The following is a 143906-nucleotide window of genomic DNA, read 5'->3' as shown; positions in this document are numbered from 1 at the left end:
TATTTAGATATCTAGACTTTTTATTTTACAAAAGCAACAATTGAACAAAATATGGTTATGATTCCTATAGGTCTATGAGTCACCTTTGATTTTGGAGTTCCAGGGGAAAAGGCTGCTGGACGCTTCTTCTTGTATTCCTTCGCAGGTGTTTTTGTCAGAAATCCCTCTGCCTTTGCCTTGGGTAAACTTAGACTTGGTGTTGGCTTTATCAGGCTTACGTGCTTTGATACTGTTTGGTGGTACTACTCCTTAATTTCTCCTTTCAGACATGAAAGTCAACTTACTTTTTTCACCTTCATTTCCCATTTGTGACACAAATAATCCGATGGATTTTTTTGGATATCTTCACTTTTACCAACGATAAGCTGTACAGCTGATATAAGTTCAACTCTTGTGCATCTGGCTGAATTAAGCTTTACATACGTTTTGCATGTAACCAGTCGAGTATCACAAATCATGCACCAGCGACTAATGCTCAAGGAAGGTGATGCCGATGCCATGATGATTGCTAGTGAGAGCCTCTAGGCTTACCTCTATTAGAACTCTACATTTCTAATAATGCATCCAAAAACTTTTGAGAATATACCAAAATATACTGCTAGCACTAACTTTAATAGATAGCAAGAAATACTTCCCTGACTCAGGCCGAGCTGATATCCGTGTAGATCTAGTACATCAATTCCATGTGCACAATGCATGCACACAGCTGTTAACACGTGCAAAACTTAAACAACGTTGCACCACTAATTGGGATGTTAGATTCAAAGTCAGCTTACTCTAGTGCGCCTATCAATCAAAACCGTTTTACCGTCTACCTCTGTCTTGGCATGCCAATGACATTGTCTTTCATGTTTTTGTCAGTTTTGTCCTCATTACTCTATCTTGTTCTTGAACTTGGCATTTTAAATTTTAAATTGATAAAACAAAAGGTTTTGATTATTACGTGTGTGCTTGTTGTTTTTCTGATGTTTGTAGGCAGGAATCTGCCAGGCATTCCTTAAGACTCCCACAACCTGGCCATGGTCTGCCTAGGGTTGCACATCTTGTTTCCTATTTTTTCCTCAAGGCCTTTGGGGATGATGTGTGACCCGATAGTATTGCTGACTCTAATTGACCTTTTACCTTGGTTAGGTGACCTAAAACTCAAGTAAGATGATCAAAAATACTTCATTTTAACATTATGTCCAAGTTTCATTAAATAGATCCATGTACTTTTTATTTATATTATCATTTCCAAAACTTCACATTTGGTTAAAATCTGACATTAACAACTTTGTTGCAAAATCAACACCTACAGTCTCACTCTGCTATGCAAGTGACACAAAACAAAGAAATAATAACTATCAATACCTAAGAAACAACTCCTTGCACCGATACTCTTCTCTTGGTTGGGCTGCTCTTTATTTCGGATAGTGCAACAATTGGAGGACGGCGATATCCCTCCACCAACTCTTTTGATATTTCAAATCCAGGCCCACTGGCAAATACCTAAATAACAAATAAAATAAATATATATAAACAAATATCAACACAAAAACTTAGCTTCCTATTAAAATCTAAACAAGACTTGATATGTAAACATTATTTTGGGAACACCTACATTCAACAACAGTTTACAGTATACATTTATTAATCAAACAAACTCTACACAAACAACACTTTCCAATATCTCACCACATGCAAACCCTATTAACCAAGATACACAAAAAAATCCCAGTAGAAATTATACCTTACAACATTCTACATAAAGACACTACAAACCTTAACAAAGATATCAACAACAACACAATCACGATCTTCCAATATAATCAAATATCCAAAAACCACTATCTCTCAAGATATACAAAACATACAAATGACAAAACATTGTAAACAAAGTTGCCACCCCAATCCTTTGTATTCTTCGTGATAGATCAATCACCCTAAAAATCTTTCAAATATAACACTCCAATTATCCTCCAAAAAAACTTAAGGGTGTAGTTATTGGCTATAATAACCCACTCTGAGAGAAATCACTCTGTAGGAAAAACAATAACTCCCTCAACTTATTTTTTTTAACTGTTTTATTGGCAAATGTTCAGCTTCCATTTCCAGTAATTTTCGATGTCCATACATTTTCCATATTTGCATAAATTTGCATAAATTAAAAAAAAATGAAAAAACAAAGAATTTTTTCAAAACCCATCTCCATCCACATTATTCATTGTAATGACACCAAATTTGATAGGTATGATACATGGGGTATATTCTATCAGATGATGGAAGATTTTTTTGAAAACATGCTAATAAAATTAATTGGTGTCAAATTACGCTAATCGCCAGATGGGCATCACATTTTCACCAATAATTTTGAATGGGTATAGGCATCACAAAAAACAATCATCATATTATGCAAAGGTACAAAATACACATTCTGACCAATTTTCAGTAAAATTGAATGAAAATTAATGAAGTTATTAAAAAAAATGTGCAAAAAATGGCATTTTGTGGAAAACGCGTTTAAAAATGAGGCATGCATTTGGGTAGTATGAAACAATAGAAAACAATGAACAATTATTTTGTAAAAACGTGAGAAGTGAACTGAACAAAATATCAATGAACATATGAACTCATGTCTCATTTTGAACACACTTTGGAAATAAACCAGTATAATAATAATTTGATAAACAAAAACAAATAAATACAAAGGAAAGTTAGTTTAGCAAAATACAGGTTACTTGAACACAAAAAGATAAACCTCCAAAGTTTGCGGTCAACATGGACATGTCATATGTGTGAAAAACTGAAAATGTTCCTCAAAAGCCTCCAGCAGAATATGTCTCTCCTCTGTTTTCTGTTCCTCTAGTACAATTTTTCATGATGCTTTCTCTGCCACTGGCCCCAGAATTCCAGTGTATTACTGCTGATGCCACAGCAGAACATACTGCTTTAGGACCAACATGTACTTCCTTGGGTCTGCGAATCCAAATCAAGTGATTGAATGACTCATTTTGGTTCTGGGTATACCTAGGCAAACACCTTTCTAGGAGCTTAGGGTCACTGAGGCGTTTATATATTGGCAGCATGTGCTCGAGATATGATGAGGGCAGATTGGTAGAGCCGTTGTATGTGTTTGTATTGTTTCTCTGATCCTTTTGCCATTTACACCAGCTCTCCTCGTTATCAGGACAGTGTTGATGCTGAACAGATGGATCATCGTTGCTTACATTGTGGTACAGCCCTGCCAGGATTGCCTTCTCAAGACTGTCGACTGCAGCAGAGACATCTGTTGGGGTTTCTCGTGTGTGGTTACGTTGCACCAGTAATTGGGATGTTAGATTCCAAGTCAACTTACTCTAGTGCGCCTTTCAATCAAAACCGTTTTACCATCTATCTCTGTCTTGGCATGCCATTGACATTGTCTTTCATGTTTTTTGTCAGTTTTTTTCTTGTTATTGAACTTTGCGTTTTAAATTTTAAATTGATAAAACAAAAGGTTTTGATTATTACGTGTGTGCTTGTTGTTTTTCTGATGTTCGTGGGCAGGAATCTGCCAGGCATTCCATAAGACTCCCACAACCTGACCATGGTCTGCCTAGGGTTGCACATCTTGTTTCCTGTTTTTTCCTCAAGGCCTTTGGGGATGATGTGTGACCCGATGGTCTTGCTGCTGCTCGAAACCATTTAAATATCAAATAGATTGGAGCCATACTCATCCAGAATGATGGTAGCTGGTGGGGTCGATTTGCTGTACGTCCTCATGGTTGAAGAGCATACTGGACCTACCGGTACAGTTACTCTGGATGAGTACTTCGTCCGGTATCTGACGCTTCAAAAGCTCACCGGTGAATACTGTCATGCTACTGCACTGACTCTTCAGTAGCATGAGTTCTTGGCCCTTGAGTTTTTGTGTGTCATCATTTCCTACTCTATCCCCACCGTCCCCCTTGTTCACCTACCTTCCGCGCCCCCAACTGGCCCCCCTCCCACCCTCCTGCAAACTAACAATATGTGTCAATAGCTTTCTTATTCGAACCAGCTCGCTCACCATGTGCTCCTCTTCATTCTCCTCCGGCCAGTCTTGCCAGTCATCATCTACATCTGTGTCATAAAAGTCGTCACTGACTTCGACAATGTCCAACACCTCCGCTTCCTACAATCATGCATGTAAAGGAAATAAATGTTCCGAAATGTTTTTTTCTTCAAATTATTTATCATTTAAGCGCTTAGAAATTGTATTGTATTAAGCGCTACATAAAAGCGCCATATTATTATTATTATGTGAAAATAGTATGGAAGGGGTTAGGAGATCACCACCTCCAATGATACTTCCCTCTTCATGTTCGTATCTTCGCATTTTGATGTCAATGATACCATCCAAAATTCTCTGACATACAAAAGTTTGAACGAGAGAGAGATGTGGCATCGAACAATTTTCAAACCACATTCCCTCCCCAAATTCTTACCCCGGCTTGGGTCTCCAGTGTTATTAAATACACACTAGTGGTATGAAGGGGAAAGGGAGGAAACGCGTCTCTTTCAATCCCACCTGGATCTGCGTCTACTCTAGGCTGACAATAATGTAGATTGTAACATCACACAAACAACAACAACAACCAAATAGCAAAACATAGATATCATCAAAATAAAACAAGAATGGGGACTTCAGTCATCCCACCCTTTTTCCAAAACCGAGTAAAAAAAATGTTGAACTGACTAATTGTGATGTGTTTTTTTTTGGCAGGTCCCCCCCCCCTCCCCTCCCACTTGAAAAAATTGTTCTGCTGCCTCTGGATTTAATGTTATAACATTATTAATCAAATATAATTTGTTAAAAGGGAGATTTCTTTTAGTCAAAACTACATGTATGGAGAAACAAAATAACTTTGTTTTCCTACAAAAGAATAAAAAAAAGTGTAGTGTGCCATTATCGGTCTTATTATTGCATAGTTATGATGACAATCATTCTTGTTAACCTAAATTATGCCAAACTTAAAAATTCAATAAACTTCATCATCTTATACTCGTTTTCGTTGAAATTTTCAGTATTTTGCACTTTTAATTTTTGACCATTCATTAAGCTAATATTATTTTCAGTCTCAATTGGATACGTAACATTTTTAAAATAAAAAACGTAATTATCAACACTCTCTACATTGAACTTGAAATTTGACGCCCTAGGTTGACAAAAAGTGGATTGGATGTTTGTGCCACAAACCGCTTCCTATTTACATGACTTGCATGTACCCTTAATCCTATGTTGTGAATGCTGAAAAATTCTTAATTGAAAGGAGAATCTCATTATATGACATCACAATGTGTTACTATGACTATTACTATCACATCCCTTTGATTGATGCATCTATGGAACCTCTCTCAGGCAATTTATAGAACTTATATATTCTAACTTAAAAATTATCTCTCTGTCTTTTATTTCATTACTTTTAAAATTGTTATTTCATCGTACAAATAGACTGCAATCCTGCAATTTTCCTGAGTATATCCAACGCCAGAGAAAGGATTTTCTTCCTCAACGCCATTTTCTGTTCCGCAGGCGACCTACGCTTAATACTAGCAGCGCATGCTTGCTAGCGCACGGCGACGTGCGACTGACCGTTCGCAGGCTCTAGAGTTTGTACACTCACAAATAAGACATACGTTATTCTACCAACGTCTAGAGATGCGTTCAGGGCAAATTTGAAAATTTTTAATGTATTTTCAACACAATTGAGAGTCATATTTTGGTTTTCTCCTGCATGTACCTCATTTCCATTCTCCATTGTGACCTCCAGGATGTCACCTTCCTCAAGAATATCATTCAGTCCTCCATCTACCTCCACTTTCTTCGGGAAATAACGCCCGGTCAGACGTTCAGGCAGATCGGGTCCTTGGTCACGCCTCCTCATATTAGTACGATTTCTTGGCCAGTTTTCCAAAAGGCCATGGATAACCTTTAGACGGAATCCAAGGCTATCCAACTTGGAATCGGGATTGCAGGCACGGTGTATAATATACACATTGTGTAGAGACATCTCGATGATGTGGAAAAACACCTTCCACCACTTCACAGTTCTGTGAGCATGAATGTAATATTGGAAGAACTGATCTGCCTTGTCCACGCCTCCCATATTTTGGTTGTAGGCTTCGATCGTTGCTGGTTTCCGTACCACTTTGGTTCCTCCCGGAGCATGTCTGGTCCGCACTCTCTTTTCAATCATATTGTAGGGTGGCTACTGGAGTTAGAGTTAGGGTTCACTACACAGGTGTTAACTAGTGTCATAAATTACACAGAGATGTTTCTCTATTCAAGGCTAGGGTGGAACTCTTCATAATACAGGCATAAAATGCAACCAAATAATTCTCTTTTTGGGGGGATTTAAGATGGAAATAAGCATTCTGTATGCTTCTGTCATAATATTTTGTTGGTATAAAAATGTTCTTTTGTTTTTCTTTGTTTTTATACCAATGTTTGGCAAAAATCACAAAATATGGAAAAAATTTATTTAATTCCCCAAATTGCAGTTAAAAAGTAACTCTAAATAAATTTGAAGATCATTGCAACATGACCAATTCATTTTCATTCATACACAAATGATTTTTAAAGGAATGATTTTTTTATTTAAATATAAATGGCGCCACCTTGTGACGAGTAGGATTATTTATGTGGAAATTTGCACTTCTGTGTTAAGTTTGGACCTTTAAATTTACTAGATATCTTTATTTAAGATATGGGATGGCTTCTCCAATCATTTAAGTTATGCAATATCACATATTGAAGTAATTCTAATTTTAGATTTACTGCCTCCAGAATAAGTGCATATCATACTTGATGTTTGCATTTTCCCTAATATTGGCCATATTTTGTGCAACTGCGCCCCCACATGGTGACCTTGAGAAATTGTAACGACACTAACTTTTAGATTATGACCTGTTCTACATCTGTGCCAAGTTTTAGCGCAATCGGCTGAAAAATATAGAAATTACGGAGGGGGGCACAATGTACCTTTTTTATACTTTGTAAAAGATTGTCATTGAATCGATCATAGGTGATCGATTACAACACATTTATTCAGTTTTGGCCCATACATCGCTTCTAGAAGGAAAAATTAAATTTCCAAATAGTTTCAAATGGTGTTTATAAGCAGTTTATCAATAAAATTTACTGTTAAAATGAGGTTTGGAGAAAATTTTGAGTTCGGATCCACTACTGAACTATCCGTTTAATAATAATAATAATAGTAATGATAAAAATGATGAAGATAGTGGATTCTTATAAAGTTCAACATACTTAGAAATTAAAACAAAACATTCTTTATAATTCTATGAAATTATATTCCATAAAGTTTATTTCCAGTTACATATTTTCTTTATAATTTTTTTCATTATGGTATTAAGTTATAAAAGTTATGTACACAGGTAGGATATTTTATATATATAACATTTAGCCTATATTTTTTCAGTGTCAAGTTTTGGGCTGCAATTGAAAAACACTAGATCTTTAACAGGCATGATAGTGGGCAACAAGAAAAAAATATACAAAAGCTGGGGATCACATGGACTGCCCTCATAGGGACCATGGGTTCAGTCCCTAGTGGGGGTCAGGGTCTCAGGGACATTAAACATCAACAAAGTTAGAGTGAATACCTTGAACAATACTGTAACTCCCTCTGTTGGAACTGTCCGCCTGACCCGCCAAGTCACGTGAGAAGTCTCTTGAAAACTTTGCAACCATTCTTCAAATTCTTCTTTGGTGCTCAGATTCAGCCACAGAGTTGTACGAAAATGAACTTCATTCTCATTGAAGGATTCCATTTCAACATAACAAGCATGGTAAGTAATGCCACTGGGGAGGACAGCCTGAAATGTAAAATAAAAATCACAATTATAGATTATGTTTGTTTCTGTTTGAAGTTTATGCCTCATTCAAAGTTTTCTCCAAATTGCATCTTCATGAAAACAACAAGGTACTGTAAACGCTGTTATTTTCGCGGGATTAATTTTTCGCGCTCGGGCGGCTTCAAACATATTCGCGGGTTTTTAAATTCGTGCTCCATACTCCATAATCACAAAGTCACTTCTTGCCATCCCTGAATGGTTTTAATTAAAATTTCAGCAACGAAATTGTATTTTTTTATCATAATTTTAGCTCTAGGGCCGCATAATTCAGCATTGTTTTGATCTAATCATGAGCTTTGTGACATTTAGCGCAACTTTTCTTTGCGGGGCGGACATCGGGAAAGGCAAAACGGAGGCGCTGCTAGCTGATGGCCTGGGATAGACGGCCGAGCACCGGGTAAGGATCGGGGGGACTACGGCTATTAAAAGTGCATGGGATCAATCAACAAACACGGGCGATCGACCCAACGTCTTCTCAAAAACTAAACAGATCTAAACACTCACCAATCAAATAGCAAAAGCAATTTATATTTCAACCAAAATCATAATTTAAATACTGATCTGTGACTGTTAAAAAAATGATCGCATTGCTTTTAAAACGAATTCTCGCGATGCACATGATATTGGAGCTCAAGCTTGCTTGCGTAAATGCCGCCCTCTTTAGATCAAATTATGCAATCTCTTTGCCAAAACGATACACGCAGTTGATAGATGCTCATAAATTCGCGTGTTTTTAAATTCGCGCTCGCCGATCTTTCCGCGAAATGCGCGAAAATTTCCACACCGCGAATATTTCCACTTTTACAGTATGAAAAAGTTCAGAGTCCCTCTTAGTTTAGAATCTACATTTTTCATATCTTGCCTCTTGAGTCTTGGCATAATTTTACATGAAAGCATGTTAATATTCAAGCAAGTGCAGACTTTTCTTCTTTTTTTCTGAAAGCATGCTGCACTTTAGTTATCAAGTACATTATCAGCATCAGGAACAGTGTTTCATTCATTGTTTGGTTAAATTGCAAGGTAGATCTAGTATTAGTAGATTCAATTTAAATGCATTGAAATTAATGGATATGATATGCTGTGTTAGAAAATTATGATTTTGATATTGTAGACTGCTTTTGCGTATTAGAGAACAAAATGGGTTGAATCAATGAACAATCGATTATAATTATGATCGATTCATATATTTTTAGATTTCCTCCAAATACATGTATGGATACTTTGATAGTCAATTCAAATTTTCAACGATGTATTAGAAAATACATGTTATGTTTGCTAATGTAAAATGACCATAATCCTCACATATACATGATTTAAAATTACCCCAAAATTGCCCAATCAGCACATACGTTTAGCATGTAAATAAAGTTCTGCTATTTTCAAATCAGAATTGTCGTCTGAGGATTCTCGAACGATAATTTGAATACTTTTTTCTTGTTATATCACCCATTTTTGACAGATTTTCCTCAAATGGCAAAGTATCTTTGTAAATTAATATTCGGCTTCAATATTCATAGAGCAGGTTTCCTACTTTTTTGTACATGCTAGCTAAAATAATTTTCTTCTTTGGGCGCCCTCTAGTCTACCCTACCAGACTAGATCTACTGAACATCACTTTAACTTGTATTGGCTTTTGCCTTGGCTTTAGGTTATCTAGAGACTATACAGTGAGTCACACATGTATCACACACACACACAGTATGAAACCAGTTTTTTTTGCATGGAACTTGGAAGTCCCATGTAAAATGGGATTGGACCTTGTCCTTGAAGTTGAAAATGATTGTGTCTTAATTTGAAGTTATTTTTACAAATTTTAGATCTAAAAAAAGTTAACTATAAAATTATAGATCCAGCCTATATCTGAATTGATATTTCGATCTCATTCTATTTTCAATTAAACTCACGTTAGATCTAGTTAGACCTATATTACAAAACTGCAATAACAAAACAAGAGTCAAGACAGAGAGAGTTAACATACCAGTACTCTTTCAGGGATATTGACACCTTTACATTCAGCCATGCATTCAGCATAGTACTACTAGTACTACTACTAGTTGGAGACGTCAAAATTGTTGGACTTGGAGTTGTACACGTAACAGACGTAGTAGTACTTGTAATGAAGTCCCTTTCACTGTCAGTGTCACTGACACCGACCGTGATCAAGCTCTCCATGGCAGGGTCCATGGTGTTCTCAATTGACAGTAGACTATATACCTATACACCACAGCTAGCTGTACTTCTTTCACGGTGAAAATAAAACTAACGTGGTTAAAATTAAAGATTGCCGGGCAACTTGAGAGCGAGACGTATACACTATTCGTATCAAATGCACATATTCCATATGGCCATGCACTCGATCATCTACTCGCGTACGTACGTACTCTGATATATCATGCATCTAGCTAATATAGCTATCGTTAGCTAGTTAGCTTTAGCTTAGCTCAGCTCAAATCACGCACGCTCACGGTTGCTACACAAATATTGCATGGATGCAGCCCAAAAAAGAACAGAGTCCACACGCATGGGTACTGCGTGTGTTCTGTGTAGCCTCTCGCACAAGTCGCTTCCTGAGTGAAGTTCTGCAATTTTACGCAGTAACGGTAGGGAAAAAAAGACGCGCCCTGCTCAGGTGGAGTTCCACCTCTTGTTCGAACCATCCTTCCGCGTATGCCCCCTCCACAAACACGTACCCCGTGCGGACGGCGGAGGTTACTTGGAGCTTGGGGTGGGTCCAAAACGGCATCTCTTTCTCATCATCAGACAAAATGTCCATAAAATCATCGTCAGATTGAGAAAAATTGCGAGAATTATCTTTCTGACAACACACTGCTGCTATCCTCTGATAACGACGAGGACAAAATATCACTATAGGCCGCCATGATACGGCCTCTATTTGAAGAAATTTGTGAGAATTCTAGCTCCAAAAGACAAGTTCAACGACCGATTGTGCGAAAATATTCTATGGGAAGGTGGGTCAAAGTTCGCACCATTCAAAAGCCTATTGTGTATAGAACGTACCTGTACAACTTTGAACAGTAGAGGGAGTATACAACTCTTTCAATAAGGCCCTAAAGAAAGTCCGAGGTCTTTTTGGGAGGTTCGCGATCGGTCGCCTTTTGGCAACCACGATCCCGATAGGGTTAAGGTCTACTTTTTTTAGTACAACTATACAGATTCTAGACTGAGTAAAAAAATACCATTCATTTCTCTCTTAAATTAAAGCTTGTCTAAAGGTTTGATAAACGATCAGGAACAACATACTATCGAGAGCATCTTCGAACATCACAATATTAAGCATAATAATTAGTCATCGAATGCATTTTTACCATTAGAATTTCAATACGGCATTCTTCCGGCAATAAGGATTTAAAGTCAGATGTGATTCAATGTTGTTATTTTCATTTAAAGTAGCGTTTTGTTTTGTATATTTAGTAATTTTATATTAAAAAGCTACTGACTATTAGGCCTATAGTATACCCTGCAATGATTAGCCTGATCCATGTTTGCAAAGGTTTACTAAACAAATAAGCAGGTGTACTATTAAACCTAGATCTTTTTCATCATGCACCCTATGTAATTACATAATACATGTAGAGATCTAGATCTATATTTTGATGCAATTATTCAATGTAACACATTTTCAGTTTATGTCCTTCACACCACAATCGTTTTGGGTCACATGTGATAACATAACCCAGTAGACCCTCTATGTAATGAAAATGAAATTAAATAGATTTAGAGTTCTAGTGACATGCACATTCAGTGGAATTACATTCATTGGATTTATTTACCAGATTTGAGAAAGAAGTAGAAAACTGGGCCTAGATCTACATCAACATGAAGTAGGATTAATCATTGAGTTGGATCTAGATTCTATGTTTGACTTTATTTAGATATCTAGACTTTTTATTTTACAAAAGCAACAATTGAACAAAATATGGTTATGATTCCTATAGGTCTATGAGTCACCTTTGATTTTGGAGTTCCAGGGGAAAAGGCTGCTGGACGCTTCTTCTTGTATTCCTTCGCAGGTGTTTTTGTCAGAAATCCCTCTGCCTTTGCCTTGGGTAAACTTAGACTTGGTGTTGGCTTTATCAGGCTTACGTGCTTTGATACTGTTTGGTGGTACTACTCCTTAATTTCTCCTTCCAGACATGAAAGTCAACTTACTTTTTTCACCTTCATTTCCCATTTGTGACACAAATAATCCGATGGATTTTTTTGGATATCTTCACTTTTACCAACGATAAGCTGTACAGCTGATATAAGTTCAACTCTTGTGCATCTGGCTGAATTAAGCTTTACATACGTTTTGCATGTAACCAGTCGAGTATCACAAATCATGCACTAGCGACTAATGCTCAAGGAAGGTGATGCCGATGCCATGATGATTGCTAGTGAGAGCCTCTAGGCTTACCTCTATTAGAACTCTACATTTCTAATAATGCATCCAAAAACTTTTGAGAATATACCAAAATATACTGCTAGCACTAACTTTAATAGATAGCAAGAAATACTTCCCTGACTCAGGCCGAGCTGATATCCGTGTAGATCTAGTACATCAATTCCATGTGCACAATGCATGCACACAGCTGTTAACACGTGCAAAACTTAAACAACGTTGCACCACTAATTGGGATGTTAGATTCAAAGTCAGCTTACTCTAGTGCGCCTATCAATCAAAACCGTTTTACCGTCTTCCTCTTGTCTTGGCATGCCAATGACATTGTCTTTCATGTTTTTGTCAGTTTTGTCCTCATTACTCTATCTTGTTCTTGAACTTGGCATTTTAAATTTTAAATTGATAAAACAAAAGGTTTTGATTATTACGTGTGTGCTTGTTGTTTTTCTGATGTTTGTAGGCAGGAATCTGCCAGGCATTCCTTAAGACTCCCACAACCTGGCCATGGTCTGCCTAGGGTTGCACATCTTGTTTCCTATTTTTTCCTCAAGGCCTTTGGGGATGATGTGTGACCCGATAGTATTGCTGACTCTAATTGACCTTTTACCTTGGTTAGGTGACCTAAAACTCAAGTAAGATGATCAAAAATACTTCATTTTAACATTATGTCCAAGTTTCATTAAATAGATCCATGTACTTTTTATTTATATTATCATTTCCAAAACTTCACATTTGGTTAAAATCTGACATTAACAACTTTGTTGCAAAATCAACACCTACAGTCTCACTCTGCTATGCAAGTGACACAAAACAAAGAAATAATAACTATCAATACCTAAGAAACAACTCCTTGCACCGATACTCTTCTCTTGGTTGGGCTGCTCTTTATTTCGGATAGTGCAACAATTGGAGGACGGCGATATCCCTCCACCAACTCTTTTGATATTTCAAATCCAGGCCCACTGGCAAATACCTAAATAACAAATAAAATAAATATATATAAACAAATATCAACACAAAAACTTAGCTTCCTATTAAAATCTAAACAAGACTTGATATGTAAACATTATTTTGGGAACACCTACATTCAACAACATTTTACAGTGTACATTTATTAATCAAACAAACTCTACACAAACAACACTTTCCAATATCTCACCACATGCAAACCCTATTAACCAAGATACACAAAAAAATCCCAGTAGAAATTATACCTTACAACATTCTACATAAAGACACTACAAACCTTAACAAAGATATCAACAACAACACAATCACTATCTTCCAATATAATCAAATATCCAAAAACCACTATCTCTCAAGATATACAAAACATACAAATGACAAAACATTGTAAACAAACTCTACACAAACAACACTTTCCAATATCTCACCACATGCAAACCCTATTAACCAAGATACACAAAAAAATCCCAGTAGAAATTATACCTTACAACATTCTACATAAAGACACTACAAACCTTAACAAAGATATCAACACAATCACTATCTTGCAATATAATCAAATATCCAAAAACCACTATCTCTCAAGATATACAAAACATACAAATGACAAAACATTGTAAAAAAACTCTACACAAACAACACTTTCCAATATCTCACCACATGCAAACTCTATTAACCAAGATACACAAAAAATCCCAGTAGAAATTATACCTTACAACATTCTACATAAAGACACTACAAACCTTAACAAAGATAACAACACAATCACTATCTTCCAATATAATCAAATATGACAAAACATTGTAAAAAAACTCTACACAAACAACACTTTCCAATATCTCACCACATGCAAACCCTATTAACCAAGATACACAAAAAAATCCCAGTAGAAATTATACCTTACAACATTCTACATAAAGACACTACAAACCTTAACAAAGATAACAACACAATCACTATCTTCCAATATAATCAAATATCCAAAAACCACTATCTCTCAAGATATACAAAACATACAAATGACAAAACATTGTAAACAAAGTTGCCACCCAACACTCCAATTATCCTCCAAAAAACTTAAACAAATCATTTTATAATTATTACAACATGACAATTTTTTCAAAACTGAGCTAACAATAATTCAACAAATACTCCAATCTGGCCAAAGTTCAATGACACCATCACTTTGTTCTTGATCAGTGACGTGAAACTCAAGCAAGATGTTCAGTAATACTTGATTAATCTTATACACAAATTTCATCAACTAGGACCATATATTTTCTAAGTTATATGATATTTCAAAAACATGATCTTAAAGGGGAATCCAACTCAAATAAAAACTTGTTTTTAAAAGGAAAGGAAATGAGACAGATTGATAGGTGAAAGTATGAACAATATTGGATAAACAACAAGAAAGTTATTAATTTTTAAAACTTGTAAATATTGGGAATCACTATACCCATGGAGATTTCAAATTGGCCCCATATGGGTTGTCATAGTGATGTAAGGCAAGGACTACTCTTCCATGTACTCCAATACATAATTATAGCTAAAATGTCATTTCTCCCAGAAGTTTTATTTCAAATTATATTTTTCTTTAATAAAAACATAAAACAATATACTACATGGATTATATTTAGATTACTGTCCCAGGGGAATGGGAAATACGGGGAAAAAACAACAAATCCTTGATAATAAAGTACATGGCCTATGGGAAAGTTGTCCTTGCCCTTATCATAATTTACTTACCCAGTTGCCAATTTTAAATCTACATAGTATTAGTGATCTCAATTTTAAAGCAGCTATAACTTATTGCTTTTCCAATTTCTTTCAAACTTTCACCATTCTGTTTAATTTATTTTTCTCCTTCCCAACACAACATTTTATGGCCAAGGCTGAAATCCCCTTTAAGTAAAGATTTTGAATTGATTGCCCCAACATGGTCTAAGTTCAGCCTAAATGACCTACATGTATCACCTTGGACAAAAAACTCAGGCACGATGATTAGTAATACTTGATTAACATAATAACCAAATTTCATTAACTAAATCCATATACTTTCTAAGTTATGCTATCAATTAAAAAACTTAACCAACGATAAGATTTCGTGTTAACGCCGCCGTCAAAAAGCGGCCCCTATACTAGTCTCACTCTACTAATTTACAGGTGAAACAAAAATGTTAATTAACCATAGCCTTTAAAATTAAAGTATAAACTACGATAATGACCATAACCATGGTAATTCTAGATATTGCAATTACAAACAATTAAACACTGACTTATAGGCTTAATGTTAAACCTACCTTAGAATTGGTGTTGACTGCAACTTTGACATTCAATCGATCAACAATACAGTTTTTCACGTAGAAGGATGCTCCTTCTTCCAACTCTACCAGACGCTCGACGACTCTCGCCTCCATTGCAATTACGTCATTAACATAGCATTCATATATGTTAGAAGTATCATTCTTGACACAGACAGCAGCTCGCAAAAACTCCTGTTTTCTGGCCCCCTCCCCACTACTATCAAATCTTTCCACAACGTACATTTGAACAGCCATTATTGTAAATAATCCTCCTGACGCTAAGCGAAAGAATATAACGGTACTATAAAATCAAAATGGCGGCGAATGTCTATATTGCATACTCATGACGTCATATTATTATGAAAATTTAAGTCTAACTCCATGAATATTAATAAATTTTTGCCTAATTATATGTAGACACTTCAACCTCAACAACCTTAAGATCAAAACTTTCTCCCACCTCAATCCCCAGCAAACTGGACACTATTGATGCTCGCGAAGCGCGCATCACGAGCGCCAATTACCTTGCTGACGAAAACTAAAAAACTTATGAAGTGTTGCAACAAACTTGCAACCAATTGCAAGTCAATTGTTCTTCCAAAATCAAGCATATGCCGTGCAATTAATTGCAAATTTGTGATTGATTGCTAATCTGCTCTATCAAACAAGGAGTACTGATTTGCAATCGTTAAAAGTGATCGATCAATTGTAAAATTGCAACATAATATTTGCGATTGACTGAAAATATTTTCTTGCAACAACCCCTAAGTCTCGCTAAAAAGGGGCCCAAAAATCTCTACAAATCTACATGACCTCTTTAGTTATCTCATGCTAATTTGCCAACATATAATGACATGACACAAAAACGTAATGAGCCAACAATTTTGAAGGGGCTAAATAAATAGCATACCACATAAAATTTATAAAAAAATAACGAACGACCAAATCAATCATGCAAACATTTCCACATTTCTCATTTCAAAAATCCATCTTTGTGATATACTTTCACAATATATTACAAAATATCATATAATATTTCACCCCTTTCTCTTACCTTCTATCTTTTGTTCTTGATCGTCAATTTTTTGAGGAGGGGGTCTATGTCTTAAAAAGTATTAGGTAATTAACGATTCAATTAAACAAATCTTACAAAAAGCCATACAGCAAATTAGTTATATATGTCTATGACATGAAGTAAGTTAAGCATAGAATAATACGTCCCAAATACAATTCGACCCCATACCGTTTTCTCCTTTTTTACCAATAAAAACAAAACGAAAAACTATGAAAGATTTAGAAAAAATACACCAACCTAAATTTCATATCACACCTATATTAAATGCATGACTCAGAATAGAATAAAAATATTTTAAAATCATCATAATCATTATCACTCATAATCATCGTCATCATGTCATCAACCCATGACTAGCTTGGTCCATGCAAAATGAATAGTAGGAACTAACTTTGTATAAAAAAAATGTACAAGCAAAGAAGTGAGAGTCATACTAGCATGTGTATTGAATAATCGGCTGACTACGATATTGCGTTCTTTAAGTAAAATCAAAATAAAGTTTGTAAAGACATGATAAATCACAAGCAAAAAATATTTATAATCAACAACAACCACCCGGTACCACCCCGACCTTCTTTCGATTTCCCCGTCGATTTCCTTTTCATTCAATCCCTCAATTTGAAAATTGTCGTCCATGCAATACTACCCTCTGGAGGCAGTGCACGACAACACGTGCAGTGATCAAAACCAAGAGCTATAACACAGACCTTTAATACACATTATACACAAAAACTAATAACAAAAACAAAATTGCAAATTATAAAAGCGTATCATTTCCGCTCAATTTGTGTGTAATCTCTATAACAAATGACTTCTTTTTTTTATAACTAAATTCTACATTCCTTTATTTCGTGAACTATATTTAATTTATGTGTCAATTTTTCCTGATGTTCGTGGGCAGGAATCTTCCGCGCAGTCCGTTAGACTCCCACAACCTGGCCATGATTTGATTATTACGTGTGTCCTTGTTGTTTTCCTGATGTTTGTGGGCAGGAATCTTCTGCGCAGTCCATTAGACTCCCACAACCTGGCCATGGTTTGATTATTACGTGTGTGCTTGTTGTTTTCCTGATGTTCGTGGGCAGGAATCTTCCGCACAGTCTGTTAGACTCCCACAACCTGGCCATGGTTTGATTATTACGTGTGTCCTTGTTGTTTTCCTGATGTTCGTGGGCAGGAATCTTCCGCACAGTCTGTTAGACTCCCACAACCTGGCCATGGTTTGATTATTACGTGTGTCCTTGTTGTTTTCCTGATGTTCGTTGGCAGGAATCTTCCGCTCAGTCTGTTAGACTCCCACAACCTGGCCAGCCATGGTCTGCCTAGGGTTGCACATCTTGTTTCCTGTTTTTTCGAGAATAAAAATGGTTCATCCTCAAAGCCTTTGGGGATTTGTGACCCGATGGTCTTGCTGATGCTCAAAACCATGTACATGTCTAATAGATTGGAGCGATACTCCAAAATGTTGGTAGCTAGACTGTAGGCTGAGAGATTTTTGTGTTGGTGAACCTGTGCAAATAAGATAAATCGTGGCTGTCGCTGTCTACTTCTGAGTCGTCGCCGAGATCATCTTCCCACAGAAGGTTGTCCTCTGTTCCAACGGGTGAATTGGGGATGCAGGATTTTTTAAGGGCTTGTTGACCTTCACATCCAGAGGCTGTAGAAGAGAAGTCATTCCTCCTGGAATCATGACGAGATCAGTGTTGGTCTTCTGTAGCAACGCCTTGGTGGGGGCAGAGTTGTGGGACCTGAAGGCATCCAATACCAGCATGCTCCGATGATTGGTGAGCCCTCCGACATGACGACCTTCAGCCAATCCTCGATGAGCTCTTGGTTCATCCACCCCTTCACCTGGGCCCTCACGATGATATATTGCGGGTAGACGCCCTTGGGATTGTCTTCCTCTTAAGAATGACGTATGGGGGCAACTTCCCACCGTCGGCGGTACAGCTGAGCATAACCGTGAATGTGGCCACGACAAAGGCCGCCGATTCGGGATTTATTTGGATGGAACTCTGTAAGTTTTTCTTTTTCTTTAACCTTATCCGCTCTCAGGAATGACTAAAATGATACCCTCACCAGCCGCATGGGTCTACTCTAGGGTGCAAATGAGTGGGATCACAAATGCTAGCAGCACCCCTTTCCTCCCCCGACGAAAAATAAACAATGCGGGCCAGGTGTTCCATCAATTCCTCCTTCGTCTTTCTTTTCCAATTTCTTGCTGGGCCGCTTGGCTAGCACATTCCGATCCCAGTCCCACGTTTCGTTGCTTAACCTCTTGTGATCTCCGTCTTCAGCATCAACTATCAGGCCAGTTGGTGATTGCAGCAGACACCCTACTGGGGGTAGGCTTCTAAGCTTTCAAGATGCTGGTAATGTCATCAATAGACAATTGGGACCAGAAGGTCAAGAAGTGCCCTTCTGGAATGCCTTGCCTTGTGAGGTGATAAATAGGCGCAGGTTTCTGCACAAAGAGCAAATTGCCGATGGCCAGCAGTTGTGCACAGATTTCCACTTTTGTGGGTATGGCATGAAAGTCGCATGCCATGAAGAATTGGGTTAGGTTTTCGATGTCAGTGAGTGTCAAAGAATCAAAGTCCAACAAGGCCTTTGATATTAAGCGTCGCTCTGGCCTTGTACAGTACTCCTGCAGGTCGTCAAGGAGACACTCTTCTTTCACTTCAGAATCAAAGACTAGAGCTTCATAAACACTTCTGGCTATGTAGCTCGGGAAGGTTTTGGTCTGTAGTGCTGTGTGGCTCAAAATCCTTCCAAGGCTAACTATGTCCTCTCTTTCTTTATGCATGCGATGATTCGGGAGAAACGGCAGGCACACATTCTCTCTGGCGAAATACTCCTGATGGACAGCATTCATCCCAACTGGTATTTTGAGTTTAAAAGAAATATATGGCAAAAAAAGTGAGTCCATTGCGATGTACTGAAAGCACAATAGGTTGCCATTTATTTGTCTACCTGCCCAAAAATGTAATGTCCTCTATGTCACTCTAATATTTTATATTACAGGTAAATTATTATTTTCCACATTAAGATTCTCAACTTCAGACTATTAGTTTCAAAGTGACACCAAACATTAAATGCTATTAATGAAGATGAATTTTCAACGTCAAGGGGGACATTAGCTTGGACCTGCCAATATACAGTGCGTATCAAAAAAGTTTACACTTTGAAAAAGCCCTGGGAGTTAAAAATATATAACATGTGGGTAATTTTTTCACATAAATTCTTGGGTTTGGGTCTCGTCTATCCAATGAAAGTAAAAGTTATGACAGAATGTTACACTTGAGTGAGCAGTGCCCATTATTGTAAAGCTCGCAGAAATCTGTTTGCGAAGAAATGCTCGTTTTCACGCTGTGTCAAGGGGAAAGGGCGAAATTAAAATTACCCTGCGAAACATTTCTCATAAATTCCCCTTGCACTTTTAGTCAATTTAAATAAAATGAATATATTCAAGCATTCTCTAACAATTTTGCCACCCAAATTGAAATTTTAACACTTGTATAAGCACAACCTTTACCCGTTTTGTGCCAGGTGGATCTGAGGACATAACTGAATCTGAACAAAAGTTTATATCAGACATCCCCAACATTTTTTTCACTAAGTTTTTATCATTTAAAGTGGGTTTATATTTCATTTTTAATTTAATACTTGTTTCTCCACGCTTTTTCCGGGCTTGACAATGATTGACAAAATGAAAATCAAGCCTAAACCATTTCATGTAATTCACAGCTCGGTGTAAAGCAAATAATGTCACAATGGCCTCAGTGTGTGGGGGGGTGGGGTGGGGCGCAAAGCACTCTTCGAAATGTGTTTTGGGCAAGGAAACAAGTAAAAAAAAAGGTAAAAGATATCTTCAAATTTATTTTTTATTTATTCATAAGTCTGAGGTGGCTCCATCAGTAATTGATATACTGTTGTCCTTGGAGGCCCTACAACAAAAATACAAACATTTAACAAACATGAGTATAAACAGTGTACAATGTAAGTTGAAACGAACAAACTGTAAAGAAAAGAACAACACAAGGGGCCAGTTTATAAATTAAGACTATTATAACGCCAAAATAAAAGACTAAATGAGGATTCGGATTGAGCATTTCTTAAAAAATTAGGTAGATTGTTCCAAATGAATGCACCAGCAAAAGAAAAACTTTGTTTGCCCATTTCTGTTTGAACTCTGGGCAAAATCAATCCTGTGCTTTGTGCACTACGAGTACGAATACTATATGTACAGTTTCAGATTTTTTAAAGATACTTAACAAATAGGCTGGATTTTGATAAAGAAAAACAGAAAATATCATTTTACATTTAAAATATTTATATCGTCGATGGGAACCCATTTCAGTTTGTTTAAATTAATTTGGGTAGGAGTTCTTAAATTGGATCCCAAAATTAATTTTCCTAGGCTAGCAAAATTTTACTAGCAAAATTCCATGTGTTCTTCGTGATTTAATATGTTCATTTTCTGGTGTCGTTTAGGAACTTGAGGAACAAAAATGTTGCATCATGGATGTGGATGCAAGGTCTGTATGATGTAAAGGTCCTGAGATGGCGCCATTCAAAGTGGCTGTGATAAGCTATTAAAATCTTTGTATCTGATTGGTCGAAAGCAAATATTTGAATGCAAATCAGTTAGGTGATGATTGAAGAATTACATGTACTGTGAGTGGGTATTGCAAGAAAATATTTGCAATCCATTGCAAATTTTTTATGCAAATTTACGAGTGATAGAATTCCCTAATGACTGCAGCGCTCCCCAAGTAATGTGCACACATGCTTCAGTGAGTGGTATTCTGATATTTAAACCTGATTTAAAGGGAAGTTCACCCTAAACAAAAGACTTTTATAAAAATAGAAAAAAAATAGTACAAAATATCCTGTGAAGGTTTGAGGAAAATCCATTCAAGATCTAGTTATTCGAATTTTAAATTTTTTATTTGTGACGTCATATGGGTGCAGCTGCCCCAAATGTTATGTACGGTAGTATAATATGCATAAATTTCAATTTTTCAGTGGTTCTCAATAACTTTTTAGATTTTTCTTATTAGAAACAGTTATGAAGTTGTCGTGATATACTGAATGTACAGTAAAAACTATTTTCAATTTTCTGAGAAAATGACATTTCATTGGTTTTATACCATACGATATGTAGGAAAGCTGTTCGCGTATGATGTCACAAATCAAATAATTCAAATTCTGATAAGTTTTTTATTCTCTGGATTTTCCTCATACCTTCGGCAATACATATTATTTTTTCTGCTATTTTAGCAATAAACTTTTTGTCAGGGTGAACTTCCCCTTTAATCCTAGGCTAAACTAGAATTTAAAATCACACCTCTATGAATGATGGCTTTGTAATGCTTATTCCATATTCATGAAAATTATTCTGTACCAGTTAATCCATTAAAATTCATTGTATTTTCATTATGATCGCATTTCACGAAGTAGTGTAAATTTTTGAACAACTTTTTAAAAGAGGATAAGAATTATGTTTGATTGGTGAATAAGTTGACAACTGACAGTCCATAAAAGTGTGATCTAATTTAACCCAGGTTTAACTAAACAATGGCCATCAGAATACAAACCAATGTCCCGTATTCTGAACTCAGATTTACATTAAACCCTGGTTTAAAGTTGTGGTTTAACTTTGGAGAACCAATTGGAGCACAAATCTTTTTCAGTGCACATTCAATTTATTAACTCATATGACACCCAAATTGTTCATTATTGTCTGGGAATGATAACTGAAAAATTATTCTTCATTATGAAAGCAAAAGGAAACAAATAGTAAACATAAGAAATATACAATACAAACAGATTTTTTGAACTTTTGGCTCCCCATGATTATAGCACAGAGTTAGACCATGGTCTAAGTTAAACCTAACTTCTGAATACGGGCCGATATGTTTTCCAGGACACTTGTGAGAATTGTAGAAGATTAAAATTAAGAAATACAAGTGATCTTAAATCCCCAATTCTTTACTGCACAACTTAGATCATATGCAATTTTAGTTTGATTTGATCGCAACTCTCTGTTATACAGAGACCCTGTACTGTACAAGTGTCTAAAATTGCTCTATAGCACCGGTTACAAGAAAAAGTTGTATTTAAACCCATCTCAAAAATTCAAACACAAATCCAAAATGAATGTTATTGATCAGTCAAAACCAAGTTGTGTTTGATATTTTCAGTTGCATTTAAGTGCATCTCTTTTGTGATGATTTTATGTGGAATGCTGTGAATATTTACCTACTAGAAGATATATTTTTGCAGAGAATTTGTAAAATCATGTTCCTTGCGTGCTTGCTCTCAGAATTTGTTATTTGTATGAAAATTGTAATATTTTGTATAAAAATATATTTTTGTACTCATGATTCCTTCTATTAATTCAGGGAGGGTTTCAGTTTTTTTATAAATGGACTATATTAAAAGGTGGCCTTACATTTGTATTTCAGACTCTATGGTCCAAATTCACAAAGGTGGTTTTTAGAACCTACGGTTGAGTCCATGGTTAATGCAGATTTCCTGTGTAAATTACGCTTATTTTAATGCATATTGGGTGCATGTATAAAAAATGTCCAATGCTGATGCATGCTTTTGTCACAAGGAAACAGGCGTAGATTTGGCGCACTGTAGCAAAAGCGTGCATCAGCATTGGACATTTTTTAATATATGCAGTATATAAGCGTAATTTATACAGAAATCTGCATAAACCATGGACTCAACCAATGGTTTTCAAAACCACCTTTCATGATAGTGCCCAAACACATCTGTATTCTAGTGTGTAATAATGTGTTTCTGTGAAATTCTTTACCAACTGCCTTGTTTGATCAAGTAATGCACTGCTAATTTGCTAAAGTTTAGAGCGTACTGTATAGTATGAAAGTTGGAGTTTGTCATTTATTTGAGTTATCTTTACATCTTTTCCAAGTGCACATTGATTATTAAATGTCATATGGTATGAATCATATGATGTTGGCCCATATTCTGAAATGGGGTTTAATCTTAACTCTGATTTCAAGTTGTGGTTAAAAGGACAAGTCCACCCAAACGGAAAGTTGATTTAATTAAAAGAGAAAAAGGAGATTGACGGCATCATCCACTCACTATTTTTGTATTTTATTATATGAAGTTTGAAATATTCTAATTTTCTCCTCATTGTCAAGTGAAGAAACAATTCCTTCCTGAACATGTGAAATTACCATTGTTTTAACAGTATATGGTTCAGTCAAGTTGGTCTTAATTGTCAAAACTGTAAAAAATGAAATATTTTATAATCCAAGCAATAAAAAAATATAGTGACATCATCAACTGTCTCATTTGCATATCCCTGATTTGTGCATATCACTGTTTTTGACAAGCAAGGGAAACTTGAAAATGTCATGACTTTATTATTTTACAAATATTTCTGACCACTGAATCTATTCATCTTAGAAGAGGGTATATAATACCTTATTTAGAATAATCTGATTCTGGGCCTTGTTGCATGAAAGTTAACTTTGCCATCCAGTGGTAACTTGTCTGGAACCCTTATATTAGCTTTTATGCCACAGGTCCTGGTGCAACAAAAATCGCTATGACTTTGGCAGTTCCATATGAAATCTTTTTGTGCAATATTTTCTTTTACGATTCTGTCCTTACTATAGTATTTATAGTTATTCCTTCATTTAGTTTTGCAATATTAACCTCGTACATTGTATTCTCCCATTCCATCCTTTTTACACATTTTCAGTTTGTGTCTGTGTTTAGTTTAATAGGACGATATTTTGTGTGTGCTTAAAAAAGATATTAAGCAGAGTATAAAGTTGTGTATAAATTATCTTGTGTGTGTGATAAAAGTAAAAATATAAAGGAAAGAGTAGCATTTGTCATTTTGACTTATTTTTGTTTTGTACGGACCTTGATCAGATGCGTCACTTATGTTTAACATATATCGTCGCACTTACCACGAACCGTCCTCTGCGCACGTCGATGCGAAAGTTACTTTTGCAGGAAACGCATTTAAAGAAAAGCTTTTTTAAAACCAGCAATAAGTGCACCTACAAGGAGAGCAAATTATTTACCAGTGTCTTCGTTCAAAAGTTCAGGTTCCAAAGTTTCATCCCGTATCTTTATATTTTCTTCAAGTTAATTATTTACGCCACAGTGGGCAACGTAACAGAGAGGACGGTTTGTGGAATAGATACAGTGTGCCATCGCGCCTCGCTATTTCACCACGAACCGTCTGCTCTGTTTTGATGCCCACTGTAGCGTAAATAATTCACTTCAAGAAAATATAAAGATACATGATGAAACTTTGGAACCTGAACTATCGAACGAAGACACCGGTGAATAATTTACTCTCCTTGTTGGTGCACTTATTGCTGGTTTTAAAAAAGCTTTTCTTTAAATGCGTTTTCTGCCAAACTAACTTTTGCATAGAAGTGCGCAGAGAGGATGGTTCGTGGTGCATGCTACGATATAGCTGTAGCCTCCACCTAGACTAAGGCCGTGTTTATGCTTCCACTTTTCAGACCAGAATCAGCATTTCCAAACGTGATTGGTCCAAAACACGGTTGCGTCCATGCTTACTTTCATTTAAATGCTGTTTCAAAATGCCGATCGTAAACTCACAAAAAGGTACGTTTGTAAACGTCGTTTGAACAGAATCAGGCTTTCTGGGGAAGTATAAACAGAACCACGATCGTAAACGTGGACGTCATTTGGTACATGCTTCCGGTGAGATGAAAATCCGCGGGCAAATACAGTTGCATTGCTCCATGTCATCTCCATGTAATAACACTCGGGGGGAAAAACTTTCGAAAAAAGGCGCGCTTAATTTGACCTTGCTTTCCTGCTCAATGAAAATTACGATGGGAAGCCAGCTGGAGAACTGATTTCGCCTCTGAAAAGTTAAGCATGAACAGCACTCCCAGAACAACGTTTACAATTGCCGTTTTGAATCGACATTTGAAAACACTGATTCCGTCCTCGCAATGGAAGCATAAACACACCCTAAGTGACTCCTAGGTCAGTGCAACAGATATTCAGGAAGAAAATCAACAAAATCGGAGAATAAAGACAATGAAATCCTGATGAAAAATCTTAGATCCTTTTATTCACACTGCTCACAAAATATCAAATAATTCTTTTAAAAGGCCTAAAATTAAATGCAACAAATATAAAATGGGGGTTACACATTGTTGGAAGGCGTAGCAATTTATTACAAAAGACAAATGTAAAATCAATCACCATATGATAAAGCATCTACACAGAATACAAATATAGGTTGACAAAAATAATTGCAAATGACCAATTTTAATTCGAAGTACTCATTTACTGAATGTGTGTACCAAGGATACAAAGGTTAACAAATTATAATTGCAATGAATATAATTTGAAGGCATTTTGTGAGAAAATTGATTTTTAAAACCCTTGAATTGAGACAATAAAGAAAACATTGCTCTCATGATGAATCTGTTTATGAAGTACTGCATGATTTTTTCCTTGAATTTCTTTTAATTTCCATTTTAATATCTGATTCATAGTACAACAAAAAGGTATAGTTATTGCCTCATGCTAAACAAAAAATACAAAATCGCATAATTCACACGTAACAAAACTCAGCAAAGTATAAAAATTCACAAGCTTTGCATATCAAGCATGTCCAAAAGTGCAACTGACCAGCTTAAAATGATGAATTGTTACCTAAAAGTTCATAAGCATATTTTCAATCAGATAAAATGATTTTAAAATCTTCATAAAATCAATAGAATAGTGATTATTTTATTCACTGGAATTTCTTGAACTCCTATCATAGCACTGCTGTTATTCAATATCTTACATATCTTATGATTTGGAAGGTGGCATTGAGAAATGATCCTCAAAATTTTCTAACTTTTTTATAACCTTTAGGCTCATCTTAATGGTTGTCTTTGTATAAAACAGCAATTATAAATATTCAACCCAAAAGAAAATTTTGACTATTGACATACCAAAAAATTGCCAATCAAATGACCTCACAAATCCTTTATATCAACAAAATCATAACGCACTGCACGCCAATATGATCATCTGGGACTATAAGATGATTTGACATCAATCGTGCTCTGCGGATACATCGGTGCAAATATTCAGAGAATTTTTCCTCTCTTCCATTGATGGATTTGTATGTTTGACACCACCTTACTTTTCTATTAAGACAAAAATATGCAGCTATCTTCAGGCATTGGACAAGGCACATCTTGGTTTGATAAAAACTACTAAATTCACTCATAACATGAACTGGGCCCATCTTATGAAGAATCGTGAATGATCTGATCAATCGTAACTATGGAAAGCCGGTCAATCGTAGAGCTCTACATGTATGAAAAGCCGGTGACTCAAATATCACATGTATTTATTTTATGACATCAAATATCTTTAATGCATTTAAGACATCAAATATCTTTAATGCATTTAAGTCCATTTAAAGTGTTTACTATACATGATTCAAACTTGTGTCTTGACAATACAGTATGCTCCTATTTGCTTTCAAAGGAACATTGGGTGATTTCAAGTTCAGTGTTGACCTTTTGGTGTTGGTGTTAGGTCAATTTTAACATGAGTATAACACCAAACATAACATGAAGATGGTCCTAAAAAGTCACTCACTAGTTGTTGAGATGTTAATAATGTGTTCTGGATCAGATTTTACAAACTCAGAATAAGATTTGGAGCTAGGGGAAGCAATCCAAATTCCAACACCAATACTGGAGTTGAAATCATCCATTGGGCCAATAGACCAGTTCGTAGTTACTTCATGGGCAATTTTCGTCAAATGACCTTTCTTTATGATAGCAGATTTCAAAGCAAGATATTACTTGAGCTTGCCTTACATAGCAGGATGAAGAAATTGAATAGACCAGGTGACTAGAATAGCACACCTATGCACATTTAATGAAAGTATTTGTTGCATTCCTACTTTGAATGCATATTATAGCATGTTGCACAATGTACTTGACAAACTGAAATACCAGTCTTTCGTGGAAGCATTGTTGTTTTTTGTGGATGTGAATGAAAAAGACAATTCAAAAGAATATATGAATAATCAAGACATCAAAGTTGGTGCTTATCTCATTAGATTTTAAAGCACCCTGTCACTGTAGTACAAATGACCTTCTTCTGATCATGCGTAGAATCTTTTGATCATGCGCAGAAAGGAACTACGAACTGGCTTACATTGTTGGATTTCCATGTTTGAGGTTGATTGGATCAATCATAACGTTCTGTAAGACAGGTGGGTGTTTCACAAAGCTGTAAGTTAAGAGCGACTTTAAGAACGACTGATGAACCTTTCTTACGCACTTAACCATCGCCAATGAATATACCATTTTCCACAAGAAAGGATCACCAGTCGTTCTTAAAGTTGCTCTTAACTTAAGAACAGCTTTATGAAACACCCACCTGGTCCCAGTAGGTACTCACATTTAATACTCAAATTACAAAACAGAAATGATAAAAGTGCATTGACTGTCCTCTGGAATTGAAATAAAAGCTCTCGCAAGCCTGTTACTCTACTAGTATACCAATAATTTGAATTTACAACATAACCATACATGTACATTCAAAAGCCCATCATTCAATGAACAATTCATTACTTTAATATGGTACATTGTATTTCTCTTAAAACCAATTTAATAATAATATGCAACATTTATATAGCGCTTAGTACAAATGTTTCTAAGCGCTGCATACTATTACCCCGGCTTTAGCACGGCTACCCTGATCGGGCGCATCGAGCATTCAAGGAATTCCTTCCTACCGGGTACCCATTTACTACACCTGGGTCGAGAGTGGCAAATGTAGATAAATTTAACACTACTGAGGATCCATTGATGCTATATACCAGCTTATTCAATCACATCACTTCTCTTCACTGCAACCGGACTTGAATTGTCTAAGAGTTCACCGACATAGCAGGGACATTCTGGAGTCACTACTAATGACCTTTATGATTCAATACTTGATAACAAAGCGTTTGCATGATTGCTTTTTATGTCTGAAATATGCTGACCTAATGTGATAACCACAATGATCATAGACCAATAAAATTTAATTGCAAATAGAATATTTCTTCCCGACTGTAGCATTCTTCAACTTAACAATGAATTTCATTCTTGCTGAAAAAAAATCACTTGTCTTGCTTTACACAAAATAAGACCTGCCTTAGATATGAAAAATATCCTAATATTTCTGTTCACTATAAAGGCCAAACTTGTACACTAACTTTCATAACATACATGTACATACATATTTTTTAAGATCATATCAAAATACTACTTGTACTTCTCATATATATCATAATAAAAGCAGGCCTATATTCTTTTATTTTATTTCAAAATCTTACATTTTCATCATTCTATTTTTTTAGATCAAAACCTATCTTTAAAAATTCTTTTAAAAAAGCGGGTTATAAAGGTTTCTAAAATAAGCTATACATAATTCTCTAGTTAGCTAATAAATGTATATAGTACAATAAATATAGAAAGTACAGTACTCTGAATAAGATGTACATTTGGTATTTTAACTACTGTTAGTTCTGGGGCCCGTTGCAGAAAGAGTTGCAATCGATTGCAACTCTAAAAATCACGCGCAACTTGATTTTCAACCAATCAACAGCGCGCATTTGGGACTTGCGTTTGATTTTTTGACTTGCGTTTAAACGCAACTCTTTCTGCAACAGGCCCCTGGATAAAAGTACTTTACATATTGAGAGATGGCTAGAAATTGGTGAATTAATGAGCTATATTACACATGTACAAAAAGAATCATCTTTTATCTACAGAAAATCCTGACAATTTTGAATACATATTTAATGATTTGAAAACTTACTGCTGCTGCATATTAATCTATTTTACAAACTGAATAGAAATACAATTCTACATATTATACAGAAATATATGGTACATATAACAATGACACAGGTTTTGATGTCATGCAAATATGAGAATATCACATGTCTTTTATGGTATGTTAATATACACAGGTAACAATATTGTTCTCTCTGAAATTGAGGACCCTAGCTACTTCATCAAACTTGATGTCAATTAAAGATGATAAAATCATGCGACAAATTTCCTCTTGGCCAATGGGATTGCACCATTTCAGTAGCTTATAAACAGGAATCAGCAACCACATGGTATATGTATTGTATTGTATTGTTAATATCATATTTTTTTTCATAGCACATTTGACACTAGTACTTTTTTTCATAGTACATCCTAGTACATTGTACTTTACAATGTACAATGTTTTCTTTGGATGTTGATTTCATTACCAAGCTACACAACATTGATATGACATAGCAAAGTGTAATGTGGAAGCCCATGAACTAAGAAAAACCTTTAAAAATTATTCCAATATGCATGGAAATTGTGAATTTACAAAGGGAATATACATGTTTATGACTCATTAATATCTAATAGACCTTGTGTATTCAAGATTTTTTTCAAGGGAAATCAACTTGGGTCAATTCAAATTTGTCAGTCCCAGGCATTTCATTTTATGTGGGGTTTCTTGCGAAATAATTGTGAATGTACATTCAACCTTATGGATACACAGTAAAATGGTTAAATGTATTGCAAAACAGAGAAAAACAAGTATTCTTGCAAAAGCAACGAGGACAGTATTTTTTTTCAAGAGGAGATATTAAAATACACAATAGGGTTAGCTGAATTCCAATCATTCCAGTGTTCCTATCTACAGACAACATACATGTATCTTTATCATACATGGGATGAATACTAAATTGAATGTATTTCACAAAATGATTTCATTCCATAGTTATTAGGTGAATATACAACTATGCTGATTGATAGAAGGGATGAGAAAATGTACTCTGACATTGAATACATCACACATCCAATTAGAATGGGTGATTTCAAGTTCAGTGTTGACCTTTTGGTGTTGGTGTTGGGTCACTTTTTACATGAGTATAACACCAAACATAAAATGAGGATGGTCCCGAAAAGTCACTCACTAGTTGTTGAGATGTCAATAATGTGATCTGGATCAGTTTTACAAGCTCTGAATAAGTTTTGGAGCTAGGGGAAGCAACCGAAATTTCAACACTAACACCAACACCAAGGCCAACACCGAACTTGAAATCACCCAATGAATACATCAGTTTCTTGAATACAACAATGAATGCATTCAGAGCATACACACAGCAGAAGCTCAATGAAGATATGAATGCTGACCTAGAACATGAATACAAATTAATTTGAATACATTGAAAATTGAGTATATATTAGATAGAAATATGAATGCATATCTTGAACTTGAATACATGCACACAATAGACCTCTTGAATACAATATGAATACATTCATAAATGCATTCAGACATTCTTGAAAGAGAATACATTCATCAATATTTCTAGAATATCGTTTTCAAATGCATATGAATGCAGTCAATGAATACCAAACAGATCATCAACTATAGCACCAAATCATTGAGGTTGAGCGTATTCTTTTGATCGCATTTTCATGAAACACGAATGCATTTTCTGAATATATTGTTCATGGAACTAATTAATACACCACACAAAAATGCTATCAGAGCAGACAGAACGAATAGATGAAGAATGTGTTCAATCCTGTTCTAACAAATACATACAAGTCTAGCATAGAAAGCTGCACTAATTTTGCTTTTGCAAAGGTTTTGATATTTTGGCAGGATTTGGGGAGTGGTAGCCTTTCGAGAAGTATCTTTAGCAATATCAATATTGTATTTAAAAAAGTCATTTTAAAAATGAAAAAAACAAACCTTCAGTTGGATTTATGGAGAAAAAAAACTCATTAAAGTCGGCATAGTGAACGTTTGTGGGACAATAGGTTCATAGTAAAGCAGCATGATTTTTTTTTCAAAGTTGCCTTTCTCCACTGTTAGGTTGCATTGCACAACATTCACACTCATGTTTCTAGAGCAGAACATGAACAAAATGATATATTCTTGGCCGATGTTTTATCAAAGGAAAGCATAATACAATATACATGTATATATATACTCTTATCATGGCCAAAACAAGATTCTTTCACTCTTGTTAATTCAATGCTGCTAGCTTGATGCCATTTTCTTTTTTTTTCAAGCACAAAAAAAAGGGAAAGCATGGAGTTTGATGAATGATACAAGTAAACATAAAAATGTAAATTTGCAATGAGTTTGGGGCATGATGGGAAAAATCCTAATTGAAGCTTAAAATAAAGTATACCTACCTGTAGTCTGATGTTCATTAACCATGGTCTAAGACTGTGCTGAACTTATGGGAAGCTACAAGTGTTTGGAAAAAACTTATGGAAAGCTAAAATTGTCAAGCAAGTTGACATCTGTGTTTCTCGCCTGGAGTTTGCTGGGACATTTTCCATTTTTTAATAGTAAAAATGAAAAATGGTATTTATCATTTTAAAAGGTTTTTAATGCAAATACCATAATAAACTGATTATAAATCTATTTATGAGAAATTGGCTCCCTATAGTTAAATCACAACTTTAGACCACAGTTAATCAGATTTCAGAATACAGGCTTATGTCTCTAGTCTATTGCCAAAGTAGCAAGAATTTCAAAACAGACTTTGCAATGAACATGATGAATTTATTTATTTTTTTGAGCTGGTCTTTGGGAAAACTAAAAAATAACCATTCTCACAAATTTTCTCTCAATATATTCAATCAACTGAATGACATACAAAATTTGGTTGTGTATATGTCCTGATATATAAACAGTTATAAAAAAAGATCAGGAACGATCTAAGGGTGTATTGCACAAGATTTGCAATTAGTTCAAACTCCCCATACATATTTGCAGCTGGTAGATCAATTTTCATAGTACCAAATCAATTGAAACTTCCTTTACAGAGAAGAACAGTAATCAATCAAAATTGATTTGTAATTCATTGCAAGACGTTGGACTGATTATGGGACCTAGATATTGACATGTCATTGCAATTTCATGATTATTTTCTTGGAAAAAATGCAATATGAATGCAAGCACTCGTACACAGCAAATAATTTTTGTTTATCTTGCAAGTCAAAAAGTTTAGGGGAAAACTCTGCACAAGTCGAACATGAATGAGCAAGACATGCAAGAAAGAAATATATGAGAGTGAAATGAATTCCTTTAGTTTCCCAAACACCAGCTCATGAAATATAATACAAAACAGGGTGCATTTCATTAAACTATTACCGGTAGTCATTGATTTTCACTGACAATTATGCACTGAGCCAGTCAGATGCAAGGATTTCAATAGCTTTTAACAAAATCGATGACAAATCACTGACTGATTGTTTTATGAAATGCTCCCTCTTAAGCAAGATGAAGACCTTGTTGAATAGTAAAAACAATCAATACTGCATCTATGCACACAAATGACACACAGAGTTTAAAGTTAAAAGCAGATGACATCAATAAAGAATGATTTTAGTTCAATGGGTGGTATTCCAATAATTAAACCTAGGTTTAACCCTGTCTAAACTAGAATTTAAACATCACTTCTATGGATTGCTGGGCTTCATAATATTTCTTCCATAAATTCTGCAATTATAATTGGTGCAATAAATTTATTAAGATTCATTATGTATTTTCCTATTCTTTCCATTTCACAACTAAATAAATATTTTGACATCTTTTTGCAGCAGAATAATGATTTACAATTGGTGAATGGGTCAACAACTGGCATTCCATACAAGCGATGTCTAAGTTAACCCAGGGCCCCATCTTACAGAGAGTTACGACTGATCTGATCAACCTCAAGTATATGGAAAGCCATAAAATGTAATAAATTTTTCTTTAGAAAGTTTGCTCAATGTCCTTTGAAAACAAAAAAAAGCATACTGAATGGTCAAGAAAACATTGAATGCATGAGTATATGTCATTTCTAGAAAATATTTTGAACCAACATGTATTTAAGATGTTGACATTTCTGGCCTTCCATAGTTGCAATTGATCAGATTAATCGCAACTCTTTGTAAGACAGGCCCCAGGTTAAACTAAACCATGGCTATCAGAATACCATCCAATGAGGTTTAAAATGCAATAAAATGAGTTCACTCCTTGATAGAATGGCATGATGAAAGTGGTTTGTATGAAATCATACATAGCTATGATGATATTTGTTAATACTCCTATGGGGGTTGTTTCACAAAGATTAAAGTATGACTTTGGAGAAGCCACACTTGAAATCAATTGCCAGACTTACAATGAATTGCCAGACATACAATAAATTGCCAGACTTGCAATTGATTTCCAAACTTACAAGTGATTGCCAGACTTACAATTGCCATGGATTGCAATGGATTACCAGACTTGCAATTGTTTGTCAGACTTGCAATTGATTGCCAGACTTACAATTGATTGCCAGACTTGTAATTGATTGCCAGACTTGTAATTGATTGCCAGACTTGCAATCGATTACCTGACTTACAATTGATTTTGAAACCCAAATTTGACTTGCAATTGATTGCAATACTACATTAAAGTCATGCATGACCAAGTATCGGTATACAATAAATACCACACACAATTGGGCATTTAAAATTGATTTTTAGTAACATCTTTGTGAAACACCACCTTAACATTCAACATCAATATTTCCATTTTTCTGCTGCTTGCTGATGACATTTTGGTTAGCATCCGACACCAAGGGGGGAAGGTAGGAAGGGTTGTTTAAATGGATGTGTTTAGCTCTCCTGGCATGGTGTGCGTGAGTTGTGTCTATGCTACGGCGTTCATTTGGGCTGAGCGTCCATTCAAAGGCAGCACAGCCACGATGAAGACGATTGTTTCAACAAATTTTGAACAATAAAGAGGAGAAAAATAAACAATGTTAGTCCACCAACTTCAAAACGCCATAAAAATGAGAGCATAATTTAATAAACAAGTAAATGTAAACTGTGCAGATGAAATCATGAAACAGTTGGTTAGAAAAGTAAGAACAGCGAAATTAAAGACTCAACGAAACAACACATCTTCCTCCACCTGTAAAAATATTCAACTGCCTCAAGAAGTATCCAGGTTATTTTGGTACAAATGATCAAATTTCTCACTAATCCATCGTTCTACAAAATAATCCTTGTTTATTTCATGCAAAATTATGTTGCATAGCTCTTTTAACCTAACTAGGCATCACTAATATGGGGTCTTTTTAAGATCTTTTGATCTGTTTGAACAATACATTTTTGCAAACTAATTTTTTTTCTTTTTTGGTAATTGGTTCTTTCAAATAACAATAATTTTTATGAGTTTCTACACGAACTAATTGGTCAAATTTCACAAATTAATTTTCATAAACCATGGCCTAAAACTATAGTAAAAAGCATGAATTTATTGCTCTCTGCCAAAAGTGCAGGTTTATCATAAACCTTTCTCAGGATGCACACTACAGCCTTTGTCCATGGTTTAAAAATCTTTTGTGACTTTGGGCTTATTAAGTCAATGTAATTGTTAGAGATTTATGGTTCTGAAAAATGGTTGTACATTCCATTATGAATACAACAAATTTAGATCTGGTTAAGAGTCCAAATAAATAAAATGATTAATTCATTCCAACAAAATGTTAACAAAATAAATTCTGAGAGCATAATAAAGTTATGATTTTTTTTTATGAAAAACAAATTCAGGAAAGGATGCATTCTTTAATATCAGCAATGAAATAATAAAGAAAAGTCAGATTGAATAAGATAATTTGAATTCATAATTAGATGAAAAATACAGTAGGGATATATTTCAAAAGTAGCATAAGGAAGAAAATATTCCTAATCATATGTTAAAATAAAAATGATTTTGTAAAATCCAATATATCTTTTAGGATGGGGAAAATTTTACAGGAATATAGTTCCAATAGTTTAAAAAAATAGGACGAATAGTTTATGGAAGAGTCTAAGGGCATTATGAAATGTTTAGATGCGTTGTGCAAAATTTAAAGGATAGGATATACAATTTAAATTTTCCACATGAAGTTTACTATTAATGATGTTAAAATGGCATTTACCTTTCCATAATTCATAAAATGCTGTTAAAAATTTATGGATTTACACATATGTAATGAGAATTAAAAGGACTTATTTGGTATGAAATATACAGATAAATATCAGATTATTTCATCTTAATAATAAAATGATGAAGTGAATTAAATTATTATGATAGTGCAGAACTTGTAACATTTATAAGAATTGGCAACAAAAGAGGTCAGCAATTCATAATTTTGTTCTATAGATAGAGCGAATCTGTTTTTTTCTTTTCTGAATGCAAGGAATCTTCTAATAGTTATATATATGTACTTTGAAAAATGTCATGTGCTTACGAATGAATTAATGATTTGAGAACTATAATAAATAAACATAATAATTTTTCAAAGATTAAATTATAAACTGAGAAAATACACTAGCTTCAACACATGCCTTTTTAATAACTATAATGGCTCTAAAATAATAAAAACAGAAACATGATTAGAATCTGAAATGCAATTTTTAGTTTTCTGTTCAAAATCGTGCAAATGAATTAATTCTGTGCAGACCGAGTCCCTTTTTTCATACCTATAAAGGGCATTCAATCTGTCGAGGGAAAAGAATAATCAGATAAACATGGTCATCATTCAAATTAAAAGACACAAGTATTCAACTTTGTAAAGACATGATACATTGAAACCTAAAAGCTAACCCTTACAGGTATAGCCCTATATCACACAAATGATTTTGATAGTCAATGGAGTAAATTAAAGCCAATGTTAGGGAAATGTATAGCACAGGCGTTTTTTATAAACCTGTTTGTTACGCATGATAAAAAGAAAGAGGCTCGAATCTTGCAAAAAATAAAAATATAACCTTAGCTTTGTTGTTCTATGCTAAACTGAGAAACAACTTGGTTTCACTGGTCGATATACTAGTACTTTTTAAACTGCAAGCCCAACCCAATTAAAATATTTTTAAAATATATCTTTATAGTCCTCGAGATTGAAATTTTTGCCTACTGGTTCAGAGTTTGATTTTTATTGGATTTTCATCATCTTTACTGTGAAAAAAAACTAATTGCTATACAATGATGACCGCAAGTAAAGTCGTCACTTGTGACATTTCTATAGTACTTTGATTGACTTTATTTGCCATTCCAAGTATTGACTGGTCATGAGGGAAAAGGTTAAAAACCATTACCCAAAAGTAAACTTGAGACAGTATCTTTCCTCAAGACCAAAGTATGAGGGGAAAATAGTACACCTATAATGTCTAGATCAATGAGGGGTCATATTTTTTGCTATTGCCCAAATAATAGAGCAGCAGGGAATCATTTTCCTGGTATCACATCGCAATTTGCTCCACATTTTTAAAAGCTGCTATGCATAAAGTCTTTTGTCTAGCATATATTTACATAGGACTGTACATTGCTTAGTTGAGAGCTTTTCTCTTATGACCACAAATGCTATTCAAATTTGTAAAGCAAAATTATTCCCTGGAGCAGTCAATATTTGTTTCATACACCAATTGTCTTTTTTTTAGCAGGGCAATAGTAAAAACTAATGCCTTGCTTAAAGCATGCCAATCAGTATGTAAAGTACAATAACATTTCCTATCCTACACTCTAGCCTCATCAGAATCCCATCTATCGCTATCAAATTTACTATTGTACCGATCGTCATCGCTGCGACGGTACTTATGACCATCATCGCTATCGCTAGGCGTACCTGCAAGAACTTTGGTCTGTTGGGATACTTCGTGGGCAAGGGCTCGTCGCTTGACAAGTACTTCTTGGCGGAGTTCTTTTTCTCGTTCTACGCGTTGCTTCATGTCGACGGATGGCTGACCTCCGCTCCACTCTGGCAAGCTAGGATATGGAAAGACATGAACAAAGTTGGATTTCAAAATTCAACTTTCATATATAGCCTATATGCTGTACACTGGTCATTACCCCAGTCAATGGATTCTACACCTCCTGGGGGCCATTTCATAAAGCTGTTCATAATTTGAGAGCATCTTTAAGAACGACTGGTGATCCTTTCTCACACGCTAAACAATCCTAAATAAATATTTTGGTATGAACCACGTAGGCGTAAATCATTTACCGCAAGAATTGATCACCGGTCATTCTTAAAATTGCTCCTCACTTACAAACAGCTTTATGAAACATCCACCTGGGGAGTTTTCAAGCAATGAATAGTCAAGTCACACAAGTTGTCTATCTTCCTATAAAATCAATGATGAAATTTCAAGTAAAATGTATCTCCCTCTGGCATGTGTTGGGTCGTAACAAGACCATCTAAATTTATCCTTCTTGCCGTCTTCAGGAGCATACTATCTATTTATCACATTTCTCTAGGATGTCTTTTCTTCATATTCTGTAATGATGTACACACATTCTCCACCTCCTGGGGAGCCTTCCAGCAATGGATACTCAAATCAGACAGATTGCTATATTTACCAACATAATTTGCATTTCTCTAGGCCATTCCTGCTACTCAATGATGATATAATCTTTGCCTTTTTCTTAGCTTTCTGCTCTCTCACTCTCTCCAGCCCCTCTTCTTTCTCTCTCTGTCTGCCACTGTCCCTCCATTTCTCTTTCTTATCCAATATTTCTTCACTTTCTCTCTGTCATCCTATATTACTCATATTTTCTTTGCCAATTTTCTCTTTATTTCTCCTTCCTATCCCTTTCCTCTCTCTATCTTCATATTTCTTTATGATGCCATTTCTGCAATACTCTGTGATGATAGAATCTTGATCATTTTTTTTGCTTTCTGCTCTCTCACTCTCTTCAGCCCCTCCCCCACCCTCTCTTTGCCACTCTCCTTACCAATCCTTCTCATCTTGCTTTCTCATTTTTCTCCCTCTATCTTCCAGTACAACTCACATTTCCCTAGGATGCCATTCCTGCATGCTCTGTGATGATAGAATCTTAGCCATTTTCTTAGCTTTCTGTTCCCTCTGAGCCCTTTCTTCTGGCGTCTCTGTCTCGATCTCATTCATATCTTCATCAGCAGGGTTGTATCTTTCTGGGATATGGACCTTCGCTGGGATACCAAGCTAAATAACAAAGAATTTTGAAATTCAAATATGAATAAAGGCATCGTAATCTCAACAACAAAAACATTTCCTCATTGCACATCGTTGGCCTTATTTTGTCAAATAATAATAACAATATGCATTTACATAGCACAAAAACTATTTCTATATATTCTATTGCACTGCAAGAGCTTCCGATCTGCTGTACATACTATTGGAATAGATAGGTTTTGAATTTTAACTTGAAATTATGTAAATCTGCTGAGTTCCTTATGTCGAGGGGAAGTTTGTTTCACAGTCGTGGGGCTGACATCAGAAATGACCTAGAGTTGCTTTAGTCTTGTGTGGGTGTGGGTACTTGCACGCAGTGTGAGGTTTGTTTAAAATTTTGTCAATAGTGCTGTTTAAAATTTTGAACTGTGATGCATCTTTTTGAATAAAACAAATGTTTCAAAAAATTCATTTCAATATAGGATACACTGAGGTGCGTGCAAAAGATACACTTCAGAGAGTAAGACTCAAATAACTCAATATGATTTTACATTGCAACACGTAGCTGTAGTAGCTAATGTGCCTCATTGTTGAGTCTGTGACTTAAGAACAATACACAGAACCTAATTTATTAGCAGTTATTTTCTATGAACTATAAACTGCAATGTTTAATCCAAATTTCAAGGATCAAATGCCACAACATTATTTTTTTATTTATTTAAATCTCATATATTACAACATATTTGAATCAATCTCCCCTTGCAATTAAAGATTACACATGTGCACGCAAGAGACTATGCACCAGTATGAAAATCAAACCCATTTCATATGGGTCACTTTTCATATATTTCCTTTATAGATAATGTGCTGAATTACTCCTGAGAAAATAAAAACATAATAAACATAAAGACATCACATCATGCATTCATACCAAATCAAACATTTTCCTTTAAACTGATACATACATTTAAGGTGCAATACACACCTCAAACCGTTATCTGTAGTGTGCATGCCAATTGAATTAAAGGAGAATGAAATCTTTGGAACAAGATAACTTGTATGAAAACAGAAAAATCAAAGAAACAGGTCAACGAAAGTTTGAGAAATCGGACAAGTAATTAGAAAGTCATGAGCATTTGAAAAATGCGATCACAAATGCTATGGAGATCCTCCCGTTGGCAATGTGACAAAGATGTGTGATGTCACTTGTAAACAGCTTTCCCCATTAAATATTTCACTTAAACTGCCTCTTTTATCACATCTATCAGTAGATCATATGTTCTTTCTATAGGAGGGCATATAATGTAGATTTTTAAAGAATACATTATGGATAAAGAGTTTGTATCATCACCATAAGAAAAAGCAAAAAGAGACATGTGACATCACACATCCTTGTCGTGTTGCAATTGTTAGAATCTCCATAGCATTAGTGATTGCAATATATTCAAATACCCAAAGCTTTCTCAAGCTTTCCACAATTAAAAATGTAAATATACAAAATCGTTAAGGTGAAAAAGATATTGCCCATACTATGGAGGGGCACGTAAGTATAATGCTTAACTTGGCCTCATAAACCATAGACTATAACAAGCATGAAAACAATTACAATAATACAATCATAAATCAGAGTAATATCCAAGAGAGAGAGCGGGGGGGGGGGGGTCATTACAAAGAAAGGAAACCTCTGTTGAGATATGTTTCATCCTGAAGACTTACTTGCTTGAATGGATTTACATATAAATACTGACATAAATTAAGAGAATTGGGCAATGTTCATGTATTCCAGGAAACAGCTCAGAAGTAAAACAAGCAAAAACAATACAACAATAATACATGTATCTTTTGGTTGAAAGTGTTTGTGGCACAACAAATTCATATTCCTGAATACCATGCTCATTATATATGATTATCTTGTTTTGAATGACATATGAATTGCATTCTGATTCATCAAGTGACGGTCGATGGGGAGTATTTTCTTTTGTCACAAATCATGTCAATATATTCTCTACAAAACCAACAAATGTTTATTTTTTGTAAAGGGACAAATGTAGCAGTTAGCAACCTAGCATGCCAGTATATTTATTTTGTGCTATCTTCAAGCTCCTTCAAATTGACCTTTCAGATTAAAAGAGAACAGGGCTCTTGTCAGCTGTGAGCCCCCATGTATTTTTTCCCTGATAGAGCCTTGGCAATTAGACCTTCACATTTAAGAAATGAACTAAATTCACTGCAGTAACATAGCAACCCAAACACATTCACGCCAATCCCAGCATGCCGTGCGTCAAGCGGCTAACCGTGAACAGGTGCGCTGGTAGGTGGAGCTCGTCTGCCGAGATCATAAAACAACCTCGCAGAAACCGGCTCTTGGCTCGGCGGTATGCATGCGGCATCGTACAGTAGATGTACTTTTAAAGGAAATGGAAATTATACACAGCAAAGTATTATCAAAATACATAAATACTATATATCAAGCAAAAAGTGACTTTTCTTCTTAAATGTCAAATTAATGCTTCTAAATAGAGTGTGACTGCTAACTAAAAATGGGTAATCTGATAAAAATTATTTTTTGCTATACATATAAAAATAAGCTTTCCCAAATTGTAACTTGAGAAAAAAGGAGAAAACAGATTGAGAAAAAATACAAGACAAAATGAAACGAAAGACAAACTAAGTGAAAGTGGTTTAACAGGGCCAGAGGGAGAATAAAGAGAGGAGATAGAGAGATAGAGTCACAAAAGAAGAAAAGGATTTGACGGAGAGACAAAGGGAAGGGAAGGGCTTGGAAGACTTCTAAACTGGAATACAAAAGGGAGGGAAAAACCTAGGTAGAGAAAGAGAGAGAGATATAAAGATATAAATATGTACACAGAAAGAACAGGATGAAAGAGAGAGGGGGAGACAAAGGTAAAGTCTTTTGAAAGAAAGAAGATCGAGGATAAAAGAAAATAAAAAGCTTCAAAGTTCCATGTACAATAATTCAACATCAGCTCTAACAGCAGCACAAAAGCGAAGTATGTTGGCTTCTATTGTTTTAGGCTGATACTATGAACCAACACAACACCTAGACTATCTATTTAAACTAACATTTGAATCTATCATCTTAAGTCTTCCCTATTTGAATGTTAGATCAACAAAGATGGAAACATTTGCTTGATTAGATATCAGAGTATCATTGTCACTATCATCAAGATCACCATCACCATCACCATAATCACCATCATCGTCGTTGCCATCATCATTATCATCTTCATCATCATCTTCATCATCATCGTCATTATCATCATCATCAACATCATCATCAACATCATCATCACCACCATCATCATCATCACCATCATCATCAACAACATCATCATCATCACCATCATCATCATCATATCATCATCATTATCACCATTATCATCACCATCATCATCATCACAACCAGCACAACAACAACCAACATCATCATCATCAACATCATCACCATCATCATCATCATCACCACCACCACCACCACATCATCATCATAACCACCCCCACAATTATCACTATACAAATAATCTCTGTCCCCATTCACTTCATCATCTCCTAAACGACTTCATCTTTTTCTCCCCAGTGTTAACTCTTGTCAAACCTTTACAATTAATTACTTACCAGTCCTCCCCCAGTCGACTCATCAAATTCAACATTCTTCAGATCGCTCTTGTAGACATAGTTAGACTTCCTACGTTGCTCCTCCTCTTCCAACTCTTCGTCTTTGGTCTTTAGCGCCCTCTGGAGTTCACCCATGGGTAAATCATTAGCCAATGCCTGTCAAACAAAGAAGAAACAAAGATCTTTCAGATTTAGATGAATCCAACTTCAAAGCACTGTAATGGCGCAGTCACATTTCCCGTACACTGGTGTTATGCCAACTCAAAACCACCATTTCAATCATTTATGAACAGGCTGTTCATAGAGAAATACATATAAAGACTGTTTTGGACTCACTGTAGAGGGGAATGTGACTGCAACATTCTTTATGGCATCTATGACAAGAGGGGGGGGGGCTTCTTAAGAAGAATAAAAAGCACTTTCAACAGGTTTCAAAATGAGCCAGCTATGCTGCTAGGTCAGTTGCAGGAATTATCTTTTGTTAGACACCTTGAAGCTCCCAAGTTAGAAATTATTCAAAATAAAACCCAACCTGACAACTTTCTTTGATTTTGAATGGCTAAGCATACGTGTGAATGTTGCTATTGTAACATATAAAGCAGACTTTGTTTGCCAAAGTAATGAACAACTTTTTTCACAAATCGCCCCCTTCCTAACATGAACCCAAATGAGCTATATGCCCAACTCACTATAAGCCACAAAATCACCACTTTGCGAGCAAAATATGGATTTTGAAATAAAGCACTAAAAAAAATTAGTAACTTTTTTTCACTGATGCACTAAGAGGTAATAAATACTCCCCAGGGAGTGGCAAACATGTATATATGTGTAGTGTAGGCAGACAAGAATGAAAAAAAAATCTTTATGCCCTTTGATACCATGTGTCAAGAAAAATTTGATTATAAAGAATATTCCCCAGGGAATGACAAATGTACATAATATATGTATAGTGGGTGCAGGCAAAATTAATTGAATCCAATGATTGGGGGTAATAATCTGTATGTTATTTTGATATTACACATCCTAAATTATTAGACTACAAGGAATATTCCCCAGGGAATGGTGAATGTGCATATATGTTTACAGACATGACTGAATGAATTCAATGTGCTTTCACTCCATATTAAAACAATTAGATAATAAAGAATGCAATGTGTTGTATAAAAATGCCCGATATGCCAATGTTAACCAACAATAAGATGGTATTTGCACGTCTTTGTTTGCTTAATGAATGGGTTGACATTAAACAGGCCTAATTCAACAAAGCCACCAATGCAATTCACATATATCGTGGCTGGGCTGATGCAACCTCATATCTCGAAATTAAAAATTTTGAAGGCAGCTTAGAAAAGGCTGTATTCTAAAAATTGAACGGTGTTGGCAGTCTCATATTGTCTTAAATCAGTATCCTGATACCTGTGAAGCTTATCTAGCTTATTCTGAGCTGTCATCGAAATATTTAGATTTTGAGATACAAGGTTTTATCAGCCCACCCAAGATATGTCAGTCATCGATTCCCATGGCATGAAGCCAAATTTATATTTTATTTACCATTAAAAACACATTATTTTGTTATGCAAAAAAGGCAGAAAGGTTAGTGATCACACAGCCAAATGAAAGTCAGAATGGAAAGCACTGAGGGCACAAATTTACATGACGGCAATATTTTCTGAGATCTAAAAATATGCAATTATGAAACACTTTTTGCTTTAATATTGGTAGTTTCAACCTAGCAATTGGTGTCACTAACAAGCAGAAAAAATGTACTTATTTCTTATATTATGCATGACATGTTTTACAGAACTTTCCCAATTTATTTTAATGTATTACCAATTGTTGTACTGATTAGTATATTGAATATATTTAGTTGTGTTTAAACAAAACTAATAATAATAACAAATCTAATTCGTGTTTGAGTTTTAAAGGGGAAGTTCACCCTGACAAAAAGTTTATTGTAAAAATAGCAGAAAAAATAATAAAAAATATTGCCGAAGGTTTGAGAAAAATTCATCAAATAATTAAAAAGTTATTAGAATTTCAATTTTTTGATTTGTGACGTCATATGCGAGCAGCATTCCTACATAGCGAATGGTAAAAAATCAATGAAATGTCATTTTCTCAGAAAATTGAAAATGGTTTTCACTGTAACTTTTGTATATTAATAGACAAATCATTTCACACCCGATCATGAAAAGAAAACAAAATTAAGTCATCAGGAACCATACAAAATGTGAAATTCATACATTTTATATTGCATAACACATGGGGCAGCTGCTCGTTTATGACGTCACAAATCCAAAATTTTGAACTCTAATAACTTTCTTACTCTTTAGCGGATTTTCCTCAAACCTTCACCAATATTTTTTACTATTTTTTCTGCTATTTTCACAACAAAGTTTTCTTCAGGGTGAACTTCCCCTTTAAGTCAACATGCCCCTCAACAAATCCTACAAAAAGCCCTCATTGCAACAGCAGCAACTCGGAAAAAACAAATACACAGAACATTACTGCATGTAAAAGAGCAAACAATATGAGAGTCAAAGACAGTCTTACAGTGGGATAGCGATGGTCAGTTAGTTGGTACAGACAAATGAATTTAAAGTCTGAAGATAAAAGAGAAACACTACAATGCAAAAGCCCTGCTATCCTGCAGCCCCAATCAAACATGCATGTTAGTACACAAAGAGTGAATTACAAATAATGCACAGTATAAACACATCACACAGCCTTCTGATAAACCCATTTTCAATGATGAAATCAAGCAGGTCATATATAAGTACGATACTTCAGCATGCAAAGAAAAGCACAGCAAATGGAAACAAGAATGGTAGCCCGGCAAAGCAGCATGATTAAAATCAAACCAAAATCAAAATATGCATGCCTTTTCCCAGGGTGACGATGGCTTATACATTATCGTCCCGTCCAAAGTGTGGATTTTCTTCTGACCGGTAACGAAAACATCATCCCGCGTGGGGGACGGGGGCGGGAGGGATGTGGAGGGGGAGAGGATTGGGGCGGGGACAGGTTCGTGATTGGAAGGTGGGGCCTGGACTGTTCCATTCTCGGATGAGGGGAGGTTGATGTTTCCGGGCAATGACTTTGCTCGTGCTGATCGGATTAGCCGTTGAGAAGCACTGGTTTGTCGTTTGAGCCGTGACTGGGGATCGTGACACACAAGGGAGACGTTTATATTTAGGAGATTAAATTGGAGGGGGGGGGCAATGGAGGGGGCGAGATGTTGGCGGGGGAGGGAAGAAAATCAATATCATGAAATGAATTAGTTCAATACCATGAATGGGTTACAATCGGACAAGCAAACAAAACTTATAATAGGATTAATAATGCAATGAAAAATCAATCACTTGGCTCTTGCACAAACCATTACGTCTTATCTCGTGGTTCTTGCAACTGGACGAGAAAGTACACACTCATTATCAAAAGACTTTTCATGCGTAAAATATCATCAAATGAATGAACAAATGTTCTCTTCAAATTTATTTTATTTTGAAGTGAAATAAGTCTGATCTATAAGTAGGTGCATCTTTCTCCTCCTTCTCTTCCTCCCCCCCCATCATCATCATCATCATCATCATTTTCCTTCACCTATTTTGCTCATTTGCTGGAGAAAATCATCTTCATTTTCTTTCCAAAACTTTCTACCCTGTGCTTGTCTTTGCCCATAAATGTAAAATAATTCCATTATATAATTATCTACATCTGCCCTAGGTGCCCTTGGTGAGAATTTTTAATAACATCCACCCGTTATTCTATAAAACCAATCCACCAAAATGTTGCTGTTTAACTATGTCATGTATATCACAGACCACAAATCATAGTTTCCGACCCTTTACCAAATTTAGTTACCCCAACATGGGGGCCGCGAAATGGTTTGGAAAGTACGAGGGCTGAGCCAAAAGAGGAGGGGGGGGGGCTGACCATGCAAAGGAACCTGATCAGATTGTAATTTTTAGGTTTTTGTACATGTTTATTGAAAAAAGTTGAGAGCCTAGCCTTCCAGTTCCGCGGCACCCCACTACAATTACTATGAATGTTTTCAAACCGTTTCTAGTATAATAGGCTCGTTCAGATAAGGCACGACAAAACGCAGTGTCTTGTTTTGTACAAATTCAACAAGATTTTTTTGTTGTTGCTTCGCGACGGAAATCTCTGAAATTATGTGGCAATATGTAAGCACAATATGGGTTTGCACAGAGTTGCACTGCCAAACTCTTGATATCATATCATGTCATGATTTTGAAAACATAATAAAGTTGTGTCATATCTGAACGTGACCTTAAAAATCACCCTTGCTGATGAAAATAAAGGATATATCATATTTTCTAGCATGTGCAGGCTAAAACAAAATAAACTCATTAAACGATTAGTACCTAAAAGTATATGCATGGGTATTAGGACAACTTTCCCCGAAAGACAGCTCCATGGTAACTTAAATTTAATTCATCTTTAACTCTTAATGTGCCATTCACTGTAATCAACGATTGCCTTTTTTTTCAAAGAGTTCATATTTAATTGTTTTATTTATAAAAAAAAGAGAATCACTCCTGAGACAAAAATGTCAAACTTCTTGACCATAAGCTGAACTGAACAATGGAATCACTCATGCATGCAATGCACTCCTCAAAATTCAATATGCATAACAATAGCTGTATGACCATTGCATGAAAATGTATTCGTGGCACTCAAGTGGATGCACTGATATGTGTTCATGGCACATTGAGAGTCAAAGGAGATGAACAAGGGGATCTCTAATGATTTTATTTATTCATAATTTTTTTAACTAGTGCTACACAAATAGCCCTCGTTAGCTTAAAGAGGCTATTTTTCAGAGATTCAGAATACAATCTATGGAAATGTTTGCCCTGCAATTTAATCTGTGGGAGTTGCCCTCAGAGGGAGCTGTCCTGTTAAGATTATAAAGGATATGAATATTAGTACACAAGGATATGTTTATTTGTACTTACCACTGGTGATTTTCCTGGTTTGATAGCCATAACAGGTGACGGTTCCATCTCAGTATCAGAGAAAGCATCTCGCTGAGGCTCAGAATGAGGCTGACTTCCAGAATTTAATAAACGCTCCTGATTAATACACATAAGATTTATACAGCACTTAATACACTATTTCGAAGTGTCGCAAACTTTTATCCCAACTTTAGAATTGCTTCCCTGATCAGGTTCTCGGGCATTCAAGTAATTACTTCCTACCGGGTACCCATTTAATACACCTGGGTGGAGAGTGGCAAAATGCAGATTAACGCCTTGCCAAAGGACACAAATGTTGCAAAGGATTCGAACCTGGGACCTTATGGTTCATAGTCTTATCCACTGAGCCACAACATCTCCTCCAATCACCAAATAACAAATAAATGAATAGTTATTTATGAGGAGGTCGAGGAAGAATTACAGAGGTAAGTTCCAACTCTTAAATATTGGTAAATTTATCCAATAAAACACATTCTTACATCTATCTTATATTCTTTTTTTTTGTATTCTTCACACCATGACCATTTTAGAGTACATGCATTCATATTATCTTGACTTAATTGAATTTTTTTTTCAAATATATCATGGACATTTTACACCGACATAACACTAATGAAGATGACGATAATCTTGTAATGAATTGGAATAATGGCATGCACTTTGGAAGGTTCTCAAAAACTAAGAAGCTATTACAATGTAGGTTCATTGACTTACCGATGCTGACTTTCTCCTATTCTTCTTCTCCTCATCCATTCCTGGTTTCCGTCTCCTCGTCACTCCACTCACCGATGAGAAACCTGGGATAGTCTTGCTAAGAGGATCGACAGCGAATGCTACAAAGAAAGAATGGATTAATCAACAAAAGTAGAATCGGTAAATTATTAAATGATTTAAATCCACCCCGTCTACTAACCATTTTGTGTCATTCTACATGGTCTGATCCCAATTCATCATTGAGGTGTTTTTTCTAATTTTATATCATATGAAATCTCCCCACCATAAAAAGCTGTCATATAAAATCACATCTTAATATCATTATTATAAACATTTATGTGGAGCGTTGTTGCCCCGTGGATTAGTCTTCGGACTTTGAAACAGAGGGTCGTGGGTTCGAATCCCAGCCATGGCGTAATTTCTTTCAGCAAGAAATTATCCACACTGTGCTGCACTCAACCCAGGTGAGATGAATGGGTACCCGGTAGGAACAAATTCCTTGAATGCTTTGAGCGCCTAGGCAGCCCAGCTAAAGCCGGGGTAATAATAATAGCAGGGCCTGCTGGGAGAACAGTTTTCAGAACTGAAGCAGCTTCCCTGGGTAAATATACCGATATTTTTATCATTCATCTTGAAAAGTAAACCTTTTCTGTTCTTGTGACCAACATAAGATATTATAATTGAACCCCCCAAAAAATGATTTTATATTTATTCAAAAATCTCACAAGAATTCAGCTAGTGATCAAAAAAATTCTTACAATGGAAAAAACAAACTTCATGTATAAACAGAAATTCATGAAGCAATTAGGCATGTCTCGACTTACTCTTTCTAAATGGCGTTGGTCCATACAGCGATGTTTTGCGTTCCTTTGGTTTGCTGTCATCCGATCTGTAGGAGGACTCAGAAGGCGGGGCTTGGTTGTCTTGGAAACCATAATCCCACTGCGGCTGGCTGGCATATTCATCCCATTCTTTACTCGTATACGGCAGAGTAGCAGGTCCGTCGACCTTCGTGGAATCCCCGACAGCGTTTCCCGCAGGAACATCGGCAAAGTAGCTCCTATCCTGTGGGGCACTGTTGCTCATAGTGTTCGGAGGGGACGTGTAACCATCATGAGGTTGTGTTGCATAGTCGGGCAAGGCATTTTGGGCACGGTCGAGAGATTGCTTAGAGGATTGTTTCTTGGTGGGTTGGTCATCAAAGCTCTTAGGAGATAGAGAGGTATAGTGAAAGAGACCTACTGGTGTGAGATCAGAGTTTGCTTCGGGTGATTTCAAGGGTGGCGGCTGCACTGGTTCTGGAGACTGTAAACCAAGACATAGAATTGTTATTACATTTCTAACGGCACTAACACATATGTGTCATATAAGTGTTAAATAGTTGTTATAAAAAGATTACAGATTTACATGTACACTATACACTAAAAAGTTTATCTTATCTCCAAATGGACTTAACTCTATGTGAAACTGAAGAGTTGGATGTTTCCTGAAGCTGTGCATACACTGACTTTACGCACTACCAGAACATGTTCTTAAGTGTTCAGTCAGATATAGAGGTACAGTGTATATCATAATTATAGCACAAAAAAGGGTCACCACTTATGCATATTCATAACTTATGAATAACTCAGAAACACTCAGATCATATTGTATTAATCCTACTATTATGGTGACTTTACCATTATGTTACATATAACTACCATGGTATACAGTTATCAAGATACCATACCATACAGTTATCAAGATACCATACATGTACTTAGTTTTTTTTTTCAACGGTACCCACATGACTCACCTTTTGTTCAAAGCTTTCATCCATATCATATGGATGAGGCAACGGCTCCATCACTGGTTTCTCCATGCTCCTCTTCACCTCTTCCTCCTTCTCCATCCCAAACAGCAGTTCTCCAGGCTCCGGGTACGGGTGCGTCTCCTTCGTATCCAGATTCGTCGACCAGAACCCTTTTCCCTTCCCTGTCGATGCAGATCCCTGGGGCGGGGTGCTAGAGAAGCTGGGTGAACTGTAAACTGGGTTGCTGTATTCCGCCTGGACGAGACCTTGCTCTGCAACCCTCGGCTCAAGGTTGCTCTTGCCACTGTAGACATTGACATCAACCCTAGCTGGGCTGACAAACAACTGATCATTGACATCGTCAAATGATGGGATGTTGTATGGGGTTTGTCCATCCAATACCTTGGAGTCATTGGTAAGATTGTTCACGTCGTTACCGCCAGCATCACCAATGCTCCTATCAAAGTCACTCCGATGGGACAAATCTGGATCGTAACCCCGACCCTGATACTTCTCCATATCCGAGTCATACCTATCCTGGTCTTGACTAAACTCTCTTTGGTCATACCCAACCTGATCCCCCCTCCCAGCAAGACTATCCTCTCCCGGAACACCCTTTCCCTGATAGTACTCTCCCGAAGCAGGATCATAAGAGTCATTGTACCTTGCGAAGGGGTCCCCACTTCCTAGGATAGAATCACCTTGGTTATACTGCCCTTTCTGCGCTGGATACACCCCAGGGCTAATCGCTTGTGTCATCGGCGAATCCAGCTGACTTCGCTTGGTGTCCAAGTACTGCTGATTAGGTTCGCTGAAGCTCTGCTTCGTATCGGTATAACTCTGCATAGGATCGTTGAAGCTCTGCTTTGAATCGCTGTACCCATCGAGGGTCGTGTCTGCGAATGTGGAGTTGTTGTTCGTCTCGGGGGTTGAGGGCGCTATGCGTAAGGCACTGATGTCGACGGACTTCAGGGTGTCAAGGTCGGTTACGACGTATGGACCTGAGAGAAGTGCCTCTCTGGAGGATTTCCGGTGGACCACCTTGCCTTTGGAACCTACATAAAACAGAGACCCAATTATAATGTTTTCATATTCACTAGTCAGTACCCTCACTGATCCAATCCCGGAGGACTTTCATTTAAATTCTCTTTTAGAAGTGTTCATTCACTGATATCTAAATTTCTTTGTGGATATTTTAAGTTTCTATAATCATACATTAAGAACAAAATTTAAAAACATCTTCAAGATCAATGAAACACTCATCCAATTTTTTAAATGATTCTCATGGGGTAGGCAGGATGAAGAATACATGGAAGAAATAACTCTAATTTGCATCAATCTTCAAAAAGCATGCCGAGATTCATTAGCATTCATTTAGCACAAAACATTCACAAAGCTTAATATTAGAATAGCCATTTTTTACACGTCATTACCATTACTCTACAGGAAACTTTACTCTTGTCATTAATACAGGGCTGGGTTACTACAATTAAAACATTGTCTCTAAGTTTGTGTAAATTAACTTTCCCATGCAGTTAGAAAAACATTTCTATGTCCGCTATCATAACACATTTCACAGAGTTGTATTTGTGCATCATCTCATAACAAAGTCAGGATAACGACCTTGTTGCTGCACAGATGCATTGCGCGATTTGACCATAGGGGGAAGGGGTCATGTTGTTATTCAGCAAGTAAAAGGGAAATATGGGCAATATTATTGCAAAATAAATAAATACCACAAAATCGTAAAATAGCCTTTTAAATGGACATACTGAAGCTTTTTGACATGCACAATACACTATAACCCTTGTGTTATTTTAGTTGCTATGCTTCAATTTACAGCTGGTACTAAGCCAGCTTGTTTACCTTAAAGGGGAATCCAACCCAAATAAAAACTTGTTTTTATAAGAAAAAGAAAAATCAGACAAGTTGATAGGTGAAAGTTTGAACAATATTGGACAAACAACAAGAAAGTTATGAATTTTAAAAGTTGTAAATATTGGTATTATCACTATATTCATGGAGACTTCAAATTGGCCGCATATGGGATGTAATTGTGATGTAAGGCAAGGACTACTCTTTCATGTACTCCACTACTTCAATTTACGGCTGGTACGAAGCCTAACTTGTTTACCTTAACAGCCAATTATGACTCGCCATCTAGTGTTCATTGTCTATTTTCGGTTCTATTATATATTATTTTGCTCTAGCATTCTAGTCATTCATGCGATTTTACTCCGATGAGTGCATGTCGGAAAGCTTCAGTATATCCGTTTTAAAGGCAATTTTACTATTCCAAAATAATTTGTTTTACATTTTCTGAAAGAGTATTTGGTATCGTTTATTGCAAACGAGGGTGTAGTATTGCCCTTTTACTTGCAGAACAACGAAGAAAGTCCCATGTTTTTTATTTTGTCTTTTGTCTCTTGGCAGTATACCTGGCATGGCACTCATATTTTCACTGAAAACAGAAACATGTTAGAAGCAACGGAGGTGTAAAGTCACACATTCTTCAACTCCTTTGCATTTATCTAGCTTGCAGAAACATATTTCTGTTTAAACGTATATTGGATTACACAATTTAGCTAGGCTTTTCCACCCCATCATCAAAGAATCTTAACAAGGGAATGTACCCTGAAGCATGTTTTAAAATTAGAATTCTACCTCTGACAAGAGATGATAAATATTTTAGATGATTTGTATTGTACTATAATTCATGTATTTTGAAATGCCGCATGAATAATAATGATAATAATAATAAATGTGCCCTAAATTTGTCTCCATCAAACGATGCATGCAGACAAAACAACATTCATATTGAAAAAAAAGGAAAATAAGAACCATTATGCTGGGCCCAGTGTTCCCTGTGATTTGAGAATTCAGTTTACAATGGGGAAATACAGGATTCTTCGATATTACACAACTTCCAAGAATGTTCTGTAAATCTGATTGGTCCAAATCGGATCACATGATATTCAGCGAATTGCACTATTGCATCCAAAATACACTATCCTGCACTCTTGACGTCAGAGTGCAGGATAGTGCAAGGTCTGGAATTATCTAGAATTTAGATCAAATATAGCATTCAGGGCAACTCAGTAATATGGGGGAGGGTTGTATAAAACAAACAATGCATGCATTCTTGTGCATAGAGGACCTAAATAATGAACTCTGTGCTCGACTCGCCAAATGGATATACCGCACCCAGTCCAACTGACCTTGGTGCGGTATATCCGTTGGCTCTTCTCGCACATCGTTCATTATTTGGCCCTGCATGAACACACTTACATGCATTATTTGTATGCTAATTTGCTCCTGACATCTTCAAATCCATGGCTGCGAGTGAAATAGCAATTTACATGTACATCAACTAAACCTCTGTCCAGTAAAATATTGTTAGCAAATCACTATTTTTCAAGCTCAAAAGATTTTTGTAGAAAAGTAGTTAAGGTTTGCTATGCTAAGAGACCATGCGCATCGGCTCAACCTGTGTCCAGCAAAATATTGAAAGCAAATCACTATTTTTCAAGCTCAAAAGATTTCTGCAGAAAAGTAGTTAAGGTTTACTGAGCTAAGAGACTATGTACATCCACTAAACCTCTGTCCAGCAAAATGTTGTCTGCAAATTGTCATTTTTTATGCTCAATTGAAAAGTTTTTTGTATAAAAGAGTCATGGTTTGCTATGCTTAGAGACCATGCACATCGACTCAACCTCCGTCCAGCAAAATATTGTCTGCAAATTGTCATATTCAATGCACTTTTGAAACAATTTTCGCAGGAAAGTAGTATAGGTTTGAAACACTAAATGACCAGCAGAGAATAGAGATATTTTTATCAGATAAATCTTGAACACAGAAAACCATTCAACTGCTATAAACCCAATTGCAATACTGAGTCAAAAAACTCTTTACAGCACAGCAAATAATAGCGACACTTCTGAACAAATTTGTATTGAACAAAGAAGAAAGTTAAAAATCACTCTATTTCCCTACACCCCCTTCCATACTATACAATGCAAGCCTATGAATCACTCCTCTTAAAACATTTCCCTTACTAATGAAAAAATCCCTTGCCAGTAGGGTAGCACAGCCAGGAAAAAGGAAATATCCCCAGCTCATTACTGAAAACAAAGGACAGTTTAAACACATTCCTCTTCCAACACGATGCTCCCCCCACCCTCCTCTGAGCAGGGTCAGATAAACTTGTCACCATCGAACCAAAAACATAAGCTCCTCATCCTTAAAAACATTTCTCTTACCCTAATAACAAAATTTACTTGCCAGTAATTAGCAAAGAAAAGAAAAAACATCCAAGAGAATATTCTAAAAACATAAGACAATTGAACACCATACCTTCTCTAACAAAGGGATTTCCCTCCCCCCCTCCTCCAAGTAGGTTTAATGCATTAATTACATACAACTGACGCAAGACACAGCACACAGAGACAGGTTACCATTTTTTTTCTACATCTTCATGCAGCATGCAAGACAACTAGCCCATTCTCTAAAAAAACATTCCTCTTCCCCTGTTAAAAAAATCTACTTGCCAGTCAGCAAAGAATAAAGAAATATCCTGCAGCTCATCCCTGAAAACCAAAGACAGTTGAACACCAGTCCTCCTTCAACCCGGAGATGCAGTATTAATGCATTAGTGACCACTGAGCAGACGGCACAGCACAAAGAGACTGGTGATCAGTTTATCAACACAGCTCATGCAGCATGCAAACCTATCAAACCATCCCCCTTACCGTAAGATGAGATACCATTCCACCCATTCTCTTCATCTTCACCTGTAGCCTGTGTGCGACGGAGTGTGTCCATCTGATTGGCCAGCGACGTCCGTTGACGCTCCAGACCGTTCATGACCGACTGGACGTGGTTCACCTCTCGCTCCATCTGTAGTTTCTCCTTTGCTGAGTCGGCCGACTAGATAGAAAGAAATTATCATTGAAAAGGGTCATGAAGCAAAGTTAAAGCACAAAATACTTATAATAACAGTAATAACAACTGACCAAAGCACTTCAGATTTATTATTACCCTGTGACTGGATTCATAGCATTTCAAGCAGCCTGTTAGGCGCACACTTGCTAAACCAACCACAATGACAGTTGTTTCCTACCGGTACCCAATTAGCACCTGGGTGGAGAGTGGCAAAGTGTGGATTGATGCCTTTCCAAAGGATGCTAGGCCATGGTGGGATTTGAACACATGACCCTGTGATTGCAAGGCAAGAGTCAGAACCCCTCCATCTTGGCGTTTCCATGTAGCAATGATCATGAACATGTGCGCTCTCGTCTAAATAGTCAGTCAACGTGATGGAAATGAACAATTGTTGAACAGTGTCATGAAGCCAATTAGAAACAAAAAAATACTTCAGCATGATTGTAGACACACATGTGATCTCTCCTTGCGACAAATTAGTCAACCGACTACATGAAAATATAACAATCAATGAAAAGGAACAGGGTTATTATCATCATAATGTGGGTGCGTTGTGGTCTAGTGGTTCTGACTCTCGCCTTTCAAACAGAGGGTCGTGGGTTTGAATCCTAGCCATGGCGTGCTTTCCTTCATCAAGAAATTTATCCACACTGTGCTGCACTCGACCCAGGTGAGGTAAATGGGTATCAGCAGGAAGTCATTCCTAAAAAAGCTGTGTGCACCAGAATCAGTATACTAGCTTAGCCCACGTAATATAGGAGCAACTTGAGCATCTAACTAGGTGGATACATGCGATATACAAATCCTATATTATTATTTATTTTATTATTATTATAACTGCACTTTTCCCTTCAGGTCTGAAGTGTTTACAATAAAGTAAGTTGTGTATAATTATGTAATCTGAAAGATATAAACTTTTCTGAAAAACAAATGCCACTAATGAAGATTGTCTAAATGTAAGTTGCAAATCATTCAAGTATTTTCAAGCTGATCAGGGCTCATTCTTACAAAGAGTTACGATTGATCCAATCAATCACAACTCTATGGAAATCCATTAGTGTCATAATTTTATTCTTTGGGAAATTTGCACAATGTCCTTTGAAAACAAAGAGAAGCGTACTGAATTGTCAAGAAAACAGAATATTACTCATAAATAAAAAATATTTTGAAGAAACATGTATTTTATATGTTAACACTAGTGCTGTTGTCGATAGGCCTCATATCGACATTGATGTCGACATACGAAGGATTTTCAATGTTTCCGACATGTCGACATGCACGCACCCACATCGACATGCAAACATAAAATAAAAAGGGGTCTAGCCTAAAGTCACGAGTATAAAGCTTAGCTGAAAAGTTAGAAGCTTTTATCCACAGTAAGTGGCGCGATTAAAAGGTTTATTCAGCTATAAAGCGGCACATTAAATGAAAAAATACCTGCGAGCTGCGCGGCAGCAGAAATACGTCAGTGCCTGAGTGCAGTGGGGCCGGCCTGCCCGATCGAGCTGTCCCTCGACGATCGCTCTAGATCTAGCTAGCGTATAGCGAGCGTAGCGTAGTAGCATTCACCGTACCCATCCATATGTACCCATCGCTATTCACCGTGCTTGATAATACGTTGCTCCTCAATGCATTACTTTTCACATAAACGTTCTTTGTCAAAGTTGTGACCGCCGAAATTGAGCGCTTATTTCAAATCACGAAGTCACAGAAAACTTCCCTTCCTTCGTTTGGAGATCGTTGCACGGATCGCCGTGGAAGTGATGCTGAAATTATCGGTTGATTTTCATTATTTTTTACTGTCAATTTGAGGAGCTTGCGTTTGTAGCACATAATACCTTTGTAGCGTATAATACGCAATGATCACTATTGTAATTGGTGATTCTCAAATTGGCTCCGAGTGTTATTGCACAATGCTTTCGAGACCGGATCGTGGTACAAAACTTGATCCTCCAGAAAAAGATGTGGATTAAATCGGTGATTTTGAAAGTGAATTCACTCTAGCTTAGTGAAATATGTTTTCCCGAACTGAGCCTGTATTATATAGATCTAGATCTAGTGTGGGGATATCACTCGTGTCAAGGTGAATACATTTGATTGAGTGTTATGTTCCACGATCGAACGATTTCTTTTGTTAGGGAGCCTAAGCTAAATTATGAAAATACTTACCTGATTTTCTTATTTACGAGATAACTCATACATCTACTTGATTTGCTAGTTCAGCCCTCTGGACTGCCATACCCGAATAGAACTCCCAAGGATTTAAAAAGCGCGAGCGCGCCCTCTCCCGTTCAGGCTTACTACCCATGATCACCGTGCAATTAGCGTCCATCTTCCTCACCTTTCGCAAGCCCATACGTTGAAACATGTTGCTACGCAAGGCGGAGGGTCGGTGGGAGGGTATCAAGTAGATGTATGAGTTATCTCGTAAATAAGAAAATCAGGTAAGTATTTTCATAATTTACTTCAATAACTCCATACATCTACTTGATTTGCTAGACCAGCACGGACTCAAACCGTAGGGAGGCATGTTTTCAATTGTAAGCCTAAGAAAATTTAAAAGAAAAAAACAAAAACAACGAAATTTAGGGAGAGGGGGAAAAAGCCGCAGCTGCTTTAAGCGCCGAAGCAGCAAATCTCGCCTCGCTGGACGGAATGTCCTTCAAGTAGAAAGAAGTGAAGGAGTTAGTTGAGCGCCAAAAGGCGGCCCTCAAAAATGTCCTCGAGAGGAATGCCTTGTATACTCAGGAATACTAAGTATCATGGGCCCTCGGCCTAGTGTCAGGAGAACAACATCACCTGCTGACTAGAGCGTAAGAATCGAAATTTGTTGAAAATTTCAACAAGAATCGTGATCGGAAAACTGAAGCTTTAAGGCTCAGTAAGTGATCAATCGACCAATCTGAGAAGGCGAGATATCTCAGAACCCCTACCGAAATTTAAGCGTGCCGCTTGCTAGTAACTAGCATGCGACTAGCAGGGCACTCGCTTAATAAGCGAGTGCATGCTAGCGAACAGTCCCTGCTCGCTAAAAGATCGCTTAACTATTACTCTGCACGCATATCACACGCTTATTAAGCTAACCGCATGCTAGTTACTAGCATGCCGCAAGCTTGCGCAAGCTAGTCGCACGCTTCCCGCAAGCTTGGAAATTTCTGTAGGGGAAGCCTCCGCGTGGGAGAAAGCGCCCAGAATTCGATATCTGTCTCAAATGCGTGAGGGCAGAAATCTGCAGAATTCTGATAGAGAGCTGTGGTAAAAAGTTACTAGCGGTCCGAAGGGGACCAGGAACGACGGAGAGTAGGGATTTAGGAAGAAAACCACTCGTAAGGCAGACAAGGGTCGAGAAAGCGACTGAGTGCCATCCTGTTAATAAGGAATGCCGCGGACATGTTGCCTATGTAGAATAGAGCAGTCTGGTCAAAACAGCTCAACCGGGCGTGTCAGGGATACAGCGCGGTACACATCACGACAAAAGTGTGTTAGACCGAGTGATCGAGAGAGAACTCAGGATCCCCTTTCTCCCATACTGATTGAAGCACCCATCTGAGGGTGCAGTGCCCGCGGTGGAAGAGGTGGCTTGGCTCAAGCCACCATCGCCGAGAGAGCCCGTGAGGCTAGGCTGCGATGGCTGTCCGCTGGGCGGGGGAATCCCTAGCAGCAGCAAGTGTACGCCAGAGGGAGCTGGCGAAAAAAAAAAAAAAATCTGTCACGATATTACGTGTAAACGACCATCAAGAGATGCTCTAAACGAACAGACATCGCCAGATATGATACCTCAACCGTTACATTCCCAACGGAATCGAATGAGGTAGCAACGGCCCTGTCCTATCAAGTTAGGGACGGAAACTGGCTAAGAGTGTCGAAGTCCTCGCTTGAAGAAACAAGCGAAGGAGACTTGAGGAAGTAATCACAAAATTTCCATCAGTCTGCGGTGAGAACCAGTTGTTTATGAAAACAGTCACAAGGCCTGTTTCTCAGGTGATCGTAAGAGCGAGCACCGCCGGCGCCGGTTGCGGCAGCGTGGAACAGTCCGATATCGGTAAGATAAGGAGCTCCAAAAAGCTGCGGGGGGCGGCAAAAATGACGCCCTAAGCAGCGGGGGATGAGAATCTAAATTTCTAAAAGAAGAACTCCAGTGAAGTAAATCACTTACATGGAGAGGCTCATCCACAGTCGGCCCGAGAGAAGGCGGGTCGTAGTGATCGTGGTTAGGAAGGCATAAGCATACATCCATCCACTGTTACATCATCCTCGGTCGTGCGGTGACCCTGGCCACATGCCTTGCATGGAAGGAGGATGAAAGCAGCATGCGGGGCGACTCGAGTGTGCCGTGAAAAAATTTCTAAGAAAGAAGCCGATTCGGCTAACGGGCACGGTAAAGACATCCACCGTAGACCACTCCGCACAAGGAGGGAGCGGCGGAGACGCCCGCAAGATTGACCCACATAGAGGGCAGTCTATAAGATAGACAGTTAGAGCTCGACCGATGGTCTGGCGGTGTACAGTTTGGTGTGAACTCGCCGACCCGGTACGGTGGGTGTGCCCAGAGAGTAGGCATAGAATGCCGACAGAGAATCCTGGGGCTTTAAACAAGTTTGAACGCGCGTACATAGCCAACAATCTCATGAGATGTACGGCGGTTACTTTCCTCCGAGATGATGTTTACCCAACCGGGAAAGACTCGGGGAACAGCTGTGAATGTCAACAGGAGGGATATCTAGCATATGAAAAGCTGATTCCTTCCACGTATTCGGTGCGGGTGCTGCCGGCGGTGTCCGGGGGGACGACCGGTGATGGCAGCTCGGGCAGGGTTCGTACGAGCCGCCCGAATACGAGACAAATAGGTTAACATAACCATAATGCACCGGGTGGTGAAGGCATAGCGATTATTAAGCACAGGAGAACTTTTAATCGCCGTGACATTCAGATCCGATATACATACTCATAAGCTCGGAGAGCTATGAGATAGTGAGACATACCGCTGAGCGGTGATGGTGCTCATATCAGAGTCGCCCTCTCTTCAGCGGCGATCGCTGGAGAACGGGTGTCTGTACTAGCCCTGACTCTGGCGTTGCAAGGGTAGGAGCTAAGTAAGACAGGGCACCCTTACTTTCGAATAGAAAGTGAGGTTCAGGCCAGAAAAGCGACGGTCCCGTCGCCTGGGCGGACGGTCCGCGGACGTGATAGGTTGTCCTCTCAAAGCAGCCAAACATTCTCACGAGAGAAGTGCGGCATGCGGTATGTAAGAGATTCATACCTCCAATCTACGGGCCCGCTTAGGGGGAAGAATGGAGAGAGTTACCGCTGAAGGAGTCGTCGCCGTATGTGAGCTTGACGTAGAGGGCGAATTCGGGAGAACCTGCATAATAATCGCCCCCCCCTGCCTCTGCCTTCTCGCTAGCCTCGAGAGGCTTGAAAATTTCGAGACGGCGGCGCCGGAGCCTGGCGCTTCCGGGCAGCAGCAGAGCGGGGGTGGGTTTACACCCACGGAGCTGGCGGCTTCCTCGTCGTAGGAGCCGCCTCGTCTAGAGCGACCCCGTCACTCTCCGAGACCCCCAATTCGGCCGATTGAGCTCGGAGCGCCTGAAGAGGCGGGGCGAGAAAATATGGACTCCCTTGCTTCATCAATACCCCCACTCGGAGGGTAGATGTGAGGTAGATACTTGTCAAGCAGCGCCTGAGCGCTTACTGAAAAGTCGACCGCGGGATAGGGGTTGTCCTCGTAAAGGGAGTCTCGCTCTATGGACTGAACCGGGGGGTTGTCCAGTAAGCGCCGGGGTGGCCCCGTGTGTCGGCTGGGACACGTGCTCTGAGATCGACGAAAATGCTGGAAAGCACACGCGATCTTGGGGCACCCGGTTAGTCGGTGCACTGGCTGGCGATTTAACAGAATCGCTCGAGGATTTCCCGGGTGTCTGGTGGTTATTGCCCACTTGTCTCGCTTGATGCTCAGGGGCATCAGCGGGGTGAGTAGACGTCGAGGGTGGGGTGAACCCGCACTACTCGAAAGCAGAATGTAGCAGCATGAATAGCTGTAACATCTGACCACCGACACAAGGGTCTGAAGGAGGGACGCCCATGGCAACAGGGCTGGCCGACCTCACCTTCGACCTCTTCTTCTTCGCGGCCTCCGCCGGTGTGGCCGGGGCAGAAGAAGGCACAAGAGGCACGGGTGATTTCTTACGATTTGCCGCCCCTGGCAGGGCGGCCGTCAACAACGAAACTTCACCCGAATCTGACGGGGTCAGATTGTGGTCACAGTCTGATGTGTGACGCCTCTCGCGGTAGCAGAATGTAGCAGCATGAATAGCTGTAACATCTGACCACCGACACAAGGGTCTGAAGGAGGAACGCCCATGGCAGCAGGGCTGGCCAACCTCTCCTTCGACCTCTTCTTCTTCTTCTCTTTCTGCGGGCTCCGCCGGCGTGGCCGGGGCAGAAGAAGGCATGAGAGGCACGGGTGATTTCTTACGATTTGCCGCCCCTGGCAGGGCGGCCGCCGACAATGAAAATTCACCCGAATCTGACGGGGTCAGATTGTGGTCACAGCCCGATGTGTGACGCCTCTCGCGGTAGCAGAATATAGCAGCATAACATGTATGACTGTAACATCTGGCCACCGATAAGAGGGTCTGAAGGAGGAATGCCCATGGCAACAGGGCTGGCCGACCTCTCCTTCGACCTCTTCTTCTTCTTCTTATTTTGCGGGCTCCGCCGGCGTGGCCGGAGCAGAAGAAGGCACAAGAGGCACGGGTGATCTCTTACGATTTGCCGCCCCTGGCAGGGCGGCCGCCAACAACGAAACTTCACCCGAATCTGACGGGGTCAGATTGTGGTCACGATCAGATTGTGGTTACAGTCTGTGTGACGCCTCTCGCGGTCAGGGGCTGGGCGATCTCTCCCGATGCTGTCAACGGAGGACGACTTATACGGCAGAGATCCTGACCTGTGCCGGGGGGAGAGAACCGCACTCTCCCTCCGGACTTCTGGTGACCCGGTAGCCGGTGGGTCGCATAGCCCTATGGGTGCTGCGGCGGCAGGACCTAGTTTAGGCTTGGAAGCCTTGGCTACCACTTTTTCCTTTGTCCGAGACTGTGGTGCCACAGTCTCGGCCTTCCTTCTCTTAGCATCCGACCGCAAATTCGGAATGCTGATCGACGCACCCTCATACTCACCGCCGCTGGGCGCTCACCGCGGCGTCCTTCCTGCTCGCCTGGAGGCGGCCGACTTCTGTAACTTGCAATCGGGACGGTCCCCGTGGAGGGCACCAGGTCCTCTGGGGCTGTGTTAGTCCCATTCAAAGATACCTCTCTCTACCCTGAAAAAGGAAAAACAAGAATTTTTCTTTTTTTTTTTTTTTACAAAGATCTCGCTTAGATTAAAGGTGGAGACCGGAGTGGTCTTTCCCTCCTCCTAAAAGGAGTTTGTTTGAGCAAACAGAACAAAACAAGAGGGGAGGGGTAGGGAGGAAGAAGAAACTAAGAATAGTTTAGGTATCTGCCTGTAAGAAAATAAAAAGGAGGTCGGAGACTTTGAAAAAAGAAACTCCTACAAGGTTCCCCTACTATATTCTCTTTTTTGTGCCCGAAGGAAAAATTCGAAACAAAAATTCAAAAATGAATGCAAGTTCAGAAGAGAACGAACTTTCCACCTGCGAAGAAACACAAAAACAAGCATTTCAGAGCAGGAAGAAAAGGGATTGAGAGACAAATAATTCCAGATAAGAGAAATTTTACGATAATTTCCAAGAGGAAAAAAAAAAGTAACCTCCTGTGGAAAGGTAAAGAAATTCAGAACAGGAGGAAGGAGGAACGTCTCTAGTAACGATTCCAAGAGGAAGAACGACACAGTAAATCCTCAAAGGGAATCGTAGAGCCCGCCTGTCGAAATAAAAAATATATAAGACTAGGAGGGAAGAGGGAATTGAACGAAGAAAACAATTCCGGGACAGGTCAAAAAAAATTCTAACAGGAAGGAGACCCCACCTGTAAAGAACAAAAATTTTTTTTTTTTTTTAGGGGGGATTGAATAACCAAACAATCATCAGGTATAATTGCGTAAGCCGAATTAAACAATCCCCGAAGCGTCTGTGAATAAAATATTAATCAAGAATTTAATTCAGAACAGAAAGGAAAAGGAATTGAGCTTTAGGATGCGCCTGTGAATAAAATATCAATCAAGAAATTTATTCAGAACAGAAGGAAAAGGAATTGAGCTTTAAGATCCGCCTGTGAATAAAATATCAATCAAGAAATTTATTCAGAACAGAAGGAAAAACGAATTGAGCTTTAAGATCCGCCTGTGAATAAAATATCAATTAAGAAATTTATTCAGAACAGAAAGGAAAGAGAATTGAAGAATTAATCAATCAATAATCAATCGAAAATCTTAATAAATCAATTCCAGAAAGCAAGGAAGGAACAGAGTTGAAGATCCCAACCTGCAAAAAGAAATAACAATAACACCCTCGACAACAAAGTGTAGAGGCTGTCTAGAATTTAATTCAAAAACGGCACCAAAAGCCACCACGCTTTGAACGTGAAGAACAATAACCATGACAGGTGGTGAAGGCTTGCTGCCACGTAGGCAGGCCAAGCCCGGTGCCTCGCGAACGCGCTAGCGATGCGGCGCGACGAGAACTCAAACGTTAGAAAAACAATTTAAGTGTCACCAAAAACACGTCTAAAAAGTCACGCCAAGTGTAAATTCTGAACACAATCTTACACACAAATGGAAAGATTGAAATTAAAAGGGAGAATGCACCACAGATAAGCGAAAATAATATACCAAAGCTCAAAAAGATTTGAGCTCTTAGGAGACTTATCTGAGCACGTCTTGACAGGTGGCTTGCCGAAAGCAAAAGAGGAAGATGGACGCTAATTGCACGGTGATCATGGGTAGTAAGCCTGAACGGGAGAGGGCGCGCTCGCGCTTTTTAAATCCTTGGGAGTTCTATTCGGGTATGGCAGTCCAGAGGGCTGAACTAGCAAATCAAGTAGATGTATGGAGTTATTGAAGTAAATTACGGTCCCTTTTTCATGTCGACATTGTCGATGTCGGGATTAATTTTTAAGCGACATGTCGACATGGATTTTTGTTCCCGACAACAGCACTAGTTGACACTGCTGGCTTTCCATAGTTGTGATTGATTGGAATAATCATAACTCTTTGTAAGATGGGGGCCAGGAAATGTACTACTGCTTCTCATTCTCATCATAAGGTGCACTGTTACTACTCAAAACTAAAAATTTTATTGAAATACTTACCTTTTGTCTATTGATGTCATTAATCCCTTCCATTCCTGATCTCATCAGAGCTACCTCATGTTCTATCCTACTATTTTCAGCTGTGATCTCTTCAAGCTCCTACAAATAAAATATAAAAACATCAACAAGAACATTAATCCCTTCTCAAATCTCATCAGAGCTACCTCATGTTCTATCCTACCATTTTCAGCTGTGATCTCTTATAGCTCCTACAAATAAAATATAAAAACATCAACAAGAACATTAATCCCTTCTCAAATCTCATCAGAGCTACCTCATGTTCTATCCTACTATTTTCAGCTGTGATCTCTTCAAGCTCCTACAAATAAAATATAAAAACATCAACATGAACATTAATCCCTTCTCAAATCTCATCAGAGCTACCTCATGTTCTATCCTACTATTTTCAGCTGTGATCTCTTCAAGCTCCTACAAATAAAATATAAAAACATCAACAAGAACATTAATCCCTTCTCAAATCTCATCAGAGCTACCTCATGTTCTATCCTACTATTTTCAGCTGTGATCTCTTCAAGCTCCTACAAATAAAATATAAAAACATCAACATGAACATTAATCCCTTCTCAAATCTCATCAGAGCTACCTCATGTTCTATCCTACTATTTTCAGCTGTGATCTCTTCAAGCTCCTACAAATAAAATATAAAAACATCAACATGAACATTAATCCCTTCTCAAATCTCATCAGAGCTACCTCATGTTCTATCCTACCATTTTCAGCTGTGATCTCTTCAAGCTCCTACAAATAAAATATAAAAACATCAACATGAACATTAATCCCTTCTCAAATCTCATCAGAGCTACCTCATGTTCTATCCTACTATTTTCAGCTGTGATCTCTTCAAGCTCCTACAAATAAAATATAAAAACATCAACAAGAACATTAATCCCTTCTCAAATCTCATCAGAGCTACCTCATGTTCTATCCTACCATTTTCAGCTGTGATCTCTTATAGCTCCTACAAACATACAAACATTAACATTATTAACCCATAAAGGACACAGAGTTCTCATGATGTCAAATCAATTCATTTTTGCCCATCAAATTAGTAAACCTAAACAATTCTCTATTCATTTTTAATTAAAAAATGTGATATAGATCTGACAGAGTCAAATAGAATAGGTTCACCCTAAGTTTTACACAGAATTTGTTATTTTTACATTGTGCTGCCAATTTAGAGTCTTTAAAGATTAGCTTATTGGGCTTTTATTTAGATGATTTATCTCTCTTGTTCTTTCTGGATTAGCAGTCATACTTTCAGTCCAACAGACAAAAAATTCAAAGAAAGGCATAAACAGATGCCTCACTTTAATACCCTGGGCAAGTTGCAACGTAAATCTTATGGTAATTCTTGTTATTTTCCGCTAATTCCCGCTTGCCAGCACTGGTCTATTATTGTTTAAATTTTCATTTGCATTTATATGTGTTTCTATGTTTTATTTCTCCTCTCAATATAATGCGCTTTGTATCTTGTATTAGAAAAGGCACTATAAAAATGTATTATTATTATTTTTCAACCTTGCACCTGTAGGTCCACAGTCAAAAAGAAAAACATGGTCTAACTCTGTGCTAAAATTATGAGAAGCAAAAAGTCTCAAAATTTTATTCAGTTGTATGTTCTTATGTTTACTGTGCTCTTTCCCGATTCATCGATGGTGAAGACAATCATTTATTTATACTTCCTACACAATTATGAATGATTTGAGAGCCAATTTAACTGAAATATAATATCTCTACTGTTAGTGATTTATGTAACAATTGGCTATCCATACTTAAACCACAACTTTAACCTAAGTTTAAGTTAAACCCGACTTCAGAATACGGGCCAATGAGACTTCTCTTACCTTAGTACCCTGTGCTAGTTGTCCTCTCACTCTTGTTAATTGCCTCTCTAACTGTCTCTGTTGTTCTTCAATCTTAGCAACCATTTCTTTATCATCCCAGTCATGGGTGATCTGCTGATCAAGTCTCTGTAGAGTGTTTTCAATTTTATCCTAAAACAGAAAAAAAGACATGTAAAATTTCTACAATCCTTAAATTGGCAACATTTCATCCTAAAAAATAATACATGGAAAATCTTCAGAATTCTCAAATTGGCAATAGGCATTTCTTTATCTCCCTATTGCTCATGATCTATTGATATGACATCAGAAGAGTGTTTTCAATCTAATCCTTGAAGACAAAATAACCACTAAAAATCTCTTCCATTTCTAAATTGGCAACAGGCGTTTCATCAACACAGGAGACACAAGAAAAATCTTTAAAATAATTTAAATGGTAATGATTACGAGCATATGAATTTTTATTCTTTGATTACTTTACCTTTAATTTCCTGTCAAAATTCTCTACTCTCCATTTCTATATACAGATTTATAACTTAGGGATGCCATTTGGAATGGATCAGAGGGCCTGAAAATCACCTAGAATACAATATTTTGTACACAAAAATGCTAAAACTATGGCCTGAAAATACATTGCCAGAGCCTGAATTCAAGCTTTTGCCTGAAAACTGGCATCCCTGATAACTGAGGAGTATGCAATGTTGCAATGGGAAAATACATCAAAGCAAATATAAACTGTCCACAAATGTTGCTGTGTAGATGTTACATTTCATTTTAGAAAGTGATTGTTTTTCATCAAGTGCAGGGCTCACCTTCTCGTCTTTCAGAACACTAACTCTCGCTGAGATCTCTTGAAGTGTCTTGTCCAGGTCATAAAGCTGATCTAACTTCTCCTATAAACAGACAACAAATAAGAATTTCACATTGACTATACCTTTGTATTTGAAATGTACAAGTGGATAAATTCCATCCAAAAACTATAAATAAGTCGCCAGGTAAGCTTCTCTATAAATAGCCAAAATAGTAATTTAGTCTAAAAAACGAAAATAGCAAATATAGTTTATCTGAAAGAGCAATTCTAGTCCTTAATACTGTGAAAATTTAAAGTCATGAAGTTGAATAAAAGAAAAGATACCAGAGTTTCTTGGACACTGCTTTTTTGGACTGTCTGAAAGTTTCACCGAGATAACACAGTATGCACATCTCATGCCTGAGTGAACCCTAAACTTCAAACCTTGTTTTCTCATTTATTTTTCAAGCTCTTGCTGAATTTCCTCTGCATTCAATCTAGCACTTGTAATGGTTATTAATGGTCAATTTTGATGTGTTATATTTCACTTTAAACCTAAGGAAATGAATTTTCAAAGCTCAATAAAACATTTCAATATTCATTTTGGTCAACTGATTGTTGGTTTTGGGATGGCAGGTGGGGCCTATAAAATGTGAACAAAATGTTCACATTTTTAGCTTCCCATAATTTTATCAGTGTTAATCATTGTTTAGGGCAAACTTGACTTTAAAATATGGGCCAAACTGTCTAAGCTGAATGGCCCGTATTCTGAAGTCAGGTTTAACTCTATGATAAAATTATGGGAAGCAAAAAGTCTCAAAATTTTTATTAAGTTGTATGTTTCTTATGTTTACTGTGCTCTTTCCTGATTCATCGATGGTGAAGACAATTATCTATTAATACTTCCTAGACAATTATAAATGATTTGGAATGATTTGAGAGCCAAATGAGCTGAATTGTGATATCTTTTCTGTCAGTGATTTATTTAACAATTGGCTATCCATACTTAAACCACAACTTTAAACTTGAGTTTAAATCAAACCCCACTTCAAAATACGGGCAAATGAGTTCAAGTGTCCAATTTGCTCTTAGCCAATCACATCACAATATTTCAATAGCATATAACAGTGAATTACAACTTGCTATTGACAGTAATTTTATTTCAGAGGTCAATGAAATCATGAAAGATTTGTCAGCTAAGAAATTAATCCACAATGTGCTGCACTCAACCCAGGTGAGGTGAATGGGTACCTGGCAGGAATCTATTCCTTGATCAATGCCGAGCGCGTAAAAGCTGCTTGAGCTACAGCCAGGGTAATATCCAAGTCCTTTGGAAGCGCATAGAGACGTTATTCATAATGCGTTATGCGCTCTACAAGAACTGACTAATATTATTACCTGAAGCTCAACGTCCTCAGCCGTCTCAAGCTGTCGAAGCTCATCCTCCAGATCCTGAACAAGTTTTTCTTCTTCAAGACGCCGTGAGAACTCGATGAGTTTCTTGGGAGGAGAGTAAGGAAGTCCCTTCTGAACTTTATCCTGAATGAAGAGAAGGGATGTGAGATGAGATTGAATGGAAGTGACATTGGAAAGCCTTTCTTTCTTTTGATATTTTTTTTTGTGCTATTCTAATTACATAGCAGCATCAGCAGCAGCATCATTCCTATCATCAATATGAAAATCATCCCATTAGCAATTACCAATATCATTAAATTAACATCCATTATTATAAACTCCTTATCACTATCATCATGACCACCAACACCACCACCATCTAACAGCAACACCATTTATCATCACCACTACCATCTCTGACACCACCATCATCATCACTACCCCTATGATTACATCATCATCATCATCACCACCAGCAAAGCCACCTCCACCACCATCACTACTGTCACAACCATCTCCATAACCACCCTCTTACACTGTAAAACTGTTGAGCAATCATACGATTATCTCCACTATACAGACTTCCCATCCTTACTAGATGACAACCACCCAACCACCATCACTACTACAACCACCGTAATCATCACCACCGTGAAGATCACTGACAACACCACCATCCCCATCCCCATGACAGCCATCCACCTACCCCATAAAACTCTTGGGCAATCATATGATTTTTTTCCATCATACAAACCTCTCATCCTGACTAGGTTATCGACCACCACCACCATCACAACCATCACCACCACCACCATCGCCACCATCACTACCACCATTATCACCACCATCATCATCGTTATCACCACCACCACAACCACCATGACATCCATCCATCCACTCACCCCATAAAACTCTTGGGCAATCATGTGATTATCTCCACCATACAGACTTCCCATCCTAACAAGATTGTCCACCAGGTTTATGAGAGGTGCGCTGATGTCCAGTTCTCTTGCAATGTCTTCTCTCTCTGTCAGTATCTCCTGGTAATACTCCTGATCATCCTCACTCAGGTCTGGTGGGCTACGTCGCAAGGACTCATTGGACCTAAACGTACAATCAAGTGAAGAAATTGTTTTCATTTTCAGGGGCTAATCTTTACGACCTACTGCCTAAATCTGCAGCGGTGGATAAGTTTGAACATTGCAAAGAATGTAGGTTTCCTGAAGCAATTTTTTTTCAGGTATACATTTCATAAAGATGCAAACTGAATCACTACGACCCGCAGGTCTCGCCTCTTCATATAACTCATTGGGTGTGCTTGCAATTATTCATTTTAAGCGAGAAATAATATGATCATTCTTCAAACTATTTGCATTTTTGCTACCTTCTAAGGCATTTTACAATGCAAACAGCAAATATTCTAAATCATGCAATGGTACAAGATTTTGAATAGGTTCAAATCTTGTACCATTTCACTCTTACCTATTTGCAATTTGTAAAATGTCAGCCATTCTTTTGATTTACAAATCACTGAGTTGTTTTACCTTGGTCTAAGTCTCGAAGAGTTAGCACTGGAACTGTTTGGATCCCTGAGTAGCGTTAGTTCATTGTCTATCATTGCTAACCATTCTTGAAGGTTGGCCTTGTCACGTCTTAGCTGAATCAGGAACAGGACCAACTCCTCGTGCTAGATATGAAATAGTAGAATAAATATTTCAATGGTAAAGTGAAAATACTGAAGTATAAAGGAAAGGAAAAGAGAAGTAATGGTGAACAAGCCTGATGATCATAGCTTTATACTGGGGTTCAATTCAAACTCTGCTTTAAAGTTGAGGTTTAATTATGGATAACCAATTGTGACACCAATCACTGACAGTTTTTTTAGACGTTGTTCCTTTATTTTAAGGGCTAATATACAATATCATCATCGTCATCATCACCATCATCATTGTTACGATTAACATCATCATCATTGACATCATGTTTTTGTGATCATTATCATTGTTATCATTTTCATTATTGCTATTTTATCTCTTTATTTCACTCTATATTACATTAATACTAGAGAAGGTGAGATTTCCATACCGACTTTCCAACAAGGTCCCCTGCAGCTATACTCAGTCTCAGCCTAATGCCTGTTGAAAGGTCAACGAACTGTTGAGTCTTCTGTTGCCACATGCGATATCTACCAGTCTTTGGAGCAGCCTGGGAGTGAGAAAGAAGGGGAATGGTCAGTATTAAATATAAGATAGGTACAATATTGATTCAAAGGTAACAAGAAAAACAAAACAAACTTATATCATCATACTACCTTTGTTTAAACCTATAGACATACTAACCGACATCAGTAGGAAATTATTTTACTTAACAAATTTGATTTGCATTTTTGGTCATAAGTAAAAAGCTCTAAACTTTTATGTTGTGCTTTGTCTTCCTTGTAATCATTGATAGCTAAAAATAGTGCTGAGCACGGAGAAAGTTACAGAAACTGGACAAGGGCAAAACAGAGAACGTTACAAAGAACAGGGACACACAGGTTACTAAACAAGACAAGGAAGACAAAGCAAAACATAAAAGAAGAAAGAAGACCCGTCTATTATACTGCTGTTAACGATTGCGACGTTTAAGTATGACATGAAGTATTTTGACAGAATTGGTCATATGCCAATGAAATAGAAAATAGTAGAAGGGTCCTTTGTAAGGGTATCTGCAGCTGTACATATGAATACATGTAATTAATTACAATGACGATGTAATTTTTTTTTAGATGAGATTATTCAAAACATGTCTTACATACATGTACCTCTTTTGTGATCCCAAATGATTTGACTTGGGTACAGTTACCGGTATGTATAAATCTGCTAAGGCTTTGTATATATCAGTGTTTAAAAAACTGGAGCAAATTACGAGGCGAGGAAAATTATACTCTGATTGGGGGGTATATCATAAAGCATCTGGTCAAAGATTTTTCAAACACATAACAGCTCTTTGCCGATCAGAAGTAAGGATTTCAGTAGCTTATAACACAACTTACCTGCCTAGCTCCCAATGGCTGCAAAGGAGCGACCTCATCGTCTTTCTCCAGCTCCTGACGTTTGAGTGTATCATTACGATTCAGACTCGTCGACGAAGCGGAGTAGGTTCTTCTTGTGGGAGCAGCATCTATTGAATCACGGTCTATAAGTAAGAAATACAAAATAAGGATCTATGTAACAGAACCATTTGAGGAATGACCTAAGCTAAATATAAAAGTAGGTGCTTAACACCTCTTTAACAGAAGTCTCTAAGTGCTTTACAATAAGGGCAGCATAATTACCATGGCTTTAGCAAAGCAGAGGTCTGACGTCATAGTAATACACGCCCATGGAAACTGGAATTGAATAGGGTTAATTAGCCCTTGTGTCAGTAATGAAAGTTCCTATTCAATACCTTTCCCCCAGATCAGTTTGACTGATAAATGATTGGTACAGGGATTTTTCATTAAAACCCATTGCTTTCTATTAATGGCAGACAATAATAACAATGATATAGAACCATCAACTTGAAACATACTAATCAGAGGTACACGAGAAAAAGATATGGAATAGATAGTTTTGATGGTGTCAAAAACTCAAAATGTTTGGATTTGAAAGTCTTTCATGAAGATATATTTCTTAAAGTTAATGACAATGACATAATCGCTCAGCTACTCTATGGATCTTTTATTCATGTTCGAAGAAGAAAGGTTTAAAGATGCAAAGAATTAGTGGAACAGCAAAGAGATGAAACTGGGATCCATTTCATAAAGGATTTACAATTATGTAAACTTTGAAATAATGGTTAATACCATGGTGACTGTTTGTAAATCATTCACACGATCAAAATCTTTATAAAATGGACCCTTGGTTCATGTAGAACTTGCAGAAGATGCAGAGGATTACAGTAACACTTCAAATCAAAGAAACCTAAACACGATTGATAACTTTTTGTATATCATTCAAAATGTGATTAGCGCAATGTTATCTGTGCATACCCGATCCTCTTGCTGGACTATGTGAGGGGCTCATATCCCTTGGCATGGTACTAGCTCTAGAGGGCGTCCTATCATGTTGTGGCGGAGGTCTACCATGCATTGAATGCGGCCTACCCTGGTTCGGCGGTACCCTGCTGTGTTCCTGCGGTGCCCTGCTCTGTTGAATCGGCATTCTCTCTTGGTGGTGTGGTGCACCGCCTTGAGGTGGGTACCCTCTACCTTGACCTTGCCGTGGTCGGCCTTGTCCGTGATGGGATGGTACACGCACGTGATCCTGCCTTTGGTGTGGTGGCGCACGTCCCTGACGTGGTTGCCCTCTACCATGGCCTGGTGGAGGCATCCTACCATGCGGTGCCATGCCTGCTTCATGCGGTGCCCTGCCATGCTGGGCTGGTCCCCTCCCATGTTGTTGCTGGGGCGGTGGTCCCCTAGATCCACGCCCCTGTTGAGGAGGACCTCTACTATACTCTGAAGGTGACCGACTGTATTCAGAAGGCGACCTGCTATATTCAGATGGTGACCTGCTGTACTCAGAAGGTGAGCGAACATGCCCTTGCGGTACCCTTGCATAATCTGACGGCACTCTTCCATGCTGGGGTGGCATTCTACCATGCTCAGGAGGTACCCTGTCATGCATTGGTGGTTCCCTACCCCTTGGTGGTGTACTCTGCTGGTAGGAAGACTCTTCACGCCTCGGTGCCGAGTGCAGCCTCTCGGTGCTAGCCCTGGTCACTGGTACTTCTTCCATCGGAGCCAGGCCTCGCTGGTGACTTGGTTCAGAAATAGATCTAAAAACATGAGAAGAAACCAAATATGGGCAATTAGGTTGATTCTTTACTCACTTTCAATTGTTTTTTTTTTTCAAATAACCAAATTAAGACGTCTTGAAACACATCAGACAGGAAGGACTGACATAGGGAATATGAGATATACATGCAGAAGAGGTAATCTGATCTAAAAAAAAATGTACTGAATTTTTCTTGTACTTACTTAATTATTTTTTTTCATTTATTAAATTATTAAGATTAAAAAAAACTAACTTTTCAAATGCATCATAAAGTAGATTAATAATTTACAGCAAAAAATTGATGTGTTATACATTCCATATACGCAGTTAAATTATGCATTGCCATTTCACCCCCATCCCCTGGTTTTCTTAATTTCATCCACTTGGTTCAACAATCCCATTATTCATCATAAAATGAATCAACAAAAATTAATCTAAAATTATTTTCTCAATATAAAACAGCAAAATTATATATATCACTAAAAGCAAAGAACAACTCACTTAAAAGTTGCAGAATCGCCTACCTTTGACTTGCATTTGATCTACGACTTTCTGACCTCCGGGGATTACTTGACCTCTGAGCTTCCGACCTTTGACCCCAGGACTGGTCGGGATCTGTTGCCATGGAGACATTAATCTCAACCCGTGGGTCATGATATGGATGTCCTCCGTCCATCTCATCTCGTCCATTCCTATGTCCTGAGTGACCGCTGCCTAGAGAGCCCCGGTCATCATGGTGCCTGGATGATGATCTTTGGTGCTGAGCAGATCGGGGGTCACCAGGTCTGGGGTCATCGTTGTAGGAGCCTTGAGAGTCTAGCTGGTTCTGTCGCTTGCGCTCTTTGATCTCAGATATATCTACATAGTTGTAGCCTGCATTTGGGTCTTTGGGTTTGTCTGCAATGTGAAAAATATATATTAAATCCAGGGAAGTGAATAATTTGCATCCATACATATGTGCTATCAAATGCTGACCAATGACTACTCCATTTGTAATAATTAAGATCGTTGAATTACTCTACATTAACTTTTATTGTTAACAACATTGACACCTTCGAATCTGAACAAAATACCTCATTGTTTTTCAGCAAATGTATTAATAGTGTACGATATATTTTTGCAGTCGGTGCCTTTGAGTGGTATCAGCCAAATGGTGCTGTAATGCTGTTTATCAATATAATAATAATCATCATCATGATCATAACCATAATCATAATCATCATCACCTTTATCTTTATCATTACCATCATCATAATAATTACCATTATCATCATCATCATCACCATCATCATCTTCATCATTACCATCACCATCACAAACACCATCATCATCACTACCATCATCATCATAACCATCACCATCATCATCATCATCTTCATCATCATCATCATCTTCATCATCATCATCATCACTACCATCATCTTCATCATCATCAAATGTTTGAAAGAGCTTTCCTCATTCCTTACCATCCATATAACTATGATCTCTTGACGATGAACTGTGTAAGCTCGGAGACCTAGGGGGCGACAGATGGCTGTTCTGGCCTGAACGTCTCTCCTCCTGGCTAGAGCTGTATGAGCCGTTGTCATGGTTACTGCGGGGCTGGGAACCTTCCCATGATTCCCTGGATGACTGCTGTAGAAGGGACCTGAAATAGGGTGGATAATAGGTTTATAACAAGGATTTAATAAAGATAATGAACTTTAATTTCTAAGAATGTAATGTCCAGATTCTTTGGCTAGAATATGATGTCAAATTTATCAAATTATAGTTATAATAATAGAGACAAGATAAAAATTATTCTCATTGATCCAGTTTGATGTAAAAGAAATGAATGGAGGATGAACCTAGAGGCATATTCATGCCCAAACAAAGTTTATTATCAAGAGAGACTCATTCTTCGTTATAGCTCCACAATTCATTTCAGGAAATACATATAAATTCAGATGAGAAGGCAGAGTTGAATATATTATGAAGACATTTCATGTCCAAAGTGTGAACTACAAACATGGTTGTATTGGTATTGGAAGGTAACTTCGGTTCCACTGACACTGAAAACCATGTAATAAGCCTGGGTGACACTGGCTGGAAAAAATATGGTCAAGAGAAGGTTCTTAATTTATACTCAATGTAAATATGTTACTTGTGTGGTATACCACTATGTAAAGGTACCCCGTTAACAAGTTGTGCTTAACTGGGGTCCCAAACCTATCATTCTGAGTTCTATGATGTTGTGCTTTGTACCACTGTTTGTGTTTGATATGGTTTGAATAAAAAACTACGATACTACTAAGCTCTATGCTAGCCTGATTTGGATCATGTTATAACATATTTTCATTCAGCAAATCTTCAAGGAATAAACACTGATTTTACCTGTCTGGACCAAGACCATTTTTCAAGCTGGTCTCGCCTCCTGGTCTATCCCCAAACTCTATATCCTCATAGTTTCCCCATCCCCCTTGTCGAGGGGGGCCGGTACCAGACCGATTGGGGGAGTGCTGCCTTGGGTGGGCGGAACCGTTAGGGTAGTTGCCGTTGGTGGGCGGTTCTTCGTTGCGACGCAGTGACTTGGGGCTCCTCAATGGACTGCTACCCCAGTCAATCTCATCTTGGTTGCTGAAGAGAAGGGGAAAAACAGATTAAGGATATGAAAATATGACATTCATTAACAAAAATACATGTAATAAAATTCAGTTTTTATTCAGTGCGTTATAAATCTGTGGCCCATTGCATTAAAGTTGCTATTATAGTAACTTTGTCATCCAATGGTAACTTCCATGAAATCCTTGAATTTGATTGGCTGTTGAGCATTATCACTATGGTAGTTACCATTGGATATCAAAGTTACTACATCATATGCAACGGCCCCAGAACAAACATCTCCCAAACCTCTGTACCGTGGTCATCGGATCATGGCTTTCTCCACAGCATTTTAAACCTTGAAGCATTGGGCGAATATCTGTCCCCAAAATTAGGGGGACCAGGGGCTGGAAAATTTGACATGCCAAAAAAAAGAAAGAAAAAAATTTAAGGTTCACATTTTAGGTTATCACCTAAAATGTAAGGTCGATTTAACTAAAATAAAATTGACAAGCAAAAAAAAGTTTTTCACCCAAAATGTAAGGTGATGTAATGTAATACGTGTATTATTTCCGTTTTGAATGATGTTTTTCTCTCCATCATAAATGACCAAAAATAGTAGGGGGGACATTTCATATTGTGTCCCCCTACTATTTTTGGTAGGCGGGACACGTCCCCCCGAGATTTCCGGCCATGCTTGAGGCAGTGATCTCATGCTTCTCATTAATCAATCATGTACTTAACTAGCTTTGAAGGAGAGATCATTGAAACAATGAAACAAAGGGCTATCTATTTTGACTACAGAGCAGCTACTACCAGGACTCTGTGACAAAAATTAATTATTCAGTCAATCATACACGTTTTCTTAAAAATTCACTGTGCTTCTCTATGTTTACAAAGAATATTGTGCCAATTTCCTGTAGAAAAAATTATGCCACTGATGGATTTCCATAGAGTTACGATTGATTGGATCATTCGTAACTCTTCAGAAGGGGCCTGCCATATTTCTTTGTAGTTTGAAAAGATTTAGAACTTTCCAAAAACATGTACATTACATGCAAAGTGAATGTGAACATATTGATTTTAACATATCTGTGCCCATGCTTTTGTTTGTTTCTTTTTGGGGATTTTGGAGAAGGGAGTTTCAAGAAAAATTACAATGTATCTCAGAAAGGTTTGTGAAATAAAGGTAGGAGTGAAACCAGGGTTCCCAGCTTTTCAAGAAAAAAGAATTCCATGATTTTTTCCTGAAGTTTAAAAATTCCCTGATAGAGTGATAATTATTTAAACCCATTACCAGTTTCGCATGTTTTCTAAGTTGTTGAGGTAAATTACATGTATTTTCAGTATAAAAACAATAATGTAAAACTAATTTGTACCACCATAACCAGTCATTCAATGGATGTTGTTTTGATGCGAACAAAATATAACAGAGTGTGACTGACTACCATGCTTTTGACTTTTGGGCTGATCAAAATTTCTTGATTTTTCCCTCATTTGAGGCATTTTTCCCCATTTGAGGTATTTTTTATCAAATTCTCTGATTTTTCCCTGACTGGAAAAAGAAAAATAAATTTCCCTGATTTCCCTGATGGGCTGGGAACCCTGAAAACTACAATACTGACTAACTAGACGTCAAACTTTATGGCCCAAATTCACAAAGGTGGTTTTGAAAACCCATGGTCGAGTCCATAGTTTATGCAGATTTCTTGTATAAATTACGCTTAATTTAGCGCGTACCTGGCGCGTGTATAAAAAATGTCCTATGCTGATGCGCACTTTTGTTACAGTAAGCCAAATTCACCCTTGTTACCATTGTTAGATACGCTACTTTATTTATAGTAAGTCAAGTCCACTGTTTGAAGAGTGGACTCATGAATGTGTTTTCAAAACCACCTTTGTGAATTCAGGCCATAATGGTAGTGTTTACTCACCCATAACCCCTGTCCAGGTTGACCTGTGAAGCGTCATTTAAAGCGTCAATCCATTGATGCATCAGGTCATCAGATTCAGCAGCAAAGTAATACGTCCTCATATTACTGTGTTCACACTACACAATTAAACAAAGATAAACGTCATCCACTACAAAGGTAATATGGGTTTATTTCCAATTCGTCTAATGCCAATTCGTCCAATTGCCAACTTGTCTACTATCATTTGGTCTACCATCAGTTCGTCCACGCACCACATGGTCTACTTTTATTTAGTCTTATGCCATTTCATCTAATAACCAGTTGGTCCAATAGCCTTTCAGTCCATATACCATTTGGTCTAATTAGACTAAGTGTTAGATTGTGCAAAATGGAAGAAAATGAAATGGATATTAAACCAACTGGTTATGAGACGAAATGGTCATAGATGAAATGGTGATTAGACGAAGTGATGGTTGGACCAAATGGTTGTTAGATGAAACGTTGGATGAAATGGCATTAGACTAAATGAAAGTAGACCATGTGGTGAGTGGATGAGTTGGCAGTAGAATTGGTAATTTACCATATCATGTTAAAAGCAGATTGGAAGAAGAGCAAACTGAATGAAAAATGTCAGTGTCACAGGGAGCATGTTTCATATAACAAGGTGTTTCTCATATCTCGCCTTATTTCGTGATCAATCATAAAATATATGATCTTTAACCCCCGAGATGACCTTTGAAACCTTCATCCTCATGAACACACATCTGGTATTACCCAAGGATCATATGTACCAAGTGTGAGCATAATTGATGCAGAAATAAAGAAATGAATGCAAGTTCGATAAAAACTTTAACATTTTAACAGACTAAACAGGCAAACAAGTACTTGATTACTCAGTCTCTGCCAAACTTCGTTTAGGCAGAACAAAAATTACAACTCTCGTAAAAAGCATGCATCATAAAATCTTATTTCTTGTATCAAATTTCATACATCTCCCATCAAAATAAAATCCAATCAAATCAGATCCTTTTTACAATTTTCACTGAAAATCACTACTTTTTTTCATGAAATACTCCCTCGGAGAGTGTTGCATAAAGTATGTTGTCAGTGAAATCAAAAGAAAAACTGGCTCTGGGCCAATAAAATACAAGGATTTCAGTAGCTTATAACGAGATCTAACATACATACCTTGAAAGCGAATTTCTTAGTGATTTTATCCCTAGGTTCAACTGGTTTAATGATATAGCTTGGTAGCATAACAGTTCCCGCTTGATTGACTTCATCAGCACCTAAGAGGATGAGAAAAAAAATCAGATTAAAAACACATTATAGTGAGTTTCCATGGCAACATTCTATCAAGATTCATGATTATTTAATGGGTAAAAATAATCATAGGCAGCATGCACATTTTTCCTCGTCTTTCATTATTGATGTAAGATTCCTTTGGGAGAGTGTAGCATGTTGCCATGGTACTGTTCTCTGAAGATTTTGGAGAAAAATTAATTTGGTTCAGACGTAAATGTATCCAGCGTGCGAACTGTCCTTCGATTTTGCAATTTTGCGATGCTCTGAGTAAAACTCCCTACGGAGGATGAGGAGTTGATGCTATAGCAAATATTTTCTAGAAAATATAATTCAAGGTTTTTTAAGCAGTCTATGAAACATATTTATGTACACGTAGCCCTGAAAACTTTTGATTTGCTTTACAAACCAATACTTTAAGGGGGACCGCACACCTTACGATCTGTAGAAATTGATGCTAATATTGAGACTTGCAATATGTAATGTTTGAAATCATCATGCAAATACCTATGTTCAAATCTGTGACTATGCTATCATCCTCATAATAAAAGCAAATTTAATATCTAGTTGTAATGACGTAATAGCAGTCATACGATTAGCTACGATTTGAAACTAATTTGGCCTCTACTTCAAAATAAAGGTTTGCAATCTTTCAAAATGGTTATATTAGTTTTCTTTCAATTCATTTTAACCTCAATTTAAATGATATGTTCCATTCACATTTTCAGAAAATTAGCTAAGTGCGATTTGTTCCAAATCGGATCACCAACAGCCGTAAGGTGTGCGGTGGCCTTAAAACACTTTTATCACGAAAAGGGAGGCCAATCCTGTAGAGGACCATGATCTAGACAATGCAATATCAGCCAGAATTTTAAAGGTCAAGTCCATCCCAGAAAAATGTTGATTTGAAAAAAGGGGAAAAATCAAACCAGCAGAATGCTGAAAATTTCATCAATATCGGATGCAAAATAGGAAAGTTATGACATTTTAAAGTTTCGCTTATTTTTCACAAAACAGTAATATGCACAACTCAGTGGCATGCAAATAAGACAGCCGAAGATGTCCCTCACTCACTATTTCTTTTGTTTTATATTGTTTGAATTATACATGTACAATATTTCATTTTTTACAAATATGACAATAAGGACCAACATGACTAAAAAATATAATATGAAACAATGCTAATTCCACATGTTCAGGGGAATTAATCATTGTTTCACTTGACAATGAATAGAAAACTAGAATATTTCATATAATAGAATACAAAAGAAATAGTGAGTGGATTACGTCATGGGTCTCCTCATTTGCATACCGACCAGGATGTGCATAGAACTGTTTTGTGAAATTCAACGAAACTTTCAAATGTCATAACTTTCTTATTTTACACCCGATTTTGATGAAATATTCAGTGTTATGCTTTTTGGATTTTTCTCTTTTCAGTCAAATCAACTTTTTGTTGGGGTGGACTTGTCCTTTAACTTATAAATTCTCGCAGCATGCAATACTTTCATGAGAAAGTTTTGAAACCAAGGTTAATCCTTATCATATCATTGTTAATCTAGATAGACCAAGCTAACATAAAACAAATGTTGAATGGTGAAATCTGAGCTACATGAAAATATCAAACACACTAGAGATCACCATCACACGTAAGCACATGCAAGTGAGACGCAGACCTGCCAACATCTAGGAATTAACAAGTGGAATGCCTCTGGCCGTCTCACCTGCATCACGCGGTTCAATATAGCAGCAGTGCTGACTTTGCATACTACTCTAACTCGCACAAGATGTTCAGTGATACATGGTTACTCCTATGTCCTCTTTTTATGAACTAGACCAATAAACTTACAGAGATATGATGGTTATTCAACAAAAAACCCCAACATGGCCAAAGTTCATTGACCTTACATGACCTTTGACCTTGATCATGTGACCTGAAACTGGAACAGGATGTTCAGTGATACTTGATTACTCTTATGTACAAGTTTCATGAATCAGATCCATAAACTTTCAAAGTTATGATGGTAATTCAACAGATACACCCAATTCGGCTAAAGTTCATTGACCTTTGACCTTGGACATGTGACCTGAAACACGCACAGGATGTTCAGTGATACTTGGTTACTCTAATGTCCAAGTTTAACGAACTAAACCAATAAACTTTCAAAGTTATGATGGTAATTCAACAGATACCCCCGATTCGGCCAAAGTTCATTGACCCTAAATGACCTTTGACCTTAATCATGAGACCTGAAACTTGCACAAAATGTTCAGTGATGCTTGATTACTATTATGTCCAAGTTTCATGAATCAGATCCATAAACTTTCAAAGTTATGATGGGAATTCAACAGATATCCCCAATTCGTCCAAAGTTCATTGACCCTAAATGAACTTTGACCTTGGTCATGTGACGTGAAACTCATGCAGGATGTTCATTGATACTTGATTAACCTTATGTCCAAGTTTCATGAACTAGGTCCATATATTTTCTAAGTTATGATGACATTTCAAAAACTTAACCTCAGGTTAAGATTTCGATGTTGATTCCTCCAACATGGTCTAAGTTCTAATAGGATGTTCAGTAATACTTGATTAACCTTATGGCCAAGTTTTATTAACTAGGTCCATATACTTTCTAAGTTATGATGTCATTTCAAAAACTTAACCTCAGGTTAAGATTTGATGTTGACGCCGCCGCCGCCGCCGCCGCCGCTGCCGCCGTCGGAAAAGCGGCGCCTATAGTCTCACTTTGCTTCGCAGGTGAGACAAAAATTGTATTCTGTGATAACAAACAAGTGGAATGCCTCTGGCCGTCTCACCTGCATCACGCGGTTCAATATAGCAGCAGTGCTGACTTTGAATACTACTCTAACTCGCACAAGATATTCAGTGATACATGGTTACTCTTATGTCCACTTTTTATGAACTAGACCAATAAACTTACAGAGATATGATGGTTATTCAACAAAAAACCCCAACATTGCCAAAGTTCATTGACCTTACATGACCTTTGACCTTGATCATGTGACCTGAAACTCGCACAGGATGTTCAGTGATACTTGATTACTCTTATGTACAAGTTTCATGAATCAGATCCATAAACTTTCAAAGTTTTGATGGTAATTCAACTGATACACCCACTTCGGCCAAAGTTCATTGACCTTTGACCTTGGTCATGTGACCTGAAACGCGCACAGGATGTTCAGTGATATTTGATTACTCATATGTCCAAGTTTAATGAACTAGACTAATAAACTTTCAAAGTTATGATGGTAATTCAACAGATACCCCCGATTTGGCCAAAGTTCATTGACCCTAAATGACCTTTGACCTTAATCATGAGACCTGAAACTTGCACAAAATATTCAGTGATGCTTGATTACTATTATGTCCAAGTTTCATGAATCAGATCCATAAACTTTCAAAGTTATGATGGGAATTCAACAGATATCCCCAATTCGGCCAAAGTTCATTGACCCTAAATGACCTTTGACCTTGGTCATGTGATGTGAAACTCATGCAGGATGTTCAGTGATACTTGATTAACCTTATGTCCAAGTTTCATGAACTAGGTCCATATATTTTCTAAGTTATGATGACATTTCAAAAACTTAACCTCAGGTTAAGATTTCAATGTTGATTCCTCCAACATGGTCTAAGTTCATTGACCCTAAATGACCTTTGACCTTGGTCATGTGACATGAAACTTTAATAGGATGTTCAGTAATACTTGATTAACCTTATGGCCAAGTTTCATGAACTAGGTCCATATACTTTCTAAGTTATGATGTCATTTCAAAAACTTAACCTCAGGTTAAGATTTGATGTTGACGCCGCCGCCGCCGCCGTCGCCGCCGCCGTCGGAAAAGCGGCGCCTATAGTCTCACTCTGCTTCGCAGGTGAGACAAAAACTGTATTCTGTGATAATAAACAAGTGGAATGCCTCTGGCCGTCTCACCTGCATCACGCGGTTCAATATAGCAGCAGTGCTGACTTTGAATACTACTCTAACTCGCACAAGATGTTCAGTGATACATGGTTACTCTTATGTCCACTTTTTATGAACTAGACCAATAAACTTACAGAGATATGATGGTTATTCAACAAAAAACCCCAACATTGCCAAAGTTCATTGACCTTACATGACCTTTGACCTTGATCATGTGACCTGAAACTCGCACAGGATGTTCAGTGATACTTGATTACTCTTATGTACAAGTTTCATGAATCAGATCCATAAACTTTCAAAGTTTTGATGGTAATTCAACTGATACACCCACTTCGGCCAAAGTTCATTGACCTTTGACCTTGGTCATGTGACCTGAAACGCGCACAGGATGTTCAGTGATATTTGATTACTCATATGTCCAAGTTTAATGAACTAGACTAATAAACTTTCAAAGTTATGATGGTAATTCAACAGATACCCCCGATTTGGCCAAAGTTCATTGACCCTAAATGACCTTTGACCTTAATCATGAGACCTGAAACTTGCACAAAATATTCAGTGATGCTTGATTACTATTATGTCCAAGTTTCATGAATCAGATCCATAAACTTTCAAAGTTATGATGGGAATTCAACAGATATCCCCAATTCGGCCAAAGTTCATTGACCCTAAATGACCTTTGACCTTGGTCATGTGATGTGAAACTCATGCAGGATGTTCAGTGATACTTGATTAACCTTATGTCCAAGTTTCATGAACTAGGTCCATATATTTTCTAAGTTATGATGACATTTCAAAAACTTAACCTCAGGTTAAGATTTCAATGTTGATTCCTCCAACATGGTCTAAGTTCATTGACCCTAAATGACCTTTGACCTTGGTCATGTGACATGAAACTTTAATAGGATGTTCAGTAATACTTGATTAACCTTATGGCCAAGTTTCATGAACTAGGTCCATATACTTTCTAAGTTATGATGTCATTTCAAAAACTTAACCTCAGGTTAAGATTTGATGTTGACGCCGCCGCCGCCGCCGTCGCCGCCGCCGTCGGAAAAGCGGCGCCTATAGTCTCACTCTGCTTCGCAGGTGAGACAAAAACTGTATTTTCCCCAACAAAACTGTGTTTCATAATGAAATGCGTAGCACGCAAGCTCATTGCGGCACTCAAGCTGCATGTCAGCTAAAATGTGCATTGCTCTGGCAGATGAAAAAAAAACATAGAAACATACATCTCACCCTGGTTTTAACAAAATGATTTTAAAAAATTACCTGAAATTACATTAATCCAATAACCATATTTGTGAAAGTTTTATGAAATAGAGACATATACATGTAGGGATGATTTTTCTTTATCATATTTTTAAAAGAAAAATGTACTGTTGTAATTTGGTTGCAAAAACGTACTAAATACACCAAAAACGTACCGGTTGGCAGCTCTGGAAACAGAGTATTTTTATTGCTTGGAAAAACCCTGTCATCTGCTAGAAGGTACATGTAAGCAAATATGGCTTATATCTAAGCTGCTCAATTAGGTATTTTCTCCTAGAATCATTTAGCAAAATCATGTAAATGCCAATAATTTGGTGGTCAATTTTTTAGCTTTTGTTCAGACTTATTTTGAGATAATTACCAATGTTGGAACTCCATGTTTAATTTGCAACTTTTCATCACACAGCACTCAACATTTATGTGAAACAGCCCCATACTTTCCCTATATTTTGTCTTATTACCTTTGTAGTAGAAGAGACAAAAGTCCGAGATGACACACCACCTCTTCCGCCAGACCCCTAACCCTGAGCTGTCCTTCTTCTGCAGCCAGCCGTCCTTAGATACAACAGCGCCCTCACGACGCTTCACCTTGGGGGCTTCCGTCTTGGGAATGGTGCGCTTCTTGAAGGAAGGCTTCACCGAGAGGGTCGGGCTCTGAGGGGATTCTGGGTAATGGGAGTTGGGCGGGGCACTCTGCTGGTTGTTAGGAGCATACCTGGCACAGAAAAGGCATGAAAGTAGATATCAATAAAATCTCAGGGGCCAGGGAATAGATGAGGGGGAGAGGAATTTCATCAAAAAGATGTCAGAAGTATCCCTGAATACTTTATCCATACTAATTTTATTAGTTCAACATAGAATCTGTACTTGAATTAAAATTTGATGCAAAAATAAAGAAATGAGGGCAAGTTGAACAAAAATTTTACATTTTTTAACAGACTAACCGACCAAAAGACTAGCGGACCAACAGACTAACAGGAAAAGTACATGTAGCTACTAGGTCTCTGCCAAACTTTGTTCCCACGAGACAAAAATAGGGTATACATGTAGGAATAGGCTCAGTTTACAGAATCACTTTCTTCCTCGATATTGAGCTACAGTCTTCACTTTCTTCAAAATTAATAAGTCAACGCTCAAACTTTTCACTTTAATATTGAGCTCCAAAACTCCTCCAAGATATTCCAAAAAATTGTTCCTTCTAAAGTCTACATGTAAATAGATGTAGCTCTTCCTCTGTCGTACTCTGTTTCATAGGCATACAGTTAAAGCTTATTAAAACAAATGGATCGAAAAGTGATTAAGTGCATTAGTTACTTATTGCCGCAACTTATTTCATCATAATAAAGACACTTCATTTACACAAGTATGAAAAAAATGAAACATTTATGATTTCATGTAGTGACATAAGGAAGGAAAGTGGGGATGTGACATCATCAGTCCAACTAATGCATATTCATGAGGATGTGCATAACTGTTTTCACAAAATATTGATGAACTTTATAATTCAATAACCTCTAAATTTGTTATCCGATTTTGATGAAATTTTCAGCATTTTGCTCTGTGAATTTCATTCTATCCATTTAGATATATTTTTAGCCCAGACCATCCCTTTAAAGCTTACCATCAAATGACCAAATCTTCTTCAAATATCACAGGGTATATCCAATTTAAAAATCCAAGCAATGAAAAAATTCCTAATGACTCTCTATTCCTGAGAGAAAGCCAATAAATGAGACATGCATCGATTGCCACAACCATCCAAAACGCACAAAGAACAATGAATAAGCACATCATCGGCTAATGTACTTTTCAAGTAGATGTACATACATGTAAGTTTAAGGTTGGGCAAACTGGTCTACCAGAAATATTTGGATGACACTTTATCATTAACCCTTTTGCTCTCATATTAATAAAGATATGGCTGTCTAATAAGAGAAGAACAGAATGATAGGATTGAAAGACTTAATTAGAATCATCAACGGCTTTGTTTACAGAATGGATTACATCCTTCAGGTACGTTTCTTGTCTTGAAGTGGAAGAGAGGGAGATTGTATCAATCTGTAAATATAAAGTTCTTTATTAACCACATCCATACTGGAAAATATTGTGATCTTCAAATTGGCAATGATAACTTATACCCTTTTCTTTTCATAAACCTATCCTCCAATTAGCCGCCTAATAGTAATGCGGATAATTAAAAAAAATTGCCTTCACAAACTCAGAAAATAAGCTGCATTATTTTCACGAGCGCAGAGCGCCCGTCCTCGAAAAGGCGGATAATCGTCATGACAACTGGACACGCCCCCTCCGATGTGGTTGTATTGGAAAAGGGTGACCTTGTGACCGCACCATGGCAATTATCCGCATTATTTGGAAATGCGTTCATAAACTCAATATCTTGTCCCGATGCTGCTATTATGCGGATAATAGCAGCATCAAAATAATGCGGATAACTCTGGTCCTCCTCCAATTTTACGACGAAATTATGCTGCTATTAGCCGCATAATTGGGTTTATTCAAGGGGTATTAATTCTTTCATTCCCAAGGTGTCAGAACAAATACAATTCCTCCTATGACATATACATGTAAATACAAAAAAAGCAATGTATTGTACTGCTCTGTTTAATCATATAAATAGCTTGTTGATTGCATCATTCATTTGAGATATACATGTATATTGATTAATAAAGATATGAAGAAGAAATATATAACCAATTGCCTTTTTTATAATAAAGCCAAGTTTATTCATTTATGTTTTCATTGCAAATTTAACTCCAATTCAAAATCATCTCAGTATCCAGAGCAAAACAGGGAAATTGAATGAAGAGACTTTACTAGGAGGACATTATAATTTGTAAACAAATTTTCAGCATTACTCCTATGTGTTTAAGATCGCATGCTCGATTTTTTAATGAAAGATTTTAATAAGTCGCTGCCCAGAATGCAGTAGATGGCAGGTTCGAATCCCACTGGTTCCAATTTTTTCTGACTTATGAATATGATTTTTTCATTAAAGATCGAGCATGCAATCTTAAACACATAGGAGTAATGCCGAAAATTTGTTTACAAAACAGGGAAATTTGGCATCTATGTTAAGAGATGGGGGAGGGATTTTTTATGATACCAAACCACCTTTTGAATGATAACCCCTGGAGATAAAAAAAGGGCCATGAACCTCAAATTGGAAACTATGGGTTGATCGTTCTCATCACATAGTGCTAAGAAATGCGATATCTCAGGTGACATAATATATAATATTACACATAATTTCAAAAAGCAGAGCTTAGTTCTTTTTTATACCAATTTGATTTCTACTCCGAGTCTCCACAGCAACCATTGAGAAAAAAAAACTTTATAACTTACATTTGTGGTGCATCTGGTGTATCTGTATCCATCTCTGTTCTACCCGTTACTGGATTACTGAATGTGGTTGATTCATCGTAGTGACTGAAAATAAACAAATGAATTAATTTTCATGAGCATGCCTCCGAGAACCACAATAGAGGTTAGTCTGCCGGCACACCCCTTTGGTTTTCACAATTTGTAGGGTCTGAAGTAGCGAGACTAGATTCACAATCAGGATGCTACATAAGCATTTGCCCGGGGCAAGTCAAAGTCGGGCAAGTGTTTTGAAGTAAAGACCAAAACTACTTGCCCGAATTGGGCAAGCGCACAGTAGAAAGCAAAATTCTCACAGATGAATGACCAAAATTAGGGTCAATATGATTGTTTGGTCGGGGACATCCCGATAGACCGCGGGTCCGATAGACCGCGGGTCCGATAGACCGCGGGTCCGATAGACCGCGGGTCCGTTAGACCGCGGGTCCGTTAGACCGCGGGTCCGTTAGACCGCGGGTCCGATAGTCCGCAGTGCGTGTAAAATTATGATCAGATACATGTATATCAAATGTCATCGAGAGGTCCAAAGGTCAAATGATACAAGACCATGGGGTTCTATCAGGTGCGGATCCATGGGGGCGAGGGGGAACTGCCTCTCCCCACCCCCCCCCCCCCCCCCCGCTCAAAAAAAGAGGGGGAGAGGGGAAAAGGAGAGAATAAAAAGAGAGAGGAAGATGGGAAAAGAAGATAATAGAAAAGAGAGTAAGAGGGGGAAAGGAAAGATAAGGAAAAAGGGAGAAGAACAGGGGGAAAGAAGAGAAAAAAGAGAGGAGGGAAAAGGAAGACAAGAAAAGAAAGGAGAAAGGAAAAGGAGGAAAAAGAAGAAGAAAAAAAAAGAGAAAGGAAGAGAAGAATATTTAAATAGAGAGGAAGATGGGAGGAAAGATAAGAAAAAAGAGAGATAGAGGAAGAGGGGAAAAGAAGAGAATAAAGAGAGAGAGAGAGTGTGGAAGGGGGAGGGAGAGAAGAAAAAAAGATTAAAAGAGAAAAAAGGGGAAAGGAAAGAAAAAGAAAGAGGGATAAGTAATGGGGAAAGAGAAAAAAGAGGAAGAGGGAAAAGAAAGAAAAGAAGAAAAAAAGGAAAAGGGGGAAAAGAAGAAGAAAAAAATAGGAAGAGAATAATATTAAAAAGAGAGAAAGATGGGAAGAAAGATAAGAAAGAGAGAGATGGAAATGAATGTCGAATGTCCCATTGGGGGATTTGAAATCTCATCTTTTTTTAGGTTGGAATATCAAAAATGTTCAGTTTAATCGTTGAAATATGTATCTTCTTAATGGCTAACTTTTCGACCATGTAACATTTCTGCTCACGCTTCGCGCTCGTGGTAATTATCTAGTTACATACGCGTCCTGTTCAGGTTCACAAACATTGCCCAGAATGTTAAATTTTCAGGACAATATACATGAAATTTGATTTTTAGCTTGCATATGGCTTATGAGATTTAACACATTTATGTTGCTTATAAAGTAAATCTAGGAAATTACTGTCAGGACATGGGCGTTTGCCCCTTCCCCCCAACAAAAAAGAGAGAATCAACGCTTAGAAAGAATAGAGAGAAATGAAAGGGATATTAGGATGAAATATACTATCATTTTCCAAATATTACGTCAAAATCTATAATACTATCACAACCTTGTATTTTTGTAATAAAAGTGTCAACATATTTGCTTGCTCGCTTCGCTCACTGCCAACTTCTTATCAATTTTATGCGATACGCCATATCGAGCCCCCTCGAAATTGTTGGCTCATTACGGCACTTGGACAAATCAACTTTGAGCGGCCGATCGGGGAAAATATGGGTGAAAAAATGGCCCCTCCCCCATTGGCGGAAGCTGGGACCGCCCCTGACTTAGGCTTTTAAGATAAAATACAGGAAAAAAAATCAGATCGCGCATCGGGTTCTCATTATTTATTTAGGCCTTGTGAGATACCTCAATGTGTTTTTCAAGAATAAAATCTCAGATTTTCTTTAACGTCTACCCCCCATTTCATCTATTTTTATATCTTGGTGCCCTCGATCGCCCCCCCCCCTGCACCCATGCTGAATAAATACGCCACTGATGAGGATAATTAGTCGAGATTGCATATTCCCTAGAGGTTATCATTAATAATATTGAAGGGTATACTAAAACAACAGTACAGAAACTACAGCTCCGGTTCACAATATTCTGGTAGGGCTTAATCTGGTGAGAAGTTAAACCAAATTGAAACCCCCCAAAATCACTCGTGCTTCGCGCTCCCACTGATATTACATCATGGGCGGAAATCCCAGGGGGGAAAGGGGGGGGGAACGTGTCCCACCTACTCAAAATAGTCGGGGGGGGCACAATATAAAATGTCCCCCTACTATTTTGGTCTTTTATAATCATAGAAATACATTATTCTAAATCGAAATAAAACATGTATTTTGGGACGAGATGGCCTTAATTTGGCGATGATAACCCTTTTTTTTTTTGCTTGTTATATTTTCCCGCCCCTTCTCCCCATAGGCGGATCCAGGGGGCCGAGCTCCCCCCCCCCTTGGCGGAGCAAAAAAAGAAAAAAAAGGAAAGAAAGAAGAAAAAAGGAGGAAAAAGAGAGGAGAAAAGGAAGAGGACGACGAAGGCATGAAATAAGATGAGGGGAAGACTTGGAAAATAAAAAGAATCTTTCGCGCAACTATATAAAACTTTCGCTCGCGCTTCGCGCTCGCATTGCCTATTAGGTGATTTACATATCTTGCTCAAAATGTAGTTCGAATATCAAGTTTGGAAGTCAATATACAACACATATATATTTCACCTCGGAAATCGAACTTTCATTATTTTGTGTAATTTAAAAATTGGTTTTTGAAAAGTGCTCTGTAAAAATGTCAATTTTATGGTTTGAATGTTAACATTTGCTGCTTGCGCTACGCGCTCGCAAATTTTGATTTATCATGTACCTATATTTTCGTGTATTCCATAAAGTTTTCAAAATATCCCTTTTCTTGTCTGATTGTTAAGACGCATCAGCTAGCGTGCTGCACGCTCGCATTTTGATTGGCGAGTTATATAAATGTTTCAATATAGTTTATACAACAAACTACTTAAAATCCCCTTTTCATGACAGTTTATCAAAAATTATAGGTCGCGACTTGCGCTCGCATTAATGGTTACAAATATATTAACTGATGCATCCTATTCATAATCACAAAAGTGAAATATCCAGTTTTTATGCCATGATATCATCAGATTTTGTGCCCTCAATAGGCATTAATAAATATGATATCAATTTAATAATTAAATTGTCCCTTTGTTTCATCTCACGCTTAGCAAGATTAATAGGAAGATAGTCATCATTTTCATATGATGGCATGTCGAAAGGATGTCCCGGTCCTATGTCAAAACTCAAAGTCATAATAATATCAGCTCTTTTTTAAGTGCGATCCATATCCACCTTACAATTTTTTTACAAAGTGCTAGAAATATAAAGCTGAAATTGACTCTCTTTTTTTCAGATCGGACTATCAAAGTTTCATGATTTTCATGATTAAAGTTGTATTTAGAATGCCTAGATTCTAGGTCTAAATATGAAACACGCTCGAGCATGTTTATTCAGATACCCAACTTGTTCTCTAATTTAAATCATTATCCAGTTTCAGATCACAATATCAAAAATTTTCTGCTCGCGCTTTGTGCTCGCATTATTAATGTAGGAAGACCCCATATTACTCATCCTTTTGATGATTTACAAAACATGAACAGAGTGGCCCCCTTTTACGTCTAAATCTCATTTTTTTTTAGGATTTACAAATCATGAATAGAGTGTCTCGTTCAGTAAATATCATGGAACTAAATCTAGAAATTTTCCGCTCGCGCTTCGCGCTTGATTTATTTGTTTTCTCATATACCTATTCTGCTTGAGTTAATAAAAAAGTACTTAGAATTTCCTTTCTTTGGGTGAAAATTTCGAAGAGATTCAGCTCGCGCTTCGCGCTCGCATTATTTGATTGTCAAATCAAATTTAACAGCTATCTTTTTCATCAGTTCATTTCCCCTCGCGCTTTGCGTTCGTAGTAATTATTAAGTTGCATACATGTCTTTTTCAGGATAACAAACATTGCCCAGAATCAGTTCAACTTTAAAATTTCCCAAAAAATTAGCTCGCGCTTCGCGCTCGCATCATATAAATGAGGATTATGATATTATGTATTAATTTATGAGAATAAAGCCAAGAAGTGACTAATAAGGACTACCCCTTCAAAGAAACAAACAAAAATTATCTTCGAGCTGCCGATCGGGGAAAATATGGCTGAAAACAAATTTCCGCCCCACCCCTCCCCCTATTGGCAAAGGCTGGAACCGCCCCTGTGTCCCCTACCTTTTGGTATTTATGTATTCATGGATTTTTTTTCAAGAACACATTAAAAAGTGGTCTTTATTTCTTTTTTAATGTGATTATAAGATAATTTAAGTTAGTCTGACCGGTAGGGAGTAGGCGCCATTTTTCGAAAAGTACACATGGGCGCCAAACATCAGGTCAAATTTGCTCCCCCTCCCTCCCCTTGAAATCCTGGATCCGCGCCTGCATGGGTTCTATAACAATAACCCATTAGGGCAATCACCCCCTGACAACTACTTCAAGGAAAATATTATCCCCATATTTTTTACCGCCGGGGACTGTTACCCCCCCCCCCCCCAGAAATTTACTCTCCAGACAATTGTCCCAGATAATTATGAAAATAATAATTGTGAAAATGCCTTAACGTGACGACATGGCGTGGTACTTTATCTTACCATGTCTTAATTAATCATTGGCGGCCGAAGGCAAAACATTTAGGGGGATCCACCTGAAACTTTGGGATGGACACAGGTAAAAAATTGACAAGCAAATCAACCAAAATTTTAGGAGGGACCACCAAAATATTTTGACAAGGAAAAAAAAAGAAGGTTATCAACCAAAATTAGGGGGGGGGGCAAAAATATTTTAGGGTGGTCTACCTCAATTTAGGGAGAGGGGACGCAGAAAAGATATTGACGACCAAAAAAAAGGTTCTCAACTAAAAATTTAGAGGGGAAAGCCCCCCCCCCCCACTTCCGCCGCCTAAGTAATTAATAAGCTTATTATTTCGACATAGCGATATATTCTATCTTGTCAAGTCCATATGTCCACATGGCGAGATATGAAGTGTACAAGTCCCGGCAAGAATCCCGTTGAATCGCCATGTTCTCGTCATGTTGACTGTTGACACATAACTTTTTATAAGTGGACTGACTTGGCAGGATAACGTATCTCGCCATGCGGACATAATAAGCTTATTTAGTCGATATGGCAAGATAAAGTGTCTCGCCATGTCGTCAAGTCGATCATGGCATTTTAGAGGCTCCGTATGGCGTCTAGAGCATGGGTGTCGATCACGGGGGGGGGGGGGGGGGGGGGGGGGGGGGGTGGGGGGATATATCCCCCCCAATATTTCAAGTGGGGGGATGGCCTGTATTATCATCCCCCCAATAATTTAGGGTAGAAAAATTTAATAATGATGATGAAAAAATGAAAAGTTTGATCATGATGATTATAGTATGCCATCAATCAGTTTGTTTCCCTCGCAATTTGTGTATATTGTTATTAAATAAAAACATTCTTTTTCAGGACTATTAAACAGATGGGTGGAGGTTCAAGATGAAAAAGAATGAAATGTTTATGTATCTGATATTTTTTAACACATGACATAAAAGGACCCCAACGAAAATCAACTTTTGTTGATAGGGTGTTGCATCCCACCAGTGGTGAATAAATTAATTTAAATAAATCATTAACTCAAAAGGGTGGAAAAATAAAAGGGAGTAAAAGGGTGGCAAGATAAATAAAGGAATGACGGTAAGCCCGATGGCGCACGAGAAGCCACACAGGTTGTAATTTGTGCTAGTCTTAATTGGTCCGAATCTGCATTTTATCATCATGCATTAAGAAGAATAAAGATATTGCCAGTCAGGTTAGATTTAAGAGAGAAGTTGTATACACAGAGGCGTCGATCCTGGGTGGGGGGGCAGGGGGCGATCGCCCCACCAATAAAATATTGGGGGGCAAACATATCGTTTTGCCCCCCCCCCCCAATAATTCCGCATGTGCAACTAAAAAATAAAATAAGATTGTAATGCTACACTGAAATCAGCAAGGGAGATTGAGATACCAACTCGATTTTGAATTAAAATCGTGCTCAAAATGTCTGCTTTTCAGATTGGAATATAAAAATTTTCAGCTCGCGCTTCGCGCTCGCATAATGTACCAAAAACCCATACTTTTCATGATTATATAGGTGAATATAATGTCCCGTTCTCAATTCTAAACCTCAAAAGAACTTTGATTTTGCAATAATCTTTTGTTGGATATATATCTTTCATTAAAGTGTCCTTTTTTTCCAGATCAAAATATCAAAATTTTCAGCTCGCGCTCGCATTTATTGTTCTTCTAGATACCCATCTTAATCATTGGTACCAAAAATGCTTAGAATATCAAGCTTTCAGGTCAGAATATAAAGAAATTTCAGCTCGCTCTCTAGTGAGATACATGTATCGACCCTCCTCATGAGTTACTACAAACAAACCTAAACAGGTACATTTTTCCTGTTTTCATGACATACTAAAAAGATTTAGCTCGCGCTTCGCGCTCGCATTGTTGGTGAAGGTGAGATATGTGTCTCTTTCTCATGAGTTATATATATATATTGTGATCGAGCGCCTTTGGAACGTTGATTCATAATTTTGCCCCCCCCCCTTCTGAAAAATGGATCGACGCCCCTGTGTATACATCATGCTCAATAAACAGATCACTATGTACATGGTCCAGTCAATTTTTGTCATTTTTTTCTCGGTATGAGTTTAGAATAGGCTTACTTGTAACACAAATTGAATTTTCACAAAAAATATACAAGTATAGTACACTACAACAATGAAGGAATTTCCAAGAACACCATGCATATCAACCACTCCCAAATGTCCTAACTTGTTATTTTAGTGGGGGTAATGTTGAAATATCCCCGTCCACAAGAACATTTGTGTCAATCATCCCCCCCAACCAAGAATACCGATCGACACCCATGGTCTAGAGGGTACATTTCCGGGGGGGGGGGGGGGTAACAGTCCCCGACGATAAAAATATGGGGATAATATTTTCCTTGAAGTAGATGTCAGGGGGCGATTGTCCAGTGGGTCATCGTTATAAAACCCCATGGACTCGTATCATTGACCTTTTGACCTCTTTATGACATGAATTTCACTATATTGTCATGATGATAATTTTACACACACCGCGGACTATCGGACCCGCGGTCTATCGGGCCCGCGGTCTATCGGACCCGCGGTCTATCGGACCCGCGGTCTATCGGACCCGCGGTCTATCGGACCCGCGGTCTAACGGACCCGCGGTCTATCGGACCCGCGGTCTATCGGGCTGTAACCGTAATTTTGGTCATGGCAGGCAAGATAAAATCACTTTGGAAAAAAGAAATGCAATAACAAGGTAGATCAGTTCATGTCCAAAGAGAGGAAAATGTCAATACTTTTTAAAACCACAAAACTTTCTTTTGAAGAGGTATAACTTCTTCCAAGGACTTTTTGGGCAAGTGAAATAGATTTTTGGGCAAGCATATTCCAACTATTTAAAAATTTACTTGCCTGACTGGGCAAGCGATAGTTATGTAGCACCCTGACAATGTACAGTGTACATGTACTATGGCTGGCTCACACAGAGAGAGTTTGGAGTCAGGACATCACTCAACATATGGTATAATTTGAGTCTGTGCAAGCAGACTAGCTAGAAGTGGTCAATTGTTGGGATTAAAGGAAAATAAAACATTTGGAACAAGATAGCTTTTGCAAAAACAGAAAAATCAAAGAAACCAATCAACAAAAGTTCGAGAAAGATTGAATAGATAAGAAAGTTATGAGCATTTGAAGTTTAGATCATTATTGTAATGTACACATGTAGATCCTCCTATTGGCAATGCAACAAAGATATGTGACGTCAAATGTGAAAAACTTTCTCCTTACTTTTGTTTATAATTCACTTTACCTGCCTTTTTTATCACATCTATCAGTAGATCATGTGTTCTCTCTATAAGAGGATATGTAATGTAGATTTTCAAAGAATACATTATTGATGAAGAGATTGTAACCATAAGAAAAAGCAAAAAGTGACATTTATTGGGTATTTTATCCATCAAAGGGAAAGTTGTTCATACATGTATGTGACATCATAAATCTTTGTTATGCTCATAACTTTCTCATTATTTGTCTGATTTTTCTTAAACTTTCTTTAATCTTATTCTTCTGTTTCCACACAAGCCCACTTGTTCCAAAGATTTCATTCCCCTTTAGTAATTTGTACAGTACGCGTACATGTAGTAACTTGTGCTTGGAAAGATTCTTTCCATATAAATCATTATCATCATTTAACATGACAGAGTCAAGTAGAGAAACATACAAACAACCAGAAACACAAATTGACAAACAGACAGACATACCTGAGGATAAAAAGACAGCGTCAGACAGGCAAATAAAATCTATACTAGATGATATTGTGTGGAAAACTAAAGAGCTATTCATACAATAGTGGGGACAGTCTTGTACCTTCTTCAAAAAAAAAACGAATTGCAATTATATACACATGAAGTCAAAATTCCAATCATATACATTGTACTTTAATGTACTGTACATGCATCAATATCTGATCTTAAATACAGTTTATGCAGGGCCTATTCATTTTGACATATACATGTTATCAGCTAAACCACATCTGTATACATTGAACAAAACTGCAAATGTCTGTACACAAAACTTTTCCTCCCTTTGTGTACAAAACATCAACGTCATCTCTTATCTGATCCAAAAATGGCTTCTTTTCAAAGAAAGCAAAAACTTGCTTTGTGATAAAACCACGGTGTGAAGGTCTTTTACAGTAAAACCAGAATTTTGGTAAATAATGGATCTGTCGACTTTCTGAGCGTGTGTTGCACCTCACGTTCGAGGCATAAAGTCGAGACGAGTTCACGTTTGTATTCAGCGTACATGCTGATGACATGGATGAGTGAGCGCGAAAAGGGCATTAGTAACAATACACTGGGCAATATTGAATTGGAGTAATAACTTGCCAATATGAAAGAGAAGTATTATTTTCAACGAGTGACAGATAAGAGAAAACAGATCAGAATGATATTCAAACTGTCTGCAGTATGTTTCAATAAATACAGGGCCCGTCTTTTTGCAAAGAGTATGATTGATCCGATCAACCTCAAGTATATGGAAATCCATCAATGTCATAAATTTTTCTCCAGGAAATTTGCACAACGTCCTTTGTAAACAAAGAGCTGCACACAGAACTTTCAAGCAAAATATCAATATATGAATAAACTTCGTACCGAGAAAATATTCTAAACAAACATGTATGTTAGGTGTTGACGTTGCTGGCTTTCCATAGTTGTGGTTGATTGGATCAATCGTAAGTCTTTGTGAAACAGGGCCTTGGTCTCATGATAGAGTCATAAAACAGGTATCTTTGTGGTATTTATGACAATATAGCCCAAAGCGTTGGGGGAACCGTTCCTGCCACACCTTTCTACAGGAGTGTGTTATGAAAGGTATGTAACGCGAACTAGCGCGTGGCAGCCACGCAGTGAAATATACTCTCATGTTCAAAAGCAAATTCTGTACAGGAGCCTATGGGATATTCCTTGGATTTTGATTATTCTAGGGATACGCTCTGATACTGCACAGGTAATTGATGCAGATCAACATACACGTTTTTAATGCATCGCTAGAACACGCTACATAGATGATAATTGTTTCATTTTTTCATACATATGTGATTGAATTGTCTCCCTAAATCTGTCGTCATTCCAATTTTTTGGTTCTCAAAATAAAAAGTTTGAATAACCTTATGTAATATAATAAAATACAAAAGAAAAAGTGAGGGATATGACATCATCAGTTTGCTCATTGAATATTCATGAAGGTATGCCTAGAAATGTTTCACCGCAATAATGCAAATCTTTAAAATGCAATAACTTTGTTATTCTTCATACAATTTTGATCAAAGTTTCAATGTTACATTTGTCAGATTATCTGTTCAAATCATATTATTTTCAGCCTGGAGTACCCCTTTAAAGTGGGTACTTTCCAAACTAGTATTGGTGAATATGTGCACCTGTAATTTGAAACGATGAATATCATCCATGACCTTAGCAGTGACTTATAGAACAACCCAACCCACTTACTTTCAATTCAATTTCAGAGCTTGGCTACTTCACAAAAAGGGTCAAAAAGTCAGAAATATTTGTCTCTTTTGGGGGGAAGCTAGTTAGCCCACTTTATTTCATTAACTCTGATCAATGCACTTCAATGTGAATGTCTTGTTTGTCAACAAGTTCAAAAGTTCTCCAGTGCAAAAAACTCTGAATTTATCAAGATGAGTCGCTCAAGCAAATCAATCTGTGAAAGGCCTGAAATTGAGATTAAAAGATAGATTTATCCATCAGTGTTCTATTCAAGGGACCTACAAACATGGTCTAGTGGTTAGGACTCGTCTTTCAATCAGGACTTGGGTTCAAATCCCAGCAATGGCGTGTTTTCCTTCAGCAAGAAATTTACCCACATTGTGCTGCACTCAACCCAGGTGAGGAGAATGGGTATCCACTAGGATTCATGACTTGAATGCTTTAGCACCTATAGAGTGGCTCAGCTACAGCCAAGGTATGATACCAAGTACATGTATCATTACTAAAAAAAAGTATGTTAACATCAAGTCAACAGGTTCAAATACTATATCACACTAAGGGTGTGTTTATGCTTCCATTGCGAGGACAGAATCAGCGACTTCAAACGTCGATTCAAAATGCCGATCGTAAATGTGGTTCTGGGAGTGCTGTTTATGCTTAACTTTTCAGAGCAAATCATGATATCCAGCTGACTTCGAATCATAAAGCGAGGTCAAATTGGGCGCGCCTTTTTTCGAAAGTTTTTTTTTTCCAATTGTTTTTATTACGTGGAAATAACATGGAGCAATACGACTCTATTTGCCCACGGATTTTCTTCTCACCGGAAACATGTACCAAATGACGTCATTTAAACACGTTTACGATCGTGGTTCTGTTTATACTTCCCCAGAAAGCCTGATTCTGGTCAAACGACATTTACAAACGCACCTTTTTGTGAGTTTATGATCGGCGTTTTGAAACAGCGTTTAAATGAAAGTAAGCATGGACGCAACCGTGTTTTGGACTAATCACGTTTGGAAATGCTGATTCTGGCCTGAAAAGTGGAAGCATAAACACTGCCTAATAGTAACTACCAGTATTCAAACACTCACTATACAATTACGATCAGTCTTTACATATTTAATCATGAAAAGTAGAAAAAATCAGTGAGAGCTTAAAAAAACTTCAACCCTTGTTTTGTTTGAACCTCTCAGGCTCTCACTGAAATTCTTCCCTACCAAACAAAAGTATTTGTGAAGATTGGTGTACATCAATTTTGATAAGATAGGCCTACTTGTAGTTTTCTTTATATGATTTGTTTTTTAAACTTTGATAATAATCTCAAAGTTCATTTTGAGTGAATTATTTTGGGTTCTGAGGCACAAGGTCACAGTACACATAAAGGTATTCATTGATCACTCTTATCGTTGTATTGATCTTTGCTCGTATTCCTAGAAATTAAATTAAATATAAAAGAAATAAATCATGCTTACTGCCAATGTATGCAGGGACCCAGTCTGGACTCAGATCTCATGCTTTGTAGACACTGTTCTCACTACACTTTCTAAAACTAGTTTACTGGAATCGGTCCAGGAAACCAGTTTGGAAGATCGCTTTGCGAGCGGTCCCCTTTGTTCAGCTAAAAGTGTTTTTTTACTTGAAACCACTTTAGTAAAGTGGACTTGTTGCTATGGGAACGGTTATAGTGGGGGTGGCATTTTTCACGCGAAATTTAAAACCGTAGTGTAGATCTACACAGAGTGTGTGGAGTAGTGAGCTCAAAATATACGAAGATCGCTTCCTGAAGAACGGTTGCATCCTCACTTACACTAAAACCAGTTTAACGAGGCAAAGCGATTTGAAAACAACATCATGAAGTGGTTTTCCAAGCCAGTTTGGAAGATCGCTTCCAAGACCGCTTCGACCGTTCTCATTACATGTTAAACTAGTTTCCAATAGGCTAGTTTCCAGTAAACTAGTTTTAGGACAGTAATGAGAACGGGGTCATGGTCTCCACTAAAAATACCTCTACCAACTAACAGTCCTATGTACGGAGTGGATTAGTCCAGATTGGACCTTGTTGTTTGGAAGTACCCTTTCCCAAAAGCTAACATAGAGGGCACATGTTTCCCAATCTCTAATCAGCGCCAATCCACTCATCTTCCCTCCCCTTGTTGGGGACTTCCAAACAACAAGGTCCAATCTGGACTAGGAGTGGATAAACTTCCATCTTCTATCTAAAATCAGCAACTACTTGTCATGGTTGCCATGAAAAGCTCAATAAGTCAAACATAATTAGGAGATAGAAGCACTTCAAATATCACAAAGTTATAACAACACTCCTCTATAAAATACTATGACTCATACAGTAAAAAACAAGCAATCAATGTTTTTATTTGTATATTTTGGACCTTTAATTAATTACTCAAAGGGAATTCGGTAGAAAAATGTGCAAATGCTTCAAACAAGTTTGCAATCAATTTCATACGGTGACCAGCGTGTGACACTGGCACTGGTCCAACGGTCCCAGACCAGTAAAAATAGCTGTCGGGCCAGTAACTTTTCAGAAATAGCCAGATTTACTCATCCGACATGACCAGTAAAAAATATATCAAACTGATACAAATGATATTTCTCCTCTTTTTATGAATTAAAAAAAAAATGTTGACGGAGCAAATGTCATGGAACCATTTCATAAAATCTGGTTTCAAAAATATATCATGAGCCTATAATGAGAGGGTCTCAAAGTCAATTAGTATGAAGGCTTATACCATCGAGTTTGGGCTTTTTCATGGTCTGGCCTATTGAATTTTCAATTGAAGGTTTGAGAGCCATTCTTTCTTGTCACTCTTTCTCTCTCTGTCTCTTTATGTATTACTCATCAATTTTAGAATGATAACTATTTAAAGGGTGTCACATGAATACAAGTAGTTTTGAACAATTATCCTATGCATTTACATTTGTTACTTACTGTTACAAGTCCCAGTTGTCCAAAAATCAGAACTTGTTAATGCACAGATTTGTATTCGTCATATATCATGTATAAAATATTCAAAATTTCCATTATGGAATTCTGCATGGTGGGCCTTAAGTTGAGTTCTCAAAACAACATGTATTTTATACATCCACTGTGTCATTCACATCACTATATATCCAGAGTTACAATTTGAATTTATAAAACTTTGTTTGAGAAACTGACCTATTAAGTTACAGTATCTCACGATACGCACCATGACTGCTCTCAATAAACTAAAGAATGCCATAATCAACAACATTAGGCTCAATGACACAATATTTATCCTTCCTCCTACAACTATTATCAGATCTTGTTTTCTTTATGTGCACAGTGACTGATTGAATCTCATTCAAAGACACCATACAATTTTCCTTTTGAAGAATTTCATGGGGTAGAGCTTTTGTGATGATATACAATGACCTTTAGGAGTTATGAAGCAAGGCAAAACATTTCAGAATGATTTTAAAAAGCTGATCATGTCTCAATAACTCTTGAGAGCCTGGGGCTATGAAAGGCACTCTGATAAATGAATATCGGTCTGAATAGATATGGATGCATGCTCACTTTCATGAATAATCACAATTTTGTTATCTGTGGATTCAAAATATATGTTGAAGTCTCGAAATTTGAGGTGATTTCTTAACAGAGTGGCTTAATGCCACCGCACAACTTACAACCCAACTGGTGTACGACTGGCTTGTGGCTGAGTGAAGGGAGGTGTGACATCACAGCTCTTGTCAGCTTGAGAGTCGCAGACCGGTCAGAGATGAGTCGCAAGGAAAATCACAAGGATATGAAATGTTAAATCCTTATGACTGGATCCCAAGCTTAATCCAACTTCCAGCCAATCAGACAGCAGACTTGCATAACGCATATTATGATAAACAACGCGCATACCCAGTAGATTTCTCAGATGCTATGCCAAAAAGCAAAAAAAACGCATGCATGAGTTGCAGACAGCATGGTAGTTGGATCGCAAGGTGTGCAGTGTCGAGACAGTCGCAAGCCAGTCATAGACCAGTCTGGTCGCAAGGTGTGCGGTGACCTTTAGATTTTTACTTTAAAAGTGCACTACATGTAGAATTTATATCTAGGCCAAAGTTAAAGTTTAAATTTAAAGCTAAAAGCTTTAATATTTTGTGTGGTGAACATAAAGAGAGAAGAATAAATGTAGATTTTTTTACTGAAATGTACATAACAGTGATATCTATTAATGACACAAATGTTCACAAGTTAACATGAGCAAAACATGATACATTACAACACAAATTTGCTCATCCAACTCTTATATCCACAGAGAGCGTGTGGCAAAGATACAATTATTGGGTGAGTGATTTTAGAACTCATATCAAAAAGGGGAATAAATAAAGAGATTATTTGCTTGGGGCAATAAACTACAGCCTTTTGGTAAACTATTTTATTGACTTTTGTCAAGAAGTAAAGTATACAAATACAGGTTACAATGATCAAAGTACCATTCGATTCAAGTCTTGCTAGATGAAACTTAGAAAAACACAGAGACAAGGAATTGGGCTAGTATTAAAGGATTGATTTTTCATCAACTCAATTTTTTCAGAAACTCAGGGAGTTTTTACTGTAATGAAACATAAACATAAATCTCATTAATTAGACAACATTCAGACTTACATGCATCATTATCAAATGAGGAATACGATCTTGCAATATTGTTATAAAATGTATTTAAATGTTTTTGAGACCTTTGGATTAGAACAGTTATAAAAAATGTGGAAGTTGGGATTTAATTCAACGTCAGAAAACATGTAGGCCTATACTGATCACAGTGCCTTCACCTGCAGTTAAAGGTAAATGCTTGTTTTGGTAACGATATCAAAATGAGTTCGTACAGAATCCAATGAAATGACCACCAAAGTGTCTGTTTGTATAAATAAAACATATGTGCCAAAGGATTATTGCTGAGAAATCAGCAAATAAGCACAGTATTCGGGTAGAGCGTCGGGCCCGACATTCAAAGCAATAACTACACCATGTCCCACGTGCGCTTATCTGTGTTGGGGATCCTCGGTGTAAACCTTTTTCAGCGTAGATTTCACAAAGTTCAGTTTAATGTAACTGTACCAGATCTAGATCCTCGATGATATACTGACAATTAAGCCTTGTTTTACAGACTTTCTCATGAAATCAGTGTTTACTGCAACTACTGGAATTTCTCTTTAAATTGAGGTCAGTCACCATTCAATATTTTAGCTGTAACAAGAAATATTGTTCCACATACAAGGTGCAGGCACAAGTACATGAGAACATTTTTTTATAATAACGAAAACCATTTCTTCTTCTAAATACATGTACATGTAAGTGCTTGAAACTCAGTCTGTACACTTCAGATGAATTGTGAATTTTCATCAAATGATTGATATCTAAATATTTCTAAAATATCAAAGTGAGTCAATAATTTTTAGGGGCAAACACGGTGTACAGGTCAAAATTTTGAAAAAGTTGTGAGCGAGCAAAGCAAGAGGGCAAACATTTCATCTTACTTAATTAAAAAAGCTATTTCTAAGAATAGATTTACAACATTTTTAGAAAATAATATATTATGTCCTTTAATCCTTTCCATCATTTACTCTTGTTATATTAGGTACATACATTTCATATTTTACAATATTCATTTATGCTTACCTATGAAAATTTGTATTGTATAATATTATTGCTTGCATTGAGTTGTTGATTTTGTTGAAAATGTGAAATGTTGATATGAATAAACCTTGAACCTTTCCTTTTCTATCGTTTTCTCCTTGTTTTTTATTGGTTGTGGAACAAAGCCCCCCCCCATCTTCACACCAGTGAAGTTTTGCATCATTTTAAGAACTGAATTACTCAACAGTGAATGCTGAATTTCATCAAAGTTTACTGAAGGTGATTCACAAAGGATGATAATAATGGCAGGGGGTTAGATTCCTGGGGACAGTATTTCCACCAGTCCATCATCCACGCTGGCAAGCGGAAATGTGGCATGAAATATACAGACAGTCGTTCATCAGAACTGAAGCTAATGAGATGGCAGGCTCAGAACTTCATACCAGTCTGATATGGCACACAGCATGGTATGAGGGCAAGGACTAGTGATACCGATGATGGTATAGTCTCCGACTCTAAACCACCCGGTTTGCATGTCACTGATACCCTTTTTACACACGCTAAAATTTCCTTAACCCCGTACTATAGGTGGGGCTAAATTGCCATTTAGCCCCACCTATAGTATGGGGTTAAGCTTAGCCCACTTTCTTTTTACACAGCATTTTTGCAAAGTGAGCTAACCCCACCTTTAGTACGGGATTATTTGGCCCTGCAAAAAAGCAGGGTTATCCCAGCAATTGCGGTGCTAAGAGCGATAGTACGGGGTTAAGATCGCTAGTGTAAAACGAAAGTGGGCTAAGCGCTCCCAATCATGTCCCGCAACAGAGCCGGCCCTGTTGTCCAATCAGAGGTAAGCAATAATGAATATTCATGAACAGCAAACACGGCGATGAGAAAAAGCGCAAGCCATAAGTCGGCGAGTTGGAATTTGTGTTTTAATACTTTCCTCATCGACGCTTGTGAATATTCATGAGCTACCACTAGTCCGGGGTTAGGGAGTTTCGTGTGTGAAAAGCAAGCATTCCCTATCCGGGGTTAGCAATAACAATTTGGCATGTGTGAAAAGGAAAAAAAATGGTACAGGGTTAAGGATAGTACAGGGTTAGCGATAGTCCGGGGTTAAGAAAATCCTGTGTTAAAAGGGGAGAAGTTGTGCATATCACTGTTTTGTGAAAAATTAGCAAACTATAAAATTTCATAACTTTCATATTCCAATTTTAATGAAATCGTCAGCATTATGCAAGTATGATTTTTCTCTATTGATTAAAATCAGCATTTTTCTGTGGTGGACTTGACCTTTAAAAAAAATGTTCAATGGTACAAATATGTGATTCAGATTCAGTTCATCAGCGCTCACATCAGATGGTTGTGGCAAGTCCTTCATGTCCACTAGAGCTCCTCTGGGAGCTGCATATAAGATTTGCTATTATTTGTAATGTTCTTAACCCTTTGATATTTTATAGTTTTAGACATACATTTATGACTGATTGCCATTGTTTCACTCGATTTTCTATAATGCCATAATTATTTCATTGTTCAGTGGATCAGTGAATAAAATATACAATTAGTAGTTTTATAATTAGTAACTGTTCCCTTTTGATAAGGTAAAATATTTTAGTTTGATTCATATTATCATTTAAGTAACAATATTTGTTTATTTATGTTACGAAGTATTGTTATCTTCGACTTAGATTTTGACTTTATTTTCATGTATGATATGATGATTTATGTTGTTCTTTTACCGTTTTCATCACTGATGAAAAACAATTTATGCTGACCTTTTGTACCTGAATAAATATGTTCTAATAAATAAATTCCTATCTGCGTGAATATTTTGTCCATTACCCATTAATATTGTTCGTATATAAAAGGGGGAAGCCTTGGTTTCTATTTGGTCCCTATCATTTTACTTTGTCATCTAATTCTTATACCTTTTTATTTTGAAAGTGAACATGCTCAGAATATATTACACTCTAAAAAATGAAGTGCTAATTCAGCTCTTAAAGAGCGTGTATAGTGTGCACTTCGGAGTGCTGAAATGTCTAGTTCAAATTTGAACGAGAAAAATCAGCACTCCGAAGTGCAGTCACTATACACGCTCTTTGAGAGCTGAATTAGCACTTCATTTTTTAGAGTGTACCAACCTGAAGGGTTGAAAGAATTACATTCAAACTGAAAATGGGGGATGCAAGGGAGTTGAACAGGGAGATCAGAATGCTAGGGTACATACCGTTCCTCCAAACTTATCATACTGACAGAGGGGGGTGGTGTGGAATGGGGAGAGGTGGATAAGGAGGTCAGAATGCTAGGGGCAAAAACTGTTCCTCAGTACTATCATACTGACAGGAGGGGGGTGATGTGGAGTGGGGGAGGGGTGGATAAGGAGGTCAGAAAGCTAGGGGACATATGAAACAACTCCCAACAACGTTCTGTAATCTGATTGGTCCAATTCGGATCACATGATATTCAGCAAAGCGCAGTGTTACATCCAAAATGTACTATCCTGCACTCTGACATCATACCAAAAGTGCTGTCCTGACGTCAGAGTGAAGGTTAGTACGATGTCTGGAATTATCTAGAATTTAGATCAAATATAGAATTTGGGGCAACTCAGTATTAACATGGGGGAGAAGAGGAGTTGTATAAAACAAACAACGCACACATTCTTGTGCATAGAAGACCTAAATAATGAACTCTGTGGTCGACTTGCCAAATGGATATATTGCACTCGGTCCTCCAGACCTTGGTGCGGTATATCCATTGGCTCTTCTCGCACATCGTTCATTATTTGGCCCTGCATGAACGCGCCTACGTGCATTATTTGCATACTAATCCTCAGTACTATCATACTGACGGGGGGGGGGGGTAATGTGGATTGGGAGTGGGGTGGATAAGGAGGTCAGAATATACTGTTCCTCAAAACTATCATACTGAAATGGGGGGGGGGTGATGTGGAGTTCGGGAGGGGTAGATAAGGAGGTCAGAATGCTAGGGTATATACTGTTCCTAAAAAATATCATACTGACAGGGGGGATGTGGAGTGGCAGAGGGGTGGATAAGAAGGTCAAAATATACTGTTAACAACAATAATAACAATAATAACAGTTATTTATATGCGCTTTACACAAAAAATATCACAGCGCTTACAATTGTCAGAAATAAAATACAAATATAAATCTTAAGTAACAAAAAAGTATAGAATTGTATCAATTAAAATGCATCAACTATTGGTGTTCTCAACTGCGCCAGATGAGGCCTGGTGGCCTCTTGCTTGCTGCTTCGTTCACCAACAATTTAAGGGACAAGCCCGGTCAGCACATCATTCACAGAAGCTCTAGTATAGCACTTGAGGCCACCAGGCCCAAGAAGGGCTAGCCAAGTCAAACCAAACAGTCAATAGCAAAAATCATCAAAACAAATAGATATTAATTAAATGAAAATAGAAAACTAGATATTTGGAAAAAGATATAATTTGAGTTGTCGTTTGAAAGATGATATGGTCCGTGTTGTTCAGATGGTAGATTGGAGTGTATTCCAAAGTCTAGATCCAGCTATACTAAAACAATTTTTCCCCAGTACTATCATACTGACAGGGGGGTGGGGTGATGGGGTGATGTGGAGTGGGGGAGGGATAGATAAGGTAGTCTGAATGCTACAAAGAATCATACTAACAAGGGGGGGTTAAGGTTGAGTAGGGGGATGGATTAGAAGGTCAAAATATACTGTTCATCAGAACTATGGGGGCCTTGATATGGAGTTCAGGGAGGGTGGATAGGGAGGTCAGAATGCTAGGGTACATACTGTTCATACTGACAGGGGGGTGATGTGGAGAGGGAGAGGGGTGGATAATACCTTGCTCACATTTGCTCAACGGTGGCCTTACAGCGAATCGAAAACAACCATTTTATTCATTTTTATTCAAACCACCTATATTTAGCTGGTACGAAAAATGTTTAAAACGACTGTTATCGACTCGCCGTACGGCCGCAGTAGAGCAAATGTGACCGAGGAGATCAGAATGCTACCGTTCCTAATTATTATAATACTAACGGGGGGTGATATAGAGTGGGAGAGGGGTGGATAAGGAGGTCAGAATATACTGTTCTTCAGAATTATCCCACTGACACGGGGGGGGGGGGGTGATGTGGAGTGGGAAAGGAATGGATAAGGAGGTCAGAATATACTATTCCTCAGAACTTTCATTCTGAAATGGGGGGGGGGGGTTGATGTGGAGTTCGAGAGGGGTGGATAAGGAGGTCAGGCGAGCGTTTCATCAACATTTATGTATGACATGTTGTCAGATCTGACATTATTCCCCGATTCTGATTGGCTAAGAGGTTCTGTTACTATGGTAATTGTCGGATAAAATGGGACTTGTCACATAAAATCCTTTCATGAAACGCTCCCCAGAATGCTAGGGTACATACTGTTCCTCAGTACTATCATACTAACAGGGGGGGTGATATGGAGAGGGAGGGATAAGGAGGTCAGAATTTATTATACAACTGCCCAGAATGTTCTGTAATCTGATTGGTCCAAATCGGATCATGTGATATTCAGCGAATCGGACTATTGCATCTAAAATGCACTATCCTGCACTCTGACGTTGTACCAAAAGTACTATCCTGCACTCTGACGTCAGAGTGCAGGATAGTGCGAGTTCTGGAATTATCTAGAATTTAGATCAAATACAGCATTCGGGGCAACTCAGTAACATATGGGAGGAGGGGGTTGTATAAAAAAAACAATGCACACATTCTTGTGCATAGAGGACCTAAATAACAAACTCTGTGCTCGACTTGCCAAATGGATATACCGCACTCGGTCCTTCGGACCTCGGTGTGGTATATCAATTGGCTCTTCTCGCACATCGTTCATTATTTGGCCCTGCATGCACGCGCCTACGTGCATTATTTGTATACTATTCCTCAGTACTATCATACTGACGGGGGGGGGTGATGTGGATTGGGAGTTGGGTGGATAAGGAGGTCAGAATATACTGTTCCTCAAAACTATCATACTGAAATGGGGGGGGTTGATGTGGAGTTCGGGAGGGGTAGATAAGGAGGTCAGAATGCTAGGGTATATACTGTTCCTAAAAAATATCATACTGACAGGGGGGATGTGGAGTGGCAGAGGGGTGGATAAGAAGGTCAAAATATACTGTTAACAACAATAATAACAATAATAACAGTTATTTATATGCGCTTTACACAAAAAATATCACAGCGCTTACAATTGTCAGAAATACAATATAAATATAAATCTTGAGAAAAAAAATATATAATTGTATACATTAAATTGCATCAACTATTGGTGTTCTCAACTGCGCCACATGAGGCCTGGTGGCCTCTTGCTTGCTGCTTCGTTCACCAACAATTTAAGGGACAAGCCCGGTCAGCACATCACTCACAGAAGCTCTAGCATAGCACTTGAGGCCACCAGGCCCAAGAAGGGCTAGCCAAGTCAAACCAAACAGTGATAGCAAAAATCATCGAAATAAATGGAAATAGAAAACTAGATATTTGGAAAAAGATATGACTTGAGTTGTCGTTTGAAAGATGATATGGTCGGTGTTGTTCGGATAGTAGATGGGGGGGGGGGTTATTCCAAAGTCTATACTAAAATGTTTTTTCCTCAGTACTATCATAATGACACGGTGGGAAGGGGGATTGATGTGGAGTGGGAGAGGGGTGGATAATACCTCGGTCACATTTGCTCTATGGCGGCCGTACAGCGAGTCGAAAACAGTGTTTTATTCATTTTAATTCAAACCACCTATAATTTTTAGCTGGCACGAAAAATGTTAAAACGACTGTTTTCGACTCGCCGTACAGAAGCAGTAGAGCAAATGTGACCGAGGACGTCAGAATGCTAGGGTGCATACTGTTCCTCAGTACTATCATACTGACAGGGGGGGGTGATGTGGAGTTGGGGAGGGGTGGATAAGGAGGTCAGAATATACTGTTAATAATAATGGGTATTTATATGCGCTATACACAAAAAGTATCACAGCGCTTACAACTGTCAGAAATAAAATATAAATATAAATTTTAAGGAAAAAAATATATAATTGTATACATTAAATTGCATCAACTATTGGTGTTCTCACTTGCGCCAGATGAGGCCTGTTGGCCTCTTGCTTGCTGCTTCGTTCACCAACAATTTAAGGGACAAGCCCGGTCAGCACATCATTCACAGAAGCTCTAGTATAGCACTTTGAGACCACCAGGCCCAAGATGGGTTAGCCAAGTCAAACCAAACAGTGATAGCAAAAATCATCAAAACAAATACTAAATAAATAGAAATAGAAAACTAGATATTTGGAAAAAGAAATGACTTGAGTTGTCGTTTGAATAATGATACGGTCGGTGTTGTTCGGATGGTAGGTGGAAGTGTATTCCAAAGTTTAGATCCAGCTATATTATAACGTTTTTTCTCAAAACTATCATACAGACAGCCCCTACAGAAATTTAAGCATGCCGCTTGCTAGTAACTAGCATGCGACTAGCAGGGGGCTTGCTTAAAAATTTCTGTAGGGGAGGGGGGGTGATGTGGAGTGGGAGAGGGGTGGATAAGGAGGTCAGAATATACTGTTCCTCAGTACTATCATACTGACACGGGGGGGTAATGTGGAGCGGGGAGGGGTGGATAATACCTCGGTCACATTTGCTCTACGGCGGCCGTACAGCGAGTCATTTTTATACAAACCACCTATATTTAGCTGGTACGAAAAAAAACCCGACTGTTTCGACTCGCCATATGGCTGTAGTAGAGCATAATAATGGGGGTTGATGTGGAGTGGGGAAGGGGTGGATAAGGAGGTCAGAATGCTAGGCCACATACTGTTCCTAAAAACTATCATACTGATGCTACTGACGGGGGGGGGGGGGGTGGAGAGGGAGAGGAGTGGATATTGAGGTCAGAATATACTGTTCTTCAGAACTATCACACTGACAGGGGGATTGATGTGGAGTTCGGGAGGATGGATAAGGAGGTCAGAATGCTAGAGCACATACTGTTCCTCAGTAGTAACACGCTGGGATCTTATTAGCTTGATTTTATTGTGATTGAAAGTGAGTGGGTGATGACAGAATCAAAACTAACCCCAAAGCCTGGAAATCTAGTGTCCCTGTAATATGGAAGAGCAGGGAGACTTCTTTCCCTAGTAGTACAATGCACATATATACACTGTATAAAGCCTACATGTATATGTATTGTACAAGGCACCTAAACTGCATGTAGGCCTATGTACAATACATAGTTGATAACTATTTGCCGAGATTGCAAATGACCTACAACGTACATCAAATTATTCAAATAGCAATAACACAAAGAGACATAGCAATTATACAAATTTCTATCTTTCCCCATCATCATTTCTGCACCCGATGACACTTCTTCCAGTGGCCATAGACCTACATGTACATATTCTGTCTCACTTTTCATTATCACAGTATCTAGCTTCTTGGATTTGGGGTCATTAAAAAAAATCAACAACTATCCTGTAACACATACTAACATTTTGTATAGCAGTCATAAAAAATCATTGCAGATCAAACTGCAAAGTGCTACCAAGAAAATGAATCACTGAACATTCTCAATAAGGGTGTGTATGAGTGTTTATTTATCTGTAAATTCATGCTCTTAGAATATTTGCTCACCAATCTATCAGTTATCAATCAAAGTATTATTTAGTATGCCTACATGTACATTGCTACAACTACCAGTAGACCTATATGTACATGTGCAATGAGTGATTTTTTATGCATTAATGAATATTTACAAAGCCTCACAAAGTGTCATTTACACACCTACAGTTATGATGCTGAACTTTAAACTTGAATGGTTTTATTTCATTCAAACCAGAATGGCAATGGTGTGGAAGCAATTCAATATGGTGATAGATAGAGGAGAAATAGTCAGTTGTCTCATGATGGATCAAACGTTGTTAAAGACCAACAGCAATTCAATGCTATCATTTACCCTTTTTAGACAGGCTAAAATTTCCTTAACCCCGTACTATTGGTGGGGCTAAATGGCAATTTAGCCCCACCTATAGTACGGGGTTAAGCTTAGCCCACTTTCGTTTTACACAGCGTTTTTGCAAAGTGGGCTAACCCCACCTATAGTACGGGATTATTTGGCCCTGCAAAAAAGCAGGGTTATCCCACCAATTGCGGTGCTAAGAGCAATAGTACGGGGTTAAGATCGCATGTGTAAAACGAAAGTGGGCTAAGCGCTCCCATTCATGCCCCGCAACAGAGCCGGCCCTATTGTCCAATCAGAGGTAAGTATAATGAATATTCATGAACAGCGATCACGGCGATGAAAAAAAAGCGCGCGCCAGAAGTCAGCGATTTTGGATATGACCCGAATGACCCCTCAGTGCGCTCATGAATATTCATGAGCTACCAATAGTCCGGGGTTAGCGAGTTTCATGTGTAAAAAGCAAGCATTCCTTATCGGGGGTTAGCAAAAACAATTTGGCATGTGTGAAAAGGAAAATAAATAGTACGGGGTTAAGGACAGTACAGGGTTAGCGATAGTCCGGGGTTAAGAAAATCCTGTGTAAAAAGCCTGATTGTTCTCTCTGTTTTTTCATAATAAACCCAATAGCTATGAATTAGGCGGCTAATAGCAGCATAATTTGGTCGTAAAATTGGAGGAGGGCAAGAGTTATCTGCATTACTCTGATGCTGCTATTATCCGCATAATAGCGGCATCGGGATAAGATTTTGAGTTTATGAACGCATTTCCAAATAATGCGGATAATTGCCATGGTGCAGTCACAAGGTCACCCTTTTCCAACACAACCGCATCAGAGGGGGCGTGTCCAGTTGTCATGGTGATTATCCGCCTTTTTCAGGACGGGCGCTCGTAAAAATAATGCGGCTTATTTACGGAGTTTATGAACGCAATTTTTATTGAATTATCAGCATTACTCTTAGGCAGCTAATTGGAGGATAGGTTTATGAAAATGGTATTAGTGTCCATATGACACAGTAATATTGTGAATTTCAACTGTAAATGTAATGTTCTTGTTCCTCTTTTGGTACTTCTTCAGAATCACCCTCAATCAATTAATTTTTTTTTATCATGTCAAAAAGGTGTTGTCAAAATGTCCCTTGTGACACAACATGGAATCACATGTCCAGATCTTTTTTAGGTTTATTACATGTGGTCATTTTCAAACGTGAGTGACACGACAATCGGAGAGGTTTAAGGGCTCATATCTTTTAACTTAAAGGTTATGAATTATTCATGACTACTATTTTATATATAATGTAGGACTGGCATGGGCCACTACGAGTTTGATTTGAATTCAACAATTCGTTTAGTAGATATGATTAAAAAACGGTGCGTGAGTGACACGACAAATTTTGGACATGGGTTTCTGACCACTAACACATATGGTTGGATTCGTGCCCAAGTAGTTGTCATGGAGTACTGTGAGTACCAGTAAATGGACACAAATAGTGTACCTATCTAACACATATAGTCAAAATCAATCAAACCTTCTCTATGGAAAATGGTACCCTCCTATATACCGTGAGTGACACGACATCCAAAACGTGAGTGACACGACAAGTGCAAAAATACAACATTTATCTCAACATTGAAAGTATTTTTTGCATGATGTAAAAGATTAAAATACCATTAACCAAAAAACAAGCTTAATAACATAATAACTGCTTTCTTTAAAGTTCATAATAATATGTCATCCTGATGTTTTATTCTTGGTTTATGGTCATATTTGCCCATCAACTCACATTCCCTATACCATACCACATTGTCACACTAGGGCTTGTACCACTCTCCTCTTTAGAGGAGGAGGGGGCACTTGAAGGAGGTGTTATGAGGTCTTGGCATTGACATCAACTCAAACATTATTTTTGTGGCCTGATATCATTCAAAACTTTAACTCTTTCTCCCTATCTAAAGTTTACAGGTTTATACAATGCAGCATCCACAATGGATGAAATAATTTTTCCTTGTAAGAAAGGTATTCTCAAAAGTCACTCACATCATCTGGCATGGTCTGGTAGATGTACTAGTAATGTATGACTCCTTTTTCTTGAAATATTGGATTACAATATTATCATCCTTTAATATTTTAGGCATTGTCCAAATAGGACATGGCAGTTTCAATATCTTTTTTGGTACCAAACCACAATCACATTGCTGCACACTTCAGATGGACTATCAGCAAATCCTTGGGAATTCAACTCAACAAGCATAGGTTTTCTCCTGAACACTGCTTGTATGTGGACCCTCCCGAGGCAGTACATGTAGGCACTGTACCAAAATTCAGAGCTATGCTTTTAGCTGGAATCTTGTAAGCGCCTTTTCATTGCTAATTATTTGATCATATACCATACCACGGGAATCCAGGGAAAGCCACAAGGTGAAAGACGCAGTCAGTACCTGATTATTGCAGTCTGGGGGTGCGTTTATTCGACACTTTTTTACCCTAGAATCATGATTCAAATCACGATTCTGCAGAATCACGATTGCGTTTAGTCGAAATTGAATATAATCATGATTAGAATCACAAACATGAAACACGAAAAAAGGGGCGTTTGGAAAGACGTTTCTGTAGAATCACGAACGAAAAAGGTCGTATAAACGATATCGTGATTTGAATCATGATTCTATGACGTCATTGTGTCGTGCTTCTTCCGGGTTCGACTCAAAGGCGCGCGCTGTGTTTCGTGCAGGTTAATTTTCGTGTAGCAGTATTGCCAGCATTTAGGAATTATCATTCTGTGTATTGTACCCCCGGGGTTGTACTGTAGCGTCATTTGTATATTTCATTGTTTTCATCAATCATTTCTTCAAGTTCCAAAGGCACAAATTGGACTGATCGACGATGAATTAACTCAGGGCTCTGCTTGTGCTTTGGCCCGTGCTTTGGGCTCAGCCTGAAGCTTACCGGGATTCACAGAAATAAGACGATCCTTTTCAGCGGCGCTTGCGAGGGAGGGATTTCAACGGAGATGTGGCACCGCCTGTCGAGACAAAATTAACAGAATTCTTGCCCAGTTCAGGACCATCATAGACAAGAAAAATCGATCGAGAGGTGGGAGGGAGGATAATGACCCCTTCTGGTTCCCGATCAAAAACAATATGAGGTACAATACACGGAATTCTGGAAGTAAAAGATTTATTTTTCGGAAGCCGAGTAAGCGTTGCACTTGCACAAACGTTTGCTCGTTAGCTCCGGCGGCAGCAAAAATCTAGCAGCCGACGTGAAGTTAGAAACACGTGCGAAAATGTTGACCTATACTTCCTGGGTCAAACTGCGCACTGTGATGCGCACTGGATCTGCCCGAATTCAGGGAGAAACAGCGTTAGAAAGATGGTCGTATAAACGCTGATTCTGTGGGATCGTGATTCATGCTGCTGTTTTGAATCATGATTCAAATTGTGATTCAAATCATGATTCTGGGTCGAGGTCGCATAAACGCAGCCTGCTACTATTACATAACTACAACTACAAGTCATTAGCCTTTCCTTTTCTAAGCCCTTGGATGTCACACTAAAATCCAATTCAGCATCCCAACCAGGCTCCCTTTATACCTCAATAGCTTTTTCCCCTCGAGGTCCAGCTCTGTTCTTATCAGGGTACCCCCCCCAAAAAAAAAAAAATTGATCTACTGGTACATGGCAACCCATCCAAAGTTGCTCAAATCAAAATGCGGTCTTGGTTGGGACTTGTTGGGACCTACATGAACGTGCATCATTTTGTTGTAAATTGTAATGAATATGTGTAAATGCAAATCTGCTCTGAACACACATCGGCCCGCTTACGGTAGTTTGCTGTTCAGACCCTACATGTAGTAAATCACTAGCGGTATGAATGGTGGCTGAACAAATAATGATTTTGAACTTGGCATGTAGCTGCTTCAAGCAATATCCAAAATGTTCTATCAAATCTCAGTACATTCTCACCTGAAATGTTTATGTTTTCTTGCAAATTTGTTTATTTCATGTCCTGGAATACAAGCTTTATGGCAAATGAAAAAGTTGATTTAATCAATCAGAAGGAAAAGAAAAATATTTTCTTTTCCGAATTTGAAAAAATGTTTGGTGTTCATGGTGATCTCTTTTATCTCATGTACACTACTTTACCACTAAAATTTCTGCAAATTTAAAAAAAAAAGATCCCTGACTTTTCTAGCTATGAGTATAAAAGGTGAACTTTCTGCTCATTTCTGTAAATGGAGACAGAGAATGTTCGAGTACTACCTACATGTAGGTATGACTTGAACCATCACCATCACCAACCCTTTATGCATTCCATTGCTATAACAGTGTAGTGGTTTTTCTCTTGATACATTCATAATTTTGTGTTGATTGATTATGTTGCAATATTCTTAATCACAGTACATTCACCAAAATATGAATTAGGATCCGAGTCTTCACACCAATGGAAAATTGTCAGGATTTTTTAAACCAAGGCAACCACAGAGAGGAGAGAAAATAGATGAACTCAATGTCAAATTCAATATTTCCATAAAAAGGAGTAAAATTAGGAAGATGGAGGAAATTATTAGCCTAAAATAGGCCTAAATGATGTCAGGAACAACATTTTGACTGTATCCCTGGTAAAACGCTTCAAAAATTACTGGATGTCCTTTTTTATACACAATATAATACCGTGAGTGACACGACATTTCGTGAGTGACACGACATTGTGAGTGACACGACACAACTTTAACAGTTAATTTTAGCTTTACCTTAACACATTGGACCAAGTTACTTTATATACAATAAGGTACAGATAAACTGTATTTGCTCCAGTACTGGGATAAATTAATTTTCAGAATACACAGCTCTAAAAAACTTTTTGCATTTAAAACGTGAGTGACACGACAACCAGTTTTGAAAACTTCGAAACACAATTTTTTTCAGAAAAACACTTTACAGAATTGTTTTTTGCTATTTAGGAGTTAGATACAATACACAGCTTGTATCTTGCCAACAAATGCGCTTCTAATACAAAGTTTATATTGTGATAGGCAATATGTGAATTTTAATGCAAAAATCAACATTTTGTAACATTTAATTTCCCTTGCATAAAATTCACTGTATCTCAAGACATAATTAATAATTTTATGTAAATGAAATGGAAAAATATACTTTAAGATGTCTAGTTTCAAAAAACATTGAAGCCTAATGATTTCTGGCAAGTTTTAATTTTCACCCCCATGTCCACTTTTGTTTGAAAATGACCATGTACATGTACATGTAGATCGTAGTTTATTCATGACCTTTCTCAAACACTCTTACAAAATACATTTGATGATGATGCACAGCATTTGTATAGCGCCATATATCTGTCAAAGACATTCAAAAGCGCATTGGAGGAGCCAGCCAATCTGGGCATGCACACAGAAATATGACCTGCACGTCTCTCCTCCCGATAACTGATTGGGGGGAATGCAGGTGGACCACTACACCGGGGTTTCCACCTACTCTTTAATATTCAAATAGTGCAGTGGGATCTTAACGTGCAAAGGTGGTGATTCTCCTCTACACGGGCCTCCATTTAACATCCTATCCAAGGGACGGAGTGTTTTCCACTGTAACATAGCCTGCATCTACATGTATGAAACAGAGACATTTACACACAATGCACTGGCTTCGGTCATCTGCCCGGGGTGGACTCCACCCACGATCTTTGGATCGACGGGCAGACGCGCTACCGACTGAGCCAACTTCGCTCTCAAACATTTAAGGGTACCCAAATCAGTAAAGTAGGTTTCACGGTACACCATGTACCTTTCTTGGGCAAGTGTTGGTCCTGTCGTAAACATGTACTACTGTATTCATACAATGTATTGAGTTAAAGATAAATTCCAGTTTTGGTAACGATCTCAAAATGACTTTTTACAGAATCTAATATAATGACCACCCAAGTGTCTGTTTGTATGAATAAAAAATATGTGCCAAAGGATTCTGGAAGAAATTGTGTAATTGCTGAGAAATAAGCAAAATAAGCACGGATTCGGTCACTTCCGTCTGGTCTTTATTCCAGCAATAATAAATACACTGTCCCACGTGTGCCTATCTGTGTTGGTGATCTTCAGTGTGAACGTTTTTCAGCGTAGATTTCAAGATATCACAAAGTTCAGTTTATGTATTACTGTACCAGATCTACATGTAGATCCTTGATGATATTCTGACAATTAAAAAGCCTGGTTTTACAGACTTTCTCATGAAATCAGTGTTTACTGCAACTACTGAAATTTCTCTTTAACTGCAGATCTGTAGACTGTGAGCCATAGATGATATGTCTGAAGTTACAAGATCTATCAACAATCAAAACTAGTCAGTTCTAAGTTTTTGTTTTTTGTCTCTTTACACCAAACCAATCACCAAAAAATACCATAAATTACTATTTTCAAAAGGAATTCAACTCCTGTCAGCAAACAGGCCTACGTGTACGTGTACTCCCCTCTGTTTAATAGAGGGGAATTTATAATTTCAAAATTTATGGTTTTGTGATTATCACAAAAACATTTTTTATAATATACATCCAAAGTACATCAATCTTAAGAAATAAAGCAAAACAAATAAATAAATTATGTTAACTCTCAAGATGTATCCAAATGTTTTCTGCTTTCTTTGAATATTTCAACATTTTAAAACATCAAAACTAAACATTGTTTTATAAAAATTTGAGATTGAAACTTTTTTATATACATGTATGTACATGTATGTTTTATCAAGTCATGAAATCATAATCATGAAACTTAATAGAAAAAATTAGAAAGTGAGGGGTAATTTTGATGCCCGAACATAAAGTTCCTTGTAATAATTTACTTGTATTTCTGTGATTGGGAGGGTATGAATACCCTTTTGGAAACGTCAAAAAACTCTGTGATCATTTATGGCATGAAAAACTGCCCTTTTGACATGAAGTGAAATATACTTGAACTGAGGAATTCTTTCTCCAGAATGAATGACACCCACGCTCAAATGCATATTTTGTTTACGTCTCGCCCACTGATGGTTATATGTAGTAATTGAGTAAACTTGATGAGTAAGATATGATGTATGGGGATATCAACTCCCACATAAAAAAAATGATGAATTCAAATGTACAGAAAACCTCATACACTGTTCATGAGTCATGTACATGTATGCTGAAACAAAGTCATGCACAGGTGTATAGGACGACTGTACATGTATATTGTACATGTTTGGAAAAATGACTGCTTTGAGTACAAAATTATGCTCAATTTTGAGTGTTTTTTTAGAGGAGTGTTGCAACATGATTCTGAACCAAAATAACACAGTTCATACTAAACCTTTTTTTTTTTTGAAATAGTAATAGAGAGAAATAAATCATTAATAAATCGGTGTGTTAGCTCAGTTGGTAGAGCGTTCATCTCACATCCGGGAGGTCGGGGGTTCAAACCCCGGCCGCTACGCTTATCACTATCAATGTTCATTATCTGATCTCCCACTCAGACTATGAGAGTTATGATGTAACAACCCTCAGAGGAGTCATGACCCTGTTCACATAGGTAAATTAAATCTAAACTTGAGAACAAGTCTAGTGGTTATGACTCTCATCTTTCAATCAGTTCGTGGGTTCAAATCCCAACCAAATTCTTATAAATTTATGAGTAATTGGTCTGCTTGATATATCTCCTACTCAGAGCATGAGAGACTTCACTGTTCACATGTGAAAAATAAATCCAAACTGCATGCAGGTTATTCACATTACTACCCTATTCTCACAAGCATGATTTTTCTCATTCCGTACAACAGGTGCCCGGGGGAAAATGGCAAGTTACTTCTACGGTTCAGATTAGTCCATTTTTTCTTCTCATAACGTTTCTGCAAAGTGCATTAACCCTACCCCTACCATGGGCGCGCCGTGGTCTAGTGGTACTGACTCTTGCCTTTCAAACAGAGGGTCTTGGGTTCAAATCCTAGCCATGGCGTGTTTTCCTTCAGCAAGAAATTTATCCACACTGTGCTGCACTCGACCCAGGTGAGGTGAATGGGTAGCGGCAGGATCTTGAATGCACTGAGCACCATGATGGTAGCTCGAGCTAAAGCCAGGGTAATAATAGCAGCGCTTTGAAAGTTCAGGGATAAGAGTCACTGTGAGAACAGAAACCCAGCCAAGTCAAGGGCAGTGCCCCATGTAGGCCTACATGTACATGTATACCCAAGGAAAAAAAACAGAGACAGCCCTGTTGTCCAGTCAGAGCTGAATACGAGAAAAGTAAGTATTTCCTTTACTGGGTTAAGATGGAAAATTTGGTCAGTGCATACAAGAGAAAATATACTTGTACAAGTACATGTAGTATGGGGTTAGGGAAGTAAATCGTTACACAAACTGCCATAAGAAAAGGGTATCAAAATTAAGTATGAACAGGGTCTATGACACCGATCCATCTTAATCTGAAGGTCATACCGATGTCAGGTTGACAGCTTGAAATCAGATCCTTAATGCTCCCATAACATTCAACTTCAATCTCATGTGATACATGTACATGTATTGAAAACCGTTGTGTTGTAACTGTGGTTGAAGTTCTAGAGGGTTCAGTCCTAGTCTACAAATGTAGACCCACATCTGCAGTGTGTGTACCTCAGCTGATTCAACGAGTCTGCAGAAGTGATGCTGCAGAAGTGAGGCTGCAGAAATGGCTCGCTACGCTCGCCCTTTCAGGCTGGTTTGTTTCGCAAACCAGTAGCAGATCTCACCTCACGAGCCATTCAGAGGCTGCATAGCAGACTAGTTGAGTCCTTCCAAGTGTATTGTACAGGTGCTAGGCCAGTTTACATGTACCTTCAATTGGTCTACCAATTACCAGACCAGCTCGTTTACCATCAGTTCGTCCACTATCCACATGGTCTAAATGCCATTTAGTCCATACCATGTATGTACATGTACAGTGTAAAGTAGACGAAATGAATGAAAATGAAATGGGTATTAGACCAACTGGTTATGAGGCAAAGTGGTCATAGACGAACGAGGTAATGATGGTACTACACGGTTGTTAGACAAAATGGTAATGGACGTCACAGAATTAGACTATTGAAGTTTAATAGACCATGTGATGAGTGAATGAGTGTGTAATAGACGAATTGGCAATTTACTGCTAGGCCTACTGTACATACATACATTTTACTGTGTACATCATCAAATGGTAGTTCATATGATTGGCTTAACATGGGATACCATTCTTCTATTGTAATCCATATTTTATTGTTCGAAATAGACATTGAAAATTTGCTTTGCACAATTTATCGTGGGCCCTGCAGCCGCTGTGCAGTGCCAGATCGACAAGGCTCTATCCCTTTAGTTGTTGAACGCCAAACAGGGTAGCAGCAACGTCTTTTGGTCTGAAGCGGCCAGGGTTTGAACCCCTGACCTCCCGGTTGTGAGACGGACGCTCTACCAACTGAGCCATTACACCTGACTTCATGAAAATTTACACTGTTTAGTATCTTTTGACCTGTGATCCTGTTCATACATGTACATGTATAGGCCTATATATATATATATGTAGGGCCTACATGTACATAGGATGCTACAGATTGCCATTAAAATGTGTTATTCTATCAGATTACATGTACATGAATACAGTACATGTAAATCTGTAAGACTCCTTTCACTATTTAGCATGTATTATCTTTCAAATCAGATGTGTAAATATACGCATATTGAAAAGATCACTTTCATAGAGGACGTTTAAGAATTCATGAAAATAACCTGCTCACGGCAAAAACTTGACTTAACAAATTTACGTACAAATGCAATCTCAATGGGATTGACTTTTGATTGATCAAACAATCCTTGCTCAGATTACATTTGCAGTTCCAATCCTAACCAAGTGTGTCTGCCATTGCAATACCATTTTATGCATGAGTCGAACCACTGACTGTTGTACCCGATGCAATCTGTCAATAATCGTTACTCGTTAGCGATTCGGCTGGTTAAACAATCACTGTCATAATTCGTGAAATTCACTCGATGATTACAACTCAATTACTCTAACACCTGCTGTGGTATAAAATCACCATGGAAACAACTTGGTACAATGCATATTCTAGCATGAATCCATTAATTTTATGATTTATAGCTGTGTGGGAAAGCTTGTATTCTTTCATTTCTCCCTCCAGAGGACAATTTGGGCAAGGGGAAATTCTGATGTATCTGTCTTTTTACCTTGACAGACTTTACATAAGGTGGTTTCAGACCGCCTCGAAGTTCGCCAGTTCCAGGTATTCTCTGATCGGGAAATTTACCCCGATCAGAAAATACCAGGTATTTTGGTAATGTGAAAGCAAACTACGCGTAATCTCCCCGAAAGAAAATACCCGCTAAATAGTAGGTACTTGGCGAAATTACGAGAACTTTCGTGGGGATTTTTCCAAGGTCGCAGGTATTTTGGCAATGTGAAAGCAAATTACGGGAACTTTTCTCCCAGCGTGTCGTTGGGCGCGGCGGGGTGGGTGGCTGCTGGGCTAGTGATTTTGAATCTCCCGCCTTGCCTGCTTATCAGACCACACTGCGCATGCTCGTAACTTTGGGAACTTATCCCGAAGGATGTGTTTCGGGGCGGTGTGAATGCAGGAATAAGTAACGGGTATTTTTTAGCCTTAAAAAGTTCTCGTAATTTAACGGGGATTCTTGTGATCGAGGCGGTTTGAAACCACCTATATAGGCCTATTTTAAACCTGAGTTGGAAAGGTAATTTGCAGAAAAATGCATCTTTGAAAAATCATTAAATAATGGCTGGACAAACAAATGAACAAACGAACTAATAAATTAACTACCAAACGATAGAACAAGATAGCAAACAAAGGAACAAGTGATATAGCGATCAAATGAAAATAAAGCTACATGTAATCAAACAATAAATGGATTTAAAAATCAATTATGTAAATCAATATAATTTAAACAAAGAAATCAGTCATTCGAAATCAATAAATAATATACAAAATGAATCTATAACATGCATTCAATTCCTATCAAAGACTACATTGATTTTTTTTCAACTCTCTCCAACATGGATCCTACATGTAAACCCTGTTGCATAAACGTTACTATAAAGGTAACTTTGCCGTCCAGTGCTAGCTGATTGGCTGATGAGAACTGTTACCATGGTAATTACCATTGAATGGCAATGTAATCATAATAGTAACTTTCATGCAACAGGGCCCAGATCGGCAGATCCAGGATCATTGTCATTTCCCATCAGAAATCATTTAAAATTTAATATATTTTTATTGAAACAAGAGATATACACAACTGTCAGTGGGTTTTTTTTCAGTGGAATAAATGTTTTACTCACTTGACAAAATATATTTGACCATCAGGAGTGGAGCCTTCTTGCCAGCCTGGTGGAAGATCTGTAGAACAGAACAAAGATTGCTAAAATATATAATATTCACACAGGAATACCGCAACATATTTTTTCATTGGTAATCCTCAATTAATAGCACTTGTGCTATTTTCTGGTCCCATTTACCATCGTATTTTTATACATGTGTATCAAACTGTTATGCATTTTGTCTCACACCCTGTAAACATGTTAATATTGTTGGTAAATAAATAAATCAAATCTACTCTGTTTGGATGAACTCCATCATAAACAAAATAAGCTTAGAAAAATATGTGCACATTCTTGTGACTAAATTGTTGATATGTACGTAAAATGTTGTCATATTTCAACTCATTTATTTTTTCAACATTCACCAATCACCATACAGAGATAATTCATAGAGCATATCGTCGGCCTTATGCCAAATGGGCCTTAACTGCTTTTGGCCATTCCGAGATAATGGCGTTTAAAGGTTTTGGCCTCTCTAATAATCAAAAGTTTGTGGTCGTTTTTTTTGCTTTTGAAGCCAATTTCGATAAACGTGTTAAGTTATTAAGTTTTACATGAAATGTGTTAAATTTATTATAAAATATTCAGAACCCCTAAAATCGGGTTAAGCCCTTTTGGCATAAGGCCGACGATATTCAAGCTCAATATTGACCAGGGATCCAAATTTTTCTATTGATCCAACCTGTTCATGTCGGACCAGTAGATCCCCAATTTTTCAATTTTTTGACTGGTCCGAACCTAAAATTGACTGGTCCACAAAAATAAAGAATAATGTAAAAAGAGACATGAGTTTCTTTTGCTGACTTTCATTGCTTTTATTGGCCCTCTCAAGTCTCAACATACTTTCATGAGAGCCATTTTAATTTACAAAAGAGAAAATATAATTTGTATCAGTTTGATATGTTTTTTACTGTTCATGTCGGACTAGTAAATCTGGCAATTTCTGAAAAACTACTGGCCCAACAGCAATTTTTACTGGTCTGGGACCTTCAGACCAGTGCCAGTGTCTCCGCCTGTAGTGACACAACGATGCATACAGGGGAGAGGAGACAGTAATTGTGCACTCTTGACAAAGGTCATACTCACAATCTCAAGAGTTCACATAGGGAAGAAATAGCTATTAAACTACGAATAAAGAGCATTTAATCTGCTTTACAAATGGCATCTAATGCTTCAAATATGTAGCTATTAGAAGGAAATCACTCTCTTCAATAACTAACATCTTCTTCTGATTTTCAAGAACAAAGAAAGTTCTTTCTCTGTTTCCAATCATAAGGACGTAAATCCAGCTTTATTTTGCTTTTATAGTCTTGGTGCAAAGATGTCAAAAAGGAGTGTTGGTAAAGATATAAGACTGGATTTAAGGTCCCAGGGAATGTTAATAAGATTATAAAACTGTACAGAGTTTCAATGGTTGAAACTGGGCCTGTTCACATTAACCAATTAATCCTGGTAAAGATTTCAGACTGGGTAATCTCTCGGGGGGGGGGGGGATTAGTGTGGTATGGTGTGTCATCCCGTAGGACTAGCGTGCCAAAATTGATTTTTTGGTTGTTTTAGCTTAAATGGGGTCCCCTTAGACCAAAAACGATGGGGGTCAAAATTTCAGACCCCTTCTTCCCTTTGTGGGGGGTCCTTTTTGGCGCCATATTGGCCTGTACAAAGCCCAATAGGATAATACATTGTTTTCAACCTTATTTCTCACTTTTCTTCGCCAATTTTTTTTTTTAAGTTGTCTGAGGTGTACAAGAATTAATATTTGATGATGTTGTGAAGTCAATATTTTTTCACTTTTGCCATACGGGGGCGGATTTTGCGAAAAATGCCCCAAAATTGTAAAATATTACCCCAAAAATGTAATTTTCCCCCTTTTTGGCACTAGAATTAGGACAAAAAGATTACAAAATGAAGTGCATATGTCTTGTTGTACAGTCCAATAACAGAGGAATACATCACATGTAATTTATATGATTATTATTGGTAAATTAATGTAAAAGTCACCCCATTTCAGGATTTTATGCAGTGAAAACCTTACTACAACACTAGAGGGCGCCATAAATTATCATGATGATATTAGTGTGGTACTGTAAATTATGACACAGTTCCTGCAGGATTTTTGTGCCAAAATTGTTTTTTTTTTTATTCACTTGGGTCCAATCTATCACGAAATGATAGGGTTCCAATTTTCCCCACCCTCACCCACTGCCTGAGGGGGGGGGGTCACCTATATCGAGACCCACTAAAATCAGGAGTATTAGTAATTTTGCGCCCGGTTAAACAATGAATTATTTTATGGTATTTTATCATCCCTAGACAGCTAAAATGCCTATATCTGAAGGCTTCAAGTTGGACGAGCATCCTACCAACCATATCCCCTACTCCCCCCCCCCCCCCATCTGACTGGCATACAACTTTCACCATTAGGCCACTCGATCTAGAGTACAATTTACGATTAAAGGACTTCTATTCGAATTGTCAATTATGTACTTCTCGGCTAATTTCCAATTACTTATAGACAGAAAAAACACATAAAATATAATTTTAGCCCCCCACACACACACACGCACATATGCACATATTCATTTTTGAAATAACATGTGATGTTTAGAGAACTTCCGAACTTAAATTGTTTTTCAACAGTTGTTAGTACTAATTGACCTCAGGAATAATATACTAAAAATCTACCAAAATCTCCATCAGGGAAAGTGGTTATTTTCAAGATAGTATCCAAGATGGCCACCATTCACTTAAAATTAATGAATACGACTCACTCATTATCCACCCTAGAATCCTAATTAGTTTCATACTCCATGGTCTAGGAGTTAAAATAGTTTGTTGACACAGGGTAGAGTGAATATAAGGACCCCAGGATACCTGGAAAATATAAGATGGCATCAAAAAAGCCTGCCGTGTGCTAAAAATCCGCAATTTGGTTTTGATTCAATGATTTTAAGGGTGAAGTAGTAAATTGGAAAAAGTTACAAGGACAGTGAGTGGTCTGGTGGGTCCAAAATTCATGATGGCTTCAAAAAAATTATTCTGAAATGGCTGCTAAAATTAAAGCAGACATAGCTGATTTCATATCGTCCATGGAAATGTGATTTCGATGTTTAATTTTAAACCACTGGTTTGGGTTAAGTAATATATAAGGATAAGTTACAAGGACAGTCAGTGGTCTGGTATGTCCAAAAATCAAAGATGAATTCCAAAAAATGATCTTAAAATGGCTGCTGATACTTAAAGCGGACAAAGTTCATTTCATATCGGCCTGGGAGATATCAGGTGGGTGTTTCATAAAGCTGTTCGTAAGATAAGACGACTTTAAGAACGACTGGTGATCCTTTCTTTTGGTTAATGGTATACACCATGGGGGATGGTTTAGCGCGTAAGAAAGGATACCAGTCGTTCTTAAAGTCACTCTTAACTTACGAACAGCTTTATGAAACGGCCCCCAGTTTGGTGTCTAAACCAATGGTTTCAAGGGTCAAATAAGACATTTGGATAAGTAAATAAGGGCTGTCAGTGGTCTGCTATATCAAAAAATGCGATATGGCCTCCAAAATGCAGGGTCTAAATTGACTGTGGTTCTTAAAAGTAGACATAGTTCATTAGAAATGCACATTGTGGATTTGATTTTGAAAATCACATTTATTTCCTTCAAACAGATACAAAATAATATTTGACATAGTAACGAATACAGTATATATTTCGACACAAATTTGAAGGAGGCGAAAACCCGAAAAGCAGAGCTTGAGTTGGGGTCGCCAGATACAAGTAAATAACAAGTTACGTAATGACATCATATGTAATTGCATATAAAAAAAGAAAGTTTAGAGTATAAAAGAAACATACAGCAGATGGAGAAGAGGGAGAAGAAATGTAGGCATTAGAAGTTCATTTGAACAAAAGAGTAAACTGGTCGCAATGACGTGACATTGGTACATGTATGTAGAGCTTGACTGACATTTGTCTAGCATAGCAACAGGTAAGGCATGTGCATTAATTAACAATAGAAATGGAAGGTAGTTCAAGCATGTCAACATGTCAATGATCTGCATTTAAATAAAGTTTCATTTTATAAGAAAAAGATTGCAAAGAACGAGAGTTTTGTAGGTGGGCTGGTAAACTGTTCCAAAGTTTTGGCCCAGAGTAACGAATATCGTACTGGTATCTTCGGGTTCTATGTTTCGGTAAATGAATTTGGGTAGCGTTTCTCGTACTATACTTATGAATATCCGAATTGAAGTTAAAATGACAGAGATTACTAAATTGCAAGGGGAAAATGTTGTTTGTGCTTTTGTACATAAACGATAATACTTTGCTGATGCAAATTAATATCGCTAAATTTCAATAATTTTAACTCTTTGAATACAGGATTTGTGTGAGATTGAAAATGTAATCCAGATATAATACGAACAATCCTCTTTTGCAGTATTATAAGCTTTAGGATGCTAGACTTACAGGAGTTGGCCCAAATAATATTACAATACGAGAAATATGGAAGTATCAGAGCACAATATAACATACGTAGAATGTGACTTGGCAAGAGATTTCTAATTCTAGATATAATACCAATGTTTTTGGATACTTTACTTTCGACCTCATGTATATGATCTTTCCATGTCATAAAACTATCTAAATAAATTCCAAGGAACTTGGCTTTGTCTACCCGTGGTAATATTACATTGTCGAGTATAACACATGCATCATTCAAATCAACATTCTTTCTATTATGAAAAACCATGTAGTTACATTTCTTGATATTTAAAGATAATTTGTTAGCTTTAAACCATTCACATACATGTACAAGATTTGCATTCACAATATCACAAAGGGAGTGGTGTCTACACTAGAGTTTAAAGGATCAAGTATTGTTTCAAGTTGAAAGAACAGTCGGATGTCAAGTTTATCAAAAATCCAAGATTGCTTAAATGACTGCTATTACTTTAAAAGTGGATATAGAACATTAAACATACACCTGGGGATATTATTTTGGTGTCTACACTAGTATTTCAAGAGTTGAAATTAAAAATACACATTAAGGACTGGCTACAATGACTATGCAGTTATCCATTTTGCCTTAAAATCCAAGTGGGCTTTAAAAAATGGGTTCCAAAATGACTACTGTTACTTAAAAGTGGAGACATTATTCAAACAATACCAACCTGTGAGAATTATTTTGGTGCCTACACTTATATGTATGGGATAAGTTATTACATTGATTCATGAGTTTGTAATAGCACCCACTTGATGAATTTTTTTAATCTACCATGGATTTTAGACAAAATGGAAAACTAAATATCCTTGTTATTTGTTGAATGTATTATCTAACCCTTTATACCACCATGTAGACATCCAAATTATTCCTCACATATAAATATTGTATAAACTCTGACCATTATTAATGAGTTTTAGGAATCATTTTAGATGCCATTTTGAAAACTTTCTTGGATTTTTAGGCAAAATGGACAAGTGCATATTTTTGTAACTAATCGAAAGTATTATTATAATCATGAAACCATTGAGTGGACACCAAAATCATATGTCCTTGGTGAATTTTAAATGAACGATGTCCATTTTTAAGTAACATCATTCACTTTAGACTCAGATTTCTTCACGACATCTTGGATTTTCCGACATAGACCAATGACTGCCTTGTTATGATATGGTAATATTAATAATATAGGTATATTTACCTAGGGAAGCCACTTCAGTTCTCCCAGCGGGCCTCGCCATTATCATTACCCCTGCCTTAGATGGGCTGCCTAGGCGCTTTAGCATTCAAGGAATTCCTTCGCGCATTCAGGGAATTTCTACCGGGTACCCATTTACCTCACCTGGGTTGAGTGCATCACAATGTTGATAAATTTCTTGCAGAATGAAACTATGCCATGGCTGGGATTCGAACCCACGACCCTTTCAAAGTCAAAAGACCAATCCACTGGGCCACAACACTCGAACGGTTGTAACTAATTTTCTGACTTTAAAAATCATGGTTTAAACATGAAACCATATTCTTGATGGATATTACATGTCCACTTGTAAATAACAATGGCTATTTTATACTCTATTGTTTAACATACTCGACCAACGACTCTCCCTGTAACTTATTCTAATGTATTATTAGACTCACTTTTCCATGGTAGTCACACATATTCATATTCCCGGATATTGAACAAACTATATCGCTTTTTCAAGCAGCAACAGCAATTTCAAACTCCATTTTTGGAAGCCATCTTGGATTTTTTAACATACCGGACCACCGACTGTCCCGGTATGTTGAGTCCAAGATGGCCTCCAAAAGTTAAATAAATAAAGGAAACGCTATTCTTGTCCCAATTATGATCGTTGAAACCATGGTCTAGACACCGATTCCATCTATCTCAGGTATATAAAATTTGCTATGTCCATTTAAAGTATCAACAGCCATTTTAAACTCCATTTTTGGAAGCCATCTTGGATTTCTGGGTCCTTGTAACTTTTCCCGATATACTTCTTCACCCTTAAAAATCTTTGAATAGAAACCAAATTAAGGTCACTTAAGAAACAAAAAAAAATCCAGGATTTTTTATTTTAGCCCAAGGCAGCCATTTTGCCCCCCCCAAGCTGACACATTTCAAGAGAAATTATTTCCAATGCCGATTCATAGTATGGGCATCTAATTTGTCGATTCTCGCCCCCCCCCCCTACAGTGCCTAGAATTTGATTTTTATAGGGAAGTGCTTATCACAAGTTATGGCGCCCTCTAGTGTTGTAGTAAGGTTTTCACTGCATAAAATCCTGAAATGGGGATGATTTTTACATCAATTGACCAAAAATAATGATATACATTACATGTGATATATTCCTCTGTTGTTGGATTGTATAACAAGACATATTCATTTCATTTTGTAATCCTTTTGTCCTAATTTTAGTGCCAAAAAAGGGAAAAATAATATTTTGGGGGCAATATTTTACAATTTTGGGGCATTTTTCATAAAGTCCGCCCCCGTATGGTAAAAGTTAAAAAACATTGACATCACAACATCATCAAATATTCATTCTCATACACCTCAGACAACTATAAAATATGATTGGCAAAGAAAAGTGAGAAATAAGGTTGAAAACAATGGATTATCCTATTGGGCTTTGTACAGGCCAATATGGCGCCAAAAAGGACCCCCCACAAAGGGAAGGAGGGGTCTGAAAATTTGACCCCCATCGTTTTTGGTCTAAGGGGACCCTATTGAAGCCAAAACAACCAAAAAATCAATTTTGGCACGCTAGTCCTACGGGAGCTGTGTCAGTGACATACCGTACCACACTATATAGGATTATCAACAGGCAGAGAGAATCAATGGTTAAAATTAGACCTGTTCACATTAAACAATAAATCATGGTCAAAATTTAGGCTGGATTAAAATCTGATTAATGCCATTGGCCCATTTACAATTCTTTACTTTGTTACAATATCAAAAATTCTTTTCAGGGTTTTTTGTCATTTTGTTGTTGTTTTTCCTCCTGCCTTGAATACAACTTTGATATGAAATTCTTACAAGGATTCCCATTGATTTGCGTGCCTTTTCTTCAATTAAATTTCAAACATGCTGAACTTACTGTTTTGGTGACACCAGATAAAAAAGCAATTTGGTAAAAATGAACAAAAATACTTGATTTATAAACAAAACATCAATTACATGTATGAACACACATTGCACAAGTTTGTTCTTGAGCAGTGTGAACACAATTATTGGGGATGCTTCCTAAAAATTTCAAGTGATGAGTCAGAATCGTTAAAGCATGAATTACAGTGGTGAATTTTAGAGCTCAGTATAAAGACCATAAAAAAAGTTACTTGGATTTTTTTTTCTATGCCTGGATACATATGAGATTGAAAATGACTCCAAAACATATCAGATAGCTCTGTCTCTTTTTTTTGTTAGTGATTTCAAACTATAAAGGTAAAGACATTTAGTTGCAGCAAACAATTATTTCATTAAAAAATCTTTTAAATCAAGGCTACATGTAATTGTAAAAATACTATCACACATTTAAATCTGGCACATTAAAATCATTGAAATCTTAGCTCAAAATTCATAATTCTTATGATCACTAACATAGAAAAGCATGTACACTGTATGTGGGACAGTGTATCAATATTGCATCAAAAAATACCTGACATTTGATGGAATTCCCTGCTTAATTTGCTAATTTCTCAGCAATTACACATTTTCTTCCAGAGCTATTTGGCACATATCTTTTATTCATACAAACACTTTGGTGGTAATTTCATTGAACTCGTTTTGAGATACAGGTCTAGTTACCACAACTGGCATTTATCTTTAAAGAGCACGACACTTCAACCTTTTTACAGGGTACATATTTGTTTTGTTTCTACCAAAAAGTAGCCACTAAATGAGCAACATAATAGCAAGCAAAAATGTTTTAAAAATCACTTTAAAAACTACTCTTTTTTATTTCATGCTCATGGGTATTAATAATTGTGTTTTAAAGGCCAGAAACAGGACATCCTGACCCCCCCCCCCTCCTCCCCCGGAAAAGTCATTCATTCTTCCTCCAAGTGAGACAGAGTTTTAAAACCCTTCTAAGAACTTAAATTCAATCCCTCTGTGAATAACAGATAATGTTTCAAGCAGCTGTACACACATCATCTTGGCAATCACAAAGAAGCCAAAATATATCAGATTATTCTAGGGTTAATCTGCTTTCTTCATTCCGCTTTCCATTGTAAAATTAATCGTTGAATTTGCAAACAGAACAAGAAACTGTGAGTTCACTCTCTATATAAACTTTTGATGTAGGATTAAGCCTGAAACCGTAATCCAAAAACTTAATCCTAATTCCACAGAGAATCCCATTCTATCAAACATACATGTACACCTATCACAAAACCAAATTCATATTGCCAAATGTTGAGTCATTCCTGGCTACTTTGGAGCATTTCATGAAAGCACTTGTCAGATGTTTTATCCTTATCCTCGAGTTACCATAGTAACAGTGCTTCTCAGCCAATAAAAATCAAGGCAAGTTGTCAGAAAGAAATGTGTTTATTAAAACGCAAGTCAAAATATCAAGCGCAACTGCGCAAGTCCTGAATATGGGTGCTTCGTTGGCTGAAAATCAAGCTGTGCAAGATTTTTTTAGTTGATCGCAACTCTTTCTCCAACAGGCTCCTGACAGCTTGTCACTAATTTCAGATGGAAAATGATGAGACTTTTCCCTAGTGACCCAATAGATATGGATGTACATGTATATTTATCTGATTCTCATTTATACCTGACTCAATTCACATATTTAAACAGTATGGCAAGACGAGGTCAAACTGCCTTGTAGGCTGATGTATCTTAGATGGGAGGGGTTGGGGATCAGTCACCTGAGAACAGCATGTTACTTATTTAATTCAGAATGTTTAATAACCATTCAAATATTTATTTAGTCATAACGCCATTTTGCTGTTGTATACTGTCAATTATCATTTATTGGTATACATGTACATTGTGTTTGTAAATGTGTTGGTAACAAGCGAACACCAAATTTCCATTTGATTGGACATTCAATTCAATTCAATGCAAATTTCCCTCATTTTCTTTGGTAACTCCTTCCAACCATCCATTTCTTTGTCTTTCTCTTCCCTTGTACTTTACCAAGCAATGAGTGTTACATTCAGATACATGTAGCTCAAGTTATTGATAAAGTATTGATTCAATACAAATTTTATTGGATTGAAAAAATTGCTAAACACATTACACACAAGGTGTAAATGGTATACAGGTAGCCTATATGTATGACTGAGAGCCAACCTCGAAGGAATAATGATGATATGTACATGTAAAATGCTCATAATGATTAAGTTCAGAGAGGAAACTTTGATCTAGTGACAACTGACCTTCTCTACTCTCATATCCTGATGCTACTGCTGCTCCTGTCACTGGATGAACCCATGTTGTTGTCCTTGTGTCATCACTATAAAAAAGAATCAAACATAACATAATATTTAATAATAAACACAAAATCCTTTGCTTTAGCAGAGCTGCTGTCAAGCACTAAGCAAAGAGGTGTATCAAGAAAAAATTTCCTGCCAGGTCCATATAATGTCACCTGGGTTGAGTACATGTACATCAATGATGTGGAGCTCATCCGGCATCTTGCAACAAAATTTAACACAATTTTAATTTCAACCCAGGTGACACTGTAGTGAATTACATTGGTGACATAAATTGAGGATAGAATTGAAATTGATGAAGAAATGACATACATGTAGAAGCATTTTTTGTGATCTATGAATAAATTTCATATAAATTAAGCATATTAAAGCTCATTTGGCCCTTAGGGCCAGATGAGCTAAAAATGCAGAGCTGCCAACCTGAACAAGAACATTTCAGTATTTTTAAAGCTGAAAATCAGTATTTTGGCGAGGAAATCAGTATTTTCAAAGAAATACCAGGACAAGAGATAAAACTGAAACTTGAGAATCAGTATTTTGCATGAAACCATCAGTATTCTTCTCATTTTTCAGTACTAAATACTGAAAATTTGTACTACTTGGCAGCTCTGAAAATGGATGAATTTCTTTCTGAAAGATATCAATGGCTGGAGTAAGATTTGAACCTATGACCCTCTCATTATAAAGGGGGAGACTGGTGTCAAAACCACTACACCATGTCTTTTCTGCCCACTGTGTGTTGTGCACTGTAGGGTTTACACCGACATTAGTTATCGGAAGGAAAAGTTCTGTCTCGTTCGTTCTCCTTCAGTCAAAATTGAAAACAAAACGGCTGATCGATACCAAAATGAACGCGACATAGACGTCTAACTTTTCCTTTTTTTAGGGTCCAGTTTGTGCCTCGATGTCAGGAATTCTGTCTCACGATAGACCTTCATCCATTAAGTGCATAATTTATTTTTTCCCCTTTTATTTGGAGTGCTGTTGCGACTACATTCTACCCCATTTTGGAGAGTATGTTTGACTAATATTACATGGACGAGTCCTGGGCTCCGGCCCGCCCTGGGTTAACTTAGACGCAAACAGGAATAACCGTCGTTTCTGGGGATTTATTTAACAATTTCTGCCATACTATCATCCTCAATCACTGACGGTACCTAGTGTGTTTGCGAGCATGCATGTGTAATCAGGACCACCAATTCGGGCAACCGGGTTTTGTCTAGATATTTTTATTTAAATGACATATTATCTTGAACGAAGGCCCAGTATTTTTGTTAGGCTCAAATCTTTCTTTTGATACAATACATATTGCAAGAAATATTGGAAATGTACATTATCGATGATTTATTCCTTATTTCTTTTATTTTTCTGCCGGAGACGAAAACATGGCAGCCATGTGTTGCTGTCCTCTATGTTCAATGAGATGTGCTTTTATCAAGGCTTTCCGATTAAATTTTTCTTTTCCTGGCCAATCATTGCGAGTGACAAGTTACATGTAGGAACGCAAACACATCTACAAGCGCAAAGCAGCGACACAAATTGCGATATATAGTGAATGGTAAATACGTCTGTAAGAATGGTGACGTCATCCAAGATGGCAACTTACGTTGACCAACGAAAAGATCGAAGATGACTATGTTTCGATCATCATTTGAAAGGAATTAGCAAAACTGCGGTCTGAGCCTAGGCTAGGTCACTTGTTCACTGCTACCACCCTGCCTGTGGGGAATCTAGAGGTAGGACTATGGTATGCCAATGTTGTACAGAGCACACACTTTAAAAAATCATTAAAATAACACTTTTGTGACCAAAATTACTAATTTCCATACAGTTGCAATTTATTTTTCATTAGTAAGTTGGGAATAATTTTTTCATTCACTAGAGCGCTCAAAAACTTGAATTTTGGGCATATATTTGTGTACGCCCTCTATTGGTGGAAAGTAATATGGCAAGAAAATTTTCATTTTTTGATCTCTATTTTTAATTAAGAAAAAAATGATTTAAAGAATCAAATTTAAATGAGAGCCAAGTTGTATGAATAATAGATGTAATGGAAACTGTCAGTGTAAAAAAATCAAGCATTTGCCCCAAAGAAAAAGAGAAAATAAGCCAAACATTGCCACCCCTATTTTGCCACACATGGAGATATAAGGGCAAGTCCAAGAAAAGGTCACCCTGGAAGGCAAAATTTAATCTTTAATTTAAGAAGTTATCTTTGGTGGGGTAAGAAAGCCCAAATGTGGAATTTTAAAATTTCATAAAGAAAAATTTGATAATATGCATATCTATGCTAATTTGGGGCACCTAATTTGCATAATCAGTAAAATGGGCGTTACGTATGGGACAATTATAAAAATTCATAGAAAATGAAAACAAAACTTCTGAGATTCAGTCATAGGTGGGACATGGACCCCCTTACATCTTATTACTTTTGGCAGAAAAAAGTGGTGTCATCTAATTAATTATGCAAATTAGGTCTTGTCCAAGGATGGAATGTCCCATACGTAACATTTTGAGGATGTTTTTTTAAGTTATTTCTCATAATACAATACTTGTATTGTTGCATCTCTGGGAAGTTCTAATTTATTAAGTATGAAAATGTTATACCACAAAAAGTTTCAAAAATGGAGTTTACTTTTTAATTAAAAGTTAATTAAAAAATTGTTACGTATGGGACAACATGTTACGTATGGGACATTTACACACAATGTCAATGGGGAGATTTGTGTACAAAGTGAATGGAGAAAAACAAATTTGAAGAGTGCTCTAAAAACTGATTATTTACCTTTTCTTTAGTTTTTAAACACTGATTTGTTATGAATGCTGATTAATGAATACACATGAAGCCCCCAAAAATGTGAAAATGGAAAAATATGAAAAAATAAAAACAATAGAAATACATAAGAAATTCATAAAACCATGAAAAACAAGGAATAAAAAGGTTGAAATGGCTAATTTCCCCTTCAGTGATATAAAATATGTCTCAGTAGAACATTTAAAAAGAAAGAAACTCTTTAGTTATTTCCATATTTAAAATTATTTCAATTTTTTGAATTATGGGGAAAATTGTGTACGTTCTCTATGGGGACAAAATGTCCCATACGTAACTGTCCCATACGTAACATGTCATTAATTTGTTTAATTAGAGTCTGTAATTAGAGGGATTTGACTTATGACATGAAACTTGCCATAAATATACTATAGTATTGAGACTTCTATCACACTAAGTTTCAAGTTGTCAAGTGAAATACTTTCAGAGAATTCTCAACTTGAAACTAATGTTTTAAAAATTGTCTTTTCTCTGCGTCCCATACGTAACGGCGCATCTTTTCGCTCTAAAAGGTCAAGATCAAGGTCATATGTCACAATTTTTTGCATGATTATTCTTCTCCTAGATGTCTATGATCATGAGGGTATTCAATCTAATCAAAGTCATTTAACACTATTTTTCAGGTCATTAAAGCTTCTGAAATGTCCCATACGTAACGCGCGCGAATTCTTGGACTTGCCCATAACTGAGAACAAGGTTATATTATAACCTTGTTCATTGAATGAGTGGGCTAGGTACGAAATTTCTGAATTTTATTTTTTCGTAGCTTGGATGTACTTTCTTTTTTTAAATGTGACATTTAATGTAGGCTACAAATAAAAAACGATCCGAAAATTGGGTTTCCGCCGAATTGTTAGATCTAACGTTACTGCTATTGCTATGTTGGCTGTACGTACGGTCCAACAGTCCATTACATTAGTAGCCAACGCAGTTCAGCAGAACAACCAAAATACAGAGACTGAAACTTCAAAGCTTTTGGTCTAACGTAGACGTTGCTTTTTATTTAGGCCTATGTTTAGTTGTATAGATCCATTCTAGGCCAGGCCAGGGCCTATAGATGCAAAGTTAAAATTTATTTTCGTCATTTAAATTTGCAGCTCCGCTGCCATAGACAGCTGGCAGCCGTCTTTTGAGGAGTTTTTTAACATTTTATTTTTTTTATTTCTCCTCGTACACAGACGGCTCGCTATCGTGCAGCCACTATTTGGCATTAGGGGACTTGCAATGCGAAATCCCCCGTCAGGGCTCTTCAATTTTTGTCTTTAATGAATAAAAATTTTGAAAGTTAACACAACCAAAATGCAAATTAATATTCCCTCTTGGCATTAATTGCCAAAAAACGGAGAAAAATCAACTTAAAAGGAAAAAAAACAGTGACTTACCTCGGCTGTAGCGCAAATTCACTTCCCCGTTTTATCCGATCTTAAGTATGGCAGTGAGTCCAAACTTCGCGCGTGTCCAAACTTCGCGGACGGTCATTATCTCCAAAACTAGCCAATATCCTTAAAATCTGACATCATCAATGTGAAAAGCGACCTAAAATTACCCTTCGCTGAAAGTTTCTTTAGGATTAGTCCAGTATTCATGAGAATATTGGCAAAAGATCGGCAAATTTGTCACCGTTAGCGCCCGTTTTGAAGAAAGCAACAAGCATCACGATATCACCATTTTACAAGCAGAAATCATAAAAAATGTGAGTTAAATGTGGTACTAACCGATTCCATAGCATTTTGCCATCAATCTGATATAAATATTTCACTTTTTGAGCTTGAGTCTTTGTTTAAATATCCACAAAAGCTTTGGTGCGCGAAGTTAGGTCACACTTTTTCTGAACGGTTTTCCAGCACAGCCCGCATTCGCCGATCGGAATAGAATTTTGAGATCGCGATACCGGCGAAACCCCGTGACCTACTTTACATTTTCGTCCATGATTTTATAGTTTACGATCTTGCCGTCAATGTGGTTACTATTTCTTGAATTGGTTTTGTATTTAAATTATGAATAATTTGTGGACAAAATTAAGCCTGATGAATATTTTTGAAAAGTGCGGGAAGTTTGGACACCCCATCATACATAAACATATGGCCATTGAGTCCCCTGTACAGATCGCACTAGAACTTCGGTCTCTGTATTTGGTATTAAGTGAAGCCAACGGAGTTCAGCTGAACAACCAACATAACAGAGACCGAAGCTTTTGGTCTACGCTGCCAAAGCTCTGTGTAGACACGAATAACCATCGTTTCTGGGGATTTATTTAACAATATCTGACATTTTACTATGAGTGGAGCCAACGCAGTTAAGTTCAGCGGAACAACAGAGACTGGAGGCTTTTGCGAATTTGTGTTGAAGTTCTCCGCTGCACTGCAGCTGCAGTTATTGCATTTGCAATATTTTTTTAGGAACGATTATTTTTAAGGAACTTACTTTATGAAGAATACACGGCCATCCGAAGTGACAGCATATTTCCATGGAGAAGGCAACTCCTCAGTCCTCAACCTTTCCGCCATGATCTTCTCATAACATGAAATACCTCGTAAATCACAATAAATTCCAATCTAATTAATCATCACAGAGAAAGACATTCCCACTCTTTGAACACAAACTCCATCTTCCGCGATATTGCTGTGATATGAGCTTCACAGCTGAACCAACCGAACAAATTAATTAGGGAAGTTGATCTCGCCGACGCTTTCCGCATACATTCGTACGTAATGAATGTAAAATAATTTCTAAATTCAGTTTTAGTAGGTGGTTTGATCTGTCTCCCTCTTGCGATACATACATTATAGCCGGCATTGTAGTCGTACTTTATCATCTGAAAATGAAGTTGCTTTTCTAAAGCATGGATGTAAATTAACATCAACATTCATCAATAAAATCATCTCAATCATCATCAACATCATCATCATTATCATCAATATCAGGAACATCATCATCTCCATCAACATCATCACCATCTACTTCATCATAATCATCAACATCATCATCATCAACATCATCATCATCATCTTCACCATCATCATCATCATCATCATCATCATCACCATCATCACCATCATCATCATCATCACCACATCACCATCATCATCACCATCATCATCATCATCAACATCATCATCACATCACCATCATCACCATCAACATCACCACATCATCATCAGCAGCAGCAGCACATCACCATCATCACCACATCACCATCATCACATCACCATCATCATCACCATCATCACATCACCATCATCATTATCATTATCATCATCATCATCATCACCATCATCATCACCATCATCACCTCACCATCATCACCATCATCATCACCACATCACCATCATCACATCACCATCATCATCATCATCTACTTCATCATCATTACCATCATCATCACTATCATCATCATCATAACCATCATCATAACCACCATCATCATCATTAGAAAAAGATGTACATTTCATACACATAGTTTTATTTACAATTAACTTACAAAGTATCTACATTTTATACAGGGTATGTAGTTTGTAAATTTGATTTTTACATTTATCATTAATCAAAGATATCTAAATAATGGAACAAAAATTTGTAATAAAAATCAAGTTTCTTAAAATAGTTCTTCAAATTGCAGTTTTTGTAAAATATAAAATAAAATGATTGCTCAGTGGTAGTCTACATGTACATCTAATGTGACAGCCAACCTTAAACCATTAAGTCAACAATTTTTTTTTAGATTTAGCTATGATAAATAGAGCTGATCTTAAGCTTTTCATATACACTGTATAACTTATCAAAACTACCGTAATCAAATGATAACCAAAAATATTCCCTCCCTTGCCTTGCTGAGATATTTCAAAATAGCCAGGGCTCTATAGGGTTAAAGGGGAATCCAGCCTTGGCCATAAAATGTTGTGTTGGGAAGGAGAAAAATAAATTGAACTGAATGGTGAAAGTTTGAAAGAAATTGGACAAGCAATAAGAAAGTTATAGCTGCTTTAAAATTGAGATCACTAATACTATGTAGATTTCAAATTGGCAACTGGGTAAGTAAATTATGACAAGGGGCAAGGACAACTTTCCCATAGGCCATGTACTTTATTATCAGGGATTTGTGGTTTTCTCCCAAGTACCCATTCCCCTGGGGCAGTAATCTAAATATAACCCATGTAGTATATTGTTTTATGTCCTCATGAAAGAAAACTGTAATTTGAAATAAAACTTTTGGGAAAAATGACATTTTAGCCATAATATGTATTGGAGTACATGGAAGAGTAGTCCTTGCCTTACATCACTATGACATCCCATATGTGGCCAATTTGAAATCTCCATGGGTATAGTGATTACCAATATTTACAACTTTTAAAAATTCATATCTTTCTTTTTGTTTGTCCAATATTGTTCAAACTTTCACCTATCAACTTGTCTGATTTTTCTTTTCCTTATAAAAACAAGTTTTTATTTGGGTTGGATTCCCCTTTAAGCATTTTTCTTTTTAATTCAGATCAAATGACAATCATGATTTTTTTACTCAACCCACCCCACCTTCAAGTAATAAGCAGTTGTCACCTCTCAGTCCCTAAAGTAAACATATTTTCCTTCAGCAAGAAAAATTGATCCACATTGTGCCGCACTCAACCCAGGAGAGGTGAACTGGTAGGATTTATTACTTGAATGCTTTAGCATCAATATGGGGGCTCAGATACATCCAGGGTAATAATGTGATACCAAGTATCAAGCACAGTAGAGCGTATGCATAAAGCAATTGTGCTGTATAAATGGACCTTTCTTGTCTTACAAAGCTTTTGGAATCAAGTTTATGAAAAGGGACACGACTCATTTTGTAAAAAAAGGGAATTTTTTTAGGCATATGAATACAAACTTTATCATGTCTCTAAGCACTATACAATAAATGTAGCATAATTACCCTATGTTTAGTAGCAGAACTGCTGTTACACACTGCGGGGGGCCATTTCATAAAGTTGTTTGTAAGTTAAGAGCAGCTTTAAGACCGACTGTGAACCTTTCTTACGTGCAAAACCATCGCCAATGAACATACCATTTACCACAAGAAAGGATCGTTCTTAAAGTTGCTCTTAACTTACGAACAGCTTTAAGAAACACCCACCGGGTGTCAAGGAATGAATTCCTCCAAGGTTCCTTTTATCTGACCAGAGTTTAGTGCAGCACAATATGGATACAGGTAAATTTCTTGCCAAAGGAAAGCAATGCTTGGAGTAAGATTTGAACCAACAACCCTCTCTTTAAGAGATGGGAGTCCAAACCTCTACACAGGACACCTCCTAATAATATCAATAAATTGCAACGACATTTCACATACCAAGCCTTTAAATCTGATTTACTAATAAGAGCTTGATTAAAATCAAATTCTGAAACACATTTCATCCTAAAAACAATAAAATAAATGAAAATTAAAAACAATATTATTGGGTGTGCTGTTCTGACCATGACAGGTCTATGAATTTACCCTATCTAGGCCGGGGGGGGGCCTCAGAGGCCCCCCCCCTCAACGAATCGCGCAATATTCTCGCCGCGCGAAATTTTTTGACTGCGCCGCTCGCTGACTTTTTACTTTCAAGTCTTGCACAATTTTTTAGACCAACATTGCGACACCCGGGTACGTGGTTCCAAAATTACGCAACATTATGTAAGTGCATGTCAGACCGAAAATTGCTCAAAAACGTGATTTCGTGTACAAAGTCAATGCAAATTGTGTTTTCAACCAAAATTCATAAATGTATGATTATTTTTAGTTTTGCTGGTCTAAATGTATTTATTTTATGCTTTTTATGATCACAGAAGAGTCCCCAACAAATTTCATTGAAAAAACAATGAAAAACAAAGAAATACATAAGAAATTGCAAAAAACAATAAAATACATAAGAAAATGATTTGATATCGCAATTTTTTCCATGTACACTTGCTAAGAACACCACAAAGAGTTTCTATACCAAAAATTAGTACATTTGGAGCTTTATTTAGGGAGTAAGAGGAAAAGGTATGATTTCACATACTAATTACGCATAAATTAGCATAATCACTTAATAGCGATTCGAATGAAATCAATTACTATACAATCTTGTTGATTATGTCCGAGGCAACCCGCGTGCCAATTTTCGGCGCGATTTTGGGGGGGCTTGGGAGGCCCCCCCCCCGGCCATATGAACTCCCAAAATACCCCGGCCTAGATAGGGTTAAAGCCCTGTCTGTCTTGAGGCCATCACACACCTTATGACTGGTCAAAATTCGATTTTGGAACAAATCGCATTTGGCTCATTTTCTGAAAATGCGAATAGTATATATCTGAGGTTCAAATTATAATAGTTTTGGATGATTGCAAGTCTTTATTTATGGAGTAAAGGCAAAATTAGATTCAAATCTTAGCCAATGGTACAATTGCTATGTCATCATTAGGAAAGTTATTTAATAAGGATGATAGAATAGTCACAGACTTGAACAAAGATTAGGGTTAGGTACAGCGGTACAAAGGAACAGCGATTTAGAGCATTACATACTAAGATATTAAATGTTTCAACGCTAGCATCAAAATTATGATTTTATTCCTAAATTGGGTTGCAGAGCAATCATAAGGTGTGCGGTGGCCTTGAAAATCCAGACAAGGATGTGAAGTCGAGTCTGGGAGATGTCGGTAATAAAACAGTCTTAGATGTGGATTTTATACCATGCTCTGTCTATGACTACTATATTCCTAAGTGATAAGCTGGACTAGGAACTGGAGTATATAGTCTGGGCTCTGATGCAATTCATGAAAGGTCTACAGTCTAAAAACAAGATCTGGCTTAGAATCCAGACAAGGAAGTGGCGTAGATTCAGGAGGAAAATCTTGACTTGGATCCAAGGTCAGACCTGGGTGTTAGATCGAGGTCTGACTAGGACTCCAAGTATACTGCAGAGAGATGAGCTGGACTAGGAACTGAAGTATAAAGTCTGCACTATGAGGCCAACATGACAGGTCCATGGTTTAAATTAAGGTCTTGCTTAGAATCCTATTAGTGGATTAGACTCTAGATGACAAGCTGGACAAGGATCCAAGTTTAGATCTGGATAGCTCAAGGTCTGAACAGGACTACCGCAGAGAGATGAGCTGGACTAGGAATCAGAGTATAAAGGCTGAACTATGAGGCCAACATGACAGGTCTATGGTTTAAATTAATGCTGTGCTTAGAATCATCTCAAGGAAGTGGAGTAAACCCTAGATGAAAAGCTGGACAAGGATCCAAGTTTAAATCTGGATAGATCAAGGTCTGAACAGGACTACCACAGAGAGATAAGTAGGACTAGGAATCGGAGTATAGAGTCTGGACTATGAGGCCATCATGACAGGTCCATGATTTAAATAAAGGTCAAGTTCAAGGACAAGGATCCCAGTTAAGATCTGGATAGATCAAGGTCTGAACAGGACTACCGCAGAGAGATGAGCTGGAATAGGAAACGGAGTATAGAGTCTGAACTATGAGGCCATCATGACAGGTCTAGCCTTCTCTGCTGCCTTGGCCCCAGTGCTGGCATAACCTGTTCCTCCCTGGTAAAAATAAGAAAAAAAACAAACAAAATATGGTTAAAATGGGACTACACACAAAATATGGCATTCGTATCACATCTTATAAAAATACTTAAAAAGGGCATTTGTGTCCAAATCAACAGGAACGTTAGGGGTGCACGAATTTGGGCCATTTCTGAAGTCTTTTAGCACCATCTGCATTAGACTAGCAGCCTTTCAAAACTTCCCTGGTGTTAAACTTGAGTGTCAAAAGTTTGCCCCCAATTATGAAGCGATTACATGCGCATAAACACATACGCACAGTAAGATACACACAGAAGAACGAGAGAGAAGGCAGAAACTAAATAGACAATATGAACAGGTGGATGTACAAACAGGATCAAATTTCCCCCTCAAGAGAGGAAGGATACATAACCATTATAGGCAGGTAGACAAAAAGACTGTAAATGTACTATCAAGAGTTTCAGTGACTGATCTCATTTCAGTGGATGATTCAGGATTATGTTTCGAGCACATTCTTTAGGCTATCTATCTTCCTATACGGAAATGACACCCTTTTTATTTCAAAAGAATCACATCAGTTCAATTTTGAGATATCCATGAACAGTATGATAAAAATGTACTGTTAAGAAGGCATAATGAGCACATAGATGATTTAAAGTAATAAAGAATGAATGGAACTAAAAAGAAATGACTGATGGCTTTATTTCAAGATGCTTCAGCGACATCACTCAACAGGTGGGTGTTTCATAAAGCTGTTACAAAAGTTGAGAGCGGCTTTACGACTGGTGATCCTTTCCTAGGCAATATATTAATATCAATGGAAATATCGGACCATATTCTGAAGTCGGGTTTAAATTAAACTCTGGTTTTAAGTTGTGGTTTAACTATGGAAAGCCAGTTGCTACTTAAATTTCTAACAGTAGAGGTTCAAGGTATCAGCTAATTTGACTCCCAAAACATTAACTGCCTGGGAAGGATAAGTATGACAGATTCTTCACCATTAAAGAATTAAGAGCACAGTAAACATGAGAAGTAATCACTGCAAACAAAATTTAGAAATGTTTGGCTTCCCATAATTTTAGCATAGATTTAGACCATGGTCTAAGTTAACCCGACTTCAGAATATGGGCCTTAT

General features: G+C 37.5%; 2 protein-coding genes across 2 annotated transcripts; both read right to left on the bottom strand.

The window, feature by feature from the left end:
* Positions 1 to 34262: 34262 nt before the first annotated feature.
* On the bottom strand, positions 34263 to 64494 carry LOC121421864. Its single transcript, XM_041616666.1, has 13 exons — positions 64490 to 64494; positions 64177 to 64204; positions 63996 to 64094; positions 54534 to 54711; positions 49789 to 50840; positions 48818 to 49298; positions 47994 to 48112; positions 47259 to 47375; positions 45158 to 45433; positions 42277 to 42432; positions 38498 to 38670; positions 37332 to 37471; positions 34263 to 36207 (listed from the first exon to the last, which is right to left on the bottom strand). The coding sequence occupies exons 1-13, from the start codon at positions 64492 to 64494 to the stop codon at positions 36203 to 36205; spliced, it is 2829 nt and encodes a 942-aa protein (XP_041472600.1). The 3' UTR covers positions 34263 to 36202.
* Positions 64495 to 64497: 3 nt separating this feature from the next.
* On the bottom strand, positions 64498 to 87303 carry LOC121421863 (pleckstrin homology domain-containing family A member 4-like). Its single transcript, XM_041616665.1, has 17 exons — positions 87222 to 87303; positions 84320 to 84573; positions 78523 to 78623; positions 77356 to 77471; positions 75215 to 75457; positions 74308 to 74489; positions 73366 to 73738; positions 72055 to 72842; positions 71077 to 71219; positions 70128 to 70247; positions 69587 to 69729; positions 68945 to 69146; positions 68046 to 68186; positions 66670 to 66750; positions 65861 to 66010; positions 64727 to 64864; positions 64498 to 64644 (listed from the first exon to the last, which is right to left on the bottom strand). The coding sequence occupies exons 1-17, from the start codon at positions 87251 to 87253 to the stop codon at positions 64498 to 64500; spliced, it is 3354 nt and encodes a 1117-aa protein (XP_041472599.1). The 5' UTR covers positions 87254 to 87303.
* Between the last annotated feature and the right edge of the window lie 56603 nt (positions 87304 to 143906).

The sequence above is a fragment of the Lytechinus variegatus genome, chromosome 9, assembly GCF_018143015.1.
Source record: "Lytechinus variegatus isolate NC3 chromosome 9, Lvar_3.0, whole genome shotgun sequence".
NCBI lineage: Eukaryota > Metazoa > Echinodermata > Echinoidea > Temnopleuroida > Toxopneustidae > Lytechinus > Lytechinus variegatus.
Note: the sequence above shows the minus strand (reverse complement) of the source record. Positions and strands in the feature narration are given on the sequence as shown.

Excerpts from the sequence above, each read along its gene's own strand:
- LOC121421864 (XM_041616666.1), bottom strand. Across the intron at positions 42,433-45,157 it reads CATCGTCACCCTGGGAAAAG|GCATTGGCTAATGATTTACC; the intron begins GCATGCATATTT and ends TTTGTTTGACAG. Across the intron at positions 37,472-38,497 it reads GAATGGCATCCTAGGGAAAT|CTTGCCAGAGTGGAGCGGAG; the intron begins GTGAGTTGTACT and ends TCCATATCCTAG.
- LOC121421863 (XM_041616665.1), bottom strand. The coding sequence starts at position 87,253 with ATGGATACAGATACACCAGATGCACCACAAAT. Across the intron at positions 84,574-87,221 it reads ACACCAGATGCACCACAAAT|GTATGCTCCTAACAACCAGC; the intron begins GTAAGTTATAAA and ends TTTCTGTGCCAG. Across the intron at positions 74,490-75,214 it reads AATGGTCTTGGTCCAGACAG|GTCCCTTCTACAGCAGTCAT; the intron begins GTAAAATCAGTG and ends ACCCTATTTCAG.